General features: G+C 41.1%; 8 protein-coding genes across 11 annotated transcripts in view; 1 reads left to right on the top strand and 7 right to left on the bottom strand.

Annotated features, from left to right (window-relative positions):
* nr4a1 (nuclear receptor subfamily 4, group A, member 1) overlaps positions 1–2427 on the bottom strand; it is a 5299-nt gene extending 2872 nt beyond the window's left edge. Inside the window, exons 1-3 of the mRNA XM_028583794.1 lie at positions 2320–2427; positions 319–1117; positions 65–194 (exon numbers count right to left, since the gene is read on the bottom strand). Of these exons, the coding sequence (XP_028439595.1) occupies positions 65–194; positions 319–1107 (919 nt within the window). The 5' untranslated portion in view covers positions 1108–1117; positions 2320–2427. The remainder of the gene's footprint in view (positions 1–64; positions 195–318; positions 1118–2319) is intronic.
* An 18754-nt stretch (positions 2428–21181) lies between these two features.
* tamalin (trafficking regulator and scaffold protein tamalin) lies at positions 21182–33169 on the bottom strand. Its single transcript, XM_028583999.1, has 8 exons — positions 32807–33169; positions 30373–30425; positions 29169–29223; positions 27138–27240; positions 25750–25843; positions 23448–23514; positions 22390–22456; positions 21182–22131 (listed from the first exon to the last, which is right to left on the bottom strand). Exons 1-8 carry the CDS (start codon positions 33002–33004, stop codon positions 21638–21640), a joined length of 1131 nt encoding a protein of 376 aa, XP_028439800.1. The 5' UTR covers positions 33005–33169; the 3' UTR covers positions 21182–21637.
* A 1256-nt stretch (positions 33170–34425) lies between these two features.
* On the bottom strand, positions 34426–57166 carry dgkaa (diacylglycerol kinase, alpha a). The gene is made up of 24 exons (XM_028583218.1): positions 56954–57166; positions 48538–48641; positions 47409–47485; positions 46160–46289; positions 45901–45975; positions 45760–45809; positions 45400–45474; positions 44952–45068; positions 42759–42876; positions 42531–42619; positions 42295–42414; positions 40667–40765; positions 40355–40441; positions 40180–40253; positions 40025–40099; positions 39778–39863; positions 39554–39643; positions 38775–38935; positions 38622–38686; positions 38152–38242; positions 37805–37991; positions 35864–35981; positions 35595–35655; positions 34426–35458 (listed from the first exon to the last, which is right to left on the bottom strand). The coding sequence occupies exons 2-24, from the start codon at positions 48611–48613 to the stop codon at positions 35378–35380; spliced, it is 2202 nt and encodes a 733-aa protein (XP_028439019.1). The 5' UTR covers positions 48614–48641; positions 56954–57166; the 3' UTR covers positions 34426–35377.
* A 2986-nt stretch (positions 57167–60152) lies between these two features.
* Positions 60153–66220, bottom strand: rnf41 (ring finger protein 41). 3 transcript variants are annotated; one of them, XM_028582825.1, is made up of 7 exons: positions 66060–66220; positions 65018–65080; positions 64793–64908; positions 64431–64702; positions 63717–63852; positions 61853–61956; positions 60153–61727 (listed from the first exon to the last, which is right to left on the bottom strand). In XM_028582825.1, exons 3-7 carry the CDS (start codon positions 64880–64882, stop codon positions 61373–61375), a joined length of 957 nt encoding a protein of 318 aa, XP_028438626.1. In that variant the 5' UTR covers positions 64883–64908; positions 65018–65080; positions 66060–66220; the 3' UTR covers positions 60153–61372. The 3 variants fall into 3 exon arrangements, with proteins under 3 accessions (XP_028438626.1, XP_028438625.1, XP_028438627.1); XM_028582824.1 differs by having other exon boundaries at positions 65018–65107; positions 66060–66219; XM_028582826.1 differs by lacking the exon at positions 66060–66220 and adding an exon at positions 65529–66011.
* A 10690-nt stretch (positions 66221–76910) lies between these two features.
* Positions 76911–92392, bottom strand: ankrd52a (ankyrin repeat domain 52a). Its single transcript, XM_028582373.1, has 28 exons — positions 92219–92392; positions 91577–91663; positions 91357–91435; positions 91088–91158; positions 90670–90870; positions 90486–90573; positions 90043–90185; positions 89607–89819; positions 88908–88986; positions 88696–88810; positions 88397–88479; positions 88184–88301; positions 87996–88064; positions 87724–87864; positions 86278–86340; positions 85972–86083; positions 83722–83793; positions 83414–83615; positions 83144–83231; positions 82926–83043; positions 80717–80936; positions 80529–80616; positions 80323–80406; positions 79408–79553; positions 78886–78968; positions 78667–78749; positions 78348–78439; positions 76911–77211 (listed from the first exon to the last, which is right to left on the bottom strand). The coding sequence occupies exons 1-28, from the start codon at positions 92243–92245 to the stop codon at positions 76940–76942; spliced, it is 3237 nt and encodes a 1078-aa protein (XP_028438174.1). The 5' UTR covers positions 92246–92392; the 3' UTR covers positions 76911–76939.
* Positions 92393–93178: 786 nt separating this feature from the next.
* coq10a (coenzyme Q10A) lies at positions 93179–97137 on the top strand. Of its 2 annotated transcripts, none has more exons than XM_028583835.1 (6): positions 93179–93376; positions 93676–93891; positions 95603–95752; positions 95846–96038; positions 96269–96370; positions 96641–97137. In XM_028583835.1, exons 2-6 carry the CDS (start codon positions 93755–93757, stop codon positions 96806–96808), a joined length of 750 nt encoding a protein of 249 aa, XP_028439636.1. In that variant the 5' UTR covers positions 93179–93376; positions 93676–93754; the 3' UTR covers positions 96809–97137. The 2 variants fall into 2 exon arrangements, with proteins under 2 accessions (XP_028439636.1, XP_028439635.1); XM_028583834.1 differs by having other exon boundaries at positions 93649–93891.
* Positions 97138–102000: 4863 nt separating this feature from the next.
* cs (citrate synthase) lies at positions 102001–119533 on the bottom strand. The gene is made up of 11 exons (XM_028583613.1): positions 119335–119533; positions 112509–112559; positions 111844–111951; positions 110787–110852; positions 110357–110488; positions 109327–109515; positions 108986–109185; positions 108062–108191; positions 106663–106764; positions 102540–102749; positions 102001–102440 (listed from the first exon to the last, which is right to left on the bottom strand). Exons 1-11 carry the CDS (start codon positions 119383–119385, stop codon positions 102270–102272), a joined length of 1410 nt encoding a protein of 469 aa, XP_028439414.1. The 5' UTR covers positions 119386–119533; the 3' UTR covers positions 102001–102269.
* A 1459-nt stretch (positions 119534–120992) lies between these two features.
* On the bottom strand, positions 120993–143434 carry LOC114558237 (inactive dipeptidyl peptidase 10). The gene is made up of 26 exons (XM_028582068.1): positions 143372–143434; positions 142417–142531; positions 141379–141474; positions 141111–141205; positions 140433–140457; positions 140115–140248; positions 139601–139665; positions 133061–133142; positions 132478–132598; positions 132201–132355; positions 129989–130086; positions 129695–129818; positions 129271–129312; positions 128484–128588; positions 127633–127724; positions 126800–126847; positions 125252–125370; positions 125103–125150; positions 124717–124815; positions 124211–124277; positions 122461–122655; positions 122307–122361; positions 122112–122211; positions 121944–122002; positions 121666–121738; positions 120993–121575 (listed from the first exon to the last, which is right to left on the bottom strand). The coding sequence occupies exons 1-26, from the start codon at positions 143432–143434 to the stop codon at positions 121358–121360; spliced, it is 2493 nt and encodes an 830-aa protein (XP_028437869.1). The 3' UTR covers positions 120993–121357.
* Positions 143435–144179: the final 745 nt, after the last annotated feature.

The raw sequence follows: 144179 nt of genomic DNA, 5'->3' as shown, positions 1-144179 counted from the left end.
TACTTTCACTTCAGCATTACCGTCCTAATTCTAAACCAATCATTTGGATATGTACTGAACTCACCTTCCCTCACCATGCCCACAACAAGACACTTCTGGTAACGGCAGAACTGGCATCGATTCCGCCTCCTCTTGTCCACAGGACAGTCTTTGTTGGCGAGGCAAACATACTTGGAATTCTTTTGTACTGTACGCTGTGAAATAAAAAGAAGAATTGCTCCAAACCTGTCTCAAACATTCATTCAACATTCAAACAGTCGTCTTTGCATGGAAATACAGTAGATGAATGGGATGCATAGACGAGTCAGATCCTATTACCTTGAAAAACCCTTTGCATCCCTCACAGGTGCGAACCCCATAGTGCTGACAGGAGGCGTTGTCCCCACACACGGCACAGCAGCCCTCATTTCCACCAGGACTTTTTAACTTGGGTGATAAGCTCCCATCCAGCTGTTCAGTGCCATCCAGGCTACGCGCTTGCTCCATCACCAAGGTGGGGAAGCTCAGTGCAGAGGGGTTAGGGTGGGTCGAAGTGAAAGGATTCTGCTCTCTTAAGTGTGGTTGACCCAAATGGGACATATCCTCCACAGAACCAAAGGTGAAGAAAGAGGGCTCTTGTGGCACTGAGTTGTCCTCTGCTGCCCAGTACCCTGGACTGGGTGAGTAGGGCCCAAAAGCTGAATCCCAGTTGGAATTGGACGCATGCTGACTCTGGAACCGGGGGGTTGAAGGAGACAAGGTGGATGCGGGGCTGCCAAAATAGTCGGACCCACCAGGGGACACTGCCTCGTCAGGGTAACTCAGTGTGAACGCTCCAGGGTAGCAGCCGTAAACCTGTAGGTCATCCAGCTTGAAGGGGGTCTCCTGGCCCGGCGACGGAGTGATGTGGGCAGGGGCTGCAGTGAACTGACATGAATAAGCGTCAAAGTCACCCACGCGAGTGTCCACCAGGGAGCTGATGCTTGGCAGGGATGGAGCAGAGAGCTGGTCCCCTGGGCTGCTCGTATCCACAGCAAGCCTGGAGAGAAAGTCTGTGCTCTGAGGCTCCGAGCTGCCAAGGCTGTTCTCGTAGAGCTGAGATCCATGCTGAGGGTGTATGCAAGTCATGGCTGCAAGACTGAAAAAGACAAAATCGACAATATTAAAGCCAAACTGATTTTTAAGTTTATTTGGAACACTCAAGCCATGGCCAGTTAACCTGTTAGGGGTCCCTGGGGCAGGAATGAGCGTATGGGCCCTCTTTTACTACCTGTGCACTGTATTCATTTGCTGGAATTTAATACACTTTAAAAGTTATATAAAATGTTATATAACCTAAGTTAGGTTGCCCTACAATTGCCACACAGTGAACTATAGACTTCGGGGGTCCCCTGGCGTTGTGGGGGCCTTGGTGCAGTTGCCTACTTGGTAATCCAGCCTTGCCTTAAGAAATACATACTGCATATACTTCATGAGAAAACCTAGAAGGTGCTCTGCTCTTCATAGCAACAGTCGTAAACCATTGTATCATGTATTACTATGTAGTAAATATGGTCAGCTGCTCATGGAAAGTACAGTATGTGGGCGTTGACTTTCAGACAGGGGCTCAATGACAACACATGAGGCACATGTTAACACTAACAATATATATTGCGTATTGATATCACACTATTCATACTGTTCATACTGTTTACATCTTGACACATTCATACCTTCTACTTTATTGTATTCTATTTTCATTCTAGATATCACGATTTATTCTGTATATTACTTTGCACTTTACTGCTTTTGACACTTCTGGTTAGATGCTAATACTGCATTTCGTTGTCTCTGTCCTTGTACTGTGTGTAATGACAATACAGTTGACTCCAATTAGCTCAGGAATAGAATCAGAAAAAGGTTTTCACATACAAGGAATTTGCCTTGGTGTTTTGGTGCATAACAATAGGCTATAGACAGTAAGAGAAAATACAAATATAAAGCAAGTCCTACAAACGTCAACACACATAAATATAGATCAGAAAGTGTTACTATAAAAATGTGAAAATAATACTTTAAAAATACAATATATTTGTTTTAAAATGAAACATCTGTACAGTTTTGTGCAAGAATGAGTAAAATATTGAGTAGGCCTATATAGTCACCTATATAGACACCTGTAGCGTCAATACAATTTCACTTTGCTTTCTGCTTAATAAATGGGAACGGGGCGGCTGCTTTCTCTTCCATTTAAACTCATTTTAAAGCCCATGTGTCGGTTGTGACATTTAAAAAACATGCAGTTTCCGCATTCAAGTGTAGGCCTACTATATTACAAAAATAAAAATAAATATTTCTTACCTGTTGGGCCCGTTTACAAGTGTTTTGAACTGTCTGTATTCCACCAACAACCGTCAGTCATCTTCAGTGTTTCCTAGCTGAGGAGCAAGTCCCTGCGCGTTTACATCTCTGCAACACTTTTATACTATCCGAGTTATAGTACCCATGACGCCAGAGAAAGAGTTCCATACATGGGCGGTGGGCGGGGAGATTTCCAGCCTTCGGCCAATCACAGCGCGCGTTCGAGAGAATAGACGTTCGATGACGCACTCCAGGATTCCGTTGACGCGCGAATGGTGAAGAACCGCAGCATTGTCCTCCCCACACGTTCTCTTTATGCATCCTTGCCCCACACACACACTCATACGCGCGCACACACACACACACACACACACACACACACACACACACACACACACACACACACACACACAGAGCTAAATACAACTCAATAAAGCGGAATATAATATTATATTTTTGAACAGGCTGAAACACCGCCAATACAGTACGTTTTGCTGATAAACTGGAAAATGATTTTATGATTTATAAACAGGAAGTCACAGTAGCTTAGACGTTTTTCGATTTATAGGTGAGAAAACTATTTTTAATTCATATTGTGTTGTTGTAAAAGTGATGATAAAAGAGGCTAAAAACTGCATTTACAGTAAAAAATCGTATCTGGTGGGTGTGTGGGGTTGTATAGAAAAAGTGTACATATTGCACAGAGATTGTGAAGAACAAGAGGTTAATGGGGCAGGAACTACTACTACTACTACTACTACTACTACTAATAATAATAATAATAATAATAATAATAATAATAATATTTTCTAAAACTTGTACTATTAGATTATTTTAGATAGTCAGACGTCCTAATTGAAGGTCTTTCTAAAGGTAATAGTTGTGGTGTATTGCAGCATGTATGCTAGATAAGATAGATAAGTATTTTATTGTCATTATACTACTGCTGTGCAAGACAAACAATGCAACAAAACTTGTGTTGGCACTCCCTGATATTAAAAGAAATAGAAAACAAAATCAAAATAAGAGCAGTACTTATTGTGCAAATAAACAACAAACAAACAATAAATAATAGCAGTGTAAAAGTGTGAGAAAGGAGCATAAAAAGTATGGCATAAGGACACATTCCACAAGTGTCAGTGTTGGCTGATACTTGTGGTGTTCCTATTATTTTGTCTACCTCCTAAATGTTCCTAAAGTAGTAGACGAAACTGCACACATACTCTTTGCAGGCCTGCTGAAGATCCCCAGACTGTTACTTCTCCTTCCACCTGGAGTTTTTTTCTTCTCAAATTACAGAGGTTTACTAATGATCACTGCTCCAGAATGTCAATTATAACAGAAAGAGCTTCTCACAATCTGGTGCAACAGAGGAAGCAGGCCACAAACACATTAAGCTGAAATTGTGATTGCAAAAATGCTAAATATTATAATAAAGGGACTCAGCTGTTTGTTTGCATTGTTATCCTTGTTGTTGCTGTCTGTTCAAGGTCATTCTTGCAAGAAAATTAAGAGTTGTGTGTCTGCCATCAGCTTTGAGACAAAATTCTTGGATGGTACACATTTTTGGCTCGTGGTTGCAGACTCCAGTGGAAACTAATCATCCTCCCATTGAAGATTTTTTTTCTTCTTCCTGTGTATGACTGGGCATCTGTGATGTCATGCCAGCACTGACTGTGCCTCCCTGCTACACAGAAACTGATTTCACTGGTTATCTGATCTGGGTTAGCAGACACAGGGCACATTTTGTGACATCAACAACATCCTTTGAGCGCAGATTTGAGAACTACTTCAAGTTATTTGCTGGAAGGACAAAGTTGTACATTGTAATGTAGATTGTAATGTAGATTTTACTGTGTATCTGTCGGTGTGTGTGTGTGTGTGTAAAGGCTGATGTGGCCTTATGTGCAACTGTTCTCTCTCTCTCTCTCTCTCTCACACACACACACACACACACACACACACACACACACACACACACACACACACACACACAGTACTTATTATGTATTATCACATGTACATAGCCAGAGCTCCACCCACCACCTGTTGCTCCTCCAGAGTGCTATTTTTGAGTTGAGAAGATGTTTGTCATTGTGGAGAAATCCTCTAGTTCTTCAATACAATCTTGTCTGTCACGTCTGTGTTCGTTTCTGGTGAGATTTCACCGGCTTAACATCACATTCAGGCGACCAGGAGACCTTTGTGGGATCCATGAGGAAGAACAGCATTGTAATGGCACTGATAAAAAAGTTTTTTCATCAGATAGACTGACTGAAGCTCCAACTGTTACTGCCGGAAAAAAAGCTACAGCTGTTGAAGTCAGTTGTGCATTAGATCCCTGGTAGTTTGCATACAGATGTAAATAAGGCACATATGACGCTATCAGTGGTGCTTTGCATCTTTTTCCAAACTTTAGAGGATTCCTCTGCTTGTGCACAGTTAGGAAGTTATGTAGATTAAGGTTTGTTTGTGTCTACATAAAGTGGTATCAGTCATTCCTTACCAGTTGTACACAGCATATCTCCTGTTATATTCAGATTGTATAATAATAAGTGTCATCACATAAACTCTGACAATCATGCCATTTAATATGCAGATATACCTGAAATAAGACAATCTGTCAGTGGACCAGTCTAAGGAAAAGAGATTTGTGAAATGGTTCAATGGCAATGACCTTATCTTGAATGTGAAAAGGATAAAAACAAACCTATGGTTAACCAAACACGTCCATTACTCTGCTTTCTTTTCACACGTTCCTCGGCTTTACACTGACTGAAAGCACACGGTGTGAACATGACGTATGAACACCTGCATCTTCACTCCATCTGTGTGTGTTTAAGGACTTGCAGATACAATTTGTGTCTGACACAGCTCATATTCTGCACCAAAAATAGTTGGCCCATTTAATAGCTGTCGAGACATTTCACTAAAGCCCAAAAGTGTCAACCTCATGGTGGCGCCGGTCATTGGCGCGATGAAAACTCAGGGGCTCACCAAAGTCCTCCACAAGGCTTATATCACCACTGTCCTTATCAAGTTCCACTTTCCAGTCTCAAATGAAAAGCGGATGAGACATCACGCATAAGAGATATCTCATATTTAACATACAGATCCCATAAATTATGACCTTCTCGATCACTTCTCCTCTCATCTTCTGTGGACAACAAATACAAGTACAACATTTCATGGCACTTTTTGTTTTAATGTTGGTTGTGGAGAGAATAGCGCTGTCTAACACATCACTCCACAATCTCCCGTAGGTGTGCAATTGAGTTGAGGTCTGGTGATTGTCTATAATTACAGCATTTTTGTATTTTTCATGGCCACTTGTGCCCTGTGTGGAAGCATCTGCATTCATTATATTTCTCCACTGATAAATTCATGTTTTTCCTTTTAATTTGTCACTAGTTTATATTACCCCATTGGAGACAATTAACTATATTATATCTGTGACAGCGCATTATTACTGATGTATCTTGGACAGTTTGATACATGGTTTGATGTGGTCTAAATGCAGGAATAACAAGGTGTTTTCACATTATGGTGGCACAAAATGGAAAGTCTACAAGACCGACACTACATCATAAAACACAAATAAATCCACCCATTAGTTTCTTCTGTAAAACAGACATGTGAAAAAGAACGTTTGCTAGAACTATCAGGGATAATCCATACGCCTCATTCAATACCACAATATGGAAAATGCTTTACAGACGGATATAGAGACCATGAAATTCACATATTTGGAGAAGCTGCTGCACACATGACGAAAACATGACTAGTCCTCCTTGTGACTCTTCCTCTTTTTTTGACCAAACACGTGAGGAAGTTTTCTACAGCACTCACATTCCTCCATGAGGCTTATATCACCACTGTCCTTATCGAGTTCCACTTTCCAAGATGGGACATCACACATAAGAGATATCTTATATTTTACATACAGATCACATCCATTATGACCTCCTCTTCCACTTCTCTCCACAGCTTTGAATGTGCTTTTGGTTAACTCTTTTCTGTCAGTAATATTGTACTTTCTATGTTTGAATTAGACATGACAAGTTACATAAGTGTGTACTGGGAGACAATTTATTATCAGACACTCCAGGAGCAAGTGACATCTTAAACTAGTTGACATTTGCACTAACGGGAGGATGATTTTACATACTGTTCATGCTCTCTGGTGGTGCCACGTGGGAGCATGAAATTCAAGTCTCTCGAAAGGTTAATGTAGTTTTTGGTCTTGACTGCAAACATGATGCAAAAATGTAAGCTGATTTAACAAGAAATCCCACTTGGAATAAGTGAAAGTTAGACCAGAGAGAGAGAGAGAGAGAGAGAGATATATTTATTTTTTTTGATATATTGGAGCTCAATCATACAATCGAAAGCTCCAGAAGAACTACTAATCGACTTTGTGGAAAGACTACTTCTTTCAAGTGGTGGAAGAAGTATTTAAATAATTTCTCCAGTAAAAGTACCAATACAACAATGTAAAAAACACTATTACAAGTTACAGTCCTGTATTGAAAAGTATAGAAGTATTATCAACAAAATTTACTTTCAGTATCAAAAGTCAATTCGTTCTGCAGAAAATGGCCTCTGTGACTGATTAACACTCGTGCACGAATAGCACACAGAAGTGCACTTTACTGTTGTAGCTGTTTGAGGTGCATCACAGATCACAATTACAAATTGAATAAAAACCAATCAATCAATCAATCTTTATTTGTATAGCACCTTATGAGCATAACAAAATGCAATCCAAAGTGCTGTACAGTGATTGAAAAACAAAAGACAATAAACAGGGACAAAAAACACCAATACACACTAAGACAAATAACATATGGATAAAATATGGATAGTTTCAGTTATTTGTCACGCAAAGAAAGTTAGTTTCTAGCTTCTCAAATATGAGGATTTTTCTGCATTGAGTACTTTTACTTTTAAGTATTTAAGTACATCACTTACATACCTTTACTGGTTCTAAACCCTAAGAGTCATGCACCCTCCAACGGGTCACAAGATTAATCTGAGGGGTCGTGGGTTGTTAAAGAAGAAAACTAAAGTTCTGATTCACAAATTTGGATTTGGATTTTGGTCATCAAACAAATCAATAGAGGGGCATGATAGGTCAAAACACCGGAAAAGGCAACAAAAAAAAGCAGGAAATGAGTGGGAAATGGCCAGTTATATATAAGGGGGTAAGCTTCGCTTCAGAACTCGAACCTCCTACGGCGCCATTTTGATGCTACAAAACGATCACCTCCCGTTAGCATTCCATTGACTGCCATTCTTTTTGACGTCACTTTGACAGAGAATAACTTTACATCTGAAGCGTTTAAAGACTCTATTTGTCCGTTGTTTATTTCTAAAGAAACACGACAATGTATAAAAGGCTCCATTACCTTGTACCTCACGTTATGGCTCCGTAGAAGACGTTTTTGTAAAAATAGGCTAACGATTGTGTCATAACCACGCGACTTACTGTTGCTTAGTAGAGGAATTACCGTATAGTACAGGAGAAGCTCGCAGGCAGTTTCGACTTACATGAGCTGTTTAGGTTTAATTACTAATGTTAATTAGCACTTTAGTTAGCAATAATTAGCATGTGCCTATTTTATCTCCTTACATATACCTATGCCCTCAGTCTCTGCATGATTGGGAATGATTGAGATTTCTCTTGGCACAGCTACCAGAAGACTTCCAACTTTCAGACAGGTTGCTCACGTCACATTTACGTCATCTCTCTCAGTTGGAGGCTGCGCAGTAACGCTCAGCGCAATTCCACAAACAAATGCTCTTAGCATGGTCATCGATCTACAAACATAATTTCTCCCCACATAGGTGCTTCATCTGGAATAATCGGTTTATTAAATTCAAGAATAAATCTTTATTCTATAAAACTTGGTTCGATAATAACATTATTCTAGTGTCCCAACTGTTAAATGATAATGGATCATTGCTGAATTATTCTGAATTCCTTCATACTTTTGGCATTCCAATCACCCCAAGAGAGTTTGCAATTGTTATGGATGCCATCCCATCTGGTATTTTAACTCTCTTAAAAGGGACTGGAAAACCAGTTTGCTTACCAGCTTTGGACCCTAAGTTGACCTCAGTTGGTAATATATGTTTCGCTACCACAACGAGGAATAATAATCGTAACATTCGTTCTTTATTCCAGAGAGATGTCACCAGCACCCCTAACGTTGTTCCATATTGGTCTTAACTTAATATTTGGAACCTTCCTTACAAGTACCTCTTTACGAATAAAGTAAGAGAAGTCTCTTTCAAAATCATACACAGGTATTATCCTGCTAAGCAATATCTCTTTAGGTTTAAGCTTGACATTTGTGTTAAATGTTCTTTATGTGGAATATGTCCAGAAACAATGGTGCACCTGTTCTGGCAATGTCCCTACACCATCACTTTCTGGAAAGATCTATCCCAATACATTACTGATAAACTTATCTCTGATTTTTCCTTGTTGTGGAAAGATGTAGCCTACTGTTTGGTTTCCATGACAGCAAAAGTAGGCTAAAAAACAAAGAAATATACCTAATTAACTTATTGATCATTTTAGGGAAATATCATATTCACAAATCCAAATTGAGTAACTCTAAACCTTCTTTTGTTGCCTTTGGTAAGGAAACAGAACAGTACATCAAAACCATCTATGACTCAAAGAATAAGAAAGCTGCTAAAACCATTCAGTTATGCTCTATTTTTAATGTATTTATTTGAAACTCCCCCTGGCTCTGCTCTTCACTAATGTTTTTTTCTGTATTATTGACCGATTGTTTGTTCATACTGTTTGTATCGTAAAGATTTAATATAGATTTATTTAATAAAAAATAAAAACAAATAAAAAAGTAACTCTCAGCGCTCACCGGAAAAGTGCTTCTAATATCTTTCACTGGTCTCCGTCCAGAGCAACGGGATCTGTTGGTGCAGTTATACTGTCTATGGTTATATACTGCAAGGCTGATGTGGGAAAGTGGAAACAGGTGAGCAGGTGAATGAGAGAGCATGACTGGGACAGGGGGGTCTGAGGGCATCTGGTGGATGGAAGAGGAAATGCAGGTGGCTGGGGAAGTGACAATGTGGCTGAATGGAGGGACAGGACTGAGGCCGACTGAGTGATATCTCTGAAGTGTGGAAATGAAAAGTAGCATGCAATAAAAATACTCAAATAGAGTACTAGTACCTCAAAATTGTTCTTGAGTAGGCCTGCTTAAACTTTCAATTTTATTTTGTCCCTCGAGGGCAATTAGTTTTACATCAAAGCATTTTACAATACACTAAAGAGCATGGACGTCAGCAATAACATCTAAAAAAGATCAAGGCAGAATATAATATGACCATACAAATACAAATACACAGGAAGAGTATAGTGACAAGACATGTATACATGATCAACAACCCTGCTGTCATGGGTCTCTGTAAATTATAGAGTCTAGACCTGTAAAGTGTCCTGAGATAACTCCTGTTGTGATTTGACACAATACATAAAATTGAATTGAAGTACTTGTTACTCTAACACTGGGTATCCAAACATTGAGCACAATGACATACTATGGGTTCTTATTTATAGAGATTGTAGGTTTCTCAGAACAAACAAAGTAAAAATGATTCACTTTCATTTTGTAGTTCTGGCTTGTTGCTCTGATACAGAAGTCACACCAGTAGAGAGCCACTATAACCTTTCTCTGTCTTTTTGACAGTATGCTCATTAACTAGCTCGACTTGTGTTGACTCTCTGGTTAGGGTTGAAATTCAGCTCAAGGGCCGTGAGGATCTGTTGAAGGTCATATACATGTTACTGAATCACTGGGGTCAATGCTGCTGGCCAAAGGTCTTCTCTGACAGTTCACAGCTTTATGTTTGTCCGAGCTGTATAAAAGTGGGGCGCCTGGTTGAGCGTGCGTCCCATGTACAGAGGTTTAGTGCTTGTCGCAGCGGCCGCGGGTTTGGTTCCGACCTGCTGCATGTCATTCCCCCTTTCTTTTCCACTTTCCTGTCTTAATCTATAATCCTAGCAATAAAAGCCCCCAAAAAATGATCTTAAACTGTATAAAAGTGAGTTTGAAAATGTATTGGATCTTAAAAATAAAATGGGTAAAATGTTTTTAACTTGGTCGGAACATTGTAGAGACGTTACAAGGAGGCAGACCTGACTAATAACCCTTTTTTGACTTGTCAAAAGAAAAGAAAAGCACAGGTGTAAATAATCAAATTGATTAAGGCTAAATTCCATTTAGCTGCTCCAGCGTCCTGGTATTGTGCATGCTGACTGAGTCACTCACACTGGAACACACCTATATTTTGCTTGTATCTTACAATACATAACTGTTAAGCTGATGCTTCAAAGAATGAACAATAGTTTATTATTGTTCGAGAAATGTAGCGAGTGGAAAAATGACCTGCGTCTTAAGAGTCACAGAAAGTTTCTTTGACAGAAATTAGGAAAACCACTTAGGACCATTTACACGAATCAAGATGCTAAATATTGATTGCAGATCTGGAAATAAGAAAAGGTTGGTTTGTGTCTTTTGAAATCAAAGTTTACAACCTGAAGTATACTTTTCGTGATTCACTACCAGTGTCAAGGGTGTTTCATGAAATTTTGCATAGAAACCATTGTACTGGGCACTGATTTACCACTGGAGGGCAGCATCCTGACGTGACTGAGCAATCTCATCTCAGTAAATTCCATATTTACTGTACTTAAATGTCTGTGCTGCTCTATCTAGTTGTTTAATGAGGGAAAATAGTAAATGGTTGTCAACACATGTCAAACATCAGCAATTGTATCCGTATTTTAAGCAATACTACTTTTGGTTAGTTATCGGTTTACCTATTTGCACAGATAAGACAACATAAATAGAACAATACATTACATGTTTAAAATGAGATGTGGGCTTATAAAGACATCTCACAAAATGAAAAATAAAGTGTCAGATAAGATTAGGATTAATGAATGAAAAGGGGAAAAAAAACTATAAAATAACACAATACAGCACAAAATATAGAAGATTATAATGATATATATATTTGCCAACAATAAAAAAATGACCTACATGTATGTATATTGCTGCTAATAGGCCAAGTACAGAGAGAAAGAGAGAGAGAGAGAGAGAGAGAGAGAGAGAGAGAGAGATGGCCATAATCTACAAAATGAGTTTATGTGACAGGATGAATAAATTGTGGTATTATAATAAATGGTATTTATTCCACAGATGAGAATTGAAAGACAATTGTTTAAAATATAAGAAAATGTAAATGATTTACACATCTGATGTTATTTATGTGGATTTTATTACTTTAAATCTATTAATCGTTACAGGTAGGCTACACACCATACAGATACTTATGTGAGAGACTCTAGTCAATGGGCCTACATGGGCCATGGCAGTTGTCAGTGTTGAACAATAACTTTCCATCCAGATTTCATTAAGTGAAAATGACGCAAGGGCTGCTGTGCTGTCAACAGAGACATTTCATCACAGCACGGTTTGAATAATGAACTCTGTCTTCATGCGTGTCTTTGTCACCCGGGAGGACAAAATCTTTTCTGTCATCTGTTAGTAGGTCACAAGAATGTCCCCCTTTGAGCCTTCCCACTCTCACATTCCTCCCTCATCGACTGCCCACATACACTGGGCCACACACTCTGGGCTGGACCGTCCAGCACTGGGTTCATTTTCAGGGATAGCCCTGAGGATGTCACTGGGGCAGTCCTTGACAGTCTCAGGGCACATTATATTGTTGTACTGTAGGTGTTGATTATTGAGCTACAGTTGATCGCATAGGAAAACAGTGAAAGAAGAAGTACTCACATTCAACAACAAAAAAACACTAGCCTGACACGTCAGATGGTTTGTTAACACAGAACCATCTGAGAAGCCGTCATTGGAAACTGTTTGGAAAAGGGCAGGCATATTCAAAAAATACCTAGCAGATGATTGGATGAACCATCTATCTATATGACATTTGCCATTGTTGTTTTAAACAAACAGTCGCGGCCGCCACACACACCTAAACCACGCCTGTAGCTGCCAGAAGTTCAGCTTGATTGGTTCGATCCACTGCTGTTCAGACACATAGGCAATAGTTGAAGGCTGACAATATGGATGTTCTTGTGATATACAGTATTTCATGTGATTTATGCTCATCATATTCTTCTCGCGGGATGTCATGATATCCCAAAAATCTAGCTGCTGTGCAAGCTTAAAACATTTGAAAATACAGCCCTGCAGCCTCTCTTTTTTTCTTAGCCCCTCCCACCAGACGAGCACGGGCATTTGCACATGCTTCGTACAGTAGCCTGATCAACGGAGGTACATTTGAAAGATAATTGCCTGATTTCCTGCACGTGGCTCACGCGCCGGATGTCCCTCACTTTCTGCTCTGTGTGTGTTGCCGTTCTCAAACTCACAAACTTCAAGCAACACACTGAAAATGGCAAGTTTTGAACAAAATTTGGATCATACAATTAGACAGGCCTGCTTGGTTCTCTCGGTGAATGATTGTAAAGATTTACAAAGAATATGTTTACGGCATTTACTCTCTACCTGGGACATTTTAGGTGCGATTGCTGTGGACAAAATACACACGGCGATACACTGGTAAGAACAAATTAGGTTTAACCATGTATCCAGCTAATTTAAATAGCTCACATTACTGTATTGTATAGGTTTAGCGAGGAAAGGTCTCTAAATGGATCTGCTTCATTCATAGACATCTGAAACCAAGTAGGGATCAAACAGTGTTGCTCTCATTAATGGAGTTACAAGTCAAATACATTGGGAATCACTTATCTTTACCAATAGTCTATTTCATAAGCTTATTATATACTTTTTTTCTGAGAAGTATCTAGTAACTATAGCTGTCAAATAAATGTAGTTGAGTAAAAAGTAAAATATTTACCCATAAAATAGCACATTTGAACTACTAAAGTAAAGTGCAAGTATTTAAAATGATACGCCTAAGTACAGTATTTGAATGCACCACTGTAAAAAACATGTTTGAAATGCTACACATTTAAGAAAACAAGTTCACAGGAAGCACCTCTGCTTTTATTCACACCTCGGCTTTGTGGCATTTTCCTTTTGGTTTTTCAGGTTGTCGTCATGGTCATTGCTGCTGTCTCTGAGCAAGAGGTGTGGACGAGGGTTGGGAATGTTTTCTTCGCTTCCTAGGAAAACCCTCAGGAAGCATTACACAAGGCCCCAAAACACTTGGTCAAGCCAGAAAGTCCGGAGGCAGCACTGAACACCCCCTGCAAGTCCCTATCGCCTCACAGGCCTGCACGGCCGCAGCACTGGGCTGCTGGTGCTTTTGTTTTGATTCCTTTCCAGGCCTGGGACAGTCGCCATCACTGACTCACACATATTGGCTCACTTTGGCCCCTTTTCATTTTTTCTTCAATGAGTTTCCTCTTGTTTTTTTCCAGATACAGTACAGTCCATGGATGAAATAGCAGTGTTATTGTCTCAAAGTTTCCTGGACCTGTTCAAGGCCAGGAGGCTGTTGTTTAAGAGTAAGCAGGGGGACTTTATAAAGAGTTTGTGTGTGTGCGCACAAGGGGTTGATTGCACTGATGCAAGTGGAATCCCCCAAACAATACACAGTCTAGCTTGTCAGTATAAGACAGGGATTGAAGAAGCTTGTATAGGGTGGAAGAGAAATGTCAGCTGTTACAACCACAGCTGCCATTCAGATGGAAGTGCTTATGTTTGGTCTCTTTTCAAATCACAGTGAATTCCCCAGTCTCATCAGCATGCTGAATACGGTCGCTGAATTCAGCCCAACAAACTGCTCTCACACTAAACCAAAGAGACCAAATGATAAGACAGTGAGTCCTGTGAAATATACAGGTATATGGGTGTTAAAGATTAAGCACAAAAGAGATTGTTTTGGATGTAACACAGAAATAACCTCTGCTCTAAAATGATCGGAAAAACTAAGAAATGTGCTGTGAGATGTAATCTAGTAATCTAAAACCAAATGGAAAAAAAGATAGAAGAAGCAGCAGCTGACAAACCACATACTGACTAGACAGATGGGTAAACTTCCCCCTTTCCCAATACGTAAAAAAAAAAAAAAAAATGATCAGTTAGCGTAGTTTTAGCAACATGATATCACAAGCAGACTGTCTCCTTTCATGATCGTCATTTGTGTGTCACCATCACCTAAAATACAAATCTTTCAATATGAAGTGTGTGTGTGTGTGGGTCATCATCACAGCAGATGAGTCAGTTCTACCTTCTTGGATTGAAAATGAAGGCCTTTGAGGGGGAGTGTGTGGGCCAAAAGTGAGAATGTGTTGAACTGCGTCAGATAAAAGCAACTCTGTATACTATGTACCCACACACTATATGAATATGGCGTATTACTGAGCTTTATTAGGACTTAAAGTCATTTCAGACCACACCCTGTATCAGTTTTAGGTGGTTTTATTGACAGAAGTGGGGCTGTTTCGGCAGGTCATCGTCAAACAAAAGCACAGTGTGATCTTCCTAAGAACGGAGAATTTCAGCTGTTTTCTGGGAACATGGTACAGTATCTCTGGGCTCCATCCTTTCTGTATTCCTGGAGCTGGCTTTTGAAAAAAAAACGGTGAGTCAACATCCTCTCTCCTCTTGGACAAACACCACAGCTTACAGCATTCCTGAAGCCCAGACGCTCCTGCTCTGCAGCCTGAGCTTTCAGGCGGCCATGCTGATTTCATTTGCCCTGACGTGTTGGGAGATGAGGACAATATGCTGTCCTCTCTTGTTGGCTGTACCGTTCAGTCAGTACGGATGTGGTGGTTATATTTGTTCAGCATCCCCAGGAGAGAAAAAAAAGACGTTCAGAACAGGGTGATCCCCACCACTTCCTGTCTTCGGAGACAGGAAGAAGTTACTGTCGCTGTTCTCTTTCTTTCGACCCACGTGAGGACGTCTAGACCAGTAGACAGCCTCACGTGGGCCTGTTGCTCTAGACACTCGTGGTTACACACATACTATAGCTTCAGGGCTTTGGCAAATAATCTAACTGAAATATTTAGCTGTTACAATTTCAGGCAAAAGGTTTCAAACTGAGGCTAAAGCTATAACCCCATGACACTTCCTGCCATTGTATTGAGGACTTTCGCTTTCTCCCTCACACTCACGGCTGTCAGAGGTTTTATGTAAACGCATTTCAGTCCTAGATGCATGGGTCAGAAAGGAGCCAGCAACATTTCATATTCCAGTTATTCCTCAAAAATTGTGTTTTTGATTTCCCCCATTTATTTTTTAAGGCTATTTTAGGCATATGTGGGTCAAAACATACCTATATGCATTTACTTTAGAAATTAATAGAACATCATCATATCAGTTATTTTTATTTTCAGTTTGTGTGTGTGTGTGTGTGTGTGTGTGTGTGTGTGTGTGTGTGTGTGGATCAGAGAGTGAAATAGACTGAACATTGGCAGGTGGTTCTTTATCCGACTTTGTATTCTCAAACATCATAAAACAATCATGAAAAAGAGGAACCTGTTATAATATATAACTAAACGTTCTAAATGGGGCCTATCGTACACCATCTGTACACCCACCTCATATATATTGTATTGTATTATTTTGGGCTAAGCCTATGACTATGACTACTAATATACAAATGATTCATTAATTAATTCACCCATGCAGCTGTTGTGTTTCCTGTGTTAGCATTAAAGCTAAATGGTCATGACTGTCTGACATATGAGCAGCAAAGGGAAATAAAAGCACACCAGATATTCACACCTGTTGCTCCCCTAAACAGGAAATAATATACAAGTGTGTGTGCGTGTGTGTGTGTGTGTGTGTGTGTGTGTGTGTGTGGGTGTACGGGTGGGGAGTGGGTGGGTGTACGGGTGGGGAGTGGGAGTCATTTAAGGTCTACTTTCAGACTGGAGATGCCACATTATTATGAAGAGATACAATGAACAGAAAGTGCTGCTAGCTAAACACATTTATTTTTATGGACAGTTGTCTTTGCAGAAAGCTTCATCTTATCTCCATACTCATACACCAACTTTGTCAACCCCTGAGATGTTGGACTGAAATCTACCAGATCCTGTAGTGATTTTCCTTTGCCCCTAAAACAATTAAAAACAGCTCTGAAAGATCTATTTAGTAAAACACAATTTGAATTGATTTTCCACGTAATCCTTTAAAGAGGCTATAGCTGGTTGCAGCTACTTAGCATTGAACTTTCATCAAGTTGTGGGACTCACAAAAGACAGAAAAGAAGAAATAGCTGAAATTGGTCCTAATTTTTAGTCCAAAATACTTTCCTACAATTCCTATAATGCAACTCATTATGCAGCGTCTGTCATTAGACCCTTCCCTGTCTGGTAAACATCCACGTTTTCAAACTCCACCCTGAAGTTTGTAACGTCAGCTTTCTGTTAAATATGTGCAGCAATTTTATCGTGAGGCCTTCTTCATGGTCACCATACAACACTATTGAGTTGTTGCTGGAGTTTTGACCACTGTTAAAAATGGGAAGTCTCCAATATTATTTAAGATAACCATGACGACATCATGGGTTATTTTCTCAGACTTTAAAATGCAGCCTCCAGAGCCACAAAAAAACAATGCACAACTGTTTTAACAAGCAGAGTAGTAGCCTACTATTCATGACGAGTAAGGTGTTCCTAATGTCTAAAATTAGTGGAGTGTCCCCTTTTAACTGGTCCAAAAATCTGTTGATTTCTTGCTAGAGCTAAATAAAAAATAATAGTTGGAAATCAAAGGCTGGTGTAACTCTACCTCTAATTACAGGAGTAGTATTGTGGTATTGTATTTGAATGACAGCCATAATGTTCCTCAGCTGCCATCTGATGCAAGAAATAGAAAAACATACACATTCCAATTAAAGTCCAAACGATCAAATAACGTATTGCAATTGATTTTAATTTTGCAAATTGGTGCATGTTACAAGATAACATTGAATTTGACTGACTAAAAAAGCCACTATGGAAGTTTTAGTTTGGGAGAAAAAAAAAACCTCAGCTAATCTGCTTCATCAGGACTGTGGAGGTGTTTGTTTGATCAGATTTCATCGGTAGCGCCTGGCAACATTTGAAAAACAAACCACAGAACTGCAATAATCAGATTTTATTTTTGAAGGTTGCTAAACCTTTAACCGTGCATGGAAATATGTTAATATTTCCAACTTGGCTCTTCCTACTACAAATCAGCAAAACAAAAAGAAAGAAATCTTTCATTTGCACCTTGTACTGGTATTTATTTGTCCTTGTACTGTTACTGTTACGGTTGTGTTCCAGTTGGACTGTGTGTAGAACTTGTGTGTATTTATGTGTCTTGCATGTGTTTATACTTGCTGCACACCTAATCGCCCTTCGGGGACACAAATAAAGTTGAAGTTGAAGTTTATTTACTGTAAAATAATCAATCAGCTTTGGCAGAAACATTTTCATGTCGGACCCCATATCTCATAATAAGAAGCTGATTATCAAAATATGTTTTCACAGCCTTCGAGATAATCTTTCATGTGTAGGCTGCTATTTTTTTATACCACTTTTATTAGCACTAATGTATGTTGTGTGTATTTGGACCTATAGACTCACGCAGCTACTGGAATTTGATGGACTGTATGTAGGGGGATTGATAAAATACACAGCTGCACAGCTTTTAAATAAGAGGTTTTGCCTGTATAACTGATCTGACCATTAACAAGCTGCTGGGTGGAAATTATGAGCGGCAGCTTCAGGAAAGAGGCAGTTAAAGCCACAAAGAGACAATACAACCTGTAAGGTATCAGCTCACTGCTGCTGCTGGGAAACCAAATGCACAATCGTTATCTCAGATGCAGATTATGAAGACTGTTCTTCAATTTGCATTTATTAAAAAATACTGTAGAGGGGGGCGGCTAAAGCGGATTCATCCAAGTCATGCTGGACAGTTTCGTTTACTGTTGTTGGTGCTGGACTCACTCTTTTATGGACAATTTTAAAAGTAAAGGATATGGTTTATATGTAACTTTTGACCCTGAACGTGTCTTTAGTCCAGACCTGTTGTCTCTTGAAGCAGGTGTCCAGTCTGACGTTGTGCTTTCTTGTTTTACTGCACGTTACCTGTCCTCTCTGTTTGTTAAACACACACAGTGATATACAAACATGGAGATAATCACATGCATATGATGCTGTCTTTTTTTAACCGTTCTCTTATCTTTACAGTGGTTTTCCGGCACATTTGTCACCCAACATCCTGTGCCTTGACAGCCCACTCCAGCTCTTATCCCTCTATCAAACACAACAGACTCCTACAGTGCCACACTGGCCACCCACGCTTTATGACACCGAAACGTTTTGAGTGATATTTCTGCTTCAAACGGGTATATTTTATCTGTTGCGTGAGAATAGCATTTATGGTTTTGTCTGGTGTCTTTTCTGTGCACGTGTGTTTAAAAATGTAATCCGGTTCCTTATTTTTAACCAATAAGAACATCTGCATCCATAATCCTAATTCAACCAGAGAGGCACTAATGGCCATTAGAAGCTGTGACGCACACCACGCTTGAGAAAGAGCACTCTGGTCTGAGCAGTTTCACCACAGAGGCTCAACTGTGTCCTGCTGCTTCCTCTTCTCAAAGCTTCTCATTTCACATCACTGACTGTAAGAACAGTTATTATAGAGATCAAAACTTCCTATTGAAAGCATTGTTTGCAGAGCATTGAATACATATGCAGACATAAATAGATAAAACGGTTTCGGTTGCGTTGGCTTGTTCACTTAGGTACACTTTTGACTCTATAACCAGTACCCAGCCAAAACAAAAACGAGGGAGACCCCAGGTGTTTATCAAAACAAAAATGTGAGGAAAAAAAGAGTAAGAGATGCAGTAACAATTGCCCCTGGGCCTGCAGTTGCACAGGCCCAGGGAGCAATTGTTACTGCATCTCTTACTCTTTTTTTCTTCACAGAGGGGTCAAGGGGCTCTACAGTGCCAGACTCACAATTGGACAGTTTACAAAAAAGGATAAAAATCAAGATATGGTCTTTTATATTTCACACATTATTGTTCCTCATCAAAAACGAGGAAGAATATTTTCGATTTTGTTCATCTCCACTAGAGGTCCAATGATTAATAAATCAATTAGTCGATTGACAGAAAATGAATCAAGCAAAAATAGTTTCGATTGTTGTAAGTTCTTGGTCTTACATTATTGTAAATTGAATATTGTGAGTCTTTGGACGAGACATTTGATATATTTTAGATTTTCTAATGTTTTAGAGACAGAACGATCAATAAATTAGTCTAGAAAATAATCTGCAGATTAATCGATAAAAAAAGTGACTATCTGCAGCCCTGATCTCCATCTCCACTAAATAAAGGTGCTCTCATGCTGTCATGTTTATGAGTTTTTTTGTTTCAGAATATTTTGATTTTAGATACTAGTACAGTATGCTACTGTGTTGATTCTATGAAGAGTTTTAAGAACACAATACCAAAAACTGTAATCCAGCCTTCCTCAACATGACAATTTCTCATACATTCTGGTTACAATGTAGAGTTACAGTAGAGGAGACATGTAGAGTCTGTGAAACAACAGTGGTGTTTTAGCAGTAGGGCGACATCCAAACATTTGCAACAGTGTTATTGACTAGCCACCCCCCTATACTAACCGCCCGCTAGGTTAATTGCTGAGCACCCTGGTTGTTTGGGCCCTCTGTCTCCGCTAAATGGCCCTTTCACACATTCTTTTTAGTGTAGCATCATCTTGAATAATTATCCCCTCGTTATGCATCCAGCCCATTTGCTCTAATCCCACGTTTCAAGCACCGGCAAGCTTGCATAACAATCCCTTAAGTCACCCCCCTCCTGCTTCTCCTTAATGTGCCCACAACAGTCAGAGGGCTCGGCTCAAAACACATGGCCACATACCATCGCTCACCATCATCAACACTCCCGACGCATCTGTGAAAGAGCAGCAGAGGACAAAAGGGATCAACGCTGAAGAGAGAGTGACCACCATGACCTCATGGGTCAGCTGGGAACCAGGAATGAAAAGACTCCAAGCAACCCCCCACACACACACACACACACACACACACACACACACACACACACACAGTCTCACTATCTTTGTGGGGACCCATCATTGACATAATGAATTCCCTAGCCCCTTACCCTAGCCTTAACCATCACAACTAAATGCCTAACCTTAACCCTTACCCTCACCATAACCTTATTCTAACCCTCATCCTAAAACCAAGTCTTAACCCTCAAACTGCACTTTAATAGTTGTGGGGTCCAGCATTTGGGCCCCACAAAGCTGTCCGGACCCCACAAGTGTACTGTATTCCTGGTTTTTGGACCTCACGAACACAGACACCCCCCCTGGACAACTGAAGCCGCCATGGGAATATGAGAGCGTGGAAGAGGAGGAATCAGCATTCGTCTGCAGGAGCTGAAAGAAAGCGTTTGTGTTTGGAATTTTGGGTCATGCCTTTCTCCGCACATTCCTCACTATCCTCGCAACAATAAACTGTGTCAGAGCCGATACAACAGCCTCCATTCTGGATACCTCACACCACAAAAAGCCTCAAACCATCCGAAAACCAGACATTAACCTCGAGAACTCGAGTGATAACATTCTTAAAACGGAGGAAGAGTTGTGAAACTATGAAGGCTTGCTATATTTAAAAGTATCACATGGAGTAGGACACATCTCCACTGGGGAAATTACAAACAGATTGTGTGTATACTTGAGGTCTGAGCGCTAATTTAAGTTTGGCAGCTATGATTCCCACAAACAGTTGTGGCTTGTGGAACAAAATAGCTTTTCTTGCAAGTTCTGCACAAAATAATGAGCGTGAAATTTGAAAATGACACATATTTTATTTTTTAGGAAAAAAATAAATCAGCATCAATCTGACTCATTTAAAATTAGATATCAAACTTGTCTCTTACAAAAGGTCGTGTTGAGCAATCACAAATTTACTCAGCTGTCAAAATAAAAGTTGGTGCATGCAGTAAAAACGGAAAAATCCTTCATTCTGTACATTCTGTACATAAAAGCAGACATGTTAAAATAAATAAATAACTTAAAAGAACAAAAAAAAGGAAACAAAAGTTATGTACAGCTGTGAAACACTGACGGCTACAGAGGTGCAACTGTCTAGCTATCACACTTTGGTCTCAGTCTCTTCGCTCTTTGGGGCTGCTTTTACTTTTTTTTTTTTTTTCCCTTCTGGCAGTTCAGTTTGACAGTCAGTGGTGCTTTTAAGTCTTTGGACCTGTGAAGTTTAGGCAAACAGCTCGGTTACTTTGCTGCTCACAGTTTGCTCTCCTCCTCCTCCAGCGGTCGGTTCAAGCCCGGGATGAATTTGAGGAGGCGCCTGCGGAAGCTTTTCTGTTTGGGCTTCCTCTGCAGCGAGTTGAATCCTCCCTGCTTCTCCCCCGAGGTGGCCGAGGACGACGAAGATCCCCTCACGTAGCTGCGTGTGCTGGCGCTGCGGCTCAGCTGCGTCTTGACCGTTGGGAAGAGCTCGCTGGTTGGTCGGAGGCGCTGCTGCCTCTGCGCCGGCTGTTGCTCCCTCTTTTTGTCTGCGCTGGTGTTGTCCGAGTCCACGCTTCCGTCCGCCTGGTACAGGCAGGTCTGGTACAGAGGGTCGTCCTCGGTGGCCGTGCTGAGGAAGCTGGCGCTGCTGCTGGTGCTGCCGCTGCAGTGGAGGGCTCTCTGAGCGGCGGGGCTGGGAGTGCCGAGGCTGCCGTACACGCCTGCTGACTCCAGGGACTCGTACACCGCAGCGTCACTCAGCACTATGCCTACCAGGAGAGAAAGGCAGAGTTAGGGATTTTATTTACGATTGAACTAAGTATCCCTAAACATGCATGCATGCATGAAGGAAGCTATTCAAACTGGAGCATTTCTTAGTATGAAAACGAGCATTTAAAAAATAAAAATTTGTTTGTCATATTTCCTCAACCTTTTGTACTTTTCTTGTTTTTTTTTTTAATGCATGTACATGCACTGAGTGGATTATCCTGGTGAAATAAAGTTACATTACAAACAATACGACCTACCATGAACAAGCCTCTGCTCCTGCACCATCAACGACCGATATTCATCCCATTTCTCATGAAGAGTTTGCTACAAAAAGGAAGACCGATATGTTAAATGACTATGGCAAGAAAACCACAACACAGGCTGTAAAAACAACTCATGAAAAATGACTTAATAATATTGAAATTATTATTATTAAATTACTGAAATAACTTGTGTACAATTAAAAGCAATGCTACAAGGTAGGACATATTAATTTAAACCGGGATGGGTTAACAATTGCCAGCTCATGTATAACAGACTTTTCAAAGCAACAAAAAGACTAAAAAGCCAAATTATCTGTGTCTAAACTGTAGGTGCAAAAGTTGCCAAAGTTACTTATTGTGTCAAGGGGACAGTATGTGTGAAACAGAAAAACTGCATTGACAAATAACAGGAGTTACAGGCTAAAATTTACAGATGATTACACATAAGGGGGCTTTGAATACCACTAACTGACATGCAAATTAGTATGAATATGATTGTAGCAGTTTTTGTTGTGAAGCTTTAGGTAGTACTTTATTCAGTCACTGTTATTGTTTTTAACTCTATAGCAACATCAATAAGTTGACAATGATGTCGCATTTAGTGAGAAATCAACATGTATCAACATTGCACACATGCAGTGTGTTGAGCAGCAGGTTAAACTTTAAAACGTTGGATTAGGATCTCAGAAAGCGGCTGTGTTGCAGCTCTCACACTCGTGGATTAGAGCGGGACAGCTGCTGTAATCTTTGGGGGAAGCTGGCAGCTTTTTAACGGCCACGAGTTTGAGAATGTCTGCAGTGATCAGTGGACTGCTGATGCAACAGGTGGTGCTGTGCTGGGGAGACAGGTGTGGAGGGAGGGGGGAACTGGTGTCTATATCAGGCACATAACATAGTGTGTGTGTGTGTGTGTGTGTGTGTGTGTGTGTGTGTGTGTGTGTGTGTTGTGTGTGTGTTTGTGTGTGTCCACCAGCCACACACAAACAGGCGGACTCACTGCTGACAAACAGTGAAAAACTGCTGCAGAAACAGTAAAAAAGGAAAAAACTCACCTTCAGATACTGCAGCCGGGCCTCCAGCTCTGCTTTTCGGATTGAGTCACTGTAAACCGTCTCCAGCCTTTAAGCGTAAAACCAGAAGGCGATACAGTTAATAAGCGTAACAGGAAGCTAACACTTATAATAAAAACTACAAGGGCAGAAAACAGCGATTTAAAAAAAAAAATGAAAGGCTCTTTTAATAAGATGGTGGCGGGAATGAGTCCGGTGGCAAACAGTTTACAAGAGAGGTGGAAGGGTAAGGAACATCAACAACTTCCACTCACTTCAGTGTGGCAAATCCTTTTAATTACAAGAGTGGGTGACTCAAAGAGCTTGTTTTCACTTTAACAGTTTATACAGACTCCAGTATAAGTATAATTTGATGATGTCAGTCCATAAAATCTGTGCCACTCTGATGCGGTTCACCTCACGTTTTTAGCAGCAGCTCTCCAAGCGTACAGGCGAGGACCTCGCTAATTGTCCTTTTAATCTTTTACAAGTAGAGGAGGAGGAGGAGGAGGAGGAAGAGGAAGAGAGTGTGGTTCAGATTAAACCCCCACATACTAAATCCTAACGGCAATGTTTGAGATACTCAAGCTTTGGTTGACAAATCTATTTAACTCAATAAATTAAGTAAAAAAAAAAAAAAAAAAAAAAAAAAAAAAAAGACATTTAAATGTATTCCCTCAATTATTTTTAAACTTCTAAGTTGCCGGTATGCTTCATCAGAACTGCGTGACCTATGGTTGAACATCTTCTGAAACCACTCCCCCCCCCAGTTCTTGACACAATTATTTCTCGCACTTTTCATGTGAACAGTATATCTTTCACGAGAGACAGTCTGAAAAAGTGCGCGGTTGTCCCCCTATTTTAAACAATATAGTGTCTCATCCCTCTCTGTGATGAATGGCTTTGTCAACACGCCTTTGGCCGTTAAATACTTTTGCCTTCCTCGTTTCCAAGCATATGAAATGTCAACTTCTCACAGGCTGTCCGACCAACAGTCCAAAACACAAACATATGCAATTGACAGATATAGCAGTAAGTCCTCACATTTCAAAAGCTGGAGCCAGAAAATGTTTGCGGTTTTATTGTTTTTAAGTTATTAACTTAAGCCAGTGGTTTTTCAAACTTTTTCCATTCATTCCCCCCCTTTGGAGGTCGAAAGAATCCACGCTGTCCCATGTAAACTGAATTTTCACTGACCATTAAAGCTTTAGTGCGTAACTTTTTATATTAATGGATGTCCATTTCATTCAAGCCGTTGCCAAAAGAGTTGCTACAAAGCTAATTAAGACTATCAGCTCCCACACAACTCTCTCTGGATTTCTCAGTATGGCTCAGAAAACTGTGTCGCCCTGCGACTTTCCCACGCAGAAACTCGAGTGAAGATAATTCCCTTTTCTGAAGAGTCCATGTTTTTTTAATCCTCCTTGGCTAAAAGCAACTGCGTGGGGGAGGGGCGGTGGTGGTGCTCGATCACGGAAGGCTTGTATCATGTGGATGCGCTGACAGTTTTGTTGTCATTACTTAGAATTCCTCACAGGGGCAGCAGAAAGTATGCACTAATAGCTTTAATAGATTTTGGGAAACGTGTAACAAACTAAAATTTGATTGAATTAACAATATCTAGAACATTAAATTTGTTTTACATGTGAGTTACTGTTGTGCAAATGAAAAATGCAAGGTAAAACCTGCCCAAACTGCCAGACACAATAAGACTCATTACATTAAATGTCATTTAGCAGACGCTTTTTATCCAAAGAGACTTACAATTGCTATATATGTCAGAGGCTGCACACCTCTGGAGCAACTAGGGGTTAAGCGTCTTGCTCAGGGACACATTGGTTGATGCATCGCAGTGGGAATTGAACCCGGATCTCGCACACCAAAGGAGTGTGTCATATCCACTGCGCCATCACCACTCTCTATTTTGAATTTGACTGATGTGTTTGCACAATGAGCGTAACCGTTTTTTTTCCTTCTCTTTCCTGTTAAGAAATGTCCCTCTTGTAATCCACATGGTTATGTTTCACTCCGATTAAATATTTTTACCTTGAGTTCTGACAGCCTGGTTAGCAACAAAAAGCTCGTTTGGTTTTTGCTTCTACGCGAATCAGATTATTTCAACTGTCAGATAAACCATTATCACAATAGCCTCCAACTTTCTGTCAAATCGACTTATCGTTTCAGCACTACAATAACTGGAATATGTTTATTACCCAAAAAAAAAAAAAAAAAAAGATTATACTGAGAAGAATTACTAAAAACATTTTGATCCACGCCGTTTGTCGTTTTCTGGGAGTCTGTGTACCTGATTGTGTTGCCACAGGACCTGATGAGCTGAACGATCTCCTTGTGTCGAAATCCCTCCACGGTGGCCTCGTTCACACTTGCGATGGTGTCCCCTACACACACACACACACACACACACACACACACACACACACACACACACACACACACACACACACACACACACACACACACACACACACACACACACACACACACACACACACACACACACACACACACACACACACACACACACACACACACACACACACACACACACACACACACACCAATTACTTCAAGCTGCAGCCCACTAAAGCTTGTTTGATTTCTAAATAAAACCTCAACACACGTGCAACACAAATGTGGAAGACGTGTGCAGTCGTGGCATACGGCTCGTTAATGAACTGCAGTCACCGCCCCATTGGAAAGAGGCTTCTTTAAACGGGTTTAAGACATATTTGTTTATTTATTTATCTATGAGACTCATGTTGTTCCACTTCAGACTTTAGACATGGTGTGAACTCTCATGCGTGACAGCAGCCTTTGTGAGCTTTCAGAACAAAGCCTATTTTTCCTCTTTTTTTAAAAACCGCCGCCCAATCGGCTTCATGCGATGAAGTCACTGTGTTCGCAGCGAGACACAGGGAACAATAGAGCCAGCACGCCAGGAATGTAGGAAGTGAAACTGAAGTGACATACGCAGGTCGGATGAAGGAAGGAGGCGGAGAATCGCCTCCCTTCTTTTTTGTCACACTGACGAGGACATTAACGCCGAGAGCGGCCAGCTTGTGACTGAGAGGTCACAAGTTTGAAAACCAGAGACAATTTATAAAAGCAAAGCAAACGACCGCTGCAGCGCTTTTTAGCACCTTATCGAGAACCCGGCATCCTCTTCTCATCTCACTTTGACAAATATTTCCTCTTTTAAAATCCCTGTCACACAGTTTCTATCTTTCAGGATTTCTGTTTTTTTTTTTTTTTTAAGAGAGATCCTAAAGGAAACAAGTCATGTTTGCCAAATAAAAATAGCACTTCCTTCAAAACTGGCATTTGAGAGGTTGTCTTTGCTTTACTCCCATCTGGCACATTGGTGAGAGGAGCTGGCAAATACGTGTTGGCTGAAATAGCCGCTCACTAAGTTGTTTGTTGACTGAAAAATGAGTAGGCAAACGGTCATATTTGTACTTCCCTAAACAGCCGGCCAGAAACACACTAGTGCTTTTGTTGACGTATGGTACACGAAGTGTCAGCTGGCAAACCCAAAAAGAGGACGAGCTGAACAAAAAAAAAAAAACAACATGCTCACTTCCCATGCTGACTTCCCCTCATGTCTATTACCAGTTTTTTCCAGGTTATTTTTAAGCTTTGATGCATGACAGAGAAATACAAACACAAACTCACCAACTTTAAGTCCTGCTTGCTGGGCCGGGCTGTCATCGTGCACTTTACACACAAACGTGCACATCTCCACAGAGTTTTGGTCTTGATGGTGCAGGCCGTAAGTCTGAAAGAGACAGAACAATCACTGTGAAAAAAAAGAAGCTGTGGAGTAAATACTTTCTTCTTCTCTATGTATAGGAATTGGCTTACACAATGTGATTGATGTCACCAGTTTTGAAATATTGTGGCAATACACAATGCAACACTGATACACCGCTGAATGACGAGCTGAGGAAGCCGTGACGGACAATGCAGGAAAGCAGATCATATCGCTCGACATGCAGAGACGTGGCACAAACATGCAAAGTAATGTTTGTTTCTCTTGCCTGACTGAACAGAAAGCGACGGTAGGCTTTTTCAACTTTAAAAAGGACAGGTTCACATTTTGAAAACAGTACCGACATGCCCACATGTGCATTACAAAAAGCTGCTGTAATTGTTCTGTCCATAAATGCTATACGAAAGCAGTTTTATTGTAGGAGATGGGGGACAAACTCTATTATGTGCAAACAATATGATCCAAAGTTGCATAAAACTACACCTAAAATTATTTTGAGGCTTCAGCACACTGAGTTAGTCTCCCTCTTCGTGTTACTATCCCTCCAAGAAAACACTCTCCATGAAAGCACAAAGAGGGAATTAATCAACAAAGTGTACCTTTGGATCTCTTTGCGGCCAGTACGGCCAGTATGGACAGGAGGACAAATTACAGCGACCAGTATCTCCTTCAGTGGACATACTGTATAGGCATGTCAGTATTGTTTTAAGAAAATGTGATCCTATCCCGAAACAGACGCTGAAATCAGCCAACTTTATAAACCTGCTGTTCCCATAAAACTCATTAAGACAGTTCAGCATATTAAACACAGAACATTTGTTGTAAGCCGACAAGATATCCCCTCCTTATTATGCATCTAATATTTAGTTGTCTTGGAAACCGTTCCACATTGTATTTGCTTGCTCTTCCTTGTTTCAGTCACCGCAGACTCTCTGCAGAAGGTCAGAGCAGCGCAGGCATCAGATAGACTTCCCCTTGTCACACAACTATCAGTCAGCTGAAACTGTCAGGGCCTTTCCCTCAACAAACAGGTCCCCAGACTCACAAAACTATGAGAGTGTCCCGTCAAATAACATGTGAGTTATCAAGCTGTTCATCTGCTACAGTCAAGTGTTCCTATTAAAACATGGATCCAACTTGGACGAGTGTCTCTTATGGAAATTTTGCAATGATTCAGATCTGCCGGGCTCACTTCCTCATCAGCCGCCTGAAAGATTAACATATAACCACGCAAATACTCTTGAAATGCAAATATTCCATTTGCATGCTGGATCCTCGACTCCACATCCATCCGTATTAACATAACAGGCACTTTGGGAGGATAACCACAAGAGTCCAAAGTCATCTCTCTCACTGCTGAACGTCAAACTGGCCCTTGTGTTCTCACTTCCTTTCTGGCCACAGACGGACAGGAAGGGCGGGCAGCCTCCATCCAAACCATAAATAGAACAATATGGCTTTTCCTCGATGCAGTGCTCCGTTTACAGAAACTTTAACACATTTCAGAAAACTATTTTAAGAGCGGGGTCTGCATTACAGAGGAGACATTGTGAGGTTGCTGCAGCGCTTCGGGGCGAGAGGAAGAGAGATCAGGGAGATAATGAGGTTGAATGTGTGAAGCGTCTGCCTGCTGAGAGGGTGAGCGTGAAGCCGGTTTTACATGGCAAGCGTGTGAGCAAACCACACAGCTTAAAACGCTGGGAAAAGAAAAACACATCTCCTCTTCTCTCGAGTCATGGGACTAACACTCAACGAGTTATTTGACTGATGCGTGACCTTTGACCCCCCCCCCCAGCCAGAGCAGGCAAATGCTCGGATTAAGAGATTTACAGGATGAGATGTCCACGCTACAGTCACTCAAGTTTCATGATCTGGCGACAGAGATGTGGCCGATCAGGGAAATCCCGTTAAACTATCGCTGTTAATCCTCTCACCTGGATCTCGAAACCAAACGTCTCCTCTTCATTTTTCTCCAGGACCACCACCTTTCTGGAAAAGAAGAAAGAGATTTGGTCATTTTTATTTAAACTGACTCACAAGTTCTTTTTATATCCTCAAATGGAGTCTTTTTTTTTATATGAAAAGGGAGCTGTGTGATTAAGTGGGCAATGAGCATCTAATTTGATCATCAGTTGATTGTTTAAGTCATTTTTCAAGCAAAGATGCCGAACATTTGATGGTTGCAGCTTGCAGGTTCTCAACTGTGTTAAATCGCTGCTTTCCCTGGTCTTACAATTAAATGTAGTGGTTTAAAATTGTAGAAATGAAGTGGGGCGTCTTGACCTTGTGTTACAAAAGTAGAATCAAGGAGGGAAAAAAAGGCATGTCATGCAAAATTAATCAAAAATGTATCAGGAACCATTTGGACAATTAATTAGTCATTTTAGCCCTTTTTTAAGCAAAATGCCACATATTGACAGGTGTCAACTTCGCAAATGGGAGTGTTTTCTGCTTTTCTCTGTTTTATATCATTGTAACCTGAATATTTGGGGGTTTTGGACTGTTGGTCGCACACAAAAAAAGACATTTGAAGAAGTCGTCTTGGGCTCTAGGATATTGTGATGGCCATTTTTTTTACTGTAGATTTCTCTTTTAAAATCAAATAAATATGGGATTTCATAGTCTGTCAGCTTTTTGGCTCACTGTAATGATTATATAAGAAGACTCATTTATAAAAACAGCATTTTGTAGGCCAACATATAAACTCCAAAACACAAGAGCAGGAGGAGAGGAGGTCAACGAGATGTTTATGTCCAACTCTGGATTTCTCTCTTTATCCTTATCTAAATTGCATAACAAGATATCTCTGCTGGCTGTACAGGACTTCTTCTGTGTCCGGCAGCCTCTGGACGTCACAGTTAGCCGTGACGTCTGTACAGTACAAGAGGTCTGTTGGACTGACCGACGTCAACACAGCATCTCTCATGCAGGCGCAGCAAAACACATGAAAATTCATGACAGCCCATCAAAGAATATCATGCATAACATTTGGCTGCCATCATTGTGGCTGACTGTTTGAATGAGGGCCTTTCACTCCGGGATGACGCTGCTCACTTGTAATCATTCTTCGGAGGAACAGAAGAGGAAAGAGAAAAAGTACAAAGGGTAAATGTCAGTGAGGGATGAAGGAGATTGTACCTTTGTGGTTCTGGTGTCACTGTTAAGGGTTTCCATTTCTGCAAACCACCACCCTGCAAGGAGAAAACGAAACAAGTCATGAAGCGTGTCAGACACCTGCGGGAAGTCAACGCAACATCACTCATGGGGGGTGGGGGGGGTTTCCAGGACACACCTACTGTACGCATCAGTGCATCAACTGGTCCATCTAGTCTTGAAGCTGCACATGTGCGCTGTGCTTTTGTGTTTTGTAGCCACTTTGCCATTGTGCCGGTATAGAAACATCAGAAGGTAAAACCAGAAATTCGTGTCTGGCTGCTCTTTGCTTACTTCACAGTTACAACACCAGAAAGCACATAAACTTAGCTTTAATTAACACAAAATAAGCTGCCCTCAGGCACTCAAAATGTTGACCTATGTGAAACGTTAGATCTTGTCTGAGAGCAGTTTGTACAAATTCCAGCCTATTAAAGAAACAAATAAGACACACGTGGCGAGAATAACTGCCACAATAACTGCATTGAGTGAAAAGCCAAGTCAACAGTGGGTCAGGACTCTGCCCTACCGGACTGTGTAAATAAGAAAAGGTATCTGTCCAGGAGTCTCCACTAAATCATTACAATCAATCCTCGACTGTTCCAACTCAATCATTTTCAAATGCTGCTCCTATGAAAGGCTGCTTTGTGCTACGGTCTCTCTGGGTAGTAAAATGTTGCTTTCTTTATGTCCCAACACTTACAGAATTGTCCCGCTCCCATCTCAATGACTGCATTTATTCCCAAATGCCCTCAGAGACCGACGGGGGTGGCTGGAGCAGGATCTCTGTGCCTGTGTGTGCACAATGCACTTTTGTAGCCCTTCACTCCAGCCACTGCACACATGTATGCATGTAGCTTGGTGGATAGCTGTGCCTCTCTTTACTGTACACGGTTACACTTGTCTGCTTTAAAACTGCTTTCCAACTAGGATGCCAGAAACACCAAAGAAGTTACAAAATTGAATCCAGCTTTATGAGAGAAACAATAGCCAGGAGAATGTGCCAATTTACACACTAGTCATTCAAACCTTTTGCCTGTATTATGCAACACCGGCTGAAGTTGGTGTCATTCTGGAGCATCAGAGAAGGGGGATATCAGTCCTGGGCTTCGTTCTTTAAATTATGGCTTCACTACTGCAGACTAACATGGGGTTATCAGGTTAAAACGTTTGATTGTTTTTTTTTTTTAGATGAAGGAATCTTCGGTGTGCTCCTATTTTGAAATAGAGGCAACACGTAGGGAGTCAGAACAATAATTTATGAAGCAGAATAAATAATATAGGAGATCAGTCAGTAGTCAATCTGGTTAATATACAACTCAATTTGAAAATGTTTCAATCCCGTATAGTCTGTACTTATGATGCAAGTACATTTCATTAATACATTTTGGACAATCTTAAGGTCAAAGATCAAAGTTAAATGACTTTAAGATGGGAATATTGGTCTTTTGGCATCAATCGTCTTTTAACAACAAAGTAACTTTTAGTTGAGTTTTTTTTTTGTCTTTTCATATTATATTGTTGTATATTTAAGCATGTATTGGTACCACTTTATTGTGACGCCAAATGACAATAATTACACCAAAAGGCTTGTTAATGGTTTCTACATGTAAATCATTCCAAAAGTCATACTAATGTCAATATATTTCGCCATCCCTCAAAAGAAAAAGGAGTCATTTATATGTTAAAAAAAACTCCATCTTTCTGTAAACAAACCTGAACTGTTGCAGATTTTTACTTTAAGGATTGTTGCTTGTGACAAATCATCATCCTCATCATTTTAATTTGGATGAAGTCCTCGTTTGAAGCACCAGACCCTGGCGAACCTGACACATCATAAATCAGATTCAGTGTTTGGGTGGTCCACACTTGCCCCTGGATGGGCCACTGGTGGCCTTTTTAGTGAAGATGCTCTCTGTAGATAGACACGCCATGAACCAGCAGAGGTGCCCAAACCAATGTCAGACCAAGAACCACCAGATAGACCGACAACACTGCACATCTGAGTAGATTACATCCAGAACCACAGGTTTTTACTTTCAGATAAAGTCATGCAAAGTCCATCTTGTCTATCTTTGCAAGGTATCTTCTTGTCCGTGTGGCAGGTGAAAGAATCACTCAATTCAACAACAAAAAGTAATAAACAAATGTGGAAGTCCACTGTCCAAAAAAATGGTGTGATGCTAAAAAGGCAACAAATAAAAAAAAAAAAAGTAAACTATTCTGCCTCTAGAGTGTAAAGTATAAATGTCTTGTATGAACAACTGCAGCTAAAACGGTTAATAGAATAACTTGTAGAGTGAAGTTAATAACTAATACTAACTATATTGATAACTTCAGACTACAAGACCCCATGAATGAAGACACAGGGGAGAAATAATAAAAAGGTAACACAACAAATGTTGAATGGACTTCTTACCTTTTTGAAGTTCCTGGGCAGCGTCCCTCCAGAGTAAGCCAAAGTCTTGTAGTTGTAAACCTCCGAGGAGCGGGTCGGTAAGTCCCCAGTCCGGCAGCTGTCTGACTTTGACGAGGGGAAATAAATGTCGTTGTCTGGAGGTGCGGGTCCACTCTCTGGCCCGCTGGAGTTCACCTTCTTCAGCCTCCTGAACGTCATGTTGAGCTCATAAAAGAGAGGTGGAAAGTTGTTGAGAATAAAAAATGAAAAGTAATGATAAAGTGTGTTGTTGTCCTCAGAGTCGAGGAAGATGCTGACCGAGTCGCGAGCTTCAACGTGGAGGCAACTATAATATGACTTCAGAGTGATTCTTCTGAAAAGGCTTGGGGGCGGGGACTTTTATTGTGAAGGACACGAATGAGTGCCAATAGGGATGTTGACGTGCATCCTTTTTTTGCTGACTTCAAGTGCATCTCGGACATTGCTGCTTCGCAGTTCGGCAGCTGCAAGTGTTTTTGGTTTTGGGTAAATGCAGCCAAAGAAAGTAGTGGTTTTATTTTAGAAATTAGCTGTAGAATCAAGAGGAGAAAATAAAAGCACACAAGGCATGTAATCGATGCAGAAGAAATAGTTGATTAATCAATTAGTCATTATTTGGATAATTGATTAGTCATTTTAATTGTTTTAGTCTTTTTTCAAGCAACAATGCCAAATATTCCCCTGCATCAGCTTCTCAAATGTGAGGAATTTTTGATTTACTCTGTTATATATAATTGTAACCTGAATGTTTTAGTTATTTATTTGTATTTTACTTTTGGTCAGACAAAACAAGACATTTGAAGACGTAACTTTTAATATTTAAGCAATTGTGCTGGACATGTTTCACTATTTTCTGACATTTTTAATAATTGATCATAAAAATAATCACTAGTTGCATACTTAAATCAATGTTAGTATCAAAACAGAAAGGCAACAATGCAACAATGCTCTAATTCAGTGACAGTTGCACCCAAATTTGAAACTTCCTGGACACAGACACTGTAAATACTTTTCAGTTAAGTAGGAGACATGTTGTACATGTCCTTTTTTAGAATGTGTAAGTAGTGTATTGAAGTTTTTTGTTGAAAATCCAAAAAGAGAAATTAATATTCAGAGTATTTTATATTTCTTAAAACATGTCTTTAAAAAGTTAGCATATTCCCACCAGCTAAAAATAGGTGTTGTAACTTTGTAAGGCACATGTGTGACACAATTCTTTAATTCGGTGGCTTATTTTAAGTGCAAACAGTTGTGTAAACCACTCTCAGCTGTTGGCAAAGTTTCCAAACACACAGTATGGTAGTCATGCTTTGTCCAACAGCATTTGAAGGCAGCATTAGTTGCTGGCAGACCAACCTCTCATTAAAAGTTAGGGGTAATATTACTCAGGAAAAATAAGTATTTATTCTCAGCACAGATTCTTGCTTTGACAACAAAGAGATTAAGTTGTCCAATGAGGAGATAAGTCTTAAAGAGGCAGAGAAAACAATTATTTTGAGTTAGTGGAGCAGATGATGATGCTGCAAAGACTAAAAAGTGGGTGACGCCCCCTTGTGGTAGAATAATATTATACCACATAATAAATTAAGTAAACCAAACACTGAAGTACAGATGATTTATTAAAATCTTTACACAGTGTGTTATCTCAGGCATATTACATAAACATATTCTAGATATTTTGAAATGATATGAATGATTAAGCATTTAAATTATTTACATTATATATTTAAACCGGTCTGAACCAATAATTTCACATCCAACGCAATTTATAAGTTAGAAGTGAATACATCTCAGGTTTCTGCCCTCACACACACACTCACACTCACACACACACACACACACACACACACACACACACACACACACACACACACACACACACACACACACACACACACACACACACACACACACACAGTAGAGTAAGGAACAGTAGAGTAGGCTGACTGCTGCAGCGGATCAACATGCAGCCTTTTTGGCAACGATTGTTCTTTTACTGTTCCCCAAAACACTTTCAAGTATCTTCTAAAAATGTATGGAAAAAGTGGTTGGTTCCAAATTGACAAGAAAATACAATACATCTGGCTTTTACAGCATCTTTACAGCCACAACGAAAAAAAGTAATACTACATGGATTATGTCCAAAGTGCACGTCTACACAGAGCTCTGTAAGTCTTCTACCAAAGCCATAACCATAGAGAATAGATTGTAAAGGCACATTAAACTGAATATACTTCTTTTAGCGGGACATTCACTTTACTTGAAATATTACTTTAAGTTCCTACAGAGCAGCATTTCCACTAACTGTGAAGCACTGAGACAGAGGCGGGCGAGAGAGTTGAGTTTGGTGAAAATCATTTTGCCACGATGCAAACATATCCTACCATACAGTTGTATTCATACAGTGCCATGCTTCGGTTATGTGTTACACAGATGCAGTTATCATAAGTTATTATTCTACAACACAAACATTCAAACAGATTTTATATTTAAAAAAAAGTGTCGGTCCTCTAATTACAACAAACGAGTGCATGTGGCTGCTTCTGAGCAGTTTCATTTGTAGGTGAAAAAGCCAGATGATTTGGCCTGAGGAGCCATCAACATCCTGGCTTGGTTCTTGTGTGTGATGTGAATCTGAAAAGGAAATACAAAAAGCAAAATGCATATTAAATTACAATATAATAAAATCCAAAATTGCTAATGGTGACATGTGCTTCCATATTTCATATTCATGCTATTTAAGAAGAAATTGTGTCTGTGTCTAATTTACCGTGCATGGAGGCTGCATCCACGGCTCTCCGTCTATCTGCATCGGTAAAGCTTTCTTCGTCCTGAGGGAAAAGTAGAGAGGGATCAAGTCGCAAAATCAATTACCCTAATGTGTAATTAACAGGAAAGCCGGCATACGTAATTACTGGTATGTAAAGAACCAGAGGATCATCCTCAGCCGGTGATCAAAGTCAACTACAAGCCATTGTCGAGACATGGAGCCCAAAAGCCTGACAAGTTTGAACATGTCTGTGTGAGGCAGTTTCTCACCTGATGGTGATCTGGGATGTTTTCGCGAGCCTCACAGCACTCTTAAGACCCGTGTATATCTGTCCCATCTCCATGGCTCCTTCCAGGCCGACCACCTCTAATCGACGGTCACTGAGATCTGACAAGAACACATGGACATACTGAACATCCAGTGCACAGACAAACCCACGTGTCAGTCATCATATTTAGTCCGCATCAGGACACAGTGTGGGAATCAATTAAAGTAACAAAATCATGCATAAACTGCATCCATTACATACATACATTATTGGATACATTTATGCTAATACTAAAACTACAGCTGGAATACATTTAAAGTGCAAATATTTTAGTTTTTTTTATGATCAATATTTTCATATTATTACAATGGGTCACGTAAAGGCAGCTGTTTTCAGAAAAAAAAGGCTCTGATAAACTGACTGTACACTACCTGCTCAGGTCAACAGCAGACAATAGGGCTGCACAATATATATAATTTTTTTTATCATCGCGATATCAACTGGCGCGATAAACACATTGTGAAAGGCTGCGACATATGGCGAAAGACACTCAGAGTTAGTTGAAAGAAAATATCGGTAGAAAACTGCACTTTATAATGGAATTGTCATCCTTTTTTTTTAGTGGTGCCTTTTTATATTCAATTCAATGTTCATTGTGTGTTGGAAATTATTTCCTTTCCTTTGTTTTAAATTCAAAAAGCAGTTTGTTGTATTTGAGCAGAATACTGAAAGCAGCCGAACTGAGTACACTTTAATATCTGTTTATTTTTGGCAAGTAATATCCTTATCGCTAATTTCAACAATGTGGCATATTTTCCTCACATGGTGCAGCCCTAGCAGACAGACACAGTTAGCAACTAGCTCATGAACACAGTAGAGCATTTAGCAGCTAAAAGAGACATGTATTTGCCTCAGAGAATAACCCCAAATGAATGATTTTGCTCTGTGTGTGCTGGACTAACTGCTGCCCTCAAGTGGCCACAAAAATCAGTTAATGCAGGTTTAAATACCACAACAGCGTTAAAATACATCAAGTCAGACCAATGCTTTCATCACATGGGAGCCAGTTTCATTTACTGCATTTAATGATTGGTGGTAATGGTCCTTTTAAAGCTACATTAATTGATTTTTTTGACCACTTTGGGAGCAACAGATAAAGCAGAAAACACAACGTCTGACATATCCCCTTGAGCGAAACCTCGTTGTTCAGTTAGCAAACAGTTGCTTATTTACACATCCAGCAGCCACGAAGCAACATGATCATTTATTTAAGGTCCTCTTTGTGTCCATCTGACAAATGTTAGTTCAAACAACACTCGCTTTTTAGCTCTGCTTTGGTGCTGAGCAGGTAACAGATACAATGGGTTTATCGGGAACTTTCTGCTGTGTGCTGTAAAACCAAAACAATGAGCAGAAAAAAGTTAAAAGGTTTGATGTTGTAGATGAAACTGTAGATGAAAAATGTAGATGACTGTAGATGAAAAATGTAGAAGACTGCAGATGAAAAATGTTTGGGCAGATTTAAAGGTGCAGTAGGTAAGATTTATAAAACTAACTTTCTGTCATATTTGCTGAAACTGACCCTATGTTCCAGTAGAACTACATGAAAAAATCCAGCTCCTCTGGCACCACCTACAGCCTGTAGTGCAATTTGCAAAAATCCACAGCTCCCTGTTCAGATGCACCAATCAGGGCCAGGGGGCGTGTCTAACTGTGTGTCAATCACTGTTCATGCACACGCATTCATTCTCCCTTGTGGGGGGAGTGGCTTAGGAGACCGTTTTGGGCTTTAGCGGAAAGGAGGGGAGGGACTGAGAAGTTGTCGATGTTCAAATTTCAAAGTCCTGGATCTTCACAATCCTACCTACAGCACCTTTAAATCAGATTTCTGATGATCTCACACACTATGCACCCTGGTCTAACTTCACCAAAGACAAAATACCTTGGGAGGACACTTTCAGGATTTCTGGGTCGATGATCACCTCGGGCTCCTCCTGACTTGTCAGTCCCTTCGTGTCCCCTTTTTTGGTCTCACCCCATAAATTGGAGCCACCATGCATGCTGGGAATGTTGAGGACAGCAACCCCTTCTAGAGACAGGCCACTGAGATCCAGTGGAGTACCAGCGCACTGAAGAAGGAACAGCAGCAGGCCACAGAGACAAAGTAAGACATCAGTACTCTGTCTGTTTGTGGGAACACATCTTTTTTTTCACCCAACACAAAAGCAGTTGGTTACAAAGACAAAACACAAACTTGCAAAGCTGATAAAGCTGATGCTGAGATCTCACCTCGATGGTTAGACTTTCATTCAGTTTCTTGCAGGACGCAGAGATGGTTTCTGAAGTGGCAAATTCAAAATACCACAGCTTGTTCTTCATTCTGCAGTCATAGAAAAAGTGTGCTTTTTCAGGTTTAAGTGATATTACATTTTCAAAGAAAATGTTTTCCTTTTATCACACGCAGCTCTTTAGAGGCAGGAGGAGTCAAGTTGCAACGCTTGCTGCTTCAGACATCTGCAGTCGCCACCTGCATTCAGTTTTTTTTTCAGCTTTAAAAAACCTGTTACTTCAAACAGGAAAAATGAAAGTAAAAATGAGAACAAAAAAAAAGGAAATTGTTCCTCAGGTCTGCTCTGTTGTTGAACAGCACATCTGTTAGACGTATGATTTTAAAACTGTGTTGTGTGCTCTTACTATGAGTGGGATGTTGTTGTTGCCCTAAAAACTGAATGTGTTTACCCAAAGAGTTGAATGCGTACCTGCTGTTAAATTTCTGAGGATGTTTCTCCCTCATTGTGTGAAAGCGGTGGGCAATGGAGGCGTCCTGTCAACACAACACACCACAGAAATGATCCAAACACAAAACTGAAAAATAAACACTCTTTTGTGTGATGTATTTCTGAGAAACTCACAACTCCGATAGAGAAGTAGTTGTTGATGATTTCATAGGGCACGGGGTCGCCCTTCTCCTGACTCTCATCTGTGATGACCTGCACACTCCAGCGGTCCATCATCACCTGAGAGCTCCCCTCGATGTCTTTAAGAATACGACTCAGATCCTCACCATCGTATCCTTCAGAAAGGCAACACACACACACACACACACACACACACACACACACACACACACACACACACACACACACACACAACATATGAATAATATAGACAAATTTAGAATAAAGTAGGGCTGCACAATATATATTGTTTTTTTATTGTTATCGCGATATAAACTGCAGCACAAAACACATTGTGAAAGGCTGCGACACATTGCAAAAAAACACTCAGAGATTCTTTGTGTTAGTTGAAAGAAAATATCGGTAGGAAACGGCACTTTAAAATGTAACTGTCATTCTTTGTTTTTAGTGGTGCCTTTTTATATTCAATGCTCTGTTCAATGTGTTCAATAAAACAATGTTAGAAATTATTCTCTTTCATTTGTTTTCAATTCAACAAGCAATTTGTTGTATTTGAGCAGAATACTGAAAGCAGCAGAAATGCATAACTGAGTACACTTTAATATCTGTTTATTTATCGCAAGTAATTCAACGATGGTACCGCATATGGCATATTTTCCTCATACCGTGCAGCCGTAGAATAAAGCATTCTTATTTCATGAATCACATTCAAACAAACACACAAATAGTAACATATGCAGCAAACTCTTTCATTATTTTCATTTATTTCTGACCTCCTCCCCATCGCAGACACCGTGCTAGGTCATTTCCTGTGCCCAGAGGAAGCACAGCGACAGGGGGCCGTACCACCAGATTGGCTTTATCTGAAAGCCAGAAAAGGAATAATAAGGGAAGGAAATAGAATGTGCGTCAGAATGATTCTCAACAGAAGCTCATGGTGTGGAGGCTTACGCATCTTCTAATAGTGCTTCCTTTTATAGTGATCCATCAATCTCACCTATTGCGTCTAGAATCCAGCCAACTGTGCCGTCACCCCCGCACACTAAGATCCTGTAATCCTGCAGATATCTGAAGAAACTCAGTCTGAAAGAAAGATGATGGGATCTATAACAGCAGCGCATCGAGTATTCAGGACAATGTGGTCTGTTATGTAATATTTGGCTCAGTGTATTTAAAAATAAAATCTATTTCCATTCACCTATTTTTCCTTTCATTTCATGCTGACCATAATGTGTTTTACTCACCCTGGTCCAGGTCCGCCGTTCGAAAGGTTGTTTACCTGCCGTGGATTCAGTAAATACTGAAATTTATGCAGGACTCTGTAATACATAAAACCAGGCTAAACAATGTGCATGTATTAGACATCTATTTCTTCATGAATGTATTTCTTTTAACTCACCTTTCTCCCTGCTTGCCACCACTTTTAGGGTTGACAAACACTAGAAGAGGATGGGTGTTTGGCACGGGGCTGATCTGTTGAATGACAAACAAATGTAATAGTTGGATTTGACCGTACAAAACCTCGTTGTAAATATTTAGCATTGATAACAAGCTTTGCTGGGGGAGAATAATACCTGAAGCACTTGTCCATCAGGAGTAGTATTGAGCTCGCTGTCATCTGTTGAGCCTGAGCAGCCATTCTTTACATTGTTTGGTCTCTCCTTTAGGGACCAAAACAAAGCAAAGATTGAATAAAACCAGAGGAAATGTAATAGATGTTGTTGCCCTTTAAAGAGAAAGAAAAATCTTTACAAACTGTACCTGTCGAAATGCCACACAGGTGAGAAAGAAACAACAAACAGCCCTGGGCTGATGTTATGTTCTGCGTTGGTGTGACAGACAGCGTTTGCTCTGTACAGTACATGTGCCCGAGGATAATGCTGTACCTTTATAACAGGATAGATTGCCCACGGAGGCAGGATATGGTCTCTGAGGGGCCCACAGGTACACGCTGTTGGCTCCTGGCCTGCACATTCATCATGACGCTGTAAAACACAAACAATGTCACATTACGTAAACTGAGGATCCAAATTTATCTTTTAAAAAAGATAATTATTATTTTTTTTTTTTTGCATTTCTGTTTCACTTACTGGTTACAGTGAAAAGAGACAGGAAAGTTAGGAGAAAGAAGTGCTGGGAACTTGGGCTGGATATGGCCTACGACCACACAATACGATACGTTTCACGATATAGAGGCCACGATACGATACATATCGCAACACACGTTCATTTTGAATAATGTCCATGTCCTACACAGACTTTACCCTAACTGCTGTTCTTTATTATACTGTATAAAAGCGATCGCACAACTTAAAAGCAGTCGCTGCTTCAGAGCAGAGCGGAGAAAGGACCGACGTTTGACTTCATGTCTCATTCACCGGTAAGCAAACAGCTAATATTATCATACCGAATGTTTAGAACAAACATGACTACTGTTAGAAATGCGCTACGACGTGCATTGAGCTCAGGCTCGTACACGGGAGAGGTAGAGTACCCCCAGCGGGGCGAGGAGGCATTTCATTGGTTCTTTCCAAGCAGTGATTGGTGGTCGTTTTTACAGGCTCACAGCAGCTACAGATGACAGATCTTTTTCACTCCTTTTTCAGAACCCATAAGTTATTTATTGCTGTCGGGGTTTAAAGACCATTTCAAACATGATATATATAAAAAAAGGGTATATTTGAAATGGTTACCAACCCTGCCTTTAAAGCTAAATTAAAATATTCCGTTACTAATCCCAGAGTTAGTAATAAATGCCAATAAAATATTTTTACCTGTTTTAACCTTTAATTGCTTGAATGAATGTTTGTTTTGAATTGACACGTGCACTGTTTTTGTAATGTGGATTGGCCTTGACTGCCATCTGTTGGCTTCATTGAACACTGCACCATGGGTGGAGTTTCTTTCCCAAAATTGCCGTCACAGCATTTGCTGCTGTGTCGATACTCGATACCGATGTCCATAGTAGCATCTGTATCAGTACACGAGGAGTACGTCACGATATATTGCTGTATCGATGTTTTGAGCACAGCCCTCGTTGAAACTAGCCTCTCCAGACTGAATTTGAACCCAAAGCATCAAGGGTACAATGAGACCATTTGAGCCAAAATGCACAGCTTTTGTGGAATGTTTTTACAACAGATATCATTGAAAAGTACAGAAGTGAGGAAGGAGAATGTAAATCTCATTGATGTTAATGGTGCTTGTTTTTTCTTCTTTTTTTCCTTAATAGCTTGATAGACTATGACGTAAATTGGAGTAGTATTTTTGTATTATTTAAAATTGTCTGTTTAGTATATCTAATTAGAGTGTGCTCTTAGATGGCCGTAGGACTTGACAAGCCTAGGCTGCTTCCTATTCCTTTTCAAATGGGTCAAGTGTGTGTCATGTCGAATTCTTTTTGTTGTTTTTTAACAACATAGCATTTTTTATTTAATCGTCGGAAATAAAGATTTCATTTCATTTCAAACTATTTGTTCCTAAAAATCAGTCACAGACTGAGATGCGTCCTCACCATCGTGTGGCACCACACACAGTGTTTGCCCGTTAAGCCTTGATAGCTCTTGATCTTCTTCTGGCATTTTTCACACCTCCTAGAGTCACAGTTCCCACTCACCCAGTCGTGTGCTGGAACCTGAAATGTGAGATGAATGTTTAAATTCCCACATAAGATCACTCAGACACAGGATAGCATCCTATATAGACACTGTAAGTGCCACTGTAAATGTTTTCATGGAGACACTGGCATACCCCTGTTTCTTTCTTTGACTTCACATACGTCCGGGTGCAGGGGGCCGGGTTCCTGTTAGCACAGCGTCCGTGGACTGTGTATTTGCAGCCTGCACAACAGGATCACATCAGCTAAATTTAAAGTTGAATATTAATCTAAAATCCTGCAATTCCCAAATTTTGACATTCCAGTTTTAGTGACAAATGTCGCTGCAGTGTTGCCCTCTTCTGGTGACTTTAGGTACTCACAAGTGCAGCACAGTCCTTGTTTCCTCAGACCCAGCAGCATACTCTGGCACACGTTGCAGTAAACAGGCTTGTTGAAATGTTTCATCCTCCAAAGGTGCTGTCCGTCCTTCTGGGTCATCTGGTTGTTGAAGACATTGAAGACAACAAATCAAGAAAGACAGGAACATCATGGTTTAAAGTGCTCATACATGCTCATTTTCAGGTTCATAATTGTATTTAGAGCAGAGATCTTCAACAGGGGGTCCGGGATCCCTAGGGGGTCCTCAGAGTCACTGCAGAAGGGCCTCCAAATTATTGTTTATTTTTGAAAGTTTTTTCAAAAATGTAAATGTTGTAACATGAATCCAACATATTATTAGCAAATATAAATCCCCAATGATGATAGGCTTACTGGTCTATATGTTAGTCACTAAGATAGCCATCCACAGTGAAACATACACAGTGTAACATAAAAAGATAATTTATAAAATCAGCAAAAATTATTTTTATATCTTAGTATTCTATGCAAAAAAGGCATGTATAAAGGCTTTCGGCCGCCCTCTCCATTATTATAGGCCTAGTTTAATATGCAACTTCATTTTATACAATATGTCGGGGGGTCCCTGCTCTCTTTTTCAGTTAAGGGGTCCTTGGTTTAAAAAACGTTGAAGAGCCCTGATTTAGAGGTTATATCGGAATAGGTTTACATGGTTTAATAAAAAAAACAAAAAAAACATATATTTGTTGTACTGCACATTGTTGCAGCTCCTCTTTTCAACCTGTGTGTTGAGCTCTCGGTTTTAGCTACATAGTGAGGCATCACACTTCTGTTCCATCTTTGTTGAGAGTTTACATGCGCAGTAGCTAGGTAAGGACTACTAGCCAGTCAGAAGCAGATTGTGAGGGCATGCCACGCTAGCATTATAAGTGACCACGTTTGTCTCTGAAGTAAAGGCTGGACTACAATAGAGCTGTTTGGAGCAGTTTGTGAACAGTGTTTTCTGTTGGAGATCTGTTGAAGTCCCTTTGGAGTGGACTTTGGGCTTTGTCATTTTGTAAACTTATAATGTGCACAAAAAAGATGTAGAACACAATAAAGGAAAGGGAAAAGCCAAAAAGCATAATATGAGCACTTTAAGATCTGTGTGACTGTGCTAGCTCATTTGCATTTGGATATAAAAACACATCATACATACAGCTCATATTTGTTTCTTTTGTTACATTTTTGATCAAATTACACAAACCCTTTCATAAAAACACTGGGGGCAAGGCCTGCATTTCACAGTTGTTTTTCCCATCCACTCATGACTAACCTTGTTCTAATGAGTGTGCTGATATGCAGTATGTAGTGGCTTGACATATCATGACATGCAACAAGCACCATGGATATTCAAATCAACACTGACTATAATCTCAAATTCTCAACACAAGATTATAAGGTTGCTTTCAATCTGTTTACAAGGCGAGCAGGGCTCTTAACCGGATTACACACTGAAATGCTTTTTCCCTGACATAATGCATCAGCCTATCACTTACTGCATGAGGCATAGCAGGAAGGCTGCGAAAAAACCCACAGCAACTGTGAGGGGGCTCAATTCATGCACCCCATGCTTCAAATCTCTATTGGTGGCTAGAAATAGCCGGAGGGGAAGTCCCTGGCATTGTTGTAGAGGCCAAACCCGGTGGCAGAGTCCAGTCCATGGTTTTAGACCGCCACAGTGAGTAGGCAGACACGCAGTCTGACAGTAAGTGGCTTTTACATTCTTGGCAACACATTAAACAAAACACATACCACAAAAGTGATCTGCGCTTTATTTAAGACAACCATTTTTACGTACACACCCGATATTAAAATGTTTTATTTCTTTAGTCAAATATAGTGCCCACTGCCTAAAGATTGCTATTTTATGCAAGTCCTTTGTTGAATGTGGGCACAGAATGTGCAGAGTAAATGGAAAAGCACTATGATGGTGCAGAGCTTGCATGAGAGAGGAGATGACATTACCACACCCTGTAACACTGAGTCGGCAAAAAGGCCCTTATAGACAGGGAGGAGGCGCAGGACAGAGGAGAGGCACGCAAAGCCAAGGTTTCACAAGAGCAGTAAAAAAAAAAAAAAAGGGTTTTACCACCTGCTGTAAAAATGAAATATATCTGAGTTATGGTTTCAGGGCCAACACTTAATGAAAAATAAACATGCTGCTTTTAAAGTACCTTCAGACCCAACAAGACCAGCAAGGGAACGTTGTTCATGCCTCCCTCCACCCACTCCTCCAGAGACACCGTGCCGCTGCTGTCAGCATCAATTGCGGTCATCATGTCCTTCAGAACCTGATGAAATGATATTAGATTGTTATTATCCAATCAGCACATAATCCTCTATTGCTTAAAGAAGACCATATGTTTTCTGAAACTAGTCCTGGGTGGGAATTTGTTGATTTTATAGGTGGAGAGAAGCTTATCTTTTTACCCAACCCTAGCAAATGAGTAGCAAGCACTGCCATACACCTTATGGCAGTGCTGTAAAAGGCATCTTGTATGAATAAATGTGTCTTATCTTTATGTACATTTACTATATTCTCATGGCTGACAGAGCAGTCTGCACAGGCTTTTATGTGTTTGAGGGCGTTTACATTTCCGAGTAGAGCACTCTGGGACTCACCGGCCTCAGCTCTGACACATCCCATCCGAGGTATTCTGCAGCATGCATCATTTGAGCAATAATCCTATCCACTTCCTGTTTAAAAAAACAACAAAAGACATGTTTTAGCAATGTGACTGGTATGACAGAGTACTTTAAAATAAATGGCAATATGCACCACTTGACATTACCTGACACGTATTGTGGAATTTGTTTTGTATGTCTGTATGATTAATGGTGCTAAAAAATTATTTAAAAAAATTTATCCCAAAAGAAATCCAATAAATGGCAATTCCACCTTTTTGTCGGATCCACAACTAAGCCAGAATGTTTGTATTTGATCTTGACAGTCACAACTAAAAGTTCTTCTCAACAACTTACAGAGCTGTCAAGGACTCCGTTGCCGTCTCTGTCGTACAGCTTGAAAGCAACTAAAAGAGAGGGGAAATGAAAGTAGATGTGCTGTTGGACCAAGTCATCACTCAAATGATCTCAGGTAAGGAACTAAAACAAAGGACTCACACTCCAGCTTGTCCCTTGGCTGGCCATCCTCCAGCAAAGAGAAGTAACATGAAACATCCTTCAGAAAGACCTCCTCTACAGGAGAGACGGAGGAGACAGAGGGTTGGTTGTGAATACTCTGGTTACAATATCTGCACAAACAGCACCGCACAGCCATGTGGTGATAAATGAGCGCATGCCAAACAGGCCATGGCGTAAAGTGATAAGGGCATGCTGCAAAGTAGCGTGGAGGCAGTGAGTTGTGTTAATATAATCTCACTGGCACTGTCTGCCTGGGTGGGTTCAGAGTTTTGGAAGGAGCGGAAGAGTCGCTGGCAGAGATCCACAGGGAAGTCCTCCACTTCTAAATACGTCTTCAGGAAGAGACGAAAGCCTTCTTCATTGATGCACTGGGGGAGGGAAAAATGAATGGGAGAGCCATATTTAGTTTACAGTTTTAACCGTCAGTGTGTGTGTATGTGTTAACTTCTGCATTTTTCAAATTCATCTCTTCTGAAATAAGGGAAGATGACATTCCGCGTGTGATGACGTGTGGCTTTCTCAGAAAAAAACCCCTTGGTTTGAGCTTGAGAGTCATGCATTTCAGTCCATCTGTCTGGCCTGTTAGCTGTCTTTCTCACATGATAATATGCTGCAGGGCTAACAAGCAATAATAGTCCCTCGATAACGGTGAACCACAAACCCAATTCTTGTTGACATTATTCCATTTCCCTGGGTGATACCCTGCAGAGCTGACCCAGTAATAAATAATGTCACAGCCAGATCACAATAACAAAAGAAGAAAATAAGGCAAACGACAGTGAGACCACAGAAACTGCATAATTATTCTACACACACACACACACACACACACACACACACACACACACACACACACACACACACACACACACACACACACGCACACGCACACGCACACGCACACACACACACACACCAGTATTTCCAAATAATGTAATTGTTCTGTATGTTTTTAAAGCCATTAACTAGTACTTTATGGCAGTATTTATGTTTTCTCCCATTAAAAAAAAACATTTCCTTCCAATTATCTAATTAAACTGTATGCAGCCAAATTACCCATCCGAAATTACTGCATTTGCTTCCTGCACAAATTAGTTGGCAGTGTCACCCACTGACATCAACGTATTGGAAAGATTTTTTTCACTCACATTTGAGCTTACACTGCATGAGGGCAGCCAGCATGCTGTACAGCACAGCCGTGCTGCGTGGGCAAAAATAAGGAGGTAATTTCCATTTGCAACCTCGCTTGAATGCGCTGAAGATATTTCTCTCGGACAGCTTAGTCATCATGATCGATGGGTTTGTACCTAATTAATCAGCGCAGGACAATTACTAACCGCTCAATATACAGTAAATCAAATGCTCATTTCTCATTACACTGCTACACTGACAACTATAACTCAGTTTAGTAACGTGTCACGTAGCAGATATCACTTTCAGTGAGTTTTGGACCTGATGGTGAACAGCAGGACACGGCCTCCCCTCACCTCTCCATGTCTGTGCCGGGCCAGACGGCCATCTGCATCAAATTCCCTGAGCACGTCTTTCACCTTCAGGCTGCAGTCTGAATGCAAAGACACACAGGTCACACAGAGATGCACATATACTTCTGTACATGGGGTAGCTCTCAAATTTACATTTTTCACATGCTACTCTTAGAGGTGTTGAAATTAATCAAATAATTGATGCATCGAATCGTGGACATGGACGACGCTGCATCGATAATTGGCCCGGCCATAATCGATTATTTCCGTTTACAATTTAATGTATGCCTAACAACATTTCTGTTTACATATTCTGGTATGTTTTGCACATGCAGGAAGTGCCATGTGCTCAGTGCTGTAGTTTTATGTATCCAATTTATTTAGTATTAGAGCACTGCAGAATGTTTTGTTTTTGAAGCTATGAAAAGCTATGAATTAAATATCCTACGTGGCTTTAATAGAAAAATGTATTTGACGCATCGAGATATCGAATCGAATTGAATCGCTGACATGATAATCGTAATCGAATCGAATCGGGAGATCAGTGAAGATTCACACCTCTAGCTACTCTACTGTATTTAGGGCTGGGCAATATATCGATATTATATCGATTTCGTGATATGAGACTAGATATTCCCTTAGATTTTGGATATCGTTATATTGCAATGTGACACAAGTGTTGTCTTTTCCTGGTTTTAAAGGCTGCATTACAGTTAAGTGATGTCATTTTCTGTAAAAGTTTCTCACTGTGTAAATATATTGTGAAATATCGCCGCGAAATCAATATTTAGGTGTTTGGTCAAAACTATCTTAATATCTTCCTCTTTCTTTCTTTCTTTCTTTCTTTCTTTCTCTATATCACCCAGCTCTAACTGTTATGTCACCATTTTGAATCCACGTTTATGTAATATCATGTACACATATAATTACACAATGAATATACATTTATCTGGGGGGGGAACAACTAAATATGGGCTAAAAAGAATGTGGCAGGCTGCAACCTCTTCTAGATATGAGAAACCATGAGCGAGTGTAAATGAGTGTATGTGTGGGTGGAAGTGGAAGTGGAGGGGGGGTGTTAAGCGCTGAGAAAGCTGCCTGCCTGCCCGCCAGCCCACCTGTCTGTACTCACATTCAATGTACTGCTGTAGCTGGATAAAGTCGACAGGGTTCAGCTCCTTCACCTCTGGGTTTGTGGGGGTGGACATGGTGCCTGCTTCTGCACTAACTGCCTGCCTGTGCACAAGCGAGAGAAACAGTGAGACGTAGACGGAGAGAAAAGAGAAGGTGGGTGCACAGTAGCCTACCTCTTTGTAAAAACATAAAAGCATGGCTGCAAGCAAAAGATAGCATCTCGCTCTGTGAAAATCCATGACAGTAGAGAGGGAGAATCACGCTCAACAGCCAAAGTTTGAGTGAAGAAAAAGCAAAGGACGTACCTGCCAGACAATATGCCTTTTGGTGAACACAATGAATAATTCTAATAGGTTTGTATGCCTAACCACCATATCACTGTGGTCCGTGTTCATAAACCCACACTCTTTCCTCGACGTGTATGTGTGGATAAAACTATTTTCTCGTATGCTGTGAAATGCGGCTTCACGTCGAGTTCTCACGTCTATATACTGTATTTATTTTAAATCTCTCGCCACCAGTAACATGTAACTAGCGACGAAAAACTGGGCCTGGTAGAAATGATGTCAGGCTAAAGTTAAGGTACCCATGATACTTCGACTCTAGGGATTCTCTGCACCCAAAATCTCTTTCCATATACTCACTGGCCCATTTTTGATTTATACAATACTGAATATAGAGAGTGTTTGGTTAAGTTTAGCACAAAAGAGAGTACAATGAAGTGTTGAAATGCGGAAATAAACAATAAAATCTTGCAGAGAGGTCAAAAAAAAACTTGGCTTATCAGGGGACGTCCCCTCCGAACAAAGGGAAGAGACTTAAATGTCATACAAGACTGAAAGCGAGCATGAAATTTGAATCGGACACAGAAAAGGAGCTTGTAATCGCAATAAAAGTTGGTCTTGCATGTCGTTCTGAAGTCAGAAACATTAAGTCTGGATGAACATTTGGTGGGTTCATTATGAATGCTTTCAGCACAAGCAAACATGCAGGTGAAACATAATGGAAGGGGATTCCCTAATGACAGGAAAAACAACAGACAAATGTATATCCATGAATCATTTAAGAAAGAGGAGTAACAAGCTAATGGAGGGGAAAAAGATGACATCCTTGTTGCTGTTGTAGATGCATGCATAAAAGGTGGTGCAAAGAAATACAGGGACAGATCGATACAAAAAGTATAGAATGCCTAATGCAGCTTACTGTATATTCAATATGTAAAGCAATTATGATAGCCAGGACATTTGATTGCACCAAGACACAGCACACATGCTCTTCTGATTCACTGATGCATTCTTTGTCTTGGTATTTTGGTATTAGGTTATGTTTGTGTTAAAGCAAGACCATGTAATATTCTTATAGATAAAATAACATTCTCCCTTTTGCAAACAAAATGTTTAGTTAATCAGCGATAAAATGCCCCCTTGCTCTATTTTATAATCTCAGAGGTTTGTTGTTTGGCTTGGTCTGGTATGACCAGTAGCTCATGGTGACTAATGTAAGCACACTTTAGATATATACAGTATAACTGACATCACTGAGTCAATTTATTGACTGTCTGACTCTGACTTTTCTGACTGCTTGTTACACCTCCAGCTTTTACACTATGTTTTTTTTTTTTTTTTTACCATTATCAAGTTATCACCACTTGTTAAGCAAAAGTTACATAGTCTCGCTTTAAAGAACCACAACAGTAATTTTGCATGATTTAGCCCTTAAATACTTTACATAACTGCAGAATATCTTGCAATCTATAGTAATATAATCTAAAAGTTCTCTGAATTGCAAAATCCATCACAGCAAACCGCATTAAGCTTTGCCTAATTTACATTACTTTATAAATGTATCTGCACTTCACCTGCTTTACCATGCAACGATAATGGACCTTTGAAAATAATAAATGTGTCTTGTTATAATTGACATTGTAATGTTGCACTGTATATTGTATCTTCTCTAAAACAATAAAGGTACTTGTAAAAAAAATGTAAATAATAATAATAATAATAAATGTAGTTTTTTTTACCATACTCTGTTGGAGTGCTCAAGTAAAGAAAGTTTGAATCGTGTGCTGAGCTTGCACCTAAAGTCCTTTATCGATTCCCCAAATGATGCTTTTTTATTATGTTTTTATGAAGCTTAGCGTAAATTCATTCAGGAAGACTTCTGTGCTTCACATTTCTCTCTCTCTCTCCCAACCTAATCAGCTGCATTGTCATCAGCTGAATGTGGGCGTTCACTCATTCAAGTTAAACCAACCAGATGTTGCCACGATCTCCGTGAGCTAAACTTTAAATCTTTTCTCCTCTCTGCTGCTGTCAATTTTCATTTCAGGCAAAATCGATGCGTCCCTCATCCACCCCGTTCACCTCCAGTCCTCATGACTCCCAGCACCCAGGGTTCCTCCATCATCAGAGGCCGCACTTTACATAAATATCCATCCAGATCTTCCATCCAGTTCTGGAGTCTAAATCACCAAAGACTTAAAATAAAGGTTTCATTCATTGATTTCAATACTGTATGGAAATGAAAGGCCACTGAAGGCTGGAAAGGCAAATTTGAGAAACTTTACAGCATGCTTTGGAAAATGGTCAGTAGAAATAATGTGTCCTTATAGAAAGTAAAACAAAGTATTTGTATTATCCTTAAAGAGCAGCCTGCTGGCCTAAAAGCATGTATTCAGTAGCAATTCTGGCAATTCCATGTTTAAAAATGTGATTGTTACTATAGGAATTACGAGGGGAAAGAGTTTCAAATATAATAGGATAAATACATTATAAATATATGATATATACTGAACCTGGCGTAACAGTTTTAAAGAGGTAAATACAGACAAACTGTAGATCACAGTAAATCATGTCTGAGTGAGATCTAAGACTATTCTATTGTCAATTACACAAACGAAAGCTTATTTTAGTTTGGTGGTTTCCAGTCCAGCCTGATGAAAAGGGCCGCGCTGTAAAGGTGCTGTTCACACCGTTGTCCGCATGTGTTATCACACATTAAAGTGCAGCCAGCGCACGTATCAGTGACGGCTGCCTGAACTTAACAGAAGAACAGAGTAGTGGAAGGACAAAGAACGTACTGAGAAAAAGAGAATGAAATCATCTGAAATAACACCCACTCTTTACATGTAATATGTATCCATTTGCAGTCTTTGGACTCTGAAAGGTTCACACTGTCCTCACTTAATTCCCTCAAAAGGTCAGCAGCGTTGCCTAGCACTTCTGTTTATGCAGCCGATCAGGTGGGCCAGGTCTGTACCAACGGCAGAGTGACACATGAAGGAATCATGAAAAACCTTCTGCTGCTGATCACTGGATTTATAGTCTGAAAAATCTTTATCCTAAAAATACACTCCTGACTCCGTCTTCAAACACTGTCATACAAATAAACTAAAAATAGTCCTAAAACACACCTTTTATTTGAGATAACTCTTGGGTGTTTTTTCTCCTTTCCGGTTTTTCTGCTTTCCAGACGAGCGTGATGTCGTGAGCATCATCATCATCATCATCATAATAGTCTGGTTCAACAAGATCTCAAGCCTATCAGAGTAATCTGATTCCTCACTTCCTGATTAGATAATGCTTTGCATACACGATGCAGAGTGGGAATCAGGACCAGTCAGAACACGGAGCACATGATGAGCCATTCCCTGCACTTAGGGTAGTATCCTCCACTCTCAAAAATAGGATGGAGTTTTGTAAAACAGTGGCACCATCTTAATGGGCTTACTGGAACAAGTATAAAGATTGCACGTGATTTTGAGGAATGTCTGAAGCTTGTTAAGACTTAATACAAACCGTGTGACTAAGTGCTTTGGGGGGCCGGCTCTCAATAAGGTCACACTGCTGGGCTTCAGTTAAATGGTGTGAGGGAACTGTTTATGTTGCTTAATAGAAACATTTATGCGGGAGAGACACTGTTGCGTAGATATGAGAACGATTAAAATGTGGGCTAACAGGAGTCACCTAGCCATCCTTCAGTGTTATTTACTTTGATTCGATCTATTGACAGACAAGCTTGAGGTATAATTCTGTTTGAACAAAATGTCGTACAGTATAATCAGTGCAGAATAAATGGTGCAGCACATATTCTGAGCAGCAATCCACACGAGTTACAGCCTCCTGGATCTATGCCATACTGTGACTGAAATAGCAGTAAAGAACAATTTACATGTTAAAGTGGTTCTTCAAGCAGTCTATAGCAACAGCTTGTTGACTTGAAAGTGGCATCCACTCCCCCCATAAACCTCTGAAAATCTGTTTTAGAGCCTGACATTCACTTTTACTTCTGACCACTCAACTGAAAAATACCAAAGCGACTTCTTTATGAACAGTGAAATAATTTGGAGACTTAAAGTAAACAGTTCAGTCGACATTTTCCTTTACACATGCCACGTGTTTAATTATAACCCTTAATGTCTTGACATAAAACTGTCAAGAACCCTAAAGCATTCTCTTAACAAGAACCAGTTCAAGGTACACTTGGGGATGACCTCTTTCCATGCAGGCTAATATTTATGAAAGCTGTCATAACGCCCACGCCTTGTGTCAAGGAAATCTGCTGTTTTGCAACACTTGCAGGGTGCGAGCCATGTACTCCGTCATTCTGTGGTTGGAAAAGACTGCGTGGGTTCTTTGAACCTGAAGTGAAGTCTACGTCTAATGTTGGGCATTGCGTTTCTCTTGAAACTACAACAATCCTATCACTGAAGTGTGTACAGATTTACAGATTGCTTTAGGCTGACAGAAGGGGGGAGGAAGGACATGCTTGGTTGCTATGGAAAGTGTTTCCCTCCATCAGCTGCTTTCTGTCAGAGCACTGCCACGGGTGACTTACCAGGTACCATAAGAGGAGGAGGAGGAGGAGGAGGAGGAGGAGGAGGAGGAGGAGGATGAGGCCCAGGCTGAGAGGCTCAGGGACGAGGGAGCCCTGTCAGTATGTGAGTCTTCCCCCTGCAGCTTTGCCTCCTCCCACGCTATGAGCCACGTTTGGCCTTCAAAACCAGAGGCCACTCTCCAAATTGCATTCTACATGCAGATGCTAGTGTGACTCATCGCATGAACATGGGAAAACTCCCTTACTTATAAATGGACTGTTTGCTCAAGGGGTCACTGCAGGCCGAGCCAGAAGTAACCAGCAGCAATATTTGACTCACTTAGTGGAACTATACAAAATAAAAAAAAAAATTTAAAAAGCCACTTCTTCATAAACCTAATCTTTCTTTACTTTTACTGAACTTTTTATTTCTTGCGCTTTAGCTATGTCAGTTTATACACTTATTGACTAGTTTGTTCTTACTCTTATTTTGACTTAAATTTGACTGTGAGCAACTGCAACTTAAACATTTCCCCGAGGGGATCAATACAGTATTCTGATTCTGATGATTCACATTTGTTTATCCCCAGAGCAGGGGTGTCAAACATACAGCCCTAGGGCCAGAACCGGCCAACGGGTCCAATCCGCCCCACTGGATGACTTTGCAAACTGTGAAAGTCATTAATTCCAAGTTTTCAATATTCCTATTTGTCCATCGGGGGATGGACTGTCCTAAAAAGAGTAGCAGGCCCTATGCTGGATATGCTATTGTAGATCCCACGTGCTTACGTACAGGCTTCACAATGTCAAGCGTAGGCTACTGTTAATGCACTAGCTGCCGGTGAAAAATGTCTTTGTCATAAAGAAGACAAGTGGACACGCTTCTTCACAGATGTAAATGGGAAGCCAATGTGCTTGGTGTTTTCACAGCTCCGTTCAGTGCTCTAGGAAAATATTTGGCGCCACTATCAGACTCATTTCCTTTTCCATCCTGACCAGAATACAGTTGAAAAATTAAACTTGAAATTGCACTTTTTTTCCCCCCAAGATATCTCAGGCTGTTCATCATATGTTTTGTAGATAGATTGTCCATTGTGTACTTGTACCCCTTTACGCTAAAAGAAAGGGACACGTGTTGTAAGAAAGGGACTTGTGTTGTTATTTATCTCAGTTATTATGCAATGGTTTTACTGGTTCAGCCCACTTGAGAACAAATTGGGCTGTATGTGGCTCATGAAGTAAAATGAGTTGGACACCCCTGCCCTAGAGCAGTAACCACGACTTCCCCTGGTTGTTTTGTCTTCACTTTGGCACAGTGTAGTACATATCGCTGTATTGTGTACAGGAAAATGTGTTGTTGACAGCACCCAGGCTGAGATATACTGTAGCTTATATATTTCTTGCATGCACGGTCCTGGGTAGAAATATGGATCTAGCTGGTGTAAGATTTATCAATCGAATAACGTAAAAAGGAGGGTCAAAAGCAATGCGCATGCTCTGTTAACGCAGAGCAAAACAGGGCTTCCCTTTGTCTACCACTGTATGATGATATCTGAAGAACTGAACTGGACTACAGCAGGCTCCAGTTAGTGCAAACACAATAAACATGGGATTGTAAATTAGACAAAAACACAAAAGGGGAAAATTCACCACAGTATGAATCACAGATCTTGGTAAATGTAGGCGAGGCTCACTCCCCGGCTTCAAAGTGAGGACTGCCCATCACTCTGAGTTCAGACTTGAATGTGACTTATATAATCGTTTTTTGTGGAGGCAGCCTTGTGGAACATCACGCTGCGTTCAGAGGAAGAAAACCTCAAACCTGCCCAGACTTGTGAGAGTGCATGCTGTCATACAGCAGCCACATTGCTTTAATGGTGTAAGTGTTTGCACATATCGGGAGTCTCGTCTGGTTCGCCCACAGATCTATCCACAACTGAAAATGAAATAATGTTAAATGTCACATCACGTAGTATTTTCCACTATAATGCTAGTAACTCCGAGATCTGGGGTCTGCAGATAGGACTGACATGTTATCTTTGCTCGTGTGAATTATTTTTTTTTTAAATATAAATGGATGAGCCTAGAGAACATAGTGATGTTATAAGTTACAGCATTTGAGACTTGAGCTGCACTGAGGCAAATCCGAATCACTTCTATGACTTGACAATGAAGTCTTGACTTATGAAAGCGCAAAGGGTTAAACTCACAGTCATTAATACAGGATTCAGGCAGACTCTAGGGAATGATATAATGAAGGAAGTGAAGGGTAGCCTACATGGAAGATACAATTAATGTATTTAGAGAAGTGAAAACAAAAGGTTGTCGTGCCATTTCTATGCCGTAGCAAACAACTAACATTAAACTAAACCACAGATCACAAAACGAAATAAATTCTAGTTGATTTACAGCCTCTAGCCTCTGATGTAAACATTAACAATGCGACAAAAGTACCTGAGTACAGTATTGACTGTCTGTGCCTGAAAACTCTCTTGCAGCTAGATAACAGATACATACAACTGAGACTCCCCAGCTTTGAAATAACCTGCTTGTAGTGGACGGACACACACACACATACACACACATACACACACACACACACACACACACACACACACACACACACACACACACACACCTTGACCAGGAAAGTGTCATCTGGAAATAAAGTGGCCTTAAAACTGAGAAAGTTCAGGCAAAAAGGGGAAAACACAAAGAACACAAACACAAAGGCAAATAAAAATCAAGACTTTCCAGTTAGGTTTGTTTTATCAGTTAGCATGAGTGCTGAAAGTCACATTCACAGTCAAGTGAGAGTAAAGGGGGGGGGTCTTTGAGTAAAAAAACGACCACACAGCAGTGACAGTGCCCACCATCGCCCACCATCATCCAGCCTACTTCACACTGAGGAGGATGTTGTTGTGACAGAAACACAGTGAAAACCCTCTGAGGTTTCACTGTCCCTGCTGGAATATATAGCACCACATCCTGCACCATCATCATCTCAGATGGGTGTTCCTCAGATAAGCATGGGGCAATAACACTATAAACCTGCTTGCTCAATGCACTAGTGATATATTAATCTATAGCATGGATTTGTCCCGAATACTTCAGATACTGCTCAGACACTACAGATAATGCTGCACCAGTCTCTCTAATCTGACAGGTTTGATTGCTCAATTCTCTAAATAGCTTGAGAGAAGGGTAATGTAAGCTGGCTGGCATTTCCAGTCATCACACACTGCAAAAGGAACTGAAACGGCGAGATGTGAGTTTGAAAAAGAAGGCAGAGGACCGTGCATTAACATGGAATAGGTCTGCCTGCTGGCTTGTTGTTCGCCTGAGTGCATGACTCTGTTATTAACACACGACTATCTCTCTTACGACATGCACAGAGCTGAAATCCTTCAATTACCAGATGCACCCTCTTGGATATGACATTATTCTTGACAAAAAAACAAAACAGGCTACAATGACCCGCTCGTATTTTATCTGCAGCCGAAAGCCGTTCAGGGCTGCACACACACAAACTTCAATCGATAGCCTACGCCGAGTCCGGACCTCTGTTTTGCTGTTTGTTTTCGAGAGTCGTTTACCTTTCTGTCGCCACTTGGTTGATAGCCTTAAATGCGATCGTCGCGCTGCCGTTTAACAGTCATCAAAAAAAAAAAATCCTGCTTTCATAAAGTGTCCGTTAACTTTAAATGGAGGCAGCAGGTCCAGGTCGGCGAGGTGGCAGCAGTGAACTAATGCAGAGCAGAGACTGAGCGGAGGGAGCGGATCCCTCCTGTCAAGCACCGCCTCGGCTGCTCTGCGCCCTCTTTTCTAACCAATATACACTCACTCGCTACACCGGCGTGCAGCGCAGTGCATGCATCCATCTGCAAAGTTGCAAAATAATGCTTAGGGAAAAAAATTGTGCAGCTTTACCCTGTAAAAGTGCTTCATTCTACTAGAGGAAATCAATGCAATAGATAGGTATGTCCTGCGTTATGCTTTTAACGAATGAATAATTAAAGTAGCTCCATTAACATTGTACACGGAGCCTAAAATGTATGCAAGTGGTGCAATAAATAACCTTTGTGGCTAATGTTATAGGCCTACTAGGCGTAGGCTATGCTGCTGACATTATGACTTAATTTGTGATAACATATGCCACAAAAAAAGAATATTGAAAATAATCTTACAACAGCCTATTATTGCTTGCTTTTAACAAGCAATACATAATACGCCTTCATCATTTTCTCAGATCTGGACATCTTCGTGTAGCTATATTTTGTGTTTACAGTTAGCCTGTCATACTTACCAAAAGAAATACACTGTGATAATAGGTGATTTTCCTGTTAATTTACCTAATTAATGGTTTGGCTGTTTTACACTAGAGTCAAACAGTAACGTTCTATTAGTATTCTACGGTTACTTTTTAACGTGCAGCATTGCGCATTGATTTAGAATGTGATTACACTGTTGATTGGACGAGTTTAACGGTCACCTGGCTGCAGCCAATCAGAAACGAGTATTTTAAAGTCTGAAGGCCAACTTCTCCCATCCATCACCATGTGCTTATCTTGTGGAATGTCATGTGGAATGTTATAAAGTACAGTTAGTAAAATACTGCACTGAAGTAAAAAGTTTGAGGTACTTGTACTTTCATTGAGTATTTCCATTTCATGCCACTTTATACTTTTTACTTCACTACCTTTATTTGGCAGCTATAGCTAGGCCTACTACAGGCCCGCCATTAGGAATTATAAACTTAAAACAAAAAGTAAGGAAATTTGTGTTTGGTAGATTATTTCTCTGTGGTAACAATGCTTTTTGGCAATACATCTTATAAGCTGGAAAGTCTGTTTAGTTCCCTTTCAAATGGTGCCCCATTTGTAAGGAACATGCTTTTGTGGGATGAGCAGCAGTGCTGAGTATGTGGGTTGCACCCATGAAAAATTTGCCAAATCTTCTCTGCCAATGCCAAACAGCTTATTCTGCCATTGACTCGTTTGGTGTTTGGTGGATTGGATGATTGAGGTTTGACGAAACAAGACATATTGGCAATTTAACAATGTATTCATTTAACAAACAGGAGCCTCAGTAGCGTGTGGAAGAACCATACACAGCCACAACAGCCTGGCACCTCCTCCTCATGCTGGTCACCAGCCTGGTCACACACTACTGTGGGATGGCATTCCATTCTTCAACCAGCATTTGTTGCAAGTCAGCCAACGTGGTTGTGTTGTTCACTCTAGCACGAACAGCACGCCCAAGCTGATCCCACAAGTGTTCAATGGGGTTGAGGTCAGGACTGCTGGCAGGCCATTCCATCCTCTCCCCTCCCACATACTGGAGGTAGTCTCTGATAAACCCCACCCTGTGGGGACAAGCATTGTCATCTTGGAGGATAGAGTTTGGTCCCAGACTGTGGAGATATGGGATGGCCACTGGTTGCAAGACAAGAGTCAATAGCAACAGCAAAGAAAAGCTGTTTGGCATTGTCAGAGACGATTTGGCAAATTTTTCATGGGCGCAACCCACATACTCAGCTCTGTTTCTCATCCCACAAATGCATGTTCCTTACAAATGGGGCACCATTTGAAAGGGACCTAAACAGGCTTTCCAACGGTATAAGATTTATTGCCAAAAAGCATTGTTAGCACAGAGAAAAAATCCACCAAACACAAATTTCCTTACTTTTTGTTTTAAGTTTAGGTTTTAGATTTTTGTTTTAAGTTTTTTTTTCTTCAAAATCGGAGCCCTCATCCAAACCCACTCCAGTACCATAGACCTTTGCATGGGGCCTACAGAGCTACTAGTTACTTAATTAATTAGGATTTTACATGCAAAACATATGATGGGTTTATAAAATATGATGCATTTCATAGGTTAAAGGACCCAAGAACATTATTATTAATTTTGTCACATACTTCGGCTCACTTGTGCTTGTAGAGTCTAACACAAATATATATATTACTTAATATTGTATGTTGTATTTTATCCTAATATGTTAACTTCTGCACTATTTTATGTCTTAGACTCTCATTAAGATTTTCATTGCCAACAACTGCTTCTCTGTAAATATGCTTAAGACAATAAATTGAAAGTAATGGAGTTTTTTTTAACAGTGTGATTTTGCTACTTGTACTTCCTCCACTAGGCCTCAAGTATTTGTGCTGTACCTTTTATATGAATGTGTTGCGTGTAGAAATGTTTTAAGGCCGTCACAACATATTCCCTAACATACTGTATTAGTATATGCTTAGTATGGGGACTGGCTGCTGTACCCTTTGCAGCAACCAACCACATCACATAATAAAGTGTGTTGACAATAACTGGAGCTGCAGTATTTGGTAAAGCACAGGATTTCACATTCCAGTGACCACAATGGTGAGGGATTAGGTTCCACAATGAGGACGAGGCTGGGAGAGATGATAACAGACATGGAAAACATGTGGGTGTCTGGGTCAGACAGAGAAAGGAGAGTGAGTCAGGTCAGAGCAGTCAGACCTTCCTCCTTTGGAGTTTTGTGGTTTAACTTTATTTTTCATTTTCTTGACCTGGATTGAGAGCCTTTGACGTCCACATCTCTTTCCTCACTGCCCTGATTTCTTAAAAGCAGCATATCATTTTCTAGACTGAGGTTTTATTTACATAATGTATTCAGCTGATGTGCCCTTAAGAAATGCACCTCCCTACAGATCTTTGATGACATGGTGTGGTGAAATAAGGAACTGCATTTTTCCTAATTAAAAAGCTAAATATAAAACCGTATTATCCCAGAGAGAGAATGCATTTTTTTGGGGATGAAGTTTGACATTTTTTATTACTTTCTTGTCTGTACAACACGTTACATAACAGACACAAAACAAACAAAACATTGAGAGGGAAAATAATAAAGGGCACAATCCAAAGGTATTTGTTTACTGCACTTCTGTGGGCTTTTATACCGGTCGTTTGAAGTCTTGTTCGTCTTACTACAGCAATAAGTGACTGATGGTGAAACATTTTACATCTCAAAAGCCATAAGAGTGACGTTACAACTATTTGTTTTTACAATCTCCAAGCTATGGTATGTAGTGACATGTCAGTGAACAGATGTTTGCTAACGGTGAAGAATAAGAAAATCAGTCTATATTTCAATCATCAGAAAAAGACGTAAGGATCACCTAAAATATCAAGTGAACCATTAGGATTTGTCAAATAAAACTCATTACACATAGTTAAATCCAAAATGTTAATCTTCAAATATAACACTTCAACTGGACCCAACATACAGACTATATTTACAACGGAGGCAACAAATAAAACACACAATCAATTTTCTTTCTGCAATGAACTTCAAATGCACCGAAAAAGGCAGATTTCCATACATCAAATGTTAACATCTTCAAGCATGTTTGTGTAAAAGGCAACACAATAAATAAAACAAATGGCACAGAAGGTTTAGACAATCTAAACTCAGAAGCACGATGTTTTGTGAAATGTTCACAGGAAACTAAATACTAAAGCAAGCTAAAAATCTTCAGAGTCAATGTCCCTGCAGACAGTAAGACAAGCTGACTAAAACAGAACTGAGAGAAACAAGTCACAATGTAATTACAGTGAGAGGAATAAGAGAATGACATTTATAATTCAATATAGTATTTGTATTTACAAGCATTTATACAACTGAGGGCATTAAACGGGGGTTCAAGCTTATTACTATATTAGGACATGGAGCAGAACAATCAGATCATAGAATGCACCAAATATAAACCTTGTAAACATCACATCTCACCTTTTATCTCAGATATCAGACAGATTATGTTTCTATTAGCCAGGTTCATAATATAGGTGTCCTTACTTTAAGGCATAGGTATCAAGGTTAGGAGTGAGCCTCTTATAAGATTTTATTTTAAATAAGCCAGGTTCAATAAGAAGGTTTCACTCCAATGAGGAAAACTCTACTCGTCACAGCAAACTGCCCCCCCCTAGGCAAAACGTCCCCACGTGTCCCTGGATCAGCTCAGTTAGCCATTATAAAGTTATAAGATCTCCTCCACTCCGTGAGCAAAGATCATGACCAGGCCGGGCTCCAGGATCATATCCTCCCCCATATGCTGATTCTCACAGGCCATCACCACCACGGCCTGCTTGCCAGGGATACGCTTGGCAACGTAGTTCTCATAGTAGCGCCTGTTCATCTGCCGTGTCTCCAGCGTGGCCAGTCCCTGCGGCCAGTTACGCTCGTGGGCGTTCTCGATCAGGTCGTTCACAATGGAGAGTGGACAGCCGCTGTCGATGAGGGAGCGCTTGATGACTGCTTGGAGCACAGCATCAGGTGTGGAGATCATGCCACCCCAGCGTGTCACTCTGGCTGGCTGCATGGAGTTCACCCACCTGAAGATATAAGATAAAAAAAAAAAAAAAAAAACACACACACAAGAAAATAAGGGACTGAGCTGCAGCTCTCTGACAAAGTTATATCAGAATACAAGCAGAAGAGAGGATGAAATTTCACATACTCCAAGATCTCATTGTACTCGATGCTCTCCTCAAGGTTTTGCAGGTTAGGGTTAGCACTGCGGATTGCTCTCATGTAGGCTTTTAGCAGCTGAATGTCCCGTTTCTGGAAATTAAAAGCATGATCTTCAGTGACCGATTTCACAAAATCTCCTAAAGCTAAACAGGAATTTATAAATGGCCAATTAACTAGTCTGGTGGCTGCCTCAAAAAGCTGCACGTTGTGGCCAGGTTGGCTCAGTGGGTGGCCGGGTTGGCTCAGTGGGTAGAGCAGGCGCACATAAACTGAGAGGTTTGGCGCCTCGACGCAGAGGTCCAGGGTTCGAATCTGACCTGTGACAATTTCCTGAATGTCTTCCCTCTCTCTCTTCCCTTTCTCACCTAGCTGTCCTATCAAATAAAAAGGCGGAAAAACCCGAAAATAATCTTGCAAAAATGAATTAAAAAAAGCTGTACGTATAATGCAGAGTTATTATAACCGTTATTTTGTTTTTCATTTTACTTTTTCAATTAAGTTTAGTTTCAGAAGGTTTTCAGAGTGGTCTCTTAATTTCAGTTTAGTTTTTACTTGCTTAAAATAATTTTTTACTTGTTTTTTTTTTTAAAAACTTTCAGTATTGAATTTAGTTTTTTTTTTTTATTATTATAATATGGAGGGGTATTTGCCAGGGGACAGATTTAGGAAGTTCAGAATAGGTGTTCAGGTGTTCCCCGTCAGGACGCTCTCAATGATGCAGGAGTAGAAACTGCTGTGCATTTGAGAAGATACTTGGAATGTCCTCAGGCATCCGAAGTCAAACAAGTCTCTGGCTTGCCTTTGTCGCCACTGAATCAGTCTGCAGCAGCCAGGTCAGACCCTGAGGCTGATGTGGACACCATGCTACTTGCAGAAGTCCACCCTCTCCACTGAGGACCCGTTGATATTCATGGCAATTGACTCAGTCATGTAGACATCCCAGTCTCAATAAACACATGCACCAATGCCTCCTCATGCTTGTTGTGTGACTAAATTGACCGAGACTAAAACTAAAGACATTTCCTGTATTTTATTTAATTTAAGTTAGTTTTGTAAGTAAAAAATATCATTTTAGTTTGTTTTCTTTTTTTCTAAAGTCTAGTTCTTTTTCTTCAGTTACCTAAAATGTTTTTTTTCACAACTATTTGTTATTTAGTTAACTATAATAGCCAGATGTAACATATTTCTATCAGGCTTTTTTGTATCCAGTATTCTGCCCTTAAATTGCTTTTATTATTAGATACTGATCCACAATGATTTTAACTTTGTCAAATTCCATCCTAGCTATTAAGAATGTACTGTATATTGTAATAGCACTGCCTTGTATGGTTAAGTGATAATTGTATATAGTCTTCTTCTCCTTCTTTATAGAACTGTATCATGATAAAACTCTCAGGTCTCCTGTCCGAATGACAACACACATTAGACCTTAAAAACTTGATTACGGTCAACTAAAGGTGCTAAATGCCGATATACACAGTACCAAACACAAACAGGGCAAACACAATTAAAACGTAACATGGACAGAAACATGCTTCCATACCACCCTGTACAACAATCACACTTAAATTGTTTATAGGCAAACATTCTACAAAACAATAATCATAATCTGTACCAAATGATTGAGCCCTTTACAGACCTAGATCTCAAAAAGCATTTTAGTAACTGAATTAGAGTGAATCATTATAGCTACTCAGTAGAAAACTGTCAATCTAAAGTAGTTGTTATGGAAAAGAAAATATGCTCTTGGCTAATTCAAAACTTGTTCCACAGACAAAAACACTTTTCAGTACTAGGCTCAAAGTATTTTTTGGTTAATGAACATATAATGAGCAGGCAAATGTTCTTACTTGTTCCCCCAATTGGTGTTTATGCTCTGCAACATTCTTCTCCAGCTCTGAAATCTTGGTCTGTTGCTGCTGGACGACGCTCCGCAAGTGTTTGATGCAGTTATGGTTGGGCACCTCATCTTTGGGCATCTCAAGTCTGCAAGAGGGGGGGGATTTAATACCATACAATACAGAGGACGGGTCATATTTGTTTTTTTACAAATCCTATATCCATAATATTTGACAGCACAAACATTTAATGGTGATAGCTATCATAATTACATTTGGTTGAGCAGAACCTATGAACCTAGGTACTGGTTCCAAAGGGGGAGGAGAATATCAATGCACCAAACAGTTACAATGCAGTTAGTCTATATCCACGACGTTCCGCTTCCGGGATTGATCCGGTGCCTACGGAAATTCCGCAGGATGTCACTCTTTTCGGCTGGATGTCCGGATTACCTTGCACACTCTTTGTGTTGTAATTTTAAACTACGGTCAATTTAGGCTTTTTTTTCAGCGGCGCCGTGGCTCCGTCCGGCGCGGAGCACTGCCCAAGACGAGTGTGACTGGTTTAAAGACATGCCAATAAACCCGAGCACGTTTTTTCTCCCATCCCGGAATGCTGCGTGGACTAGCCAGACCCTCCTCCGCAGCGCTGCAGAGGAGGAAGGAGGTCTGGCAATGCAAAGCAACAATGCAGTGTACATTTCCTGCCAAATGGAAGCCACTTACCCACATCCCTCCTCACAGCTGACAGGCCTTTTGGGGTTGTGTTCACAGTCCTTGAGGTGGGACTGCAGCTGGTCCAGCCGCAGTGTGGCTGTACAGCCAAAACCTGCATTGTCACAGCTGATCTGAAGTTTGGACAGCATGTTACGCATGATGCGGGGCACAGGCCGGAGGTGAGCTAGCGTCACCACCGTGCGGTCAACAGGACATATCTGCTGCTGGGCAAACCACTGTGTTATGCAGGCATTGCAGAAGGCATGCTCACAGTGCGGAGCCTGAAAAGGAGAACACAGAGCTCAAAACATTTAAAATTTCAAAAACACTGATACAATTAAGGGTGGGTAATCTTTCAGACAGGGACTTGCCTGCACCGGTTCTTCAAGCACTCCACTGCATATAGGGCACAGCAGATCTTCATCCACCTCCCCTTGGAACCTCGTAATGTCGTACCCCATGGTACATCACTGGGATCCACAACCTCCTGAGCAAGCACACAAGCAACCAAGCAAATTAGATTTACCGAAAACTTAAAAGGCATCAATGTGTGCCTGTAGATATTCCATAAATATATACAAACAATTTGAGCCTACCTCACTCACAAAAGGCCTCAAATGCTCCCATTCAGCTCTTGATGTAAAGCTGATACGTCACATCTGGCAGAAATATGACACACGCACACACTGTAAAAAAATTAAAATAATAATAATATTCACACTGATTATTTAGTTTTCAAAAGACTATTTGATAGCTGATGGTTAGAGCAGAGTTATGCTATATGATCTAAACCCACGTGATGAATACAATATAGCTCGTTTACATTCATTTAAATGGCCGGGAGGGAGTTCAGTGATTTTCAAGCTTTGTCATCCTATCCAGACGCAACTATACTCTTTACCAGGACGACTCCATGAAAAGGTAAAAACGAGAATAACATTGCCATTTAACACACACGTATATTGTGTTATTATTAAATCAAGAAACGCTGTAAATATACAATGACTCAAGATATCCGAAGCGAGCACACAGCCATATTTAAAACACATCCGAGAGCCAAAAAGCGCCGTCCTAGATCTGAAACGAAGAGTGGTTTTGTAACGTTACCCTCAACATGTCAAACTGCACCAGCCGAGCTCCAACATCTGAGGAGAGCATCCTGTTGTCCCAGGTGACTGGTGACTGACCTAATTTCAGTGAAAAAAAAAAAAAAAGCCCACACCGGTCTGGAGGCGATTTACAGATCCTTCTCCTCCCATCACACTCAGCATGCCCTGCAAACAAGCTAACCCTCCATGCTCACGTTAGCGACGTGTATGACGTTAATTTGTTATTACACAATACACTAAAACGCAATGCCTTTAGGGTTATAATGAGCTAAACTTGTGTCATTTTAAATGAACACCCCAGTGCTTGAGTTCGTATGTCAGTATAGCTTGCTCGCCATTAATTAAATGTGGCTAACGCTTGCTAACTAGCTAGATAGCACTGGTAGCGCCAACGGTACCGTTGGTTTCCTCTGGATATTAACCATCGAGCTAACCAGACAGTCCTCAGTCTGGGCAAACTACACCGAAAAATGGCCAATTACAATCAGACACATTGGAAGAAAACATTGTAACGGACTAATATACTTACTTCAACATGTAGTAAAACAGATCCTAATAACGATGTTTATGTATTTTCGGACGTCCTACTATAAGTAGTAGCTCGCTAGCCACGTCCTGTACTATGACTACATCCTACACCTCTGTGTCGTCGATACGCTGGCGGGTGGGACGTCATGACGTAAAAGATGGAGCTTCTGATTCTATCATGGACAGGAAAAAATATGCAAAAACAATTATTAAAGGCACACATAATAAACTAATTGCCTAAAACTGACAGAAATAACCAGTACAATACCAGTTTGTTGTGTTCATAACATAAAAAAATATGTTGAATATAAAAGATTATTTCATTTCAAAATGATAAATGATGTTACACTTACGGACATGTATCAGCAAAAGGATACTAGTATAACTCCTTCATGTGGGTATCTGAATGAAATGGGGGAATTAATGTAATAAATTCATATATTTCTCAATTTCTGAAAGAGTGCAGTTTTTTTTATTCCTTTAATAATTTCCAACACATCAGTTGCAATTCCTTTTATGTGGCAGAAGGTAAACAGGAAGGAAATGAACAGCAGCCAGTATGAGTGTGAGTATAACAGAAAGAGCAGCACATTGAAAACCTGAGTCATCAGTCACTACCACTGTAGTTGCATGTTCCAACACCAATGTCATCACAATGCATGAGGTTGAGTTAAAATTAAAATGAAGCCTCAGGCAGCGTTAGCACAGTTAACGTCCAACTGGTTACTGCAATATTTACATTTCTGTCTTTTTGCTGACGTTTTCTGATGCCTCAGTACGTAAAGGTTTTGAAATCCTTTATGGGCTTCACACCCGTTTGGTGTATGGCACTTGAATAAAAGTATTCATTCATTGTAGCAATTATTTCAGGTCCATGAGCATGGTTCAGTATTGTATTCTCTTGTCTTTGTACTGTTAGACGTATTACAAGGAACATCGGAGACAAAGGTGTGGACCGTTTTGAAAGTTGATAAATACATAAAAAGGTATGATCCTGCTGATTAAAACATGAGTGATTCTCTGAAACTTGCTCTGCAGCACCACTAAATGACAGTGGCAACAAACACTTTACTCTGGCAAATCCAATCAAGCTCTTTTCCTTGCTTCATCATCCCTATCAGCTCATCATTTGAGTCAAGATAAACAACTCAAAAACCTCTGAGTCGGCATTTTCACATTGAAAGGATTTGATTCAGTCTTTTTCAGATAAAGAAGTGGAAGCTTTCTTTTCTACTGTACTCAGCTTCATGTAGCTCCTACTCGAGTGAATTGAACAGAACAACTAGTTCAGGATTAATCATGTAAATATGAGACCTACGTGACCTGAAAACATTGTCAAGAAATAATCCCACTCAGAAAATATTTAGCAATAGCACTTTATTGAACACAAACAACCCTAAGCCACAATACTGAATGACAAGACCAATTGGCTGCAGCAAACATTTTATAAAATAGATTCAGGTTTAATGTCACTAAATTGTTTTTTTTCCTTTTCTGTTAACGTCAGAAAGACAGATGCAGGTTTTTCCAAAACAGTGAATGATCTTTTACATATTTAACATTTTTGTAACAAATTATCATTCACATGTTCACACAAAGGAATAACAAGGCAAAGTGCTTTCAGGATTGCATTGTCGAAAAAATCCAAAACAAATCAAATGAATGGCTTGAGGTTTAGGTAAAATAGAGGGTGGGTGGCGGGGGAGTGGGGCTGGTCCTGTCCTGGATTAGGCGTGGGTGGGTGTGGGCGGTGGGGTGGATGGGTTAGTGGGGGGCCCTGGTCAGAAAACCTCAAACCTTTCACCTTGTACTGTACCCCTTGTAGTCAAACTGAAATTAAAATGTCAGGGCAGTGTGGAGACAGACACCTATGTAGCAGAATTTGGTTCGGAGTGGACAAATGGATTCCAAGGCATACGGCTCGGGGGGGCTCAAACTCGCCCCCATACAGAATTACAAATCCACCTTACTATCTCCCTGGTGACAACCTGTGGTATCATTACAACTACAGGGCAATCAATGGCTGACCAAGAATGAAGCTGTAAACGTTGAAATAATGCTAGGGCTGGACAGGGAAGTATACGCACAAGAGGGAACCAAAGAAATAGATGGTGTTTAAAAAAGCCAATGCATGGTTACTTGTTTTCAAAAAAAAGATGAATCCTCGGACCATTCGCAACTGAATGTTAAAGGGGATAGACTATCATCATAATCTGCATCATAACATTGTCTGGCTTCACATTCCAGTGGTATTTTGTTGTATAAATGCTTCTCATAAATATTTTTTTTTTTTTTTCAACGTCAAATAGACATATACACATACAGCACAACCAAGCACACTTTTTATGTATAACTACCATTGCTTATGATAAATCTGTATTCCCGTACTGTGAATAGACTTTTTTTTTTTGTCAGAACAAGTGGAAAGATAAACAATACTCAAGGCTGCAAAACAAGGAGGTAGGAGAAATGCTACTGAAAAACAGCAAGTGATGCTAACATAATCGTTCACTTAAATAACCGTGAGATACGCCAGGCTTTCGGCTTGACTTCTCGAACCACGCTAGTGCCAACAGTTGCTATTCCAGTCAGCGTTTAAAGAGCGGTGTGTAACAACTGTAATTTTTTTTTCACCTTTATTTTGTAAAATAATGTGCAATGTTGATTTGACAGCTAAATTAAGACACAAAAATTGCCCCTTTCATGATAGCTCCAGATGCAGACTGGTGTAGCAGCTGTGGTGAGAAATCTTAGAGGCCCATTCTGCCTTACAAAAATTTTAATCTGAGTCTTCACCCTTTATTTTCGGACTGGTCATATTCTAAATTGGCTAATTTCATTGGTCCTGTTGTCATCACAGGTGTGGAGACCACGCTGCTGGTGATGGCATTGACTCCTTTACACAGTAGAATAGTATATTTGCAGATTTGTAAATGAGGTAATCAGCGTTAGGCTAAATAGGGAACCCTGTCATTGAAACACATGCCCACTTCATTCACCAGAAAAAGCAAAAAAGATTTCCTCAATCAGCGGGACAGGATTGTGGAAAATTAAATCAACTTTGGAATGTTGGGTGGACGAGCCAACTATTTTTTTTTTTTAAGTTTTCTTTTTGTGTGAAGGTGCACTGTGAAACTATTTGATTGTAACTCATCACATGCCCTGATTCAGAGTCCTTCGCCTCACAATAAGGGCTCCTTTGTATTTCCCCAGATAAGCCACTCAAAGTAAATCAGGCAACCCATTAACCTATCATCTTTTTTTTTTTTTTTTTTTTTTTTAAATATGCTATGAATTAAGGCTGCCTCAGCAGCAGATCAATGCCTGCTTTAAGTCCAGTTGTGAGAGGATTGTTAATAGCTTGTGAGTTGCAATGAGGTGGCAACATCTACAGTGAAGCGGACTCAACATAAAAACATGAAAGGGACTACCCACTACTAAAATGTCACAGAACATGCAGTATTACATCCTTTCCTACAATAGGCTATTCCTAATAGCACATTCAAAAGGGGGCTCCTAATGGGCAAATTCTCTGATATGGCTCTGCTTTAGAGTAATCAAGCTTGGTGTAAGACTATTTCCATTGTGCGCTCACAGAAGGAGCAAGTCTATAAGGTGCTCCATCAGAAAATTGCTGCCTTATTTCACCTGCAAACATACTTTGTGTCATTCAGTTCAACAGGTTCAATCTTAAAACACTGGAAAGTGTTCAGAACATTTGTTTTCCTTTGTGTAAATTCACCGCCCTCCCCCCAAAGACACATCCTCTGCTGGTGAAAACAAACGGCACTTTCAGAGGGGAATGTTTCTCTAAAACCACAATCACAGGACCTCCAATAACAAATTCTGAAAACACATAGGCTATACAGTAGATATAAATCTCACGAGTTTCTTAACTGTACAAGCTTTAGGCTACACACTGAAAAGGGATGGACACATAAGAAACCTTAATGCTTAACATTGAAAACAAATATAAGGCATTTCATATTTCCTTTTATCCGCATACGTCACTGACAGCAGGTCTAAATATTTTTGAGAAAACATTTCATTCAAGGAGGAAGAGGATGCATATACACATTTACACATGCAAATGAACATGTCTACCGGCTATAAACCAGAAGTCCAAACTACAATACCATCAAAGTCCTTCCTTAAGGATGATATATAAAAAAAAAAAAAAAAATCCACCTACTCAAATCTACCAGTCAACTTGTGCACAGTCCTTTCTCTGAGCAGGCAGCTTTAAAAGTTGGATATTGATCACAGTTTTAAGAATGAAATATCAAACACTCACACTATCAAATGCCACCTCTCTGAATACAAACAAAAGGACGACTTGAAATCCCTAATTTGCTACAGATAAGTGACTTTTGGTGTTAACAAAAAGGGCATATTAAATATTTTTTTCCAACTGAGGAAGCAATGATAAACAAAAGGTTATTGCACTTTTTATCTTTTGTCTATTTCAAACGAGGTCAGCTTGAGAGAAGATGAGTCATGCCTTAATGTCGTGGTAAGACAACAAATGTTACTTCACTTCTATAGAATGAACACACGGTTATTAACACTGCACACAGCTACTACTGCAACCCTATTTGTAGTCCGTCTACCCTAAAGAACACAAAACAAATCTCTACAATCAATTTGCAACGCAGTCACAACAGTTTGCCTAAACTTGATCTTGAATGCAGGTACCGCATTACTTCACAATTTGGTCTGTGAAGTTACGAATCGTCGATGAACACCAAAGAGTTGAGAAGAACAATCAGAACAAAGCTCTGAAATTCAAGACAATGGTCTTTCTACAGTTAACGTGTTACTGACAATCAGACCTCATGTTCTCTGCACTCAGAGGAGACCGATGTTTTTCCGCTCATCTTTTGCCTAAATTTGGTCTATAGGCTCCTTCACTCCTAGGTGTTGGATGAGCCAACCGAGCCCCGAGGTGCCTTCTTTGGATTTGTGCTTTCGTACTATTGATTCCCATCCAATCAATGTTTGATGTGCCCTAAATCGCATCAGTAAATGTGCAATTTATTCTGCCACCCAAAGGGAGCACTCAGTCACTGGAAATGCATGACAAAATCCAGACAATTACAGGAGGAGTTATTTAGGCTTTTTTATCCCTCTCAGATCACAGAGGGAATATGAGCCGATCTACTGTAGTCGTGTACCTTCAGTGTAATTTCTTTTGTTCCCATTATAAGGCTTCTGGGAAAAACAAATGGAAGACCGTACCTTTCGGTAGTAACAAATAAAAGGCACCATGCCACCACTGTGCTCGATATTACACCGGTCATATTGGTGGGGGGGGGAGATTAATAACCAAGTATTCAGGCAGGGAAGGCGGACAAACTAGCATTAGTCATACAGTCAAATTGTATTGTTTTGACTTACAGAGGTAAAAGATTTATAGCTACCGTTATTTCCCGCCTTAAATTAGACTACCCTTCACCATTAAAAGACTCATCTGATGGTTATAATGAAGAGAAACATGTTGAAACAGGGTAACTATGCTTTTTTGTTGAAAAATGTTTTCGTTCGTATATTCTCACACACACACACACACGAGAAACAAGAAGAAATCACAGATAACTGTCAGCGTCGTCACACAAAAGATCATTGATGAGGTAAAACTGCAGGTCCAATACAAAGTTACAAGGGGCAGTTGGCTGCACCTTTGCAAAGATAGGAAACACGAGACATCGGCCGACACTAATCTAACACTTCCGCATAGATACATCTCAGATTTAGGCTGGTTTAAGCAGAATTACACTACCCACGACAAGATGGACCACGTGATTTAACTCTTTGTTAGCATAGCTGTACAAGCATATTTCACAAGAACTTCCTTTCCATCAGACTATCTTTTTTGAGGTACACCACTTTTATCCTCAGTGTCTTTTGGCTCTGGATGACGGAGAAGCCAAAGTTGATTGTTTACGAGTGAATTTTGAATTCATTCATTCACAGTGGCAAAATGGCGATATCCTAACCTCTTATGACAATCTCTGCACCATGGCAACCTTAAGCTATGTGCTACCTCAATTGATTTGTGTGCTTCTCGACACCCAAAGATGTTTATAAGAACAAAATTATTTTTTGCAATCCAACCAAGTAGCATAACTCTACAGGTGATGCAATTTATCAGGTACTGCCAGGTATCATCTCCTTTTTCAGCTTTTAAGGCAAAAGGCTCAACAGTGGATCAGAGAGTTGAATTGAAATTTGCCATTTACTTCAAGTAAGAACCGAGACATCCATTGAGGCAAATCAATTCTATATATAACATGCTTTTTTCCGACATCAAAAACTTTTTTTTTCTTCTTCCTGGTAACTAACACACACATACACACACCTTGTTAAACTAACACACAACCAAGGGATTGCTTTGCCAATATCAAAGGGACTAACTATATTCTTCAAAATTGTCCAATTATACAATATACTTCTACCAACACCAAATGTTAACAGAATACTTGCATTAAAGTACTAATATTCCATGCAAAAGTTGATATAGTATCTCTTTGACTAATATAATTGGTGAAGACATGCAGCTCCAAACACAAAACTGTAATAATCCTGCCTACTTCTGAATAAGTTACTGACCAAGTATGAATATGTCTAAAGGCAAATAAAGGTTTCTATGGCACTAAATGGGTGTAGCGTAGGTGCATTTTTGTCAAATATAGGCTATATACGAGTATGTGTGATCATATCTACTGTAGACCTTTTTGTCCCTCTTGTTTTACTGTACTGTAAGGCAATCTCAATGGAATGGATGAACATGAATGTTAAATTCATCTGAACTCTTGTCCTGTTTACCTTGTAGACTACACTCCACACATACATATGAGAGAGAGAGAGAGAGAGAGAGAGAGAGAGAGAGAGAGAGAATATTACACAACAGCAGGCCTATACTCTCACAATAATACCAAATTAAAAAAAATTAAAAAAATCCAGACCCTCAATGCAGGAAGACTACTACACATACTGTATAATATGTAGAGAATTAGGTTATTACATGCTACCTGTATAATCATATCTATGCAAGACAAATGAAGAGCAACAGTTTAAAGTCGGGAGAAAGCAAATTGCCCTGCTCTAAACTGACCCTACATTCATTTCAGTCAGAAAATTCATGGCTCAGATTTGATGGTGAGACTGTAAACTGCTTGAACATATGCATAAATCCATTGCTGCTTTACTGAGAAGTTTTCCCTCTCTCGACACATTTTGGCAAACAGGCCTTATTTGTGACCAAAGATTAGAACATCCAACCCGCATTTAAATCTTCCATTGGCATTTATGCTATGGTTTACTGAATTGGCCTAAATGGATGGCAGTGCAATATTTGTGCTGCAAACTATTACACACACTCTCTATTGCTACAATTGGACCTTTCATTGCTTTCCGTTTCTGACACCAGATATATTGTATATGCTCCACTTGCTCAATCATTACTGTATCAAAATTGTGATGTAGCTCCATGCACAATCACTCGGTTATCACTGGTACACACAAATAAAAAAGCATGTATAAGAATACTGTGATAAAACAAAATGATTCAGTTACAACTTGTATAGATACAGGGGCAATGGCTCCATATACTGGTCAGATAAGGACATCTCAAGAGAGAGAAAAAAAAATCCCTGCCCGAAAAGACCGGTCTGACAGCACCTACAGATGGCAGAGAGTATCTTGAGTATTTTGAGGAGCCTGCCTGAGGTGTCTGTTGAATCACTGGACTGACTTTAAGTTACTTAGGCCACAGTCTGTATTATTAACAGTAGGCTGGGTAATGTAACCATGTCACTTTTTTGGGCCGGTTGCCCAGAAATATAGAACACAAAAAAAGTCAGTGGGCAGTGGACAATGTCCCAAAGTATTTAGAGACACTTGTTTTTTTTTTCCTTTCTTTTTTTAAATAATGCATTGTTAGAGTACAATTTTTGTTGCAGCCTTTGCTTGTCTTTTGCAACTCTACCTTCCTGTATTCAGCAGCAACACACATGCATGTAAACATAAGTACATACATTACATCTGCTCTATTTCGCACACTTAGAACCTGACTGTACTAAAGTGCATGCTTGACTATCTAATTAAGTGCTGTGGGATTAGGGTTAAAAATGAATTAAATCATGAATCATCCCATCACAATAATGTAGACATAATCATCCTGCTGAGATCTGATTGGATTAATAAATTCTGCCTGCTGCTTCAGCACAGATCCTGAGATAAACAAATTTTGTACCTATCCCTAAAGTTAGTAATATAGCTGTTCTCATGGAAAGAATTAATTGATCAAGAGAACAAAAGGCTGGGCGATCAGCAATTACAGTAGTTCCATTTCATTTCAGTCAGTTATGGAGGTCAATTAGAAATACCAACTACGAATCTACGACACTGACTGAGAAATCACTGCTCTGAAATGTTTTAGAAATTTTAGGAAATCAAGTAAAAGAAAATAACGTGAAGACTTTTGCAGGGGTATCTAAACGGCATTGCCTAGTCTAGGTCCTCATCTCTCATCCAGTCAACTAATGTGTGCAATTGTGCCACTTCATTACCAGTGGATATGAAGTTATCACACCAATGAAAACAATCTGACTCAGTGTAATTTAACCACCAGCAGATGGTAAAAGAAAAAAAGAAAAAAATAGCATAGATAGAACATGTCACAAACAGCTCTAGTGGTCCGATACAATCATCGTTAGTACCAGAAATGGGATGAGTAGACAACAAAATGAACACCAAAAAGCACATATTTGGATTTCTGCTATTCCTGAAATCTAAACAGGTATTGGCCTAAGCAAAGATCCCTCTCCTTTTCCTCTTAGCCCTATAAAGCCTCTATAAAAAGGTTATCAACTTCCTGGTCATTGATAATGCCGAAACATATACATTTTTTTCTCCCCCACTAGATAGTATGGGTGCAACTGTGGTTCAATGCTGTTGCAATCAAATGGGTGGAAAGCTAAATTGGTCTCAGGGCTCATCATACTCTGCCATTACGCAATCCAACTGAAATGATGTGTCACGAAAGGCATGGGTCAAAAGGCATTTCATGAGATGCCATAAAGGCAATCCAGTGCATTTGTGTTGACACTGACAATAAAATGCCCGGCACACACAGAGCCATTCGTTTAGTCTTTAGGTAATTTTTCATGAAATAATAAAAACAAAACAAAAACAAAAAACAAGGGAAAAAAAAAAATCAAAACACATTCCAGGGAAACAAAAGCCCTTGTGACAGTGATTGTCTATTCAATAACGTTAAACTTAAGAATAAAATAAAAAAAAAAAAAAAGGCTAAAAGAAATTATTGCTTGAAAACTGCCCAATGAAAACAGCAGTCATTACTCTTTATCTGTTCAAATTGACCAGAGTTTGACCACTGAGAAGTTGAGATAGAAGCCATTAGATGTTTGAGACTAGTTCACCAGCTCCGAGAAATACTTCTTTAGTGCGAGTTTGTTAAAACCACAAAGCCGATGGCCGGTTCAACTTCAGAAACACAAAGAAGTGCCTACAAACCAAAACTGATTGCTCTCTTTCGATAACTAGGCCATTCAAAATCTGAAAAAAAAGAAAAAAAAAAACACTGTTTAAAGAGATGGGAAATAAATTGAAATGGCTTGTTCATTTATGTGCTCAGAAATATGATGCTTTGATGAGGTGTTGTTGGCAGATATTACTAGTAAAGCCTTCATCTAGAAATAATAAACAAGGCCTCAGGTCAGTCACTATCCTACAGTAGTTCTCTAGTCCTACAAAAAGAGAACATTAGGCCTACGGACCCTGGGTGAAGATGAAGCAGCTGCTAAACGAGTTGACGAGGTATATCGAGATCTATTGTCTTTCTCTATACAGTACAGTTCATCTCAAATAAATAATTTATAGCCATAATAGTGTTGATCAACTTTGGTCATAAGTTATATGCTTAGAAACATTCTATCTTAACAAACACTTATTTAGCATCTTTAAAACATGACGTCAGCATTAAGAACAAATCCGTGTCGCAGCGCTGACCCGCACGTGGCTCTCCTTTGGAAGGAGACATGCTAACGTATTTAGCAGCATTACCAAATTATCATAAAATGCCAAACGATTCTAGGCCGTACATTTAAAGTACACTATGGAATCAACATCTTTGTGACCCTTTTCCAAATTCCGGATTGTACTGTAGTACACAAGCATTGCACTCTTAAGCAAAATTTTGATTTTTCCCTTGTGTGTCTCCTTCATAAAAATCTAGGCTAACGGACAATTAAAAACAAAATACAAAATAAAGTGAAAAAAAAAAAAAAAAAAAAATTAAAGAATCAAACAAAGAAACTCTTTGATCATTCTTTTGGGAAGGCTGTATGTTCCTCTACAAGGTCACCACAACTGATTTAACACGATATGACTTTTGTATTGAGTGATATGAAGAGAAAGACAGTCGAAGATACAGAGGTTTCCATGCTCTTATATGTCGGTTATTTAACTATGTCGACATGGGTTTTAAAGGGTTAAATTATTTAGAGATGGCCAGATTGCTAGTGTTTGCTTTTGGATGCCACACTTCATTTGAGTGACCCTGTAGAGCAATCGGCCTCTATTCCATCCGTCCTATTAAGCACTACTAGGAGATGGAGGAATGGGATCTAATTGCATATTAGGTTTGACTGCACCTCAAGAGAAGACCAGACACTCACGTGCACACACACATATACACACACACACACACACACACACACACACACATACACAGAGAACAGACATGTGGGTGGGTGCTCTCCTGGTCCTCTGGGCCATGTTAAAGGGAGTTCCCCCCCTCCCCCTCCCCCCCCGGTGGTGATGATGGTGATAGCAGCTGACTGAGGGGGGCACGTGACCTCACTCAGACAGACACCCGTCCAGGCCAACCGGCGCACCGTGGCGGTCTTTGACGTAGCCATTGTGGAGGCCGTTGCTGGGCAGGGGGGCGCAGGCGGCGGTGATGCCGCAGTGCTTCAGCAAGTTGAGACCCGGGGAGGGGGAGACAGTGGGAGAGGAGCAGGAGCAGGAGGAAGGGTCCCGCTGGGGGAAAGGCTTCATGGTAGAGAGGATTAGAGCCAGGCAGTCTGCCACGTCCTTGTTGGGAGCACAGGCCAGGGCTGGGGTGTGGCCTGATTGACAGACAACAAATTCACATGAGTGCTCACATACAACTTGAACATCACATGTGAATTACATTTGGGAAACGTTTTTGAAGGAGAAAAAAAAAAAAAAAAAAAAAGGGTGTCGCGAGTAATGATGAACCCACAGAGAATCATCACCCTGCAGCTTTCATCAGTTTCATGCAGCTTTTAAGCACCTTTCTACTCAACGTTTTGTTTCTACGCCATGCAACTTTACATTTTTGGTTCAATGTCATTGGTCTCATCAGTGTCGGCAGTTGGGCAGCTCTAAAAAACCCACTGTACACTACCTGGAAGTAGTCTCCTGTTTTACCTGCAAAACCCCAGGTTTTAATGCCTTTGTTTATCATCTGTCATTTTGTGATATGTAGCTGTAAAATCCTAGCACACCGCAGAGCGCCTCTCCTGCCAAGGATGCTGACAGCGCTGTCAGCTGAGCACTTAGTCACAAGGGATGGCAGTAAAGGAGGAGGTACTATCGTCTGGTTCAGACGTTGTTTAGCCGACCTCATTGACAGTCAACACCGGAGGGCCAACAGACGCGATTTGCGCTGCCCTGCCTTTTTATTACCATTATGTACTGTTATCACGGTTTGTTTTTTGGGTGGGTAATTTTCAGACAAGACTCGGTTTCTAAATGTACAGCCTGCCATACAATGGCTCCTGCACTGCACAGCCAAAAAAGAAAGAAAAAATAAATAAAAGAAGCTGCGATTCGACTGACTATATGAGTCGACTCGAGGTCTTCTTGACTGATGACTTGAATCACTGACTTTTAGTTGGCAGGCGTGGGGTGTAGGGCTGTCCTTGACTAAAGAAATTCGTAGTCAACCGACACAATATTGATTAGTTGATTTCATCGACAGATCTGCAAAACTTTGATTCTCCACAAAAATCTTGTGTTTATATTTTATTGTGATAGATTAGTCAACAAATCGTCGAAGAGGGGGCAGCCCTAGTGTGTTCATCATACACCTTTAGAAATAGTCAGCAGAATAGCATATATCACTTATAGTCAATAAGCTAAAACATTATATATATGTTGTCTTACTTAAATGTAATACAGCATTTACTGCACATACTGCATGAGCTGAACTGGCTTACAAAGCATGAAAAGGCCTCACCTTCCTCATCCACAGCCAGCACAGTGGCTCCTCTACTCAGCAGTGCCTGCACCACCGTAGCCAGGCCATTACGTGCTGCAAGATGGAGGGGCCTGGAGGAGAACAGGGGAGGGTGTGAGAGACAGCTGGCAGACATACTATTATAAGTTCCAGTGGTGGCCAGGTGTAAAACAGAGGAATCAATCAAACACAGTATTTCAAGGCTATTGACCTAAAAGTGCTTTTGTAGAAATGTAGGCTCACAATTATTTACAGAAAATCCCAATAAACGCCATGTTCTTTTTTTATTAATAGCTTAAATATGTTATTAGCTTCTCACATTTGCAGAGCGCAGTTGGTGGCATTTATAAGTGTGGGACTGTGGATCTCTCCCAGAATCAGCAGGGCACACATCTCATGAGCCTGAGGGACAAAACAAAAAGACTAGTGGAAAAAACGTGTGGGCTTCCATCTATAGAGTTGTTTTGCACGCAAAGATAGGGTACAACATTACACTCAGGTGTTAATGCTCAGAACACCACAGTGGAGCTTTGTGTACCTTGCTGCAGGCCAGGTGCAGGGCGGTGTTCTTGTTCTCATCCAGCAGTGTCAGGTCAGCCTTGGCCCGGTGAAGGAGGATGGCTGGGTGACAACAAAGACATGTATTTGCTGCAACTACAGATGTCCTGATCTGACAATTGTAGTTAGAGGCGATGCACAACAAGCTATGTATTCTTAAAAGGTCCCATGACATGGTGTTCTTTGGATGCTTTTATATAGGCCTTAGTGGTCCCCTAATACTGTATCTGAAGTCTCTTTCCCAAAATTCTGCCTTGGTGCAGAATTACAGCCACTAGAGCCAGTCCCACAATGAGCTTTCCTTAGGATGTGCCATTTCTGTGTCTGTAGGTATTGAGGAGGAGAGGGGGGGTGTGGGGGGCGGCACTGGGGGACCATAAGCAGGCTGGGGGAACTCAAATTAATGTTAAAAAACCTCATAGTGAAATTTTCATGCCACAGGACCTTTAAGGAAACATCTAGCTCTTCAGAATCCCACAAGTATAACGAGTCAAAGACTTACCCACGGTGCCACTGTGTCCCTTGTCAGCAGCTACCATCAGAGCAGAGCATCCACTATTGTCCACGGCGTTGATCTCTGTCCCATGGCGAAGCACCAGCTGAAGTCCTGCGACATCCTCAGCAAATGCAGCGGCATGCAGTGGGGTCCTACAGGCGCAGACAGTCCAAACAATTACGAAAATGATCAGTGTTAAAGTTTCAGGGGCAGGCTTTAAAGTGCTCATATTATGCTTTTTGGCTTTTTCCCTTTCCTTTATTGTGTTTTATATCTTTTTTGTGCACGTTATAAGTTTACAAAGTGACAAAGCCCAAAGTCCACCCCAAAGGGACTTACCATCTCCAACAGAAAACACAGTTAACAAACAGCTCTATTGTAGTCCAGCCTTTACTTCCGTGATGAACGTGCGTCACTTTGTAACACACGTTATAATGCTCGCCTAGCTGCTAGCGTGGAATGCCCTCACAGTCTGCTTCTGACTGGCTAGTAGTCCTTACCTAGCTACTGCGCATGTGTGACAGAAGTGAGATGCCTCACTCTGTAGCTAAAACAGAGAGCTCAACACACAGGGTGAAAAGAGGAGCTGCAGCAATGTGCAGTACAACAAAGATATGGTGTTTTTTTATTAATTAAACCATGTAAACCTATTCTGGTACAACCTCTAAATACAATTATGAACCTGAAAATGAGCATAATATGAGCACTTTAAGTACAATGCATGAGGCCTTCATGACCGATTACTTGAATAGACAGAAGAAGGAAGAGGTTTCGGTAACACTGCTTTCTCTATAATGATGAGAAATACATTCGATATCAGCTTTAAAAAATTAAAAAAAAAAAAAAGATACTTCTTTAGGCTCTATTTTCTTTCGGATGTACCCAAGTAAATGAATTACATCTTTTGTTCTGCAGTCTCACCTTCCTTTGGCATCTCTGGTGTTGATCATGTGGACCCCAGCAGACTCCAGCAGCCTCTCTGCTGCCCCGCTGTGGCCATTCATCCTGCAAGCAAGACGGCCGAGTTAATGAAATGATGACTTCATCTAAACCTAGAAATTGTGTGTTTATTTGTTAGTTTTGAGACAGTAAGACAAGACAAAAGCATATGCCAAGTTAATACTCACAGAGCACAGTGCAGGGGGGTGAACGGGTTTCCCTCTTCATGGATAAATGTTTTGAATTCAAGTAAAACCTCCAAACAGTCTTCATGCCCTGACAACAAACACATTCAGCATTATAGACCACGGTTGCTACGGTGATTAATTGCAACATTTAGAGATTGGCAATTTCCAGTCATTCAAACTAAGCAAACCTTTGTAAGCAGCCCAGTGAAATGGGGTGTATTGTTTGTTGTCCAGCAGTTTATCGTGTGGGTCTGTTGCCATGGCGGCCTGGACCAGACTGGCCAGGATGTCCGTGTGGCCTCTGGATGCAGCATAGTGCAGCGGTGTCCTACCCTGGATGTCCCGACACAGTGCAGAAGCTTTGTGCTCCAGCAGGGCTGTCACGCAGTCATCATGGCCCAACACCGCCTGAACAAACACCAGCGAGGGGTGATGAGACAACTTCATCATCAGGTAGGTACCCATTTAACTGGATTATCTTAACCAGGGGTGGGAATCACAGGGTACCTCACGGTTACGATACAAGGCTCACGGTACCGATAATATCACGATACAGCAATTCTGCGATAATCAATATATTGCTAGACAATCCTATGATGATACATCACGATATCGGTCTAACTATGAATAGAAAATGCTTGTGAAAAGGTTAAGTTCACGTTTTCTCTTTTTATTTACCGCAAGTCCAACTGTTAGAAAACGGCACAATTCTTTTTCAGTCTGTAAATTAAAATTACAGAACTATAGAGCAACTATGCGTCCAGACTTTGGACTTAAACGTGCCTGTGGCATCGGTTATTTTCCTCAAACTGCTGTCCCCCATCCAGTTTAAAACCTCTCCCTAGGCTAGTTAACTTATGTTCAAGTTTCCCTGGTTCTAGCGGCCTTTATATAGAGTGTGGCCAACTAGGGCATCGAATGTTCTGAGCTATCCCGTTATGTGATTGGTTCCGAGGTGGTCACGTGTTTCGTGGACTCCATGTTTGATACCAACATTCATCTGATTCCCATTGACAGAGTGCATGGAATAGTGGAAAAATGTAATAAATTATATTTAAAAAATGACAAAAATCACTGAAAAAAATGCCCAATTGTTGCGCATTTGGCTGCAATGAAAGACAGGGAAGTAGCAAAAGATTTCACAAGTCCCCCCGTGAACCAAAAAGGCAAAAAGTATGGGAGCTGTTCATTATTGTGTGAGGTAAATGTCAATTTCGCTCTTTGATATGATAACAAATTACATAGGACAAATATAGTAATACCATCGTTAATGTGTACCATGCTGTCAAAAAACTAACACTGCTTTAGAAATGAATGAAGTTTGAAGTTAGCCTTATGCTAGCGTTAGCTTTTTCGCTAGCACTCCATGTACCTAAATGCTTGTGATCTTGCCACAGTCATAGCTATGGCTTTTGGTCTCGACCGAGTCCAGGTGTCTTTATTATCTTCAAAATAATATTGGAGGGAAAGTGAAACACAGCTTGGGGTGTTGTTCGGCTTTTCACAAGTCTAGACAGCTAGCTAACTCTACGCCGACGTTTGCAAACGTTAGCGCAACAGCGTTAGCCTAGCCTGCTAGGTAAATATTACGACTGCCTTCGGAGTTTCCTATATCTGCGTCCACGTTGTCAACATAAGACTTGTGGCATTAGTGCTTCTTTTGTACCATAATTTTATTGAATGAAATATTGAGCTTCACTCCTCTGAGATGGGTGGGTTTTTGTTACGTTACACACAAAGCTAGCTATAGTTAGCCTGTATGCTAGCAGACATTAGAAAGGTAAACACTGCTCAGAGACTTATTAGGCGACGTGGTCACTCACTACATGGGCATTTTTTATTTAGGCCCATTGACGATATAGAAGGTAAATATATACTGGAATATTTCCATAAGGGCCTTTTACATATTGACAAATGTTGATGATGGTGAAAATAAGAGATTTATTTAAAGATAGCATATTCGCACCATAGGGTTACACTTTAGAGTCATCTGACGCTGGTATCCAATAGGGCACCCATTATTTGAGTTGGCCACACTCTCCATATAAAAAGGTGCTACCTCATTAACGTGTTGAGCGCCACCTCAAGGAACCATGAAGTAGCGAAAACCTGGAGCAGGGAAATCGAACGTCTAACTTTGTAAACCAAAATATCAGTATTTGGTGCCAGTGTATCAATTCTCATATCGCACAAATATATACTGCCGTGTTGATATTTTGTCGCACCCCTAATCTTAACTACTATATTTGGTAATGAGAATGTAGGTGAAACACTTTACACTGTCAATGTTGACTTCTGTTGTAGTTAACCAACACCAGCACTTTAACCACCAGTTAGTCTTGTATGAGCTTTGTGGTGCAGCTGATGCTCTGCTATGGTGCAGCGCTTTTGACCTACCCCTCTGTGCAAAGCCGTGCTGCTCCTCTTGTCCTTGGCATCTGGAAAGGCACCCTTCTCCAACAGGAAGTGGACGCAGTCAGTGTGACCTGCCAGAACAGCTAGCATCAAAGGAGTCCTGAAGGGGACAGAAGTGACAATAAATATATGTGCTTTTTCACTGTATGCTCATTAGTCAAATTATCTAAAGCCATGCTTTTCAAAAGAAAACAACTCACTGGCCAAATTTGTCTGCAACGTTGGTGAGATCCCCCTCCTCCCCATATTCAATCATCATGCGCAGGCAGTCAGAGTGACCATTGGAAGCTGGCATGAAACAAAGTATAGGAGAGAGATAATTAATTATATATATATATATATATACATACACACACACACACACACAGTATATGTGTATATTCTCTGTAACATAAAATTAACACTATTCAGGGTGGTAGCAATCTGAAACAATGCTGTGCCATGAAATCTTCCAGCAGAGAGCACTATACCTGCAACATGAATTGGGGTCCACATGAGGCGGTTGTCATTGAGGAGACAGGAGGCCCCCTGAGCCAACAGCACCTCCACACAGCGGGCGTAGCCTTTCTGGGCAGCCAAGTAGAGCACAGAACGGCCTGCAGCATCCTGCATGTCCACATAGGCTGCAGTCTCCGTCAGCACACGCAGCGCCTGCCAGTGGCCCTTATCAGCCTGAGGAGCAGAGGAGAGCATTCACAACTCTGCATGTAGTCCACATTAAGGAGGTTGATTACAACCTGTTTTGACCCAGGGGGTTGGCTAAATGTGAAACACTTACAGCAAGATGCAGAGGACTGACTGGAATACTGCTCTCTATGTCTCCTAGTGCGTTAAAAGACATCTCCAGGAGCTGGATAATAAACCACAACAGATGATTTAATTAAATTTAGAGAGGAAAGAAGTAAAACACAACATGCTACACATATTAATTATATACCTGAACATTTTTCATCATGCACAGCCAGCAAAATGATCCCATTAACTAATCCTTTTGGCTTACACTTCTATGAAACATATTTCACTCAGCTAGAGCACAGATTAAATCAATTCAATGTGTTGACCTAAGAAAGTCTTAAGGCTCTTATATACTAGACGCAGCCCAGCTGGCGCGTGCAAATGTGACGTCATGGGATCGCCGTGACCATTTATACCTGCGCTGGTGCTCGCGACACTAGTTGCAGTCTTCTCTTGAACAGCGGTGGTGCTAATGAACAAATACTACCGACGTTGCTCTTTCTACGGACTAGAAGAAGAAGAAAAAAGGTAAACAACGGCAGAACTGGCAGCAGCATTGCCGTCAATGCTTCGATTTGATTCGATGACCTACTTTGTCGGATCAAGCCTTTAATTCACCATAAAAGAACTCATCTTAACCCAGTAAGTTTACAAGAGAGACTTGCAGTCACTCCGAGAGTCCTGGCATCTGGTTGCCGGTGAATTTGTTCAGGCCTCCTGTTCCGCCGTTGAGACAAATAAATAAAAGAAGTGCCGTGCGCGACCTCTGCTCGCTCGCTATAAAATCGGGCGCGCCGGCAGGATATCACGTCATTTTAACCACCTTCAATGAATCTAGTAGAGATGGCCCAATACCATTTTTTGCTTCCTGATACCGATTCGGATACCTGAACTTGCGTATTGGCCAATACTGAGCACCGATCCGATACCAGTTTGTGTCATATATTTTATCATGTTTTACCAACTGTATACTTCTATCCTTGTATGGAAGTGATATTATTTCTATCTTTGTTGTCTGTCTGGCTCAAGTTAAACTCTTTGTGAAACATAAAACAAACAATGAATGCCACAGAACTTTCTTTTATTATCCAGTTTGACAGTTATGTGACGACCTGGGACGATTTCCTGCATGTCTTTCCCCTCTCTCCCCTTTCTCACCTAGCTGTCCTGTTAAATTAAAAAGGCGGAAAAGCCCAAAAAAACCATCTTAAAAAAATTAAAAAGAGGAATAGCTGGTCCACCTTAAAGCCATCCCACCTTAAGTTAGTGAGTCTGTGCTGAATTTGTCGCTAGCTCCGTGGCTAAACCCTTCACTTTCTTTAACCAGCAAGTAAGACACAGGAACTTGATTTGGGTCTTGAGGAGTTACAGCATTTTTTTTCACTGACGGATAAACGGTACACAGACTACGCTGCTATGTTCACAGCTCTAACTTTACTGCTACTTCATACTTGACACAGACACAGACACAGACACACACACACACAGACACAGACACACACACACACACACACACACACACACACACACACACACAGACACACACACACACACACACACACACACACACACACACACACACACACACACACCTCGCTCTCTCCACCGCACACCCGCTGCCGTGTGGGCAGCATGCATTGTGTGTGCGTCTGTGTATGTGACACTGTTTGTGTCACCTAGGCATGGGCCGGTATGAGATTCTGACAGCATGACAACCTTCAGCAAAAATATCAAGGTTTCACAGTATTGCAATTACAGCTTAAAAATGTATTATTTTGAAATGTCTGGGTAAACAACTATTTATTTTCTCCTTTGAACACAATGTATTTTACTTTTAAACACACTGCACACTGGCAGGGAGAGGGATTTCTAAACTGCACTTCCTGTCCGTGACGACTCATAGCAAACAGCTCAAGGGTATGACAGAAAATTTGAGTGATTTTGAAACCATGACTTTTTTTTTTCAAAACGCAGTATACTTTGAACCCGGTAACCGGCCCATGCCTAGTTCCACAGTGTGACCCAACTATAATGCAGCAGGTGTGACGAAAACAACGAGTGGATGCTCGTTCCGTGCATCAGCTCCATTGGTGTGTAATAACGGTTGGCTCGTTGTCCAGATACTCATCACATTGTTTTTACATTCATACGCTTAGGCGGTGCTCAAACACTTAGGCCTAAGCCTTAGAACGGCGGGAAAAACCCTCAAGTGTATGAGAGTGTGTAACATATGACTGATTAATGCACGTGCCAAGTGAAGTTGTGATTTCAGATTAAAACAGGAAGAACTCACCAGCTCCAGGTTCTGTTTGTTGCCATGGTAAGCTGCATAATGAACAGCACTGTAACCCTTTGAGTTGACCATCGATGGATCGGCACCATTGTCCAAAAGATGCTCCAAGCAGCTGTTATTACAAGACACGATTAAAATGTAGAGAGGGGATAAAGACCAGAGGCATTTCATTCAGGGGCCGCTACGCACAAACGTTTTCCACAGTCTTGGTCAGTTTGTTGAATATGAAGCCGTGATCACATTAGTCATGGTTCAATGCATTTGAGGAAAGACAAGAAGAAAAAAATAAAAATAAAAACAACTCACAAGTACGACTCCTTTGCCTCATCTTCATCATTCTGATGGTTCCCAGTAAAATGACGATCAACTCTGAAGAAAAAAAACAAATGCTTTGATTCAATAAACTTTGAGACGTCAATTCAAGAGTGGGCTTGTGATTTGGCTAGGGTGGCTTATGGTGTTGTCATTTATACATACGTTTATTTGGTTTATAGTTCATTGTCTATTTTGTTATTTTGTTGAATGGTCTTGAATATTGGTCTGGAATATTGTAGTTACTGTGTCATCTTTTCTTGATTTTTGTCTGGGTGGGTGGTGATGACGAAGGTGGGGGGGGTGGGTATGTTCATGCTGCAAATTGTATGTTTTGTGTGTGGTGTGTTAAAAGGAACACGCCGACTTATTGGGACTTGAGCTTATTCACCGTAACCCCCAGAGTTAGACAAGTCGATACATACCCTTCTGATCTCCGTGCGTGCTGTAAGGCTGTCCGACGCCCCCAGCATTAGCTTAGCCCAGCACAGATCCTGGAGGTAACCGGTTCCAACTAGCCTACTGCTCCCAATAAGTGACAAAATAACGCCAACATGTTCCTATTTACATGTTGTGCTTTGTATAGTCACAGGGTGTACAAATAACGTTACATGAGACACAGCCATCTTCTAACGTATATAAACTGGGAACTATATTCTCAGAAAGGCAAAGCACTGCTACTTGGGCGGAGTGATATGCTTGCGGCACCTGAGAAGCCCAGAGCAGCTTCGCCTTTCTGAGACTATAGTTCCCAGTATGTATACGGTTAGAAGATGGCTGTGTCTCATGTGACGTTATTTGTACACCCTGTGACTATACAAATCAATCACAACATGTAAATAGGAACATGTTGACGTTATTTTGTCACTTATTCGGAGCAGTAGCCTAGTTGGAACCAGTTACCTGCAGGATCTGTGCTAGGCTAAGCTAATGCTGGGGGCGTCAGGCAGCGTTAACAGCACGCACGGAGATGAGAAGGATATGTATCGACTCATCTAACTCTGGGGATTACAGTGAATTAGCTAAAGTCACAATAAGTCGGCATGTTCCTTTAAAGTTAAATTTAAAAAAACACGTTGAAGTCAGTATAACACACATCATTACAAACCAACACATTTCCTTGGTGTGTTGTTCAGATAGTTACACTGTTATCTAAGAAAGCTTGATGTTGCTCATGCAATTTGATCATGAAACCAAATATTCAGTGAACTGCTTGAACTGAAGAAGTATAAGTAATGAGAGAAAAACAAAACAAAAACTGAAAGATAAGGTAAAGAAACAAAGTTTTTGTTTTGTTCACCAAATAATCCACCTGCCAATACGACAGTTTCACCAGGCAATCATTGTTGACTTTCTGCCAAACTTGAACACAATTTGGTTCTTTGTTTTGCTTCTGGTATTTCAGTGAGAACACAGAAGGAGAGAGACAAGTTTTCCTACCTGCTGAAGGCTTGGGAGGCGGCAGAGTAGTGCAGGGGAGTACAGCCTGTCTGGTCAGGCTCATTGACCTCAGCGCCAGCGCCCACCAGGGTCACAGTGCACTGGTACCTCCCATTAGCAGCCGCATAGTGCAACGGTGTCCTGCAGGGACAATGCAAGGAGAGAGAATGACAGCGACTAAGAATAGTTACATGTATTAGGTGGCACTTCAAAAATCACTGTTACAGCGGCAGCAAATTAAAACATCTTACACAGATGATGGGGAAACTCACCTTCCCATTACGTCCCTCTTATTCAAGTCGGTACCGCTACTTAAGAGCAAGTTCAGACATTCAACATTTCTGTAAAGGAAGGCGTCCATGGGGGGGAAAAAATAAATATATGTTACAGATCACGTGTAATCCCAAAACAATTTGGGTCAGTTTATTATCCCAGTGACAAAACAGATTCTGCATCTTACCCTCCAGAGGCAGCAGCGTGTAGACAGGTCCTCCCAAAGTTGTCAGGGGTGTTTATGTCAAACCCAGCCGAAAGTACATGCTCCTTACTCATGGATGAAACTATGCTATACAGCTGACCTGTAGGGTAATGAAGAAACAGCTGGCGGTAACATCGACAACGGAAGATTTCTATGTTAAATCGGAGTGCAAACTTTTATGGAACAAAGACAAACCTGAGGAGAGTAACTTGCGACAACAGTCTGAAAACCCGTACAGCACAGCTAAGTGCAAGGGGAACATTCCATTGATCCCACGTCTAGAAATGCCAAAAACATACAAACAGAATGTTAGAAATGAAAATAGTCAACGTTAAAAATGTAACCCCTATTTAAACCCAACTCATATACTCTCATGTCTCATATACAGTATACATTAATGCTTCCTTGTATTAAGGGCTGTGCTTCATTGTGTTTTTACAACCTGATGGCACGTTTATACACATCAGTAATACCACTTAAGGTTTTTCCGATACCTGGCCGTGTCTGCTCCGTTGGTCATTAGAGTGCTGATCAGCAGTTCATGGCCGTACTTAGCAGCAACGTGGAGAGGAGTATTGCCATACTTATCCACACAATCAATTTCCCCACCTGGTGGAAAGTAAAGAAAGAGGGAGTGAATGAAAGACCCATTAGGAAGAGAGAAAAGCCGGGACCAACATTTTCTCACGGATCGGTCATTGGTTACCGTTTTGGATGAGGATCTGAGAGCGTGTGAAGCGTCCATGAATGGCTGCCATGTGCAGGGGGCTCTTCCCTTCTTTGCTCTAAAAAAAAAAAAAGAAAGAAAAAAATAACAGAATATAAAACTCATATTATTTCATCCTGAGGGTAGTTCAGAGACCCAATAGTCACAATAGAACCACAGTTCACTGATGATTAGTGAGCAAGCTTCAGAAAGCTGCTACAGGGCCAGTTTGACAACTGAGAATTTCCAACTTTCAATTAAGGCAAAATTATGCGTGTTTTTACATGTTCTATGCAGTGCTTCTGAACTGTCTGCTATTAATTTAAAGTAATACAATTACAAGTCTCACTTTCCACTAAATAGACTACTATGCCTCATATTCTGAGACAACGTAATTGAAATTGGGCAACAGCATAATGTATATGGTCTTGTAGGCTATAAAAAGATGAATGATCAATAGCATATGAATCTTTTTTTTTTTTAAACACATACTACTGTATGCCTAAATGATTTTCATCTTTGATCTTTGAGCCTAACCAAACAAAATGTAGTGCATTACCACATATATACTTTTAGTGGAACAGAAAATTATAATAAAGACTTTATTATCACTAAATTACATGATTACTAATAACAGGAACAAACAAATAACAGTAAGGAAAGTATTTTCCATTTGAGACTCTTCAGCGCATTTCATACCTGCTGGTTAACATCTGCCCCATTGTTGACCAGCAACTCCAGACAGAGTGCACCGTTGGTGGAGACGGCAGCCAGGTGCAGAGGGGTGTAGCCGCACTTGTTGGGCTGGTTAACATTAGCTCCATGGTTCACCAGCTCGGTAGCCACAGCCTCCTGCCCCATGTAGCAAGCCACATGGAGTGCAGTGTTTCCAAAGCCATTGGGCTCATCAATCTGAGAAAAAACCCAAACGTGACACAAGATCAGACTGAGCCTAGAGCCTGAAAGGAAGGATTCCTGGAAACCTTCAATTACATGTCAGATTTCAGCAGGATGATAGAAGACAATTGGTGAAACGCAGCCTGGGACATTTAATGAAACAGACAATGTGGCAGCTTAATTGGGCTGGTTTAAAAATCAATATTAGAAAGGAAAAAAAAAAAGTAAAATCACCCACCTCTGTCCCCATCCTCAGTAGGTACTTTACAATTTCGAGGTGACCACTTGCCGCAGCAGCATGGAGAGGTGTGTAACCCTGCTTATCCTTGCAGCTCTTGTCTGCACTGCGGGACACCAGCAACTTAACAACCTCTGAATGTCCTATGGGAATGACAAAAAGAAAGGAGCAAACATTTCAGTATTATCTCTAACACAAATTGTATTTTAAAATTTGACAGATTCAAAGCAATAGTGGCCAAGAGAGGTTTAAGTAAACGAGACAACAATTGGTTCATTCAGTGATTGTAGTGTCTTTTACCCCCAGATTATGACGTAAGGACTTGGCAATGTCACTGCTCTTCATTTGAGTGAAACTTGTCATGAACAATAGGAGCTTTTACCGCTATTTGACAATGAATGTGTGTGCTGTGCAGCATTGGCAAGAAAGTGAAACTTGCTTACCCAAGTAAGCAGCACAATGGATAGGCTGTCTTTCCTTCTTATCGATGGCACTCAGGTTGGCCCCTTTGTTCAGCAGCAGCTTCACCATCTGTGAAACAAACAAATAAATTGTATAAAAACCCACTTATAGGTTCTCATGATTTAAGAAAATCTCAAAGAGGGAAGCCAATAACTCAAGTTTCACCTCCTGGAACCCGCTCTGAGCTGCGTGGTGCAGGGCAGTTCTGCCGGTGCGATCTGCCATGTTCAGGTTGCTCAGCTGGGTCAGCAGGGCCTCAGCGCAGCGTGTGGCACGGTTGGCAGTAGCCACATGCAGCGGTGTCTGCCAGAACTTGTCTCGTGCGTTTGCCTCTGCTCCGCGCCTCAGCAGCAGACCCACTGCCCTCTGGGGAGAAGAAAGAAATCACAAAGAGCTTAAAGCATATATCATATCTGCAGCTTGCTGCATTTCCTTCAGTCAGCACAATATGTTGGTGCATACATCTAAATGAGCTCTATAGTCACTGTGGGTAAATGCATAATGAAATTAGAGAATGAAGTCATCTGACTCCGAGATAATTAGGCTCCTCGAAATGGCAAAGGGATATGAGTTTATTGCTTACTTCATTCCTGGAAGCAGCTGCCCTGTGCAACGGGGTCAACCATACATGGTCTTTAGCATTTACAGTGGCACCTGGAAGACAAAGACAACAACATTTTAAGGGTTAACACGGCTGTGGGGGGGGCCCAACACTTGCACAGTGAACTGACAATGAGGGGGGTGTTTGTTGGAGTGGTGACAAAGGATAAAGTATGCACCACATTTCACTAACACAGAGGACTCCAAATTCTAAACACACAGCCAAGTATTAGTAGCATACAGCTCGCTCACCTGATTCAATGAGGAGGTCCATTATATGGACGTCACCCACACAGGCAGCAGCATGAAGTGGCGTACGGCGCTCTTGGTCCTATGGGATAAACGTATAATCAATTAAGGGGGACATGACGTTTAAGCTCCATGTTTAACGGATATAGATTACGGGGCCCAAGTCCTTCATGATACGAACCCCGTTTGCATTGTAACTGAAAGTACCCAACATAATACATACCAGTGCATTGACATCCTCCTCCTGTTTGTGCAATAATAGTTTAACTTCTTCAGCGTTACGATTGAAGATGGCCTGGACCAGTGGAGGCTGCAACACAGAAATACCTGCTAAGTTACGTTGCATACAATTACGTTAACGTTGATCCGGAGCGACGACTCGGATATGTCCATCACACTACGATTTCTCTGAGCAGGTCACATTTTGTTTATAGCAATTAACTACTCAGTGAAATGGTTAAATATGCTATCCTGGTGATACATGTTGAATTTAGTGCGTTTACTGTAGCGTTAAGTAGCAGAGTGCAATTCTGGTTTCCTTCCAGCAAATACACTGAGCCCTGGCTGAGGCCTGCGGGCCCTTGTCTCACCTAATTCTGCTACAGAGCTGGCCCTGACCCAGAGCAGGGCCTAGACGAGAGCTGCAACAACGTATGTGATAACCTTGCCAAGCGTTGCTAATCACAGGGGATTACATCATTATGTGTCCAATACCAACGTAAATAAACATGCACCACCAATTAGCTAAAAATGAAACAACTTGCTCAACGAATAAGACGCTGTATGTTGCGCACAAGAGCAGGGCTTTCCCAGCAACTAGACTGCGCCACAGCACAAACACGGAGCGCTTTTTCTCTCGGCGTACCTGGTCTGCAATATTTAGTACTCCCATCTCCCAAACTCAGCCAGGACGGAGCTCCTTCATGAGGATAAAACTTCGAGGTATATTGCGGTGCGCTACTGTTTCCACTTGTCAGACTACACCCATAGCTGGTTGCATACAGAAATGCGGTCTCGATCTGACTGTCACTGTTGTTGTCTGTATCCAATGTCTGGTCTGACGATACAGGCTACGACTGTACTGGTCCGCCTACAGGCGGGGCGGTCTGTTTTCGCCTCATCGGTGAAATGGCGCCATCGTGTGGAAGAAAACGGTATAATCATTTAAGATGAGGCGACAACATGGATTGCACCATGGATGTATTTAGAGCACTCATTAAGTGCCTGCGAGGTCAAGTGAAATGTTTAGGTTTAGGGTGCACCAGAACTATTAAATTAAGTTTTATAACTTATTTGTTATTGAGCAGAGTTTGTTATAGCTTGGGAAAATACTTATAAGCTGTGTTTGGCCAAAAACCGTGAACCAATTTGTATTTCCTAGGATGCTAGGATGGCGGAAGCATGGAGGAATGGGGAAGGCATTACCCGTCCTACTTTACCTGTGATTGGCTAGTACTCATTGCCTGCTCTGGTTCGGCTCTGGTTGGGTTTGTAACTGGTTGGGACTGGTAAGAGTCAGAGTGATAGAGAAAGACATGTAAGCGTCAAGATAAACCAATCAGAGTAGGACGGGACATGCCTTCGCCATCCTGGGAAAAAAATACTCGCAAACCGTGAGATGCAGTTGGAACTTCCATTTCAGATTAAATTTTCTCTGTTGTCATCACTGATAATAATAATAATAATAATAATAATAATAATAATAATAATAATAATAATAATAAAAGACTACAAAGATTGTCTGAGATGGTATACCACAAACAGGACATTATTTAAAAAGAAAAAAATAGTGATCTTGATATCGCGAGAATCCAGTTGTGCATGGTAACTCCAACACAGTGGGAGGCAGCATTTCATTGCAGAGCCGTTTGGCTACAGCTGCATAGAAGAAAGGAACAGTTTGTCCCACCGGCGTTTTATTTAGCCGCAGAAGGTCGTTCGCAGCTGGGCGGTATTTCACAATACTTAAAACCCAAACTAACTTAAATTCATAGCAAGTTTGTGGCTCGAAACGTGGGGTAATGTGAGTATTGCTTAAAACAAATAGAGGAACGCGGCTGTAAGTCGCGTTTTGTCCATGGATGTTATGAAACCTTGTTAGCTATTGCTACGCTAGCAGCTGACAGCTCTAGCTAAAGGCGACAGGAGACGCGGTTGAATTGACGGTAGTCAACTAGCCAGCGAATGCTAGCTATTCTGAGCAGTTAGAGTTAGCTACTAACGCTACGTGTGAATTATTATTATTATTATTATTATTATTATTATTATTATTATTATTATATACCCGTACTAAAGTAGGGCGTTTGGTCTGGAACATTGAAGCCCGGTCTAGTTGGACCAGACCCCGGGCTCCGCTTTTCCGACCCAGGATCTCCCTTCCTTGAACTGAGTGGCTGGTTTGATGGCAGCCACGGCCGGTGCCCGGCGGTTACCCATGGGTGTTCGGACGTTTAGTGACTTTCTCCAGATTGCTACTGTGGGCACCCCTCGCTCGTGTCGTGCAGCGATGCCAAGAGGATGCCTGCGACAAAACATAAGGTCAGTCTGTCATGGACACAACAGTGGAGTCTATTATTATTATAATGACCGACACAAAGCGAGTCCTCCAATACAGAGTCACTGACACTGTGTCTCCTTTGGATCGAATGCTAAAGAGTGGGAAGGTGACAAGCTGTACATCAGAGTAGTTTGTTTTTAGCTCTAAAGTGTGACGATTCTCAATAACGTTGATCCCCTGGTAGCTAGTGTCACAGTCTAGATTTGATTGACAATGCATACGTATTCAAGTAGCAGACACCTGCACCTCAGGGATGGACCAATATACTACTAAATCCAGCTAGCAATATCCAGAATTTTCTCGCCAATATTGAAGTACAGATGCTTCGACATGGTTATTACAAAAACGTTTATTGTTTTTCCTAAATAAACAGACCACAACAGTTTCATTCATTTTAATTTTACAAATGCAATACTGACATGTATGTTTCTACTAAAAACAAAAACTGTTCAAAATCAGACTGTCATAAGAAAAGGAATAACTAACTAATGTTGGATAAATCCAGTATTGCTTGTTAAAACCTAAATCAGCTAATATAGATAGTATACGGCTATATTGAGTGCATCCCCAGTCAGGGGTGTGCTATATCATATCATTCATTATCATATTATTTGTATAGTTATTGATGCGATGACAGCCAGCGCACGCACTCTGTACATACAGCAGCCAACAACCATTGCTGAAAGGCTCCAAAAGGGTTGTGTGCAAGAGGTTTGGATATCTAAAAGTGAGGTAACCATGACAACATGTAAGCATTGTAAGAAGATGATGAGAGCTGAAGAGGGTAACACAACACAAACCTTGTCCATATTACCAAGCTATATTTCACCGATTATAAAGGGAGCCAGAAATCGAGTGAGGAGGACCGCTTGTTTGGAGGCTAAACAGACTTTATCTAAAGCAGCAATTAATAATAAAGTATTTTTCATGATTTTATCACATCATCATATTGATAAATATTGTTATTGCAACACCACCCTGCATTATCAGCCATCCCTATCTCCAGTAAGTAATTATAGATTTTTCAAAACACATGTTAGCGATTAGTCATAACACAGATTCTGCAGGTTACCTACTGGAAAACACACTGTTATGTTGTTCAACAGGTCTGAGTAGGGTAGACATTGGCCAGTTACCATTTTCAAGGTATATCGCGGTTTGAAAAATTCAAGGTTTCAAAACCACTAACATTTGCTGTCATACCGTCCCTAAGGTATGAGCTGTTTTTTATGAGTGTACATAAGGACAGAACGTGCAGTCTAGAAATCCCTCTCCCTGCCAGTGTGCAGTGTGTTTCAAAATAAAATACATTGTGTTCTATGGGGGAAAAAAAGTTGTTTTTTACCCAGACATTTAATAAAAAAAAAAATAATACATTTTAAAGCTGTAATTGTAATACCGTGATATTTTTGCTAAAGGGTTATCATACCATCAGAATCTCATACCGGCCCATGCCTAGAGTAGGGGTGGCATTACATGGCTTTTTGCTATTCACATAAGAGGCCCCACTCAAGAAAATACCAGCACAGTCACACAACACAACACAACACAGAGACCTTCCAATACCTCCTGGGCTAGTGTATTATGTGTACTCATTGACTTTACTATCTGGAAACTGGAATGTTGTGGACTGTGACTGTGGCAGGTTGCGCTCTTTCCAGAATGTGGCTTACATTTCCTCTTACCTTTTAGACACTTGTCGTCATGTGGCATTTTGATGACAAGAACTCCCAGAGTGCTTTGCCTTCAAGACTGGGATACAATGACAGCTGTTCCCCAAAGCAGAAACTTCATCAGTTTCACCAACAAAAGGAAGGAGTACTCTGAGCGTAGGATACTTGGGTAATTTTTTTCCATTATGAACTAATAATAACTTATTTTTAAGTGTTTTTTTTTATTATTATTATTTTAACCTTTCACTGCTTTCTGTCATAGCTTTTCGATGCAGGAAATGTATGATGTGGTGTCCAATGTTGACGACTACAAGCACTTTGTGCCCTGGTGTAAGAAGTCACAGACCATCATGAAAAGAGCAGGCCATTCCAAAGCCCAACTTGAAGTGGGATTCCCTCCAGTGGTTGAGAGATACACATCTATGATCTCTAGTGTTCGGCCTCATCTAGTCAAAGTAAGTGCCAGTAGCTTCATTGAGTCTGTCGGTTCTGTGAATGACGATACATCTGACGTTTAACATAGCATCTATGGATGGCAGGTGTATTTTGATATTGCTGCAATGTGAATAACCTGAAAGCTTAGCATACTGAAACACTCGACACAATTTTTAGTTGCAGTGAATAATGTTTGTCATGTCAAATCATGATCACGGAGTTTCTCGTTTGGGTTTGTTTTTGTTTGTAGGCAGTGTGTACAGATGGAAAGCTGTTCAATCACCTGGAGACAATATGGCGCTTTAGTCCTGGCATTCCTGGTTACCCTCGCACCTGCACGGTAGACTTTTCTGTAAGTAGCCTGCCGCTTGCTTCTTCTTGTGGTGAAAACTGAAATAGTTAAAGACAAAACCTTGTCACTTTTGGACAGAGCCAGGCTTGCTGTCTCTTTTTGATTCCGATCTTCTCATCTAACCCGTAACAAGAAAGCAAATAAGCATATCATAGTTAAACTATTGCTATTCAAACTATTGAATTCACCTTCTATTGTTGCCGTATTTTATGACTCATCTACTCTCTATGGTATATACTAAAGAGATTATTATCTTTGTATCTTTAACAGATATCCTTTGAGTTCCGCTCTTTGCTGCACTCCCAGTTAGCCACCATGTTCTTCGATGAGGTTGTGAAGCAGAATGTCGCTGCGTTTGAGCGGCGAGCCGGTAAGCTCTACGGCCCAGAGACTCGTATCCCACGAGAGCTGATGTTTCACGAGGTGCATCAGACGTGATCTCGGCAGCTGTACGTTCTCATCTGGCCTTAAACCATAACAACCTTTTATTCCCTTTATCCACGCCAACCCGCATGATGCTGCTCAGTCGCCCATCACTTTGAGTCCCCACATAGATATCATGGCTCCTGTAGACGTTAGACATCCAACTCTTGGACTTCTTGCCTCAACAAATTCTTTCTTATCTCCTCCTTGTGTAAAGTCTGTCCACTTTCTGTCTACCTCCACTTACGGGATCCTTGTTTAGCAAAAGGAACCCACCATTGCTCTCGTTACGAGCTGTATTTATGTAAACCAAACAGTAAATCCTTGCAACATCATGTTACTAATGGCAGAGAGTTGACTATTATTTTAAACAAACACCACTGTGACACTGACCAAAACTTTATTATTTTTTTTTTTTTTTGAAAAGGCACAGACTTTCTTTCAACAGGGATCAAGTCTTATAGTTCACTGTGAACTCAAGGTTATGTGCCGCTCTGACACGTTATCAAGTCAAAGTGTGTCTAGTTTTAAATTAACTTAAGCACTAGGATAAGCTGCTTTTACTTTATTAGGAAAGCATACTCTTTGCCTTTTACTTTTACCTTTTACATTTATATCAAATTGAAGTTTTAATTATATTGTTTATAGTAGGTAACCTGGTGCAAAATGATCATTAGTTTAATCCTTTTTGATGTATTCATCAGTGGCCATTTGCAAATTTCTACTGTTTTATTTGGGTTCAAATTAAATGTGCCATGTTTGGGACGTGGAGTGTTTTCACTGTATGTTGTGACAATAGCATAGAAGTGCAACATTTTGCATAAGGGGGGAAAGGTAATTTCTTCATTAGTTAGCTGTGCCCTCAATTCACTTTTGAGGTTTGGGAACTTTGGTTTGAATTTGTTGTGCTGTGAGAATTGTGTTTTTGGACATTGAGACTTGGCCTGCCAATTTTAATATGACCTTATTTTACAGCCCAGCACTAGTATCAATTAAGTGATTAACAGAGGTGATCTTAACTTTTCACAAACAAAGAGCACCTGACAGGCTAGAGAGTACTGTGAAATATCGTACATGGGATTAACAAAAATGTCACCGATCAGATAGAACTACAACTTTATATTTGATAAATATCTAGTTTTCAGACGATCACTGAATGATCGGCTTTAAATCATGGAATCACAGTTATAGAATCCGCTTGATTACTGCAGCGATAACAAGCACTTTGTAGTACATGCTGTAAAAGTTCCCCGTATCTACTTTTTGTATTTTACAGTCCATCTTCTAATGGTCATCAGGAGGATGTTACTTCTCTGTCATGTACAGTGGTGGTATAAAATATACTGGTGGGCTGTAGAATAAAACATTATCAATCATTAATCATTGTACATGTGTTTCATGCTTACTTTTTTAGGAAGGTGTATATCTTTTACTTGTATTGGTCCTGATGCATTGTTGTAACTAACAGAGGCAAAATAGTGTTTACGTGTTGCGTTGTTCGTGCATGACTACATTTAGATGGGATTTATGTTTCATATATCAGTAGTGACATTATTCCATGACAAAGGGCTCATAAAGTTCATTAATTGTATTTGCCATTTTTAGAGCTGACGGTGTTGAAGTTTTGAAAGGTCAAGTATCAAGAATGTGTGACCGTCCTCATAATAGGCACTTCATTATATCCACATGCTGCAAGCTGGATTTTGGCTTCAAAGTTAATGTGGTTTATTTTCTCTGTTGGGTAGGCGTAGGGGTGCACCGATCCGATTTTAAGATCGGACATCGGTCCCGATATTGACAGAACAGCTGGATCGGGAAAAAATTAACAGATCCAGTTTTGTTAGTTTTTTTCCCTCTGTCGCACATGTGTCGCATGCTGGAAGAGTTGAGTGTACAAATAAATAAGAATTCAATACATTACATCTATGTTACTTTGTCTTAGTTAGGAAAGTAATGTTTAGTTAGGAAGGTCTTGTGCCTTTAGTCTCTTCCACGTGGTGGAAGGGAGGTATAAGGTGGAAGGTATACAGTGTTATTATTAATTCAGCAACGGGATCGGTATCGTGTATCAACAGATACACAAAGCCCAGGCATTGGTATCAGGACTGAAAAAGTCGGATCGGTGCATCCCTAGTTAGGTGATTAGAAATGAAGGGTTAGTTAATCATCATTGCATGAAAACTGTTTATTAAATTGAAAATGGTCTGCGGTTCACGCTTGTCAGATTGTAAAACGCAATGTATTGTGATTTCTGAAATGATTAATAAACCGTAGATCAAGTCTACTTTTAGACTATATTGGAATTGGATTTAGGCGTTCACATCGTCACAATATTGCAGTCTTTACCACCAATGTTTATTTTTTGCTAGAGATGTTTTATTTTCACTTTGTTCCATACACATTTCATTTGAAGTTGTATTATTGTAGGTGCCAATACTCATAAATTAAATCAAAAACATAGAAAAATTATTTCGTGTATTATATGATCACTTCAGCCCTCTATCATCCCCACAGTATGTTTCAAACTGCAGGTGTGTGAAAAGTGGTATCCTAGTATGTACTGACTAAAAGGATGGAGACTTGTTACCATCACTGGCTGAAGAGTTGCTACAATACATCGTCAATATTTTGCAGTCCTATCATGTTTTCTGTTGCAAGCTAAAATGTATCTTTGTAAATAATGTGTGTGTATTTCAGAGCTTTATTTAAATAAAAAAAAAGTAGGGTGTAATTTGTTTCTTAGTGTGCAGTTTTTATTAAGTCATTTGCAAATTGGTCAGAGGAATGGGATTCCTTTCTGTACATGATCAGTTATTTGATTGCAACACTAACCTTTAAGCTTATAGTCAAATAGACTTAGATGGAGCTTTAGCAGCTTGTTAGGACTGAGGTTTCTTAGCACTGCTTCACTTTGAAGCCACAGACAGTATACAGTCAGAGGGAGGACACGGGTCTCGGAAAGGCAGCTGACCGGCACGAGAAACCAGAGCAGGGTGACGGTATGTGGGCCAGTTATTAATAACAGCACATAGAGGTGGGTATTTGGACCTATCTTCTTTCTTGATCACGGCAATTGTATTTATTACACAAAACTCCGGCCTCACCAAATGTATCTCATCCCAGAGGATGATACAGAATTGAATGTATGACAGGGGTTATGGTATTGCCAGAAATACTGATTTTTTTTTTGTCTCTGGATATTGCATTTAAATGTTTACCAAAAATAAATTGTCTGATGCTACATGTCTCAACTAGAGACTCAGGGGTTTACACAGCAAGAATTTGCTCATTAATAGAGCAACTGTTTTTTTCTCCGGTGTAATGTAGACATGACAGGACACGGCCCAGACCTCGCTCTTCAGTGCTTGTGAATGCAGCTCATTTAGAAATACATCATTGGAATGTCCTCCTTCCAGTAAGAGCAAATGACCTTCATTTTACAGGCCCATTTACATACCATGAAGAAAATGAGATCAAACAAGTGTTAATAAAACCCTTTATTTTATTTTGTTATCTTGCCCTTTTGACCCATCCAGTCCCCTCCCACAAGTGTTTCTCTGAATCCATCAGCAATATATTCTCCCAGTTATCACGTACAACCTTTATGCTCCTCTATGATCAAAATATATCTCTTGAACAACCCACCACAAGGCAGTACACTACAATAAAACACACACGCGCGCCTGAAAAAGCCAGAAGAAAGATGGTAGCAGAGCAGAGAGATTTAAACATCTGAGTGACCTACTGGCTAACGCGGCAAGAGCACACGAAAAGAAAGAAGTTAGCGAGAAGTTAAAACTACACACAAATGGAGTGTTGACGAACCCAGAACTTAAGAGCAAGCTTGAAATATTCAAGTGAAACACCTGAAGAAGCACTTGCCCACAGAGCTAGGCAAGAGATTGTGTATATACAAGATAGCTGCAGTTTTTCTTTTTTGTTCGTTGTCAGAATTTCAGTTCCACGGCAGTGACCAATGAGACTGAACATTACCGTGACACTGGACACTACTACATTGTTGGTAAACTATGGTAATCATTGTGGTTATTACAAGCAAGTGATCGCTTATACATTCAAGCTATACATATATATACCTATGTACACAAAGTATAAATAAAAACCACAAAATGATAACAATGATTATACTTTTATACATATTCAACTCCCAAATAAAAAAGAAAAGAAAAAAAAATACTATATACTAAAAAAGGGACACAATCAACCTGGAGGTGGGATTTTTACTACTACAAGTTAGGAAATCCAATCAAGCAAGTGCTCCTTTTGGAGTAGTTGTTTAAAGCGCTCTCCTGTGGGGATAAAGTAACAAACATACACTCAAAAAGACAGGACTTTAACAAATACAAAGCCCCGCCCCATCCCACTTTTTATTCAAGCTTGCTCTTAAGGATTTACTACAGGCCAATTACAACACCCTTTGCTCGAAATCTTTATGCTATTGTTACCGTTACTGTACATTCGTCTTGATTCTCTATCATTCAGAAGACCCTTTGAGCAGAGAGACCCATTAAAAACAGGAAAGCATGTTAACGAAGAAAAACTTATTTCTATATAGACAAGACAGTTATTTTGATCATAGAGGCTATACAGGTCATCACTAAAAAGAAGAAAAAAAAACTACAAGTTGGGGAAAAAAAAGGAGAGACCAAAGATTTAAAGGGGCAGTATCTTTTAAATGATTTTCATGTTTTTTGAATGTATATCTTGAACAGCTTTGTTAATTTTAGTGGTAAGGGCCTTTATTCTAAACTGGAGTGTTCATAAATGGGAGTGAAACCCATGGCTAGACTGGGTGAGGTGACACCTGGAGACATTGCATAGAAGAAACTAAGTGCAGTCTGAATTGGGAGGGGGAAAAAAAGATGTTTTGCTCAATCCCACATTAGCCAAAAGTAGCAAAGGTTGACTCAGGTATTTCACTTAAGATCTTCAAACGAATACAAAGAAAAGTCTAATTCATTCCCACAAGTCCCTTTGAATGCCACTGCCTATATATATATATATATATATATATATATATATATATATATATATATATATATATATATATATATATATATATATATATATATATATATATATATATATATTCAGACCCAGTGCCCAATGACAAACACGCAGGCACTGCACATAGGGAAATTCTTAGCGATGCTAGCAGACTTAGAATGGTACATAGTTTGAGCCTACTATTGGTTACGTGTATATGTGTTGGACGTTTTCACCTCTCATGTTCCTGATGGGGAAAACTTAACTAAACGCACTCAAAGCGCTAACGGTGTGACGATTTAAAAAAAGGCCCTTCTTTTGTGAAATGACATTAAAAGCGTACTGTCTCTTTGAATCCCACTGAATCCCTGGGATTGGAAATGACGGAGGGGGGTCAACCTATGTCTGCTTTTTGACTTTTCCACCTCCTCCCACCCTTCACACTAACCCCCAGCTCTTTTCAGGTGCTTCTTCAGCCTGACTTGGCTCCCACCAGTGTCATCAGTCCATCCGTGCTCATGGACTTGGGGCGCTCCAAGGGGAAGCCCAGGGCTCTACTCCACACCAGCTGAGCCAGCACGCCGAGGGCTCGGGACACACCGAACAGCACAGTGTAGTAATTCATCTCAGTCATTCCATAGTACTGCACGGAAAGAGGGACAGAGGGTCAGGCATGTCGGGATCGGTAGTTGCCACCGTGGGATGACCGATGCACGATTAAAAGCCACAGCATGCGTCTTACCTGCAGCAGCACTCCGCTGTGGGCGTCCACATTGGGCCAGGGGTTCTTGGCCTTGCCCTGCTCCAGGAGCACGTTGGGCACAATCTTGTAAAGCTGGGCGACCATCTTGAACATGGGGTCGTTGGGCAGGTGCTTCAGGGCAAACTCACGTTGGCAGGTGTAACGTGGGTCAGTCTTCCTCAGGACAGCATGGCCATAGCCTGGCACGACCTACGAAGAAAGACGGCAACATTAACCTCAACTACTCCTTTTACTACTTGTAATCTTTGCATAGCATTTTTTAGAATAGTGAAGTGTTAATAAAAAAGAAAAAGTATTTATATTCTACCGATTATGCCATCGATTAATCGGATAAGAAATACTTTTGTTTAATTGAAGAGCAATAATATAAAATGGTTTGGTTTAATTTTCAGAAAAAGCAACATTTTTATTGCCTAGATTGCTTAAAATATCTCAAAAAAAAAAAAGTGCATTTAAGTTGTTTACATTAGATTGTTTATAAAAAAAAAAAAAAAAAAAAAACATTTTCTGAAATGCAAATGCAACAACCTCAAACTAAGGCATACATTAAACATACATAAACATTACCTTAAGCTGTGCAACTTAACTTTCAAAACTACACGTTTCAACCTGAGACTGATCTGTATATAGGCCTATATGTAAATATTTGTTATACTCAACCTATTTTCATTCATATATTGGATTTCATGCTATACAACGTTGGTAATATTGATTAAAGGAAGCTTTAATCAAAAAGGTTTTAATTGAATTATTTGAGTTACTTGAGGAATCGTTTCAGCCCCCCCACAAAAAAAAAAGAAGGGCAAAGTGCCCTTATGACTAATGCCCTAATGACTAATGGTTTTGGGCAATGTTTTTTAAACAAAGGGTCAACGAATACATTTATTGATGTCTACCTGGATAGTGAATTAAACTGGAAAAAAGCACTTTTTTATTATCATCAGGGAATTAGCTAGTGTGCTCTTTTATGCTGTGCTCTGCTGGGCGGGCAGCATCAATGCAAATGGTAAAAACAGGATCATCAATGATCAGAAAGGCTGGCTCAGTAAATGACCTTACTCCAGACTCACTTCACTTGTCACTGTAGAAAAGAGAACAAGGCCAAATTAAAATCAGTTCTGTACTTTGAAGGTGTTTTTAACGGACTCAGAAGCTCATTCAGTGAATACTCACAAGCCCCCGGCTGAGCGCCGCTACGTTGGAGTTTACCCCGGTGGACGAGAGGGCCGCCTCCCTACGCCTGCGGGTTGTGGGGGGGAAAACTCTGACTGTTGTTTGTGCATATGCACCAAACAGGAGTTCGGAATATTCGGCCTTCTTGGAGACCTTGACTGGAGTCCTGCATGGGGCTCCAGTGGGGGACTCCATAGTTCTGCTGGGGGACTTCAACACGCACGTGGGCAATGATGGAGACACCTGGAGAGGCGTGATTGGGAGGAACGGCCTCCCTGATCTAAACCAGAGTGGTTGTTTGTTGTTGGACTTCTGTGCTAGTCATGGATTGTTTTTAACAAATACCATGTTCAAACATAGGGATGCTCATAAGTGTACTTGGTACCAGAGCACCCTAGGCTAAAGGTCAATGATTGATTTTATAATCGTTTCATCTGATCTGAGGCTGTATGTTTTGGACACTCGGGTGAAGAGAGGGGCGGAGCTGTCAACTGATCACCATCTGGTGGTGAGTTGGGTCAGGGGGTGGGGGAAGACTCTGGACAGACCTGGTAAGCCCAAACGTGTAGTGCGGATAAATTGGGAACGTCTGGAGGAGGCCCCTGTCCGACAGACTTTCAATTCACACCTCCGGCGGAGCTTTTCGTGCATCCCTGTGGAGGCTGGGGGCATTGAACCCGAGTGGACAATGTTCAAAGTTTCCATTGCTGAAGCTGCGGCTAGGAGCTGTGGTCTTAGGTGCCTCAAGGGGCGGTAACCCACGAACACCGTGGTGGACACCGGTGGTCAGGGAAGCCGTCCGACTGAAGGAGGAGTCTTTCCGGGATATGTTATCCCAGAGGACTCCGGAGGCGGTTGCAGGGTACCGAAGGGCCCGAAGGGCAGCACCCTCTGCCGTGAAAGAGGCAAAGCAGCGGGTGTGGGAGAAGTTTGGAGAAGACATGGAGAAGGACTTTCCGTCGGCACCAAGGTGCTTCTGGAAAACTGTTCGCCACCTCAGGAGGGGGAAGCGGGGAACCATCCAAGCGGTGTACAGTAAGGATGGAACACTGTTGACCTCAACTGAGGAGGTAATAGGGCGGTGGAAGGAGCACTTTGAGGAACTCCTGAATCCGACTAATACTACCCTCTAATACCCTCTATGTTAGAGGCAGAGCTGGAGGATGATGGGGGATCATTGTCAATTTCCCAGGTGGAAGTCACTGATGTAGTCAAACAACTCCTCAGTGGCAAAGCCCCTGGGATTGATGAGATCCGTCCAGAAATGCTCAAGGCTCTGGGTGTGGAGGGGCTGTCCTGGTTGACACACCTCTTCAACATTGCGTGGAAATCTGGGACAGTGCCAAAGGAGTGGCAGACCGGGGTGGTGGTTCCCCTTTCTAAAAAGGGGCACCAGAGGGTGTGTGCCAATTAGGGTGTGTGTAACAACGGACCAGCTCTTCACTCTCGCAAGGATCCTGGAGGGAGCCTGGGAGTATGCCCAACCGGTCTACATGTGTTTTGTGGATTTGGAAAAGGCGTATGACCGGGTCCCCCGGGAGATACTGTGGGAGGTGCTGCGGGGAGTATCTTGGTGAGGGGGTCTCTTCTCAGGGCCATCCAATCTCTGTACGACCAAAGTGAGAGCTGTGTCCGGGTTCTCGGCAGTAAGTCGGACTCGTTTCAGGTGAGGGTTGGCCTCTGCCAGGGCTGCGCTTTGTCACCAATCCTGTTTGTAACATTTATGGACAGGATATGAAGGCGTGGTCGGGGTGGGGAGGGGTTGCGGTTCGGTGGGCTGGGGATCTCATCGCTGCTCTTTGCAGATGATGTGGTCCTGATGGCATCATCGGCCTGTGACCGTCAGCACTCACTAGATCGGTTCGGAGCAGAGAGTGAAGCGGTTGGGATGAGGATCAGCACCTCTAAATCTGATGCCATGGTTCTCAGCAGGAAACCGATCGAGTGCCTACTCCAGGTAGGGAATGAGTCCTTACCCCAAGTGAAGGAGTTCAAGTACCTTGGGGTTTTGTTTGCGATATTACATTTACATTTGCGGTATTACATTCAATTTATCGCACTGTTGTGACGAAAAGAGAGCTGAGCCAGAAGGCAAAGCTCTCGATCTACCGGTCAGTTTTCGTTCCTACCCTCACCTATGGTCATGAAGGCTGGGTCATGACCGAAAGAACGAGATCCAGGGTACAAGCGGCCGAAATGGGTTTCCTCAGGAGGGTGGCTGGCGTCTCCCTTAGAGATAGGGTGAGAAGCTCAGTCATCCGTGAGGAGCTCGGAGAGAGCCGCTGCTCCTTCCGCGTCGAAAGGAGCCAGTTGAGGTGGTTCGGGCATTTGGTAAGGATGCCCCCTGGGCGCCTCCCTAGGGAGGTGTTCCAGACACGTCCAGCTGGGAGGAGGCCTCGGGGAAGACCCAGGACTAGGTGGAGGGATTTTATCTCCAACCTGGCCTGGGAACGCCTTGGGATCCCCCAGTCGGAGCTGGGAAAGGGAAGTTTGGGGTCCCCTGCTGGAGCTGCTCCCCCCGCGACCCGACACCGGATAAGCGGACGAAGATGGATGGATGGACTTTTAAATGTGGTCTTGAGATGGAGCACGTTTTCAGCCGTTAATCATGCAATTATGTCTCAAATGGCTCTTCATCTTGTTATTCATTTGATGTACTGTGTATTTTTTGTGTACTGTGAATGGAACATATATATTGTTCGTTGTCTGTCGGAGTTGATTTGGTGGCAAATGAGTTTCTACGGCGGGGATTAATAAATCTTTGGAATCTGATCTAATTGAGCAAGTCATCCTTAAAAAACAAATGGCAGCATGGCAGATATGACCCATGACATCCTTACCAGGGTTATGCTGAAATTACTAAATGTGAGGGCAAAAAATTTGTTTATAAAAATGACCAGAATTGGTTGAGGAATATGTGTGTCTTTACCCTTCCAGACTTCAGTGTGTTCCAGATGTAATCCCTCATCTTCTCATCAGACACCTCTCCGCCCAACTCCTGCTGCAGAGCGGTCAGCCACACTAGCACCTCCTGTAACATGCAAAAATATACACATTGATGAGTCATAACTGTGAATTTAATTTAAAACTGTGAGTATGGTCATTACACACAAATAACATTAATTCTAAAAGAACACAAAGTACACAATTATGAAACTTTTTCATAATACTTTATGAGCTTGTGCTGCTTTTCAGTAAAAAAAATAATCCCAAAGCAGGGGAGTGTAGCGGAAACTAGTAAACTATTGCACACACTCACTCTCCTCTGTAGGAGTTCTGGGAATTTTAAATGTCAGCATCATGTTTGAAAGAAGCCCCGAGTCATTCTACAATAAAATTCTGCCAATTTGTCAAAATCATCAGTATGTGAGCAAACTAGGAATTGAGCCAAAACTGTCATCATGAGCGCTTATTAACAGGAGCTGCTTGGGCGCTGTCAGTGTAGAAGAGGCAGCTGAATCATACAATTGCGACTAATCAGCTAATAATAAAATGTATGGCAAGGTTTATTGAAGTTGGTACAAGGAACTTGACAATTTATGGGCTTAATGAGGCAGGGATGACACTCCCCAAACGACTGGCAAACAAGCCGAGGAGTCAAATAGGGCAAGTAAGCTTCACAATTCAACTGTGCGACAACTGAAAACTCTTCTTCCTTTGGGTCATTATTTTAGTCCCCAGTGCTGTTCACCTGCTGTGTTTCACCGCAGTGAGGAGAAAATAAACCTCTCCATCTTCAACTGTCATGCCACGTGGAAAAGAGCCGATATGAAATTCTCCCAATAGGCTTTTTTCACAGCAGACATTTTGACTGAAAAGCACAGGTGTAACTAATAACATTAAAGATCTGTTCAAGTGTCCCAGTGTGACAGTGAGCCAGCATGCACAACACCAGGACCCTGACAACAAGGCAGCAAAAAGGAATTCAGCCATCGATCATTTACACCTGTGCTTTTCCTACTGTAACAAGGGTTGGGTACCAAACTGTACGTTTTTTGGGTACCGATCGAATTACATCGGTACGACCGTGGACCGATTCACGTTAAATCAAAACGGTCAGACAGTGACAGAGAGCGACACATGCAGGAATTATTTTTTACAACAAAAATTATTTTTGGGTTTTTACAGAGGGAAAGTACCAAAAACAAGGTACCGTTGGGAATTTAAGGTAGCGGTACAAATGTGAATGGTACCCAACCCTAACTGTGACACGTTAAAATCTTCTGGTAGATAGCTTGAGCGATGCCGATAAATACTGCCCTATACTGACTTCTGAATGAAAAATTGGATCTTCCTTAGGTGAAAATAAGGATTTTCTTGGTACAAACCTGATTGGCCAGGCCATGCAGAGGACCAGCCAGACCATTCATGGCAGCACTGAAGGACAGGTAGGGATCAGACAGGGCACTACCCACCAAGTGGCTGGTGTGGGCACTGACATTGCCCCCTTCGTGGTCACTGGAACATTACAAAAAAATTAAACAATTTAAATTGCAAATCTAAATGTTAACTCCACAATTTTCAAAACAAAAAGAAACAATTCTGAAGTTGAAATTAAAATTTTGTCTGGGATTATACTGGACTGGAGTAGTACTACTATTTCAACACTGATCCGAATGTGAAGAGTGGCCATTTACCTCCCTATGTGCGAACAGTATATTTGTCCACTCCATGTGCAGTTTGAAGCACTCTAGTGCCTTTCCTCTGACAATGTGTCAGTTTGATTGCATATGTTCGGCTTAGTTCACAAGTTGAAGATGTTTAATCAAACTTATAGGTTGTGTAAAATATCATCCAGTATTTTAGGCTATTAATTGTACCTCTTTGAACTCAAAGTGGGAAGCAGCCAATTCAGGATTGCAGGACTGTTGTAAGAACAGCAGAGGTTGCACCACACAAACTTTGTCTGACATGACCATACATGGCATGGTTAAACAATCAAGACCAATGTTGCTTCATGCAAGGTGCCTTATCTCACATTACATGTTTAATATTCAAAATCCAAATTTTCTTTATGTTTTGCCTTAGACTCTTTTGAAGATGTTAAAATGAATACAAATCTTAGTCTTTGTGCACAGAAAAAGATCACTTTTTGAACTAGTGTCCTGTTCTTCAAACACTTCAACTGAGTTTTGCTTCAAGCTCGACATTTTACATTAAAAAAGCAGAACTCTGATGTAAGACTAGAATGAGAGGATAAATTCTCAGAAAATGGTGAAAATCAAAGCGAATTTGTAATCCGATAGTTGCACCTGTGGATGGTGAGGTAGAGCCTCATCAGCTCAGTGAACTGGGCATCGCTGTAGCCCAGCATGTTGCTGAAGTTGTGGGACCAGTCCAGGTTTGAGTCGATGGCTCCGATGCTGCTGCCTTCGCGGTACAGGTTGCGGTAGATCTTGGCAGCAATGCAGGGCAGCTTGGCAATCAGGTCCATGGAGTCTTCATAGACAAACTAAGAGAACCGCCACAAAAGGATGTACCACATTCAATGAAAAATGCAACTAGTAGTCAAGATATCTCTCTTTGGACAAACATTTTCACCCTAGTCCCAAGCCCACCAGCCTAGTTTAACATGAGCTTGATGTGAACTCACCTCCCAGTACTTGGACTTGTGGACACCCTCAGAGTAGGCCCGTGCAAAGCTGCTCTCGCTGTTCAGAGCCGTGATGGCAGCACTGAACTGAGACATGGGGTGAAGGTTTGTGGGGAAATTATCCAACATGGTGACAACGTGAGAGGGAAGTGCTGCTCTCTTTGCCCACTCTTTGGACACCCAGTTCACCTGGAGGAACAGGAACACACAATGGAAGTGGGTGACTGGAAATATTCACTGTCCTGGTCATTCTACATCAGGGTTTACGATTTGACAACGTGTGCTACAGACACACACATACGCAGATCAAGTCGTAACTTCACAGCAACCACAGTGCCAAAGAAGGCCCTAAGCTGTTTATTATTTTACATGTAAAATTGTTTGGTAGGGAGAAAGGATAGATCTGACATATCTCCTTCACTGACTTCTTTGAGTCAATAGCAGATGGATTTCAATTCAGAATATCAAATTACAAAAAGGTTATAGGAGGTGAAAGCTATTCTTTCAGTAAAAAAAATGTAGTCAGCTAAAAGGACAGGGTTTATCAGTCAGCTTATCCTCCTATCACTCTTCAAGGAGATAGCTGGCAGCAATAAAATGCCTATTTAAAAAAAAAAAGTACAGACATTTTATTGTTCCCCAGTTATAAAACAATATATAGTTTATATGATGGTTTTCTGGAGTCATACAAAACTGATTATAAGTAATAACCAATAATTCTGCTGACAGACGTCTTGTGATCCAGCTTCCCATGTTTATAACAAGGCAACAGTAATCATGTTTTCAAGTTATTCTTTGAAGCAATTCCGAAGCAAATGGGTCACTTTCATCTACATTTATCATTCTGCAGGAATGTTGGATTTAGAAAAATGCTGAAACAGTGTGGGGAGATTCTGTCAAAATATGACAAGCAGGGCCTGCGATACCAGCACTGACAGATGGATGGAGAAAATGGACAGCTGCACAGCCCTCCCTCACTAGAACAATACTGCACAATTATCTTTGACGCTTCAGCTCCTCCACCGCTCACCTGCTCCTCGGTGGGCACCTGTCCCGTGACCAGCAGCCAGAAGAGGCCCTCGGGCAGTGGCTCCTCACCTCCGGGAGCTGCAGGCAGCAACTTCTGACACTCTGGAATGCTGTAGCCCCGGAAACGGATGCCCTGTGTATCAATGGAGAGAGAGGAGAAAATACATATTCAAGTTATCCTGGAATGCACCATCAACAGAGTGTTGGCAAGCTGCCAGCGTGAGCTCTGGCTCTACCAGGATCTCTTCACATGTGGTGGCCTGTTAACAAGATATATGACCACGATGCTGCTCTGCCACTGGAAGCTCGCCGCTTTAATAAAAAAGCAATCCAGATAAGTGCCTACAAAGCAGGCTTATCTGCAAGGGTCAGAGGGCGTTCAAATTATGAAACCACTGTAACGCTTTGTGCCACTTTGGAGGCATACTGACCTCATCAGGGTCCAACACAGAGGTCTCATACACCAGACCCTTCATCCCCCTCATACCTCCATAGACCTGTGAATGAAGACACAAGCATATAGATACATTAAATATTGAAAGCTGCTAACACTATATGCAGTTGTGCATTTGCAATTAAGAACAGTAATGCGACATTGGACAATTTTGACAAGACAGGAAGAAATAACCTCAATCCTATTTAACTTTAGGGGTTTAAAACTATGCCCTGGAATAAGTAAATGCACTTGGATATTAAAGCCTCTGAACGCCCACACAAGGTGATTCCAATTATTCTGGCGGGTTAGACCTGTGCTCAGGTCGAAGGTGGGCCGGCGCTTTGGTGGGAATTTATTAGGTCGCAAGTTTCATCTACCAATAAGAATGATGAATGTGTTATTTGTCCTGCCCTAACAGGTGCAACAAAGCTAACAGGGGGCTGAGGAAGATGTCAATCACTCAGCCTATACAGACCCACACAGTTCCGGGAAGAGGTCCAATCGGCCAGAATAACTGAAAACACCTGTGTGGGTGTTCAGGGCCTTTTATTTATATAATAATAAATAGATTAGCATAACATGGATGGGCCACAGCTGAAGGCTTACTTCTTGTTGGTGAAAGTAAAACTAATCCATGTCAGGACTCAAGTAAATCTTCTAAAAACACCATGGCAACAAGCCAGAGGTCAGAGGTGTTGTGAGCAATTAACCCGGAGAGGATGACGCGGTTATTGCACTGGTGTGTGTGTGTGCGCACATATATGGGAGCAATGCGAGTCGGCAGTGTACAGTAGAGATTTGAGTGACTCAGCTAAAATGTCTGCGTTGGCAGGAAGCTTCATATTGTGACCTCTGATGGAGGTGATCAAACAGACACAGTAAATAAGGTTGGGCGGGCCTAGACAGATTAGGTGAAGCAAATATGCCATGTCTAATCCACATCATGGTCGATGGCCTACGTGCTCCTTCTTAAATGAAATGCATTCTGATCCCTTGACACATGTAACCCCGCTCCTGTTTATTTTTTGTCCAACATCTCAGGAGTCACTCACCATGTCAACATTAATCTGTCCTATGTTGGTTTTGCCATACTGTTGTTTAAAGTTCTTGACCCTGGTCTGTTCTTTAGGGATGAGGTCTGCCAGAACATCCTTCAGATTCTGTAAAAACACAACGTTTAATTAGTCAAGGTCCGTCTGGTTTTATTTTCTAAAAAAAGAATGTAAAACATCAACCCAAAAGATTTTTTTTTTTTTTCAGGAAAAACTGGTCTATTAGAATATTTGTCTATTAGTTTAGAAAAATAGGAGTCAAACAGTGAAAAAATGAACATTATAACTTATACAGTGGACAAAATATCTAAATTTTTTCAAAAGAAAAGTCCAGATGCTTTTGCCCCCATGACATCCACTTACGCCAATACTCAAAATAATAACGTCATATTTATTGATATCACACAAAAAGCAATGCTACACAAGCATTTGTGTTGTCTAAAACAGTATTAAGCACATTCCACCGGGTGAACTGGGGTTAATTCAACAGACTATGTAAAACATATGTAGCGCCACAAAAGGTCAACATGTACTATTAATACTCAGGAGAACACAGAGACAATCAGTGCCTTTTCCAAATGCAATTTACACTTCAGAATAATAACCAGGTTCAAATTCAAGATTTAAAAAGTAAGCAGTCTTTGGAGTTAACAGAGTGTACTTACTGTTGTTGTTGCGCTGGCATTTCTGGCAGCCACAAGGAAGTAGGTGGCATTCTGTTGAACACACAAAGAAATAATAGGATTTTGAGTATTAATAGCACAACCACAAACCCTAATAACAAATGTAAAGGCCACGTGTGGCCGGGTTGGGCTCAGTGGGTAGAGCAGGCGCACATATACTGAGATATTTATGCCTCGACGCAGAGGTACAGGGTTTGAATCCGACCTGTGACAATTTCCTGCATGTCTTCCCTGTCTCTCTCCCCCCTTTCACACCTAGCTGTCCTGTCAAAAATTAAGAAGGCGGAAAAGCCCAAAAAATAATCTTTAAAAAAAAAAAAAAAAAAAAAAAAAAAGAGAAGCCAAAGCAACATTTTTAGGCAACTAAAGCTCCTTACATTAGGAACTGAGACAACATTGTGGCACTTAAAAAATATTTTGGACAATAACTGACTTCCTATTAGCTTGCAAGTGATAACTGATCAATCAAAAACACATGGTTTCAGAACACATCATACATAGAAAACTGCAGTTATTTTTTATTTGATGGTTAACAACATCTATGAACTGAATAAACCAGGCCACACTTTAAATCAATCATCCTTAAGTAGTAGTAAGAAACATCTACAGACCAAAATATTTTCTAGCTCTTCAAATTATAATTGCAGGTTGTTTCTGACCATTTAAAGCTGAGCTGGGACCATTTACCCTGCAGTAGAGGCATGGCGTAAACACTACCAATTAATCAAGGGTCTAAATTATTACTCCTTCCTCCTTATATTGACAAGCACTTAATTTCTCCCCTCTGCATAGTCTCAATTACTCTGGGCACCCTCTCTAAAAACACATCCACTGTTTAACTTGTCTCCATTCGTATTCCTTTTGTACAGATTTTGCTTGTGGGTACTTTCTCCTCCAATTTCATCAAATACAAGCCGTATGCGGGAATGCTGAACTCTTAGCCTGGGAAAACCCTAACGAACCAGTGTTTCCTCTATGTTGATTGGCAAGTGGCGGTACGCCACGGTTAGATTTCTCCCGCCACTGTATCAATAATGTACAAAAAGCAGTCTATCAGCAGTGATCGTTAGAAAGCACGTATCACATATCACACGTGCCACTCTGAGAAAAGGGAGAAAGAAAAAGAGACAGGCTGTCCGGAGGACCCGGTTGAGATGGCATGTGTGCATCCTTGAGAACTGTAAGTCGTATAACTTATGTTGTCAGTTCATTTAAGCCTGTATTAGTCTATAGTTCTTGCACATTTTTAGTTTCACCTAGTTTCGCCGTAGCCTACGTTACCGACTTGGCCCATCGGTGATTAACCTGACTCCGCCAGATGGATTGCTTCGCATATGCTCGGCATATCCATCTGGGAACTTTCCGTTGGAGAACTTTTGGGAAGGGGCGGAAATACTGGTTAGCTGATTGGCTGAACCATCTGTTTATCACCTATGTTGGTGATAGACGGGCCAAATCAACCAATCAGATCCACGAAGCGTATGAAAATACAACCACAAGCCCGCCCCTGCTGCTGCAGGCAAAGCATAGCTCGTAAGCTCAACATGCAAGCAACATGTCGGTAAAGAATATTTGCCGTTTGTGTAACGAGAATTTAGGAATAAAAGGCAACATTTCAGGTCCCCGGACCATATTCCAAAAGAAGGATCCAAGAGAAAAAGCATTAGCGAGCGGCTAACAGAATTAGGGCTAGTACCGCTGTCTGAAGATACTGGTTAGCTGATTGGATAAACCATCTGTTTATCACCACCTAACCCACCCCAAAACCAACGCTGATTGGCCCAGGTCGTTTGGCTAACGGCTCCAAATTTTCTCTACCTTAAGATGCCAGACTGATCTGCGAGTGGAAAACTGGAGCTCGCGAGATCAGGACGGTCTCACGAGGCTAATCGGTGATGCCCACACTTGTTACTCGAGAGATACGTTTCTCTGACAGAGACTATGATTATTACTAAGCAACCAAGATGCATCTTCAACCACGCAAAAGATTAAAAACAAAACCGCGAAAAAATGGCCAAAATAGGTAAAAGTGATTGTATTTTCTTTGCCTCGTGTAATGTAGGCTATATAAAAACAATTTTGAGGTGGTTTCCGACAGATCTGCCCCCACTGCAAAAAAAAATCCTAAAGGAAACACTGCCGAACTTCCGAATTTGAGATTTGCTCTGCAAGTCAGTCAGGGCCTTTTAATGGAGCAGCACACCTAGTAATGACATACTGTAACATGACCTGACCAAGGTCCATAGATCATTTTCATAATCTCATTTTTGCATGACTAAGATAAGTCCGGAAATATACAGGTGAGTTTCAATATTTCCTACCTAACTTAGCATTCATTAAAGAACTCATATTATGCTCAGTGAGTACGTTTACATGCACACCAATATTCCACTATTATTCCGAATATAGCATTTTCCAATTAAGACGTGGGATATTCCGGTATTATTCGGGTTTTAGAGACATTCTTTGGACATTTATATAGCGCATTCGGAATATGCGTCTCAGTTGGGTTTTTAACCGCAGTTTACGGCCTTTTGCCTGTTTACGGCTTACTGTGAGTTGCTATGGTTGCTGTAAACAAAACCAACCCGCCAACAGTTTGCAAGGCTGCAGACCAATAAGGAGAAACGCAGCTACTTTTAAACATTATCAAAGATTGGATATCAACAGGTTTTTGGATATGCGCACACATCGCTACACCAACCTTTTCAAGAAGCTGGTTAAAGGAATGAAAGAGGGAGGCTGTGTTCGCAAGTCACAAGTCCGCCGCCACTGGTAAAAAAAACTTATTTTGCACGGCTACATGTAAACTGGAATATTAATGGAATATTCACTTTCACTGGCCATGTAAACAGCTCAGTTGGAATATCGTCTTTTTCGGAATAAGGGCAAAAATCGGAATATTATATATTATGTAAATGTACCCAGTATCTAGGTAAGGACTACTAGCCAGTCAGAAGCATAGTATGAGGGCGTGCTACGGTAGCGGCTAGGCGAGCATTATAACGTGTTACAAAGTGATGCAAAATGAATGTAAAGGCTGGACTACAATAGAGCTGTTTGGAGCAGTTTGTGAATAGTGTTTTCTGTTGGAGATGGTAAGTCCCTTTGGGGTGGACTTTGGGCTTTTTCACTTTGTAAACCTATTATATGCACACAAAAAAAAGATATAACACAATAAAGGAAAGGGAAAAAGCCAAAACGCATAATTTAAGCACTTTAAAAGGGTTGTAGGTAGGGCTGGACCTGAATATTCGATTATTCGTTTGGTGGGTTGGTATTCGATTTTAAAAATTTGACATTCGAATATTCGTTTTTTTTTTTTGGTTCATTTATTTTCTGCATTTATCTCTCGTTCACACTCCAGTCCAGTTGGTGGCGGTAATGCACATTTAAGTTGGTTTGCCAAACGCCAATAAACTAGAAAGAAGAAGAAGATACTGTCGGTACACGATGACGCCGCGCCCACTTTGAGCATTTAGCAAGCTGGGCAGAGAAGATAGCGGAGATAACAAGTGCGGAAATGGAAAACTGTTTCCCGTTTTTCCGTTGTGATTCGGGCCAGAAACTTCAACATTGTGAGGCGAAGAGATCATTTTGGAATATAAAGCTTGGATATTACATTTCCTTGGACTCTTGGGGATTTATGAAAATCAAGTTTTAGTCCACTTTGTACCACTTTGTTGCTGAAAGGACAACGACAACAGGTATGCATGCACTCTCGGCTGCGCAGATTACGGCTAAATTGTTTTATTTTCTTTTACTTTGTAACAGTAGCGTACATGGCTTTATATTTTAAAGATTTAATGCTTTAAAGTTATAAAAACGCTCATGAGTGGAAGTTTTATCGAGGTTACAGCGACGCCCCCAGTCACAAAGTGTCCCGTTGACGAGACGGTGATCCTTGAGGTTAAAAGTTTATTAATTCTGAACGCGTCTGGCCTGTCTATTTATATTGCACCAAATACGACACTGCTGCACTCCCTTGTGAAGTCGTTTGGATGAAAGGTTCTCAAAATGATCAAAATGGAAACAAACAGACAGACACGTAGAGATTCCTGCCTTTATTAGAGATAATAATATGTTCCGAAGCTTCGAATATTCAATGCTCATTACTACCGAAGCTTCGAAGCTCAAAAAATGGTATTCGGACCAGCCCTAGTTGTAGGTATTGCCAAGATGAGCGTGATGTGATGGAAAAGAAAAAGATCCCTCATTGCACTGAGAGACCAAACATTTCTCTAGAACTAATGGTGCTTGGGTTCTTAAGCCTTGGACTGTTGCTGGAACAAGACTAAGGGATGTACAACAGATTAAAAAAACGACTGGCCCTGGGTATGAAAGTGTTTGGAGGCTGGTAATCTTGTTGGAAGATCAGTGGTGAAACAGGACTCCTCTGTCACCTTGTCAAAATAATCAATGGCAGAGGGAGGAGTCTGGGGGGGGGGAGGACAGCTGGCTCTGCTCCCAATGGTATCCCCTCCCCATAACCACAACCGGTGAGCATACAAAGGACCGACAAGGCTCACCGAAAAACAAAAAGGATCTTGCGTCACCACCCGCCGAGAGAGAGAGAGAGAGATTATGTAACAGCTCAGGGTCTTAAATATAGTGCGGCAGTTTCACTCAGTCACTCGCAGTGTCCTGCCTGCTAGAAAGGTTAGAGCAAACTACACTGCACAGAAGGGTATAGAAGCCAAAGCAGAGGATGTAACTCAGATCTAAACATACTTTTGTTTACCTAACATCCAATTTGGAGGAAGAAACTGTGTTGATAGCAGACACATCGTATACGTATTGTGTCGGTTAGTGACTCTTTACCTGCTATATGTAAGAAAATCTTTATTAATTCTAAAAAAACAACAACCAATCGTTACAACCTTTGAGAATGCTGTATTGCGCATTTGTTAAATAATTTCCACTCATTTCTTCTCGGCATATTTAAGATGTTTTGGCACCTCAAATTCTTATCACAAAACTAGAAATACATGAAAGTCAACTTTTCCTTTCTGAAAAACTGGATCATCTGAAACCAGAAATTATTTAGAGACCACCATGTGTATACTGCGAATCTCCTGATTTTCAGTCATAGTTCAGAGACAAAAATTTTTGGTCAAAGAATGGCATGAAACTACAAAAACAGTTCACTAATAAAACTCCTGAGCAAAGATTAGAAGTGATGAGAGAAAGGGTGAGTGCGACAGGTTATATTTTTAGAAGGCACAGACCTCTCCATTTGCCTCTCCGTCAGCGCCGCAAAATTTATGTTGAATTGTCTAATTACTTAATTAATTAATTAAATAATATTAGTCGTGCTTGACATTGGACAGCAATGGCATGTGGCTATGAGTCCCTCATCAGGATCATCCTGCTGACTCTGCTAACTGGTCGATTCTGCTAGTCTGGGATAGCTAGCCAGCTGGCCGGTCAAGTTTCCAAATATAAACAGAGTAAACACAGAGGAAAAGGGGGAGAAGAAGAGCTCAAGCTAGCAGGACAATCTCTGCGGCCATGTGATGACTAAGAGTCATTCATCAGGACAGGGAAATCAACTCAGCAGTCTCCTGCTGACTCTGCTAGCCTGGCCAGTCAAAGTTTTGAAATATGAATATCAGAGTAAACACAGAGGAAAAGGTGCAGATGGCTATCAGCTTTATAACCTATGGCTACGGTCCCGACTACGTGGACAAGCAAGGCCATCTCTACATCAGAGGGGTCACCGAGGCAAGCGTGGAAGAATTGAACACCAACTGCGACTTCTCTGCTGGGCATCCTGCTAGCCAGTGTGCAGGCGTCAGACGTGAGCTGGGTGGCCTCAGGTGGCTTTGGTGTCCTTCTGCAGAGACTTGGCTGGATCCAGAGTGTGCCAATCTATTGGCCACATTCTGCTTTATGATGAATCATGCGCAAGTTGAAGAAGCTGATGGGATATGTGCCAAATAAAAGTGACTGATATGAGGTTCATTCAGTGTCAGCAGTCTAGGCGGAGAGGTCAGTGGAGTAAAACACTGATTACGGTCACTGGAGGTTACAGTCATCAGAATGGAAGTCAATTACTGTATCCTTGATTGCAAGTGTTTAAGCATATTAGGCATTCAGGTGATATAATCATGACATAGTTAACTATTAAAGCATTTTTTTTTTTTAAATCACATGCTAAATGGTAAAATCGGCCAACTGAGATTAGATACTTTAGGTGTCTGAATTCACTGTTTTTCTACAGGGTTATGTAGCTAAATGTTGGAGAACACACAACATATTTTGAGGCACTAATCAAATGATAGGATGCTAGATCATTGGCTTAAATCTTATCTTGAAGGTCAACGGGTGTGGTGAAGAAACACAAAGTTGAATTGGAGTTTAAAAGCGATGTTTGTCTGTACCTGATCAATAAAACCTATTTACTAATAAAGAAACGGGACAGGCGAAGTTAACACGGTCTAGTTACTAACGTTAACGTTGCTGGTTAAAGAAACATGTACAGGCGGTGACAGGCCAGCACAGAGAGCAATGAAGACACAAGTTCACAAACAGTAACGTTACAACACAAACGTTATCGGTGTAGCATCCCTATATAAAACATCAAGAAATTAAGGCTACTCTTAAAAGCCGTTACACAATTTTAGAAATGATTAGCCACGCTTTTTGGTCAACAGCATTTCACAATGTGGTTGTCAGGGCTAAGCTAGCTAATGTTACGTAGCTTACCATTACGTTGTTAGCCCGCTAACCTAACGTTAGCCTCAGTAAATAGCATCCACAACTTTGACTGCTAAACTGGCATCGAGGCCAGTTCAAGTCCTCTTACCTTTGAATTGAGTAGCTTAGGTGCTAACCTGCTCACAGTCAGAAACGACATTGTGTCTGTGTAAAAGTGTTATTTCCACTTATTCTTTACAACTAAAGAAGCCGCTGCCAGTGCACCACGGAGCTGGTTGAAGGTGCCCCTCCAGAAAGCAGAAGGTTGAAGAGGGATTCAGGCCCGCAAGTAGCAGCAATGTTGATTGGACGATGGGTTGGATCGGCACGATACCGTATAGGGATTTGATTGGCTGGAGAGCTATTGTGGGATATAGGCCCACCCTTTGGCTGTGACGACAGCTACAGATCAGGGTTAGTTCAAGAACGAGCTTTATAAAGTCTTTCAACCTTCCTATTCAGTTGAAGCGAAACTACTGTAATACTGATAATACTAATGCAGCTGATAAAGCACCCGTTCTAACGACGCTTATCATGGTTAATGTGACAAGGACTCTCCGCTACCCTAATCTTTATTTATTAGGTTTAAGTAACAGGAATTCCTTTTGCACAGGTGCAGTTATATGGCATCTTGTCTGTGGCTCCAATACAACAGACTCTGAACTTTACCCCTGAAAATGTGGTATCAAGATAAATGAGCAACACTAAAATGGAGCAAGATAGATAGATATTCTTTATTGTCCACTGGGGAAATGTTTTCACAGTCTGTATGATAAGGTCAACTTAGTTATAGCTTTATTTCTAAAGGAAAAAAAATATGATGCCTATTTTTTCCTAGGTTGCATCTTTATTTATATCTGTATTGTATATTTTTGGCATTCTCACAATCAATCCATTTATAGAATCTGCCAACACTGATTGAACTTAATATCAGTGGCCATGATCTAATAGCTATTTGCTGTGAATGCAACATTATAGGAATTTGCTTTTTCATAATCATAATTATCCCTTAAAATGGGTATGTTAGACAGCCAAGATGATAAGTGAAGGAAACAAACTAGATTGTTGCTGTAAAACAAGAAGTTCAAACTTTATTGTCAAGGACTGTTGGCAAAAGGAGTAGCCGGTTGTGTAGAGTCAAGGGCATTCTGTTTCAAACCAACTGCATGCAGTTTACCAGTACGGTTTGGTTGATAGTTTGATGCTCAAGCCCACTGTCCACTAACTTTGTGGACTGTAAGGTAAGGCTCAACAGTTTGTCCAAACGTAATACACAAGAAATGTTCAAAATGCCAAGATGTCCCTAAACAGAAACATACTGTACTTACACAGACAGTAAACAGACAGACCTACATGGACATTCTTGCAATCACCCTAGAATCAGAGCTTGTGGTGTAAAGTTGCATACTCATTCGTAATCATATAATGCAAGTAATGCAAATAAAACCACTGGATAAAGTCATCTAAATGTATGCTTCATTTAACTTTATTTTAGCCGGGAACACACGGTGTAAAAAGACCTCAAATGATTCTGATTTTACAATGACATCTTAAAGATCTTGGAGTCTGCCCATGTCAGTCAGCAGATTTATTTATCTTTAGTTATTTTAGAGTTTAGGATTAAAATCTAATGTTTTAGAACTGTCCATATCGTTTAATTTTGTATAACTGGAATCTGCAAAAAATCTGAATGGGATCCTGTAGTCAAGTCTTCCAATGTGTACCCAGCCGTTGGAAGATTTCACACTTTTAAACTTGATGGGTGGGATTTAGATCTGCGTAACACAGAAACTACAATGTAAACTAATCCACATCATGCAGCCATTATGACATGCACGTTTTAAAATCTTTGTAAACTTTTGGCAGACTCAGTATGCCTTCTAGTCCACAACACCTCGAGTGACTTTTGTAAAAAAAAGCAGGGCCTCAAACATATAGTATAACAGCAGAAATAATTGTGTGCAACATGGTTTACAGTACATACATTTTTCCAGAATTTGTAGGAGGTGATCTAATGTGTTTGGTCCCCACTCCTGTGCTCTTGTGCCTAGTAATCCGACCCAAGTTAATGCATAAAATGGCACACAGTCCAAAGATGGTCCTTCCACAAGGATGGAAAAGGGGCTCTGGGCTCAATCATCTTCTTCCTCGGGATCCTCTTCAGGATCTAGGAGGTTGCTGTGCTTCAAGCAGCCTTGGAGGTAGTTCACCACTGTCCGCTGGAAGTGCTGTATGCTGCGTGGCTCTCTCAGAATGTGGCCCTCGTCTGGGTACAGCTGCAGTGAGTAGTTGGCTTCCACCCTCACCAGTCGGCTCAGGAGCTCAGCGGTGTGGTGGAAGTGTACCCTCGCTTTGGCCAAACACATACAAATTAAGAGGTGAAGAAATAAACGCAAAAAATTAACCCTTAAACTCAGTATGAAATTGAACAAAATCTTACCATCTGCAGTTCCATGTAGAATAAGGAAATTCTCATCTTTCAGCTTGTTAACATCCTCCAGCAAAGAGGTAGTCTGAAAAGATATACCATCACAATATGAGTGTTTCATTAGGTACACTTAGCTAATTTAACTTAGCTAACTAATGCAGTCTAACACAACAGCCTTGCAATAAATCCCACCTTCAGGAAAGTTTACATGTTCAGTTTTTGTTGAAACTGTTAGACTGCATTAGCTTTGGGCAATAAAACTGTTACTAAGTGTATATCCACAGCCTCACAGAGTAAGCGTGCTCCTCCTTTGCTGGAAGGCCTAGATACCTCTCTGAGAATGCAGCACCTGACAAAAGTGGAATAACAATTACTCAAATACATGAACTGTGTCGCTGTTCCATCACAATTTCTACAAACTTAATGTTTGAATAGTTGATGAAATGATTTAAACTCACTATAAAGCCTGAAGTCAGTTACCGGTGCCATAGCGGCTGCGCATTGAAAGAGTTTATCTGTTGCAGCTAACATCTTGAGAGTTAAATAACCTCCAAATGCCTGGAAGGAGAAACAGAAAAGTGCTACAATTAACGCAAAGCGTTTGAGTTTGAGTATTGAGTTTCTAAATCTGAAAAAAAGAAAAATGCTGTAACCTTGCCATAGAGGACCATCCGACGATCGTCAATATAAGGCAGTTGCATCAACAACCTGCGGAAATATCATGAAATCCTGTCAGTTAACCAATTCAGAGGCATACTTTTTACGTGTCAATCATGAAGCTTTATGTTGTGGCATAACGGCACTGACTCAACAACTCCCAGATAATCTCTGACTCTAACTGAGCCAAGCTTGCGTGGATCCACAGTGGCGGTCTTCTGTCCACGGCCAACCCCACTCCTGCCGTCCACCCATGCCAAAGCCACATTGTGTGTGCCCGAGAGGACCTGAGGCCAGTCGAGAGCAAATTCCTCTGTCACCGACTGACAGCCAGGAACGCCATCCCTGAGCGACAGACAGACAGGGTCAGCAAGGTGTCAGTTGGTGGGCGTGGAAGAGTGGAAAAAAAAGGCAAGGGGGGGGGGTCATAGGTTGCACAACAGGTGACTCTTAAGACACAAAAAGCTAACTGTACTGTATAGAAGGGTTCATTTAAATTAAGAAATATAGTTCCATAACATGGATTCCATAAGTAATAAGTACAAAATTGCTCAAGTTTTTAAGAGTGGGCCTGTTTTGTGGTACCTTTAAAGCACTAGTATTCTTTAAACAAAGTGCTTTTTGGATCATCTGAAACCCCCTTTTTTCACTGTAAAATTCGGTGGTTTGCATCTGACATTTTAATAATTTTCCAAAAAGACAATATAACAACTGCAATATGCCTAGGTGTGGGGAGGTGAAATAGTAAGCAGTTTTTTTCTCCCTCAGGCTGTTTTTTTTCCATTCTTTACACAAACATGCGTTCTTTTCTTGTACATGCAAACAAAATCCCTCTTCAACCATAAATGCCTTCAAGGTGCTCTTTTGCATGTTTTTGTTCTTTTGCTGCTGCTTTTTTCCTTCGCCTGTTAGTCTCACTGCTTGTGTTTGCTACGCTTGCTTTGTTGTTGTATTGCCCGATGCTTGTGTGTTAGACTGTATGTCATTTATGTCATGTTTCTTGTCACATGTAATGTTTGTCATGATTGTATAAGTATGCATGAATGTGTTAGAAATGTTTGAATGTGTGCTGCTGTCTTTTTAACTTTTGACATGTCTCTTATATTATAGCCCCCCACCAAAGAGGCTTTGCCTTTTGCCAGGCTTTTTTTTAAAATTTGATTTATTAGACAGTAACAGAAATAAATGCATAACAAGATGCCATCACAGTGACATTGTACATTTATCAGAACTGTCGAGGATAACAGAAACAAGAAAAGTTACAAACTTATTTCCATTGTGGTCCTCGTTGTAGTCTGACAAAGATGTCCAGGCAAGCTACAGCTGACTAAAAGGTACCTTGTGTACACTCAACCACATCCAAATACAAAATAAATACAAATATATACACTGTAATAAGAAGCCAGCATGAGTCAGGCTGCCATTGTAAACAAGAATTAGTTCTTAATGACTTGCCTGTTTTTATTTATTTTTTTAAATATATTTTTGGGCATTTTTAGGCCTTTATTTGACAGGACAGCTGAAGACATGAAAGGGGAGAGAGAGGGGGAATGACATGCAGCAAAGGGCCGCAGGTCGGAGTTGAACCCCATTATTGTAGCAAAACTATTTGCAAATGTGTGGAGAGTTGTGCAACTATATCTCAATCCGTCTGTGCGTAATCAGATTTGTAAACGTATAAAAGAATCTCTAAATGCGAGATTTGTGAAACTGTACAGGAATCTGCAAATGTGCATTAAGAATCGGTGTGCGCCAAATCAAATTTGGTAATGTTTATTCAGATTTGCAAGTGTATTGAGAATTGTAAATATGTAGACAAATGTGTAGACAAATCTGTAAATGCGTACATAAATTGAGCCCTTGGTGTTAAAGGAGTATTAGCTTCTTCAGAGACACTTACACAATGATGAGAAGAGGGTGCAGGTTGGCCTCGTAACCCTGCGGTAGAGATAGCTTCAGGTGTACATCTAAGGAAAGCAAACGGGTTGAACAAGGTCAATTGGCCATAGGCATGTTAGGATTGCTGCTACATTTAGAGCCTCTACCTGAAATACATCTGAACCTCTGAAGCACATACTAATGATCTATATAAAAAAGAAAGATGTATTCCTTAATTTGAACAAAACATGAACAAACATGAATATCCACACTCTGAAAGAATAATTGGCTGGTCCCTCAGGACAGGCAAGACTCACACTAATTACCTCATCACCAAATAGAGAAATTGGTTGGTACTTAACTATATTTGTCCCTTCGAGGCTGAAATTCTTGCAGCCGGTGCTTCTTATTATAGTCTGACTACTTGAGGAAGGCTCTCAAGGTGATCTGTGAATGCTTGTATATGTGTGGCCAATTTCCTAAATGTCAAACAATGTCAAATATAGCCAATGGTTTTGTTTGTTGTACCATGGTTGTCTGCTGGGAGTGTCCTAAACAGAGTTTCGGGGAGCCTCTTGTCCTCCAGAGCTTTAGATAGAGGGCTGTTATCCTCCAAGACGACGTATCCTACAGGAGATAAAACACCACCGTGTCAGATTATTAATCCTAAACATCAAAACAGACAGAATAGGCCATCTGATTGCCAAATCCTTATCGTCTCCATGTTAACAGCTCTAACTGAGAGCCACAGACAGAGGGCAGTGTGGTTCTACATTCTGGTGTGCTTTAATGTACCGCCCTCTGCAGGACATTGTGTGGAAACTGCAAACAAGCCTGTGTGTGTGTGTGTGCCTGTGCATGAGTATGATTATACAGTACCATTAGTCAAACATGTATGCACATGTAACACTCACTGTAGGGGTCCTTTGTACTGTGAACTGTCACTTTAGGGATTCCTGGGCCTGGGGGATTTTTCAAAAGAAAATATTTTTAAACCAACTGTCTGCAGCGTGAAGCTCGAAAGCATATTCCCTGCTCGTGTGTGTATTCGTATGTCATTTACCTAGACAGTAGAGGGTGAAGTGGGTTTGATTGGGGCTAAATTGAGCTTTAAAGAAGCGACATCCATCTATAAGGTTACAGGAGATGCACTGGCGCTGAAACACTCCATCCAGGTCCACACTTGGAAAAAAGAAAAAAGGGTTATTGACCACACATTAAAAGAATAAGACAGTCTAAAGCTGTTTGATTTGCTCCAGGAGAGGGTCAATTAATGGCTAAGGTATTAAGGCAAAGTGTCAGTGTCTTCAGACAAACTGTTCCAGCAGTTGACTTTTAAGAAACAAATGGAGTTCAATAAGGCTAGAGATAAAAGCCATTATACAGATTGCTCTGTTAGGCGGTGTCAAGTCTCTAAATGACCCTCTCCACTCCGCTGCTTACAAATTTCATACAGGATGAATCACAGACCAACTTTAAACAAGCCCCTGTCCCTCCTCCGTGATATTGTGCTATCTCCTGGAGCCCAAAGCTATGTAAGCTAATAAAAAGATATGAAACCTAGGAGGTTGATGAGGGAACAAACAAGTGTGTTCATCACAGAGGGGACCATAAGTCTCAGCACAGAGGGTCCCTGTTCCCTGAAAAGGTTTTTGTGTTTATTTCTGTTATAAATGTGTCATAAAGCTCATGGCCTCGAGCATCTACAGCACACAAGAATAAAGATTCACATGTCAACACATTAGTGTGCACTTCCTCTTCTGAATTTTCTTGTTTAGCCATGCTGGCGGTGGCGTGGCTCCAGGGATGGCCACGTTGGTTAGTCCGCAACTTTAGTCCAAACTTAAATATTTCAACAACTAATTGATGGATTGACATGGAATTTGGTACAGATATCCATAGTTCCCAGAGGATGAACCCTGATGACTAATCCACGGAAGTATCTCAATAGATGGATTGGCACAAATTTTGTACAAACATGGTTACCAGACAACGCATCTTAATGACTTTTCTGAAGCCCCTTGTGATTCTGAGTGAAATGTCTTGACAACTACTGGATATATTGCCATAAATGTTTTTGGTTCAGACATTCATGTCCCCATCAGGATGAATTGTAATAACTTCCTCTGACATTTCATTTTCATCTAGCGTCACCATCGGGTCATTTATTTTTTGTCATTGGTCATTTATTCATTTTATTTGTTGATTACTTTGTGGTGACCTTGACCAAATACCTGCGAAACTAATGGCATTCCCATCAGCCTCAGCTGTACTTTGTGTTGAGTGGCAACTTTGGTCAAGGTATATTACACCTGCTACATAAAAAAAAGAAGATTAGCATTGTCATTGCTAGCATGTTGCTGCATGCTGATGTTAGCATTTAGCTCAAAGCACCACAGAAACCTGGCTACTTCCTAGCAATAACACAGATATTATACATCTTTGGAATAAAGTTGAACTGCATGAAAAAGCAGCTCTCAAAAGTTACACAACAAATAAGAAAATCAGAAGTGACCAGTCCACAGGGCATTTTATCTTCAGGATGACGTCAATATTGTGTCTCAGTAGAGCTTTGTACAGAATCTGTCCTTTCACAGGGAAGCGTGTTTACCTGTAAAGGTGTCTGCTTTGTCTGGATTCTTCTGCACTCAGGAAATAGCTGATGATGAGAAAAACACACAGCAAGTTACTCAACACTACTGAAGAACTGCAGATCACCTTTGGGTGTTTTAACTTCATCATAATTATTCTAGATTTGTATTATTCATAACAAGAATACACAGATTTACATACTTCAGCATGTTAATAAAATTCCATTTAATTTGTAAAGCACCATTAGTGATGGGGAATGAAATCAATTGTGAAGCCGATGTGCATTAAAGCATCATTTCTATCTACATGAATGTGAGTACTGTGAGACAGAATGACTTGTGTGGAGGCAACGAGCAGTATCAACCCATGGGCTTTGGTTCGGCAAACAACTTCATCTACAATTGACTTTCCTTGATTCACTGTGATGCTCACACCTCAGTCAATCGGTTCATGAGGAGTTTCTGCCCCCAGCAGGATGAAGACAAATTTAAGTGATAATCTTCTCTGTTCAACTGTAAGTAATACTTTAGCCTCTTCAATGGCAAAGCATTGCCACAAGCAAAGTCAGGGTTATAGCCGTTTCCTTTGGCCTTTTAACCAAAATAATTTGCTACATTTTAAATTGGCCCTTTTAGTTATTTTTAGATTGACAATTGTATGTGTACCATTCACCCGGAGTCTGACCTAACAAAGGAATTTGCTCTTTAGTAGCCGACACGTCAGCTTACAACAAGAGATGATCATTTTAATGATGGCCACTGTTCTACTCTACTCTATAGTGAGGAGCTGCGAGCTGTAAGGGGCGCTGGAAGGTGATCCAACCTGTCTCCACACACTGTGGATCTCACATACATTTTTCCAGCCTTCTCGTCGAGGGCGCAGAGCAAGCTGACGTCCCAGCTCCCTGATGTCAGGAAGCGAGGAGGGACGGAGGGGATGGCAGGCTGTGTTACACAGAGACACAGAGAGGAAGAGCAATGTAGAAGCAGGCAGACTTACTGATTAAAAATAGATGTTTCAGAGGAAGGGGGGATTCAAAATAGGTTCATAAAGTTAAACCAACTGAAGGCACTAATGGCTACAGAGAGAGTTCAAGACCAGCTCTTTTTAATTATTGGTTATTGTGACTAATGTTAGCAAGACACAGAAGGGACAATTTTTGATTTGATCCAAAGTCACTAATGATTTGCATGAGCCCAAAGGTGTAATTCTTCACTACCCAAAACAACAACAACCTAAACATAATGCCCTTTTTAATGTCAAATTCACTTAAAAAAGAAACACAATGTCATTCCCGTCTGCACATGTTTCTTTAACAAACAAAAAAAGCATCATTAAACATTTTTAATTGCCCCGCTGGGGATGAATAAATTGCTAAATTGAAAAGAACTGAACTGTTTTCCTTCCATATTATAAAGGGCAAACGGAAATGAGATTATTAATGAATGAAATGACTAGATAAAGGGAGTGTTGGAGTAATTAGGGAGAAAACAAATGTAAACAAATTGCTTCAACAATAAGAGAGGAGGAGGAGGACAAGGAGATTGAATGCCAACCAGACTTTAAAAGGTCTGTGCTGCTGAGATCTGTAATCACACTGTTTTACAGTATGTGACCTCTGTTGAAATGGTAACGACCAATCTTGTCAGAAAGTATTCAAGGATGACTTGAGGGAGTAAAAGTTAACTGCCCTCAAAACTGACCTGGGCTGAAAGAGCAGCAATGTGGTGGAACTCTCCACGAGCGCCCTGTTTTGCTGGCAGGATTGTATAAAACACGGAGCCGTCTGCTGAAAACAATGGCACGTCCTGATGAAGAAAAATACTGAGTCAAATACAAAGTCGGTCAGCGTAACGCTTATCAGTTCAATTTTCTAAGCACAAACGGACATTTGGAAAAACAGAAAAATTGGTTCAAATATCCAATTTTTCCACCTTGACAAATGAAAAAATTGGATCTTTAACCTGTTTTTCCAATTTTCTGTTTTGTATTCAGATGATCAGAAATTGAGAAAATTACAAAATTGCATCTGGGCTCAAATTATTCAATACTGCAATGGTATTCTCTTCCTTTACTTTGCAGAATATGCAGGTCATTAACTGCATATGGACCAAAAAACCCCCAAAACTGATAGACTTTGGGGTCAGAGGTGCTTGCAACTGATGGTTTCGAGTGGGGGGGCGGGGCGTAGCTAGGCGGAACGAGGGAGAGAATACCATTGCAGTATTGAATAATTGGAGCTCAGATGCAATTTTGTAATTTTCTCAATTTCTGATGCTCTGAATAAAAAACAGAAAATTGGAAAAAAAACATAATAATTAATTTGTCAAGGTAGAAAAAATTATAAATTGGATATTTGAACCCATTTTCCTGTTTTCCCAAATGTCCGTTTGTGCTTAGAAAATTGAACTGATAAGCGTTACACTGACCAAAGACAGTAGTGATATAAACAGGTGTAATAGAACTTCATGACACATGAACAATACATACCTGCCGTTGGTTTTGCATTATGTCCATGGCCATTTTGTGTTTCTGTTGATTAAGAATCACACAATATGGAGAAGTGTATTAGTTACACCATTTACAAAGCTAATAGCGTTGTCTAGATAAAGCTTATTATGTTTATTAATTATTAAATATAGAAATCCTACAACGTTGGCAATGTCTAACTGAAATCCGTGAGGATTTACAGAGAGGGAACAAGCCAAAAAATACTGTAGTACATCACTGGGAATTCCTCTCATGCAGCAAATGACCTTAAATATTAATCCAGCCAGTCAACGTTTGAGAGCTTATGTATATCAATCCTAACTCCCAACACAGCATAAAAGAAGCAAAAATTCTATTAAAGCCGTAAATTGCAGCGGAGGCCATTTGTGGATTACTAAAGTCTAACGACTGATGACTGACCCACCTCTGAGCATGCCCCTGTGGTAGCCTCACACACGCACAGCACTGATTGGTTCTGGGCACGGTTCAGCCAACGAACTGCGAGGCGGGTGCTGCTGATCCAAGTCACCATGGAGATGTAGCTGTCTCTGAAGAGGCGATGCAGAAAATGATACATGGGGAAAGCGATGGAAAGTGGAGCAAAGAGATTGAATAAAGAAGAATCAGCGGAAGGGAGAGGAATTTGGACATGAGTAATAATATCTGACAGGTGGTGTCTAAAGTCTTTTTTTCTTTTTTTACATTCACAAAGATGTACCTGGCCCTGAGGGAGTCAGGAGGCATCATCTCCAGAGTGTGAGCTGGACCGTACAGATTCACCACAAACAGACTGACTGATGGGATACTTGAGCCAGCCTGTGACACAAAAAAAAGGCAAACATGATCAAATAAACTAATGTGTAAAAAAAAAGTGTATGTTTTGGCAAATCTTTTTAGGCACGCAGCAGGCAATGCCAGTCTGTCGGTCCACCGTCTCGACAACTGTTTGATGATTTGCCATGAAATTTGGTGCAGATATCCATAGTACCTTGAAAATGAATTCTATTAACTTTGGTGATCTCCTGAACTTTACCCCTAGCTCCACCAGCATGTCAAAAGTTTTGAGTTTTTGAGTTAAATAACTCGTAGCACCGCCGGATGTTCAACTGGATGTTCCTCTCCTAGCAAAACTGTTTGTTTTGGGAAACAACAACCTTCAAGCTAGCAAGCTACATGTAAAAAATGGCAAGTTTTGAAGAAAATTTGGATCGAGCAAACAAGGCACACATGTTTGGTTCTTTCGGGGAATGGTTATAAAGATTTACAAAGAATATGTTTAGGGCAATTTACTCTTGAACTGCAACATTTTGGGACCGATTGGTGAAGATTCCCTACGGACAAAATACACACGGCGATCCACTGGTAAGAGCAAATTACATGTAACCATGTATCCAGCTATATTTATATAGGATCAGAGCTTAGCGCTGCCCAAGACGATTGTGGTTGGTTTAAAGAACAAACCACCCAGAGCGATTTTTCTCCTATCCAGGAGTGTATGTGTGGAGGGGCCAGACCTTACCCACAGCGCGGTGGAGTAAGGTCTGGCAATGCGAGACTAAATATCTCATCATCTACTGGATGGACTGGCACAAGATGTTTTACAGACATCCACTGTGCCCAGAGGATGAATCCTAACGTTGATGATTCCCTAGTACAGGGGTGTCAAACTCATTTTCCCAGAGGGCCACACTGGAAAAAGAGAATCACACCAAGCGCCGGACATGTAGAGTTTATTAACTTTTGTTACTGCATGTCACTTTTTTTTAAACATTTTGATAGCTTTTTTCCTCATTTTTGTTGTTTTTGCTGACGTTTTTGTACGCTTTTTGTCGCATTTTTGTTGACATGAAGCCCTACAAAAGTCATCAAAAGAGTTCCTTCTGGGGGAATTTCTGAGTCTCAGAGTGGGCAAATCCGCCATATTCTGCTTTGAATGTCAGGTAATTGCAGTTTAAAAAACACTTTCCTGTGTTCTTGGTTCGGCACACAACTAGGAGGGCCAAAATCTATTGTGAACCCAAAGTGATATATACGGGCCAGATCTAAATCTGCAAGGGGCCGGATTTGGCCCGTGGGCCTTGAGTTTGACACATGTGCCCTATATCCTCCACTTTTCACTTCTGGGATTGCTACGTTGCCGACGGAAATTCCGCCAGATTTCATTCATTTAGGCCAGATATCCGTTGCCTGGTGCATCCTTTGTGTTGGCATTTTAAACTCCGGTGGATATCTGAGGACTATGGTTAACTGCTCCTCAGATCTCTGCAGGGTAAATCCAGACAGCTAGCTAGACTATCTGTCCAATCTGAGTTTCTGTTGTACGACTACAATGTACACGGTTCACCAAAACAAGTTCCTTCAAGAGGCTATTTTGCAGAGGCGCCATTGCTCCGTATGGTGCTTAGCTCCGTCCAAGACGATTGAGATTGGTTTAAAGAAATGCGAATTTACTCCCATCCCAGAATGCTGTGTGGACTCGCCAGACCATCCTCCGCAGCGCCTCAGTGGAGGAAGGTCTGGCAAAGCGAGTCCCCTGACTTTTCCACAATGAGGTTGACTTGTAGGTTTAAGTGAAATGTCTCAACCACTATTGAATGTATTGCCATGACAATTGGCACCTACATTCATGTTCCCCTCAGGATGAATTATAAGAACTTTGGTGATCCCTTCATTTTTCATCCTGCGCCATCATCAGGTCAGAATTCAAATTTGTACCTGCAAATACCTGCAAAACTACAAACGACATTCCCATCAGCCTCAGCTGTACATTATGTTTAGTGTTACTTAGCAAATGTGGGATGTTAACATGCTAAGCTAACAAAGTGACCATAGCAAACATTACGCATTCTAAACAGCAGAATGTAAACTACAGTCTCACAGAGCCGCTAAGTGTGGCTGTAGACTTTAGTCTTGTTTCAATCCATTCTTACCTTTGGGTAGGGGAAGAGCACATTGGAGGGGTACAGACCCCCTAAGAAGTGAGGTATTTCCATCACAGGTGTGGCAGAGTTGTTGATGGTGAGGTACGCCAGCCGGGCCCCGTCCATAGACCACCAATGGGCAACATATGTCAAGAGCACTTCCTCTGTTTTAAAAGACGTGTGCTTTGTTATATCAGACTCAAAGCATACACCTGCTGTTCACGATTATTGTGGTCAGCTTGCAGATTTTTCACTCTATGATCTTAAGAGCTGGAATACGTCCTACCTTCATAAGTCCAGTCAGACAGCCCGTTCACCACATTCTGCTCCAGGTCGGTGGTTGTGAGACGCAGGGCTTTGCTGGTCACACTCGACTTGTAGTAGATATCTCCTTCAAACACATAGGCCTGACAGGCACACAGTGCCAATTCATTATCAAAGACTGTACGGTTGGAAGCTTCATCGCTGGCTGCCTAAAATGAGCCTCGATGCCGTCCAAGAGTGAATAAATCATCGGCCAGCACACACGCACAAACAATTGAGAGCCAATGCATATTTACTTGCCAGTTAATATGCTGCAGACGAGCGCCGACATTGCAGCGAAAGCCAATTACATTACAGTGAAGGTACACAAATTATATTATGAGGGTGAAACAACGCCATTATAGCAACACAGTCCCTGAAATAACCTCTAAGATGGAGTTCATCTCATAATGACAAAGACATGATACCATTGATGTTATCATTATGAAAATTATTTTTTTTATTATGGATTGTAAAGGTTGAAAAAATGTCCTTATCGTATTGACGGGTGTGGCTGATTCAATAGACACAGCAACCTATTGATCAAGATAATGAGTCTGGCTTACCAGCTGGCTCCCCTGAGGCCCCCAGGAAGCATATTGTAGCACTGCTTTCTCTCTCTCCGGAGGGTTGAGCTCCAGCAGGTCCCTGGAACACACACAAATACTCAGACATAAGCCTCTCTGTTCAGGGAAGAGTGGCCTGTTTAGAACCCTCTGGGGTCCATCCATGCCCTGGCCTTGAGCTTTGCTTGAGAGAGACACTGTACTGTGAGGACAAAAAAAGAGCAAGATGCAGAGAGGGGGGAAACAAAACAGAGAATGGAGTTGGGTCATGCAAGAGGGAAACATTTCTTTATCCATATTCCTAGCTGCACTTATTTTTTTCCTAAGGACAGGCACACATTTTCCTCCAAGGCATACTCAGGCAATGATCAATTCTGCAGGTCCTCCTGAAATCCTTTTCAGATCCATTCCTCAGAAGCTCCAGGGATCCGCCACAGAGTCCCCCCCCACTAATATACAGTAATGCTGAATATGAATCTCAGGCAGTGAAATCTGAAGTACAGAATACACCTTACTTTGGGATATGGAACCTGGAAAGAACACTGATGAATGAATGCATGTCTGACAGAAACATGAGGCTCGGATTCGATGAGACACACTCTGGGGGACGTTTTTTCAATCCGCGGGTCTGCTTGCATTGGTGACGCTCATGCCCAGTGCAGCCCATGCATTAGCATTCATGATTCCACCTACCCATTAGCCACATTGTAGAAAGCATAGGAGGCTGTGAAGGACTGAGAGAACACCTGAAAGAGGTAGAGGATATCATGCACACAGGTGTGCCGCATTTAGATGAAAACACACACATATTTCAGTGCTCACACATGCTCGTTCACATGTATAAAGAAACGCAAATGAAACAAAGGTTACCAAGGACACTGCTGAGGCCAACCTTACAATTAAGCGGTAAGAAACAGGAAGCTGTGGTAACATTCTCTAATTTCTTCAAAGCACCGCATCAAGTAGATTAGAGCAGCATTATGCTACAAAAATTGATAATGAAATGTTCAATGAAATTATGTTTATTAATAATAGTTTATTAACTATTTCATGTTACCATTTTACCTAAAAAAAAGAAGTGGTAGCAAAGTATTTGTATGTGTGGTCATTTTCAAGGCAGTATTTTAACATTGCTCTCATTGTTACTGAGCTGATCGCAGCTTTTACACTTGATGTATTTGAGTCATTAAACCGCTGGCAGCCATTTCATGCATATTACATCATTATTGCGATCACATCTAAATAACAGAAATTTGGATCACGGGGGAGCCTTAAGACTGACTTAAAGAGACAACGTTAAAGACATAACATGTGAAGGGAAAGCGCAGAAACTAAGACAGACTTTCTTATTAAATAGCATCATTACAGCTAATATCCTTCCCGCCCGATCTATTGTGGCTGGCAACTCTTTCAAAACCCTGATACAAGCATCAGCAGCTCGATGAATAATTAAATGAACACGCTGAAGAAGACTAAGCGACCAGAATCAATGAATGTGTGCATGTGTGCGTGTTAACTGAAAGTGATCACAGCATTACCTGATGAATTCTCAGTAATATATTGATTTGTATTCTTTCCTTTTTTTCTCATATAAGGGGTTGCAAGCAGGCTGTTTGCTCACTGGCCTCTGAAAGCCTGGACCCTACTGGATAAACACTCCCTAAAGAAATGAAATGTCACATCCTCTATACAGCACATTTAGCGGGGGAATTGGATTTCTCCTCCACATTGTATGTGTGTTGTTAGAAAATGCATGGACGAAGTGATGCAGGAGTAAAGCTGCAGGGATAAAGGAGGGGAAATAAATTTGAAGGCTATCTCAATGAAATTGAAATCTGATTGCGGTGTAAAGTCTGAACATGAGCGTGTACAGGAAAACAGCTGTTAGAGTTTCAATAGAAAATAACTGCAAGGACAGGAAGAGGAAAGGGGGAATTGGTCCAACTCTACAGGAAAAGGTGACGGGGGGAGATAGAGAGAAAGAAACAAAGACAGGAAGGGAGGAAAGGATGCAGAGAGGGCCGAGGCGCAGCCAGAGTTGACAGGTATTTGACACGCAACCGGGACCGACCTTGATTAACACTCTTCGAGACCGAGGGGGGCAGCATCGCTGTGAGCACCACGTTCAATCAGCTGTTTATGATTTGTTAAGGAACCCAGAGATTCTGCACTTGATTAAACATGGTGGAGCATGTGGCGGAGACTTTACGTTATTTTGTGTGTGTGTGTGTGTGTGTGTGTGTGTGTGTGTGTGTGTGTGTGTGTGTGTGTGTGTGCGTGTGCGTGCATGTGTGTGTGTGTATTTGTGTGTCAGTGTGATAAACAGACAGAGAGAGTGAGAGCATCTGTCTTGGAGAGGCAGAGTGAATTCTAACGTGGATGCCAGTAACATATCGTAAATCCTCCAGATTGCTCTGCTCCTCACCCCCCCCTTTACTACCCACACCCTGCCCAATCCATGATGCCAAAACAGGGGTGGGGAGCATTAAACACAGATTAAACATTTAGAAGATAGTGTTGGATAACGTGACAAAGGGAATGTATAAAGATTACAACACCCTTTCGCATGAGCACAGATATTGGGATATACTGCAAGACACACAATACAGAGATAATAGTATCCTTCCTTCTCAACACTGTTCCTGCCTCACAAGCATTTCTTAGCAGCCCCACTATGTGCTGCCTTTGATACCAGCACCCATCAGCGAATGCTGCAGAGTGCAGACACGACTCCGATGGCATTTTATTTGTCACCAAACTGCACTGTCTTGGCAGGTACTGGTCCGTTTGCCTCCGCTCATCAATCCCAGAAAACTCCATATCCTCTAAACCAGTGGTTCTCAACCGGTGGGGGGGGGCGCGAGTAGGCTACAGGAGAAAAAAATAATTTCCCCCATGATGAAATGCAAGTGGTTGGACTATTATAACACACAAACAAATCATCCTCGACTTTTTTTTGTCAAAAACTAATCTAGCGACTTTTACTGGTGTTATTGGAGACTTTTGTGGTGTTTGGAGACTCGAAAGCACGTATCACTCTGCAGCTACTGTGCTCAACGAGCAGCGGGTGTTGCCGTGAGCCCCCCCCACGTCCGAAAGCCCTCCCAGGCGGTCAGTCTCTCAGTAGCCTCGCGCACCAGTCCCAGCCTGCAGTCGGACCAGAGAGGAGACACACACACCACTCCTCATATAAACTCTGATTTTGCTCCTTGCAGACAGAGTGGACGCCTTCACACAAAAACTTGACCTCTGGCATGGCCGCATCAGTCGAGGGAACTGCGACATGTTCCCCAGCCTCGCAGACTTTATCACTGATGCAGGCACGTCACACAACTTCTCCTCTCGATTTCAATCAGCGTCTGAGCACCTGTCAGCAATGAGAGAACAGCCACTGACCACGCGGGAATGAGAACGGGTCAAATTGATTTCCTTGTTTCTGTTATGAAGACGATCGTGTGTGTGACTCGAACATCTCACATTTACCAACAAAACGTACAGCGAAAGACCGTCAAAACGCATTTCAGACTGGAGGCTACTGCCAACCTGTATACATTTTAACATCAATGTACGCTGTTTCAATACTGTCTGCTCTCTGCAGTGGGCGGGGCTGCTGCTCCATTTCCCCCGCGACTGACGCGCGCGCGCACACACACACACACAATCACGCAGGGTGGATGCAGAAAAAAACGCAGATGAGACGACACGATGACCTAAATTGAGGACAGCTACACTCGTTATTTTAAGTGCAATGATAAGTTAAAGTCCTTTATCAAACCGTATGAATGTGTGTGTGTCCCATTCCATTTTAGGAAATTAACTAACAATGTAAAGATCAGCAAGCCACTGACAGTGACATATATGTTCATATTTGATGAATTCAATGAATTATAATTTTTTGTCTTAAATCCACCAGCCGATTTCATATTATACCAACATTTGCAGCATCCTGAGCCTTTTTGGTAAGGTTCCTAGGAAATCTCAGCCCAGAGTAATGAATTAATAGTAATAATTATTATTCTCCCCAAAACAAGTTTCCTTTCTATTTTTAAAGAACTATTAAAAAAAATTGCAACTTTTTTTGCAACCTTTCACTGTCTTCTGCAACTTCATTGCAACATACAAAAGACACCACAACTTTTATCGCAATTTTTAACAAAAGCTCCCGTGAAATAAGGCATTTTGGGCCGCAACAATCTCAAAAAAAGGCCACGAAATCCTGGAGGGACTGCCCTTTTTTCATGTGTTATGGTGCACATTCACCAGTGTTTTTGTTGTTGTTGTGGTGTGTGTAGGCTACACATGATTTTGTCAGTCATCTCATCTCTTATATGCTGTGTCTCTATGATCCTCTCCTGTCCTATTCATGGTAGCCTACTCATGGACATTGCGCCGTCATCACGTGCTGTAGTAGGGGGGCCCGCCTTGATAATCCTGCATAGGGGCCCGGTGTTGGCTCGATACGCCACTGACCTCCTGCCTTCTTTCGTCATTCTGGGCAGCATTGATGCAGGAATACTCTCAACTCTGTGACTTCGCCTTGAATATACTCCTCCCTTTCGCGTCGGCGTATTTGTGTGAGGCAGGATTCTCAAAAATGACGCACTCAAAACGAAATACCGCAATCGTGCACAAATCGAGGATGATTCGAGGCTATGTTTATCAGACATTTCGCCAAGAAATTGGAGGGGGGGTGCCCAACTGCAATGAACCAGCTTTGGGGGGGCCCAGCTTGCAAAAGGTTGAGAACCCCTGCTCTAAACTATCTTGCCATCACTCTTTAAACAAATGTGTAGGTCTCCGCTTTCCTCTTTCTCGTGTTCTCCTCTTACACACAAACCGGTTTAATTCAAACAGGCTTTGAGGAAAGACATTTTCCTGTAGGAAATCAGCTTTCTCTTGTTCCTATGTGGCCAAATCCCCAACTCACTTCTATGTATACCCTCTTATCAAAATCCATTTATTTTCACCCACCAGGCACAAAACCCTCCCTAAAGCCTCCAGAGCTAATACAAAATCCAGAGAAGCCTTTTACCTTTACCCACAAGCTGCTCATCCAGGTCTCTTCACTGTAGCTTTCTCACTGCATCTCTGTCATACTTTGATAACCATTCTGATTGATTTAAACTGGGCAGTGTATCTATAGGCAAATGGTGCATATCCCATTTTTCTCAGCACCTCCCTCCATCACAAGTGGCTTCCGCCGCTGCTCTCTCTGTTTTTCTCTCTCGTTCTCCGCCACTCTGCCGCTTCTCTTTTCGAACAGCAAAGCTGGTGCCTGGCGCAAACTGCTTCAGTCAGCACAAATCCCCACAGGGATAGACAGAAGAAAGTGAGTGAGAGTGAGGAAGACGGAGCGCGTGAGAGAAGGAGGGCGCTAGAAAGACAGGGAGAATGGAGGAATAGCCCCAATGCGTGCAAAATGCCAACCATACTCACACAAACATACAAACAATATCCATTTCTAAATATACAAATAATTCCAGGTGGCGTGCCCAGCTGCAGAGTGTGAATACACACTGAGCTTACAGATGAGAGTACACAATTCCTGCTGACATCAAAGGCAATATGCTAATGGCATAACTCAACCCACAGATTGGACAAAGATCTGAGCCCTTTCTCCACAGAAAAACTGATTAAACGGATGTTAACCACTCAATAATACAGTTAGGATGGATGCACTGTGTTTGTGACCAATGCTGTAACACAGCAACAGGCTCATTCCCACGTTCTTCCCCCATTTCCACCCCCACAAACTCAGATCTCTACAGAGAACCCAGGGAAAAAGAAGAGACTGAACGAATGAGAGTGCGAGAGAGCAGCAAAATCTGCTTTCCGGTTTTTAATGAAAACGTGGGGAAAATGTGCTGAGGGCTTTCATTCCCTCCTAATTCTGTTTTCTTCCATTGCTGATTACTTGCACATTACAAAACTTGCCTGCCCTTTGAGGAAAGACTCAGCTATTTATTAATGGTGTGTGGGTATTTACAGAGACGGAGCGCTGGAGGACCTGAGCTATGTGGTGTTAAAGTAAAGGGAGCTTATCTGAAACCACCACCTGCCATTGTCATTCTTGTCAGCTTCTCATTAAAATTCTCCACCGAACTAGCAGGGCGATTTCATTACTGCTGCTCCAACTTCACTCCTCCATCTCCTTGATCTCCCCTCCCCCCCGATCTGATCACTCTGATCACTCAGTCTAACCTTCCCCCATCAGCCAGTATAAATATTCAACTCCCCATATGTTATCCCAGTCAAATGATGGGCGCTAAAGTATGCTGCAGTAGCAGAATCAGCACACAACACACACACGCACACACATCCTCAACCTCCTCCTTCATGTTCTCGCTCCTTGTCTCCTTGTTGTTTCTTCAGGGCTGATTAGAATGCATGTCACTGCTGTTTTGCTGGTGTCTGAGTGGTAACAGCGTGTCTTTGATATCAGTGGATTAGTTATGACCCTGAATGTCTTCTGAAGGGAAAAAGCTTGACGGTGCTTTGTGGAATAACTCTGAGTCAACTTGGCATTCAGAGAAAACTTACCGGTTGAATGTTATACGCCAAGAGGACACACATCTTGTCTGCAGACACTTGGAATTTAGTAGTGGTCAGGTCCTGTAGGAAAAAGGAAAGGAAAAATGAGACGCATCCTCAAGAAAGTAAAGAAAGTGTGTTTATGTATAGCACTACAACAGTCACATGTCTTCCTTCATAATTTTAAATTTTACATCAGCACTTAGGCCTCCTGGCATAACACAAAGTTGGCTGAACCTTGAGAAACAGCTTAGGTCTGTTATTTTTAATTAAGAAACAAACTACACTCCTACTTATCTTTCCACCAGCTGGAACAAATCATCCATTCTTTAGTGTCATCACTTCTTTACTACAGTAGTGCACAAATTCTGCTGCATTTTTACAAACCAAAACTTTGCAGCTTTCTCATATCACCCCGATGCTGGCTTTACAACACCGGCTTCCTCTTAAATTTAGGACTGAATTCAAAATCCTTCTTATTACAATAGGGCGTTACACAATTTGGCTTATGGCTTAACCATACATCAGTGAGCTGATCCCATATAGGTCCATGCGGCCTCTCAGGCTCCCGGTTCTGCTCAAAGTCTCCCCCTGGCGTCACATCAGCAATAGGTGTGACTATTAGCGTCACGTTTTCCATTGCCGTCCGTCCCAAAACTTCATAAAACACAGTGGAAAACAAAATTCTTGACAAGTTCAGGTTAATGGAAGTTCCATGTTAGGCTTTAGTATTTTAGAGATATTTTGCTGATTTAAATCCAGCTCTGTGTCATGGTAGTGTGAGCAGTGTGTGCAGATGATCGGTATTTGGCTTCCCTCTGTGGCGCCATTCTCAGCAGACCTGCATTGCTCTGCTCCTCAGTGCACTGGCATCACGAAGGGAAGCCACATACCGGTCATTTACACACACTGCCCACACAAAGATGACACAGAGCTGGTTTCAAATCTGCTGGTTTTGAAAAGTGCTCCCTAAAAAAGGTTTTACTCACTATGAACTCTAATGTCAAAGATTGATACTATATGTAGCTACAATTTTAAATTTTCTCAGCCATTCATTTATGTAGGGAACCCCCATGTGCGACTTGGTATTCATACAGGAATGTATCTATTTTTTCTGGAATTGGCAACAGCAACAGAGATAACAAAGCATATCACAACCCAGAGGAGAGACTTGTGCTCAACCTGACAACACAACCCTACTTAAAGCTCCTCAGTGATGACCCATATAAGGCTGTCAGTGTGGCGTGCCGAGGCGGTGCTCGAAATGATGCCCTTACTTGGAAAATTCTCTTTGAAGGCACATGTTGAGGGCTGACAGAGCAGCCAGATTTGGGGGGAAATGAGCTGATACTGTCACTCTGCCAAATCTTTTTTTGTCTCAAGTGTGGGATGTGGAACAGTGGGACTCTACAGCTTCTCTCTCTCTCAATCCAGAAGCTGTATTGGCAGTTTGTCCAGCTGTCTGTGGATATGAGCCAATCAATACTAAAATCTGTCCTCTTGTGTCGCTGTAACTCACCAGGGAGCTGTTGTCCACCAGAGTCGAGGTGAGGTTGCTGTTGAGGCTGAAGGACAGGACGTGTCCTTCTCTGGTGCGGAGAGCCACTTCGTTTTCTGACAGGGTTAAGACAGTTAAGGGACAAGGGTGCTGTATTATTAAAGTGAACTTAAATCCACAGAGACAGAGACTGCTGCTCGGTCTACAACCCCATGGCTCACTTTCAGGTGTGATCATTAAAGTGTTTTTTAACTGACATGAGCAGTAAGAACAGAACAGTGATCCTTACCGTTCAACCATGCCACACAGGGGTCATGAACTTTGAACTCTTCACGCTCCAGATCCTCCATCGTGAGATGGGAACGGAGTAACAATTTAGATGCATCTTCAGAGGCAAAGAGACAAGAGTTAATTAGTTCATCAAAAGGTAATTCACGTTTACAGTAAAGGCAAGTCTGAGCGTGTTGGAGCCTGGCCTATATTTCTGCTTTGGATGCATTCTTTTGCATTTTAATGTCCCTTTTAATATCTTTACCAATGTTTTCATTTAAAGCAAAAATTCGTCATTTTGGGAAATGCGCTTATTCGCTTTCTGGCGGAGAGTTAGATAACCTTCTCATACTGATTCTGTATACATTAAATATAAGGCTATATAGCCAGCAACCGGTCAGCTTAGTTTAGCATAAATACTGGAAGCAGAGGGAAACAGCTAGCCTGGCTCTGTGCAAATATAACAAAATCTGCCTTTTAGCACCACAAAACCTCACTAATTAACACATTATATCTTGTTTGGTTAATCATTAGGGATTGTATTCCCCCATTCCCCCATAAAATGATGAATTGTCATTTTTACACTATGATTTTTGTACGGACAAAACAAACAAGATATAACGTGTTCATTTGAAAGCGTAAGATGTAAAGATGTAACTAACAGGCTGCTGGCTATAGCTTCATATATACTCTATGAAGTAAAAGTGGTATCGATCTTATCATCTAACTCAGGGGTTTTCCTGCATAGAGAATTCTTTGGCGCCCCCCAAAGAGGTTTCTTCCAGCAGCCAACTCCTCTTATCCACAGCCGCTAAATTTATTTATTTATTTATTTTTTAAATAAAGACATTTCCACCATAAATTGGTGCATAAAATATATCAGAATGCATGAAATTTAGTGTTTGATGCTTGCTCAAAAAGACTCCCCGCCTAATTCTGAGCCAGGAAAAAGCATGCACCAGAAAGCAATTATGAAACCTAAATATGAAACTATTCACAATTCCCCACAATTCCTCTCTGCTTTGCTGCTTTTACTCCTCCAGACAGCTCTTCTTACCAGGAGTGAGGAGGATGACAGAGAGGATGACCAGAGACATAACAGCCAGGATCACCACCATGGCAATTCCTATGCCCTTCCAGTTCCGTGGGGGACCATCTGAACTGCCCAGGTCCTGATATGAAAAGAACACAAACACAGTGATAAATGCGAGCACAGCAGAGGAGGAGGACATTAGTGCTGCTTCATTTCCACGCTCCCACAGAAATCTCTCCCCGACAGGCGCATCAGTACAGCGAGCCTCAGGGGGGACTGAGACCAGTCTTCAGCATCACAGAGACCTCGCTGAATTACTCTCATTTTCCGTATGAGAACTGCATGAAATTGTTGCATATATGAAAAATCAGACCTTAATTACAGCAGCAATTTTCCCATAATTTGTTTTTAGCATTGCCTCATTTCACCTGTTACAAGACTGATGGACCTGATGATTGCAGAGGGGGATGGGAGAAGAAGTTATAATGAAATGTGTCTGAAATTACACAGTGCTTTTTATAGAATTTCCTCTGCTTTGGTGGATCAGGATTTATTCAACAGCACTGAATGAAGTTGTTAACGAGGCAATGAAAATAAGGAGAAGTAGATTGGACTGTATGACATTACAATACATTATAAACAAAGCTTCAGTACACCAAGAGAGCAAAACTTGAAGTTATTTCAAGTCCTTGTATATCCTCTGTGTGCGATCAGGGGGAACCGATGGAAAGAGCCGGCATCAGTATCAGTTACAATTAAACACAATTGCATGCTGTTCCCAAGCTGCTCTCCACTCCCTCATAATGAGTGGCTGGCACTGCTGGAGCCACATGGCCGCTGGAGTGTGAGAGTTCAATCACAGAGCAGCTATAAAATTCAGCCTTCCTTATGGCTTGAACCCTTACAGCCTCGCCTGTCCCGATCACCTTCTTCCAGACCTTAGGGAGGCGGGTGGCAGAAGGAGGACATCAATGCTCACTGGACAACAGATTGCTGCTCCTCCGCGCTCCCTGGGTGACACCAGCTGTCCCTGAATCTGCATTGGCCACACCACACCTAACACTTCCTCTCCACATACACAGCTACACTTCTTTGCCTTCCTTGGCCATCTAATGTAAAGGTCTTAAAGCATCTTAAACTAGGAACTAGGCATTTTAAATGTATGTATGGATTTCATTGTACGGTATTTTTGTATTGAGCATTTCTGATATTGAGGCTTCATGTGGCTTTGTTTGTCTGTTTTGATGTTTGTGTCCTCTGATGTGTTGACTTTGCACTTTGAGCTGCTTGCTAATTTTTTTCCAATGCAGGTTACACTGCAAATGGCTAATAAAGTGAATCTGAATCTGAATCTGAATCTGAAGGTGCTGCACATAGTGTATTATTAAAGTGCTAAAAACTGAGAATGCCCTTACATAACTGGAGTCAAAATGTCTTCAAAACACATTTCAGATAAATGAAGCATGGTGAATTGTGCAGGAACTGAAGAGTAAAAGGTCAATGCAGTTGAACTGGAAGCAGAGAAGTTTCTTCCGTTTTCTTAAAAGCCTCTGTGTGGCATTTATATAAGATTAAAAATCCTTCATACACTTTTTAAAAGAATTTGTCTCAGATGTTTTCAAATCTTGTTATAAAGATGCAGGTTTACTTTATACCCAAGATGAATGGAAGACACACAAGGTCTGGTCTATCTGCCAAGGTCTCATCTTTAATAGATCTCCTTGACTGCAGTATAATAGCCAGTTCAAATTAAAACCACTACAAGTTGCACCTGCAGGGACAACTTT

Source organism: Perca flavescens, chromosome 7 (genome assembly GCF_004354835.1).
Source record: "Perca flavescens isolate YP-PL-M2 chromosome 7, PFLA_1.0, whole genome shotgun sequence".
NCBI lineage: Eukaryota > Metazoa > Chordata > Actinopteri > Perciformes > Percidae > Perca > Perca flavescens.
The sequence above is the reverse complement of the archived record's forward strand: the minus strand, read 5'-3'. Positions and strand labels throughout refer to the sequence as shown.

Excerpts from the sequence above, each read along its gene's own strand:
- tamalin (XM_028583999.1), bottom strand. The coding sequence starts at position 33,004 with ATGACGTTCAGGAGGCTGAAGAAGGTGAACTCCAGCGGGCCAGAGAGT. Across the intron at positions 29,224-30,372 it reads GTGACACCAGAACCACAAAG|AAAGGTGGTGGTCCTGGAGA; the intron begins GTACAATCTCCT and ends CTTCTTTTCCAG. Across the intron at positions 22,132-22,389 it reads GGAGCAGAGGCTTGTTCATG|GCATAGTGCTGAGTGACGCT; the intron begins GTAGGTCGTATT and ends CTCTCCTGGTAG.
- dgkaa (XM_028583218.1), bottom strand. The coding sequence starts at position 48,613 with ATGTCCACCCCCACAAACCCAGAGGTGAAGGAGCTGAACCCTGTCGAC. Across the intron at positions 47,486-48,537 it reads GCTACAGCAGTACATTGAAT|ACTGCAGCCTGAAGGTGAAA; the intron begins GTGAGTACAGAC and ends CTTTGCATTCAG. Across the intron at positions 40,766-42,294 it reads GTGTGTGGTGCCACACGATG|CGTCATGATGAATGTGCAGG; the intron begins GTGAGGACGCAT and ends TGTGTTTTACAG.
- rnf41 (XM_028582825.1), bottom strand. The coding sequence starts at position 64,882 with ATGGGGTACGACATTACGAGGTTCCAAGGGGAGGTGGATGAAGATCTG. Across the intron at positions 64,703-64,792 it reads TGCTTGAAGAACCGGTGCAG|GCTCCGCACTGTGAGCATGC; the intron begins GCAAGTCCCTGT and ends TCTCCTTTTCAG. Across the intron at positions 63,853-64,430 it reads AGCTGTGAGGAGGGATGTGG|ACTTGAGATGCCCAAAGATG; the intron begins GTAAGTGGCTTC and ends CCCCTCTTGCAG.
- ankrd52a (XM_028582373.1), bottom strand. The coding sequence starts at position 92,245 with ATGGGAGTACTAAATATTGCAGACCAG. Across the intron at positions 90,186-90,485 it reads CCATTGTGCTGCTTACTTGG|GACATTCAGAGGTTGTTAAG; the intron begins GTAAGCAAGTTT and ends TCATTCCCATAG. Across the intron at positions 86,341-87,723 it reads GCCTCCCAAGCCTTCAGCAG|AGTTGATCGTCATTTTACTG; the intron begins GTAGGAAAACTT and ends TTTTTTCTTCAG.
- coq10a (XM_028583835.1), top strand. The coding sequence starts at position 93,755 with ATGGCAGCCACGGCCGGTGCCCGGCGGTTACCCATGGGTGTTCGGACG. Across the intron at positions 96,039-96,268 it reads TTCGGCCTCATCTAGTCAAA|GCAGTGTGTACAGATGGAAA; the intron begins GTAAGTGCCAGT and ends TTTTGTTTGTAG. Across the intron at positions 96,371-96,640 it reads CCTGCACGGTAGACTTTTCT|ATATCCTTTGAGTTCCGCTC; the intron begins GTAAGTAGCCTG and ends TATCTTTAACAG.
- cs (XM_028583613.1), bottom strand. The coding sequence starts at position 119,385 with ATGTCGTTTCTGACTGTGAGCAGGTTAGCACCTAAGCTACTCAATTCA. Across the intron at positions 111,952-112,508 it reads ATGCCAGCGCAACAACAACA|AATCTGAAGGATGTTCTGGC; the intron begins GTAAGTACACTC and ends GTGTTTTTACAG. Across the intron at positions 110,853-111,843 it reads GACAGATTAATGTTGACATG|GTCTATGGAGGTATGAGGGG; the intron begins GTGAGTGACTCC and ends CTTCATTCACAG.
- LOC114558237 (XM_028582068.1), bottom strand. The coding sequence starts at position 143,434 with ATGCAGATTCAGGGACAGCTGGTGTCACCCAGGGAGCGCGGAGGAGCA. Across the intron at positions 140,458-141,110 it reads TGGTGGACAACAGCTCCCTG|TGCACTGAGGAGCAGAGCAA; the intron begins GTGAGTTACAGC and ends TCGTGATGCCAG. Across the intron at positions 129,313-129,694 it reads CCACAGGGGCATGCTCAGAG|AAACACAAAATGGCCATGGA; the intron begins GTGGGTCAGTCA and ends CTTAATCAACAG.